Below are 144179 nucleotides of genomic sequence, written 5' to 3'. Positions count from 1 at the left end.
CTCCCTCTTCCTCCCCCACTACTCCTCCTCCTCTTCTCCCTCCTTCTCCCCTCCTCCTCCCTGTCTGCCACACATGTAACCCCTGAGGTCAGAATCTGCAAGCTTGTCTTTGCTCATCTTGACCCCAGGCTGCTGAGGCAGTGAGGTCACGTGGCCAGTTTGGGCCTTCTCTGCCACAGCTGTGCTGCTTTCCCAAGCTGGCAAATGTAGCTCGTTAGGGTTGAATGTCTGAGTTCAGGGGAACCTGCTAAGTGCGGCCCCCTGGTATGCAACAGAGCTGGTGAATGGATGGCTGTGTCTTCATCTTCCCCTCCTGCCGCCAGCAGAGGCGAGACCAGGGTGCCAGAGCACAGCTTCTCTGAGGAAGGAAAGGACCCAGTGTGAGGGAAGGAGGGAGGGAGCTCCTCGTCCTCAAATCCTACCCCCCACACGCACTCATTGTTCTAGGGTCTAGAGATGGGATGATTTCTCAGATCCAGCTCCCAGAGGAACTCCTAAATGATGAGGGTACATGCCCCTAGGGATACAGCCCCCATGGCCACATCTAGTGACAAAGGCCCTGTTTTCCAGAAAGGCTCATCAACAATCCTGGAAAAAGTTCAGATGGAGGGATGGAGGTAGATCTGCTTTCTTGGAATCTCTTGCTCATTCCCCAAGGTTTGGATTTGACTCCAGCCCAGAAGGTGATGGTGCCCCCCAGGGACTAGTGGAGCTGTCCTACCATCCTTTCCCGCTTGACTCACCGGGGTGTGAAGACATAGAGAGTCCATGCAGCCAAAGCAAAGTGGGCTCTCTGAGGTGAACCACACACACTCAAGCCCATAGCAGCACCCCTGGCACCTGCATGGAGACCTCTATCTACTTTCTTCACCCAAAGCCCCAATCCACTCCTTGGACACAGGGTTCCCTCTTTTGCCCTTTGGGACCAATAGAAAAAGTCTAATTATCACCCAGTGGGAGCCACAGGGGAGGAACAAGCATTTGCTAAGTGTTTACTATGTGCTAGGCCCTCTTCTCAGTGCAGACAGCCACTGTCTTCTTGGCAATGTTGTGGTAGTCTTTCAAACAGTTGAGGAGAAACATGTCCTTCCCAGGCCCTTCTATGGATTGCACCATGGGCCCAATCTCAAGGCCCTCCACCATCCTGGCTGCCTTCTGGCATATCAGTGTGCTTTCTAAAGTGTGATGTCCAGAAATGACCCCAGTGCTCCAGCTGGGAGAATGAGGAGGGTCTGTGTCTTCCTTTTTCCTGGAAACCATTCCCTGCCTGATGAAGGCCAAGACCTCATTGTCAGCTAGGTGGCACCATAATGGATAGAGTGCTAGGCCAGGAGTCAGGAAAACTCATCCTGAGTTCAAATCCAGCCTCAGACACTTACTACCTATGTGACCCTGAGCAAGTCCCTTAACCCTACTTGCCTCAGTTTCCTCATTTGTAAAATGAGCTGGAAAAGGAAAAGGCAAACCTCTCCAGTAGCTTTGCAAGAAACCCCCAATGGGATCATGGAGAGTCAGACACGAGTGAACAACAGTGAGCTCTCATTAGCTTTAGTGTCTCCCTCATCCCATTTTGACTCCATCCAACCTTGTGGTTCACCCCAGTTCCCTCTTGAAACACCAACTCTCTGCCCAGGGTTTCCCTACCCTCTGTGGGAGATGTTGATTTGGGGAGCCCACATATTAAGATGTTGCATCAATTTCTGTTGAATTTAATCTTAATAGATTTGGCCTGAATAGATCCTAGACTCAAGAAATTTTGGATACTAGGTCTATTATCCATCATGTTGGCTTCTCGCTGCAGCTTAGCAGCATTTGCAGATTAGGTAAGTGCGCTATCTTTGCGTGTATGAAAGTCACTGAAGAAGGCTGGACCCTTTCAGGACCAGGCAGAGATCCCTGAACCCTCCACTGGGGGAAGAGCTCCTTCCAAGATCAGATAGGACCATAAGCACCATCCATTCAATCAATTTAAAAAACTAAAGGATTTTTATTAATATCTTTTGTTTTTAAATCATCTGCATTTTCCAAAGTCCCTTTGTCCTCCTCCCAGGTATCCATCCCCTGTAACAAGGGATATAAAAGAGAAAAATGACCCCAGAGGCATTTTATGCAACATTTCGCACCCATAGATCTCCACCTCTGCAAGGAAGGAAGAGGAGCTGCCTTGTCATATGAAATCCATTAGCTGTGTCATCACTGAGTAATAGCTTGTTCTTTAACAGAAACTGATCCCTGCATTTCCACATGCTTGGTTCCTTGGCAATCCTCTCTATTTTATTTAATGCATTCAGCACTCCGATTCTGAGAAGCTTCACCAGGCTGCCTGCTCGAGGGGTCTGAGATAAACCAAAAGGTCAAGAAACCCTGTTGCCCACCAGAATAGAATTAGAGATTCTGTCAACTGCTTGACAAAATCTAAGAAAACTTTGCTATGGAAACCCCCCAATCTATTTATCTCGTAACTGTCAAAACTGAAAACGAGTCGGGGGCATCTGTACCGCCTCCTCCACCCCCAGTCCAGTTCCTGGGCTTCTTCATGTAATTAGACCTCCCCAATAGGCAGTTCTGGCTCCACCCCCACTATGGTCCCTTAAACCTCAACCTTGTTCCTTTAAATGAGATTCCCCTAGAGGCTGGCAGGGTACTCATCTCCCCAGATCCAGCCTATGCCCAGGATGCCCGATTTGCCTCCTTGCACTTGGGTCTCTAGTTTTCCTTTGCTGGTTATCATGATTTGTGTGGTTTGGTGCTCCATCTCTGGATCTCTCCTCTCTGTCTATCATTGAGTTGAGTTGCGTATGTGTTTTCTGTGCGAGCTGTGACTCATCTTCCCCTTAGACTGGCATCCAATAAGGCACCTCAGAGACCTTGCACTGGTACACCTGGAGGCTCAGAGTCTGATCCGCATCTCCTCTTGTCTCTGGACCTTTTCCTCTCTCCCCTTCCATGTTGGAGTTCTCTTTTATTTTTAGTGCACTCGTTAGGAGTGTCAGCAAACAGTGATTGATAGCTGGTGCTATGCAGGGCATCATGTCTTTGCATTCTTATTCCCAGAAGCACATTAAAATGCACTCAATGCCCAGACTGAGTCATGAACAAAGGGACAGTGCAGATGAGATGGGATAGAGGAGAGGGGAGAGGGGAGATGGGAAGATGAAGGCCCTGCTGACACACCCTCTGAACATTCTCAGGCCCTGAAGCCCATGACAGGCAGGCAGGCAGAGGGTGTGGGCTGACCACAGGTGGGTGATCCCCTGCCCTTCCCCCATTGGCCCCTTTGTACACATCTCATCTCCTCTCATTTCTGCTCCAGCCTCTTCTCCAGCCCCAGTAGCAGCAGCTACTACCAAACATGGCATTAATGGAGGCAGTGGTTTGAACCCAAACCCACTGGAAGATGCTCATTCATGAGCAGAACTAGCTGGTGCCATCTCCATGTGGAAGAAGCTAGGGAGCTTGCCTCCAGATGGCTAGGAAGCACCACATCCCTGGAGTCAGGAAAACCTAAGTTCAAATCCTGCCTCAGACACTTTCTAGCTGTATGACTTTGGTCAAGTCACTTCCTCTCTGTCTACCTCCACTTCCTCCCCTGTAAAGGGGGCTAATAACAGCACCCTGGAGTTGTGAGAGTCAAATGAGAGAACAGTTCTACAATGATTTTCAAACCTTAAAGTGCATGTTAACGCTAGTGATTGTTCCAGGAAAGTTCTAAGAAACCCTGATGATGAAATGGAAATGTGGCACCTTCTGATATGGAGCACTTGTGGTTCTGACTGGCTGATCCTACGGTGAATGGGTCCCCATCTGCATGGCTGCTGAGCAGCACCCTGTGTGACTCACGCTAACCAACCAGAGTTCAAGTAGGGAGGCGGGGAATGGCGTTATCTCCCTACTCCCGGCCCCACACCGAGCACAGGGCCCTGCTGTTTGCTGCTCCCGTCTCTACTGTGTTTACTCCTTCCCTCTTTTAGGAGAAGGAAACTGGTGAAACTCCACCTTGGAAGCTTTGGAAGGTCACAGTGGTGACCAGCCACTGCCGTATGAGTCCAGGTGAAGATTCTCTGGAGCCTGAAGGTGAGGAGCAAAGCCCCGGGTGATCTGTTTGTCCCAGCATAGACTGAAGACAGCCAGGAGACAGTTATGGTGACTCATCCACCAGCTTTAAAGAATTCAGATGAAGACTTCTTTGAAGCCCTGGGTGGGAATCCTGGAGGGGAGGGCATCAGCATCCCCTGAGGACATTGGTCAGTCACAGAAACAATTGTCAACGGCAGAAATGGTCCGAGGTCTTAAGATGCCATAAGAAAACTCTCTCTTCTTGGTACCAGCTCACTCAGTTATAAAGATCTTATTCAATTCAGCCTGATTAACTCCAACCTTGTGGTGGAAGGTTATACAGGCTGTAAAAATTAATTTTAGATGGCCACTAAAAAACATTCGAGTGAGTGTGGAAGCAGGAGCCCCCTCATTCCCAAGTGAGCAGGAAGGTGCTGGTGAATGAAATGAGCAGAACTCAAGAAGGGGTGTCCTTAACTCGAGGCTATACCTGACAGTGGACTGCTCTTCTCCCCCTCCTCCCCATTGCTTGGGAGCTTTCTGGATGGCCTGGCAAAGGGGGAAGAGGAAGAAGACTGTCCTTTGTCACTGTAGGAAAGGAAGAAGGCCACACTTCTTAGTCACTCACCGAGTACATCATCTGCCCAGCGACCTTGCCTGACTGGCCCTTTGACAAATGAGTTCATGGACACTCTCCAGCCTCTGCCTCAGGCTTTTCTCCACAGCCCCCATGCTCCAAGCACCCTATGCCCTCAGTTTATCCCTCATTCTTGTGGCCTCCAGAACCTGTAGGGTCGCTGGTCAATGAAACCTAGTGATGACACCCCCTCCCTCATCCTCTGTGACCCCCAGCTATCCTGCCTGGCATCATAGGCCTCAGGCACTGTTTTGTCCAGGTACCCTGGAGAACAGAGTTAGGATCCTGTTGGAATATATGTGAATCAGGCATCAGGGGTTCTCTGGGGAGGAAAGGAGAGGCAGGAAACCTTGATCCCTAAGAGTGTGTGTGTTGTGTGTGTTGTGTGTGTGTGTGTGTGTGTGTGTGTGTGCACGTGCTAGAGACAGGCATGCTACTCACTGGTTCCCTTTGAAGAGGCATCTGGCTCTGAATACATCTCTTCAGATGTATTCTGACCACCACCTTCCTCTGCCTGGACAATGAGCTTCTATTCACCCCTTTGGGAGGTCCAAAGCTCTCTGCCATGAGGGACTGGATCTGAGCCAGACTCGGATGTGCTGGCTATGGGTGGGAGCTGATGGTGTTGGACCACTTCACTGAAGTACTGGCTTGTCTGATACTTCTCCTCCCTTTCCAGCTCAGGGAGGAAGGCCTGTATGTGGGAGGCCAGCAGTGCACTGGGGAGATCACACCCACTCAGACTCTAGGTCAGTGTAGATTGGCTGTCCTTCAGAGCTGCCAGCCTCCAGTGGGACTTCCACTCAGAAAAATCCCGCTGCTGTGTGAATGCAGCCCTGAGGGTCAGCGTCAGGCCTGGCTGCTGTTTTCTCAATCACCTTCTGTGTCAATATGACACCTCCTACCTCCCCAAGCTAGGACCTCCTGTGAGACTGCATGCCTCTGAAGATACTGAGGGCTAAAATGGGCTTTCCAAGAAAACCAGTCCACAGCTTCTGGACTGGTCAGCATTCAGTCTCTACTTGGAGATCTCTGGAAATGGGGTTTTCACCACCTCCTGAGGCTGCCCTAATTGTTAGAGGAGTGTTCCTGACATTGAGTTCTGTCTATACCTCTCCCCTCCATCACTCCTGGCTCTGCCATCTGGGGCCAAACAGAGCAAGGGAGCTGCCTCCTCCCCATGACAAGCCTACAAATGCTTGTGGAAGGCTAACACACATCTTCCATCCCTTCACTTCACCTCTGCTCCTGCTTGGTACTAGTTGTGGGCCCAGGCTCTTCAACCTCCTGGTCACTTTCCTAGGGCTACTGTTTGGCTTAGCCAGAACTTTCTCAAACCAAGCCAACACTCCACATGGGGTCAGATTTGCCTGCATCTTTGCCTCAAGCTCTTGTCCCTGGCTCCAGGTCCTGCTTCAGCCTCCAGCAGCCCATGATGTCACCTTCCATTGCTCCCCTTTCCATATCTCCCAACAGCTAATCCTCTCCAGTTTCTCTCTGATCCTCCTTCTTGCCTTGTCTCACTGTCCCTGACCTTGTGCTTGTGTTTGCTGAGCAAGGTGCCTCTGGAGAAGGCTTCCATCATCCTGGGAGTAACCCATGCTTCCCTCTCTGTTCCCATTCCTAGCCCATGCTCTCAGTGTTCCTGTTCTCCAGACCTTCTAGCGTTAATAACAGGATGAATAATTGCTGCTTGTGCCTGCATTTACAAACAGAAAAAGGGCCATAGAAGAAAGGCTGAGGGAAGCCAGTCGTCACATGGAAGGAGCTTCAGAACAGCAGCTGGGGGAAAATTGAGCTAGAATCTATGGCCACCACACACATTCCCACCATATGGCTGCCTCTCAGGTGCTCCAGGTAGGAATGGTAATGTTGTAAACCTGCAAAGGCATGGGATCTGTGGGTATGGGAGCAGGGCGTGTCCCAAGGAGAAACCCCCTCCCCATCCCACAATGAGCTAGGAGGTGATGAGCAGGGCAGAAGTACCTGCTCTGTCTGCAGACCAGGACCTGTGGCTCTTGAGCAAGAGAAGTGTGTTTCCAAAAGGGTAGAGACACAGAAAAGGGACCTGGCAGTTGGGGTCCCACCCAGAGTAGCTTCAAAGAGAAGCCTTGAATGCAGAGCACCATGAACAAACACCCCCAAGAGAAATGAGCTGGCCAACAGTGGCAATGTGTGGAGGAGATTAAAGGAAAGCTGTGTCTCTGCAGTTGTGTAAAAGCCAAAGTGTCAGAGCACCATACTTCCCCTTGGGTTGGCTGGCTCACTTCTGATATGCTGTATTGTCACCGAAGAATTCCCGCCCCAAGCATGGGACCCACTTCTTCCTTTAGCCCAGGTATATCTGGGGGAGGCCTAGGGATATGGAGCACCCCTGGATCCAGGCGTGGAGAGAGAAAGTCAAAACTGAGGGTGAGAAATTTTCTGTTTGGCTGAAAAGGGAAGGAAATGAGAGAGAATCACTACCAAGTAAACTTGAAGGAATGTGTATTCTTAATAGAGCCACCCTTGGGACTGTCCAAACCACAGAAAGTGTATGTGGTTTTTTTAAATCCTGAATTTTACATCTTTAACTCAAGGAAAAAGCCTGCCTTTCATTGCTCTTGGGCTTACAGATGACCTGGTGTCTCCAAAATGATCAGGGGCAAATGTGTTCTGGAAATAAGACAAATTAGAGTGAGATCTTAGAAGTGTCCTTTGTCTTAAACTGGAGAAAGCACAGAGAGACAGGAAGAGTCTGTGTGGAGAGATCACTGGTCCCCAGAGGACTGTTGTATGGATGCCCCTCTAAAAGCCTCCCAAGACCCCACTGAGGGAAGGGTTCTGGCTTCCATTATTCTCATTTTGCACATGAGGAAAGTGAGACATAAAGTGACGTGTCTGTGGTCCCACAGCTAGTGTCAGAGGCAACCTGCCTGGCCCCAAGTCCAGGGTTTCTATTACTGGTGCTACTTTCCAAGGCTGGATCTGTTGCTCTGTGATGGAAGACAAAGCTGAGATGGAGACTCGTGATAGGCAGGAAGAGGGAAGGGTAAGGCAGGCTCTTTGCTATGTTGAGGTTACCAAACTTTTCTTGACCCAAGTGCCCCTGCTAGGAGCCTGGGGCATATCTTGTGCCTGTATCAGTGTCTGTGGGTCCATGTCTGTTTGTAATCACAGGCTTTTGGACTACAGTGATAGTGCTAGAAAGGTTTGAAGTTGAATCCTCCCCCTGGTTCTCAATAGCTGTATGAGTCTGGACAAGTCCCTTTCCAACTCTGAGCCAAAAAAGGAGGCTGGAGGCTGGCTTCTGTGACCTCGACAGGTCCCACCAGTAGCATGTTGTTTCAGGGCCACTGGAGCTCACTCATGCCAAGCAGTTGTGCAATTGACAGATGTGTGATGCTCATTGGTGTGCTGGCCCTCCACCCCCTGCTCTCAGCAGAGCCAAGGAGAGTAGATGCTGGTCAGCTCCTTAGGGAGAGGAGACAAAGGATGAGTTCTTGTGGCTGGTCCTTATCTCTGCTCCACATATGACCACATTGAATAGTATCTAGTGATTGTGTGGCAGGACCAAAGACTTGAAGGGTCATGCAGATGAGGACTGATTAGGATGCCCTGGGTACCTATGGGTGCTGTGGGTGGTTAGCATAAGTGTGTGGAGGGGGACTTTTGGAGTTAGATAGGTTGTTCTGAAGAGGTGCAATCTGAGCCTTCATCCTGATTTAGTGATTTAGGGTTAGAATTAGCCCCTTACAAACACACATATCAGACAGTGGTCACCTAAGAGGGGTCAGAGTTGTTTCCAGGAGTGTCTCTGAGTATCTACCCCTCTGTGTTACCTGGGAAGGAATTTTAGAATAAAGAGAAGACTGTATTCCAGGTCCTCCCTAGAGATTAATCTGGTCATTCATTACCTTAATGATCTCAGTCCCCACTGTGAGGTGTAGAGAACATTCTGAGTTATCACCTTTATAAATAATGATAAAAAATATTCCACAGTGTTTAATGAGAGCCTTTGGAGACACAATGACTAAAGCAGAGAGGCTGAGCAGTTTCCTTTGAATACTAATGATGGATGTCCTGCCTGTCCTAAGAAGACAGTGAGAGCTGCTAGCCTTTCCCAATGACTGTCCTTCCCTCTCTACCCCCACTCCCCATCCCCCCTTATGCACTGCTGGGAAGGACTCTAGGCTCCAGCTGGAGATGAATTGTCTCCATCATGGCAGGGGTCACTTGAGGCAGGAGTCATTGAAATCATGAGGAGGACAAGGCTACAGGCCTTTGGAAGGGAATTTTTCTGGCTCCTGATTCTGCTAGAGCCAGGTAAATTGGGCGAGTGCTCCAAAGCAATTACCAGTGGAAATGAGGGACCCCTTTTCTCTTTTGCACAATCAGAGAGGATAAAGCATTTGTTGAAAGAATGGAGTTGGGGACTTCTGGCAAAGTAGTGGAGGAAGAGGTCAACTGATTCCTAATCTGTGAACCCTTCCCCTCCTAAGACAAAGGGAAACACCAACCAGGTGGAAAAAAGCCAATGAAGAAGTCTCAGGCAAGAAGAAAGGCACTCTTGCCCTGGCCCTAAGATACTTAGTGTGAGAATAAAGCTGGATGGACTCCCCAGAAGGAGAAGCCCCCAGCCTGCCTCTTCAGGAACAGGATCCCTGTAATGAAAATGACACGTTCACAGGAGCCCCCAGAGTGGGTGAAGAAAGACATGAGGAGGAAAGAGAAGCTTCCAAAAGCTGATGAGAACAATGGTGGCCAGAACAGAAGAAGAAGAGCCTTAGTGGGTCATGGTCACCCTGAGGACAGAGCTTGGCTGGACAGAAATGACTCAGGCTTCTCTAGCCTGGGTCTGGGTGTTCCAAGCCCTCTCCCTCTGGGTGACTCCAGTACACCTGCCCTGGAGGCCTTCCTCAAGCATCCATGTGGTGAGTACTGATCCTCAGTTCCCCCTCACTCTGGGTTCACTGCTAAGTCAATGTGGTTTCTGGGAGTCATTTTCTCTGATAATCTTGTACTAGGGTTCCCTAATGAGACTTCAGCCAAGCTGATGGGTCTGGAGGGACAGAATAATAAAGACATTGAAATGTAAAGGAAAAGGCCTTTGGGGACAAAGAAAGCTGCACCTTAGATAGGGTTTGAGGATAGGAGAGCTCAACTGTATAGTAAGAAGTCAGTGAGACATTGAAGTGACAGACTGTGTTCATACCTTCCCAACTCATCTTTATGGGATTCACAAAGGAGTCAGATCAGTATGGCTGAAGAAGTTGAGGCAACGGACTTTGAACCAAGGATTGTCAAACAGGAAAGACAGGACCTCTCCCAGCTCCTGCTTGGAGATAACCAACTTCAGACACGAGGCACAGAGGGAATGAGAGAGCTTTCTGCCAATCTGAGGGGAAGGGTAAATATCCTAGCTGAGGAGAGCACTGCAGCACCTACGCCCAAGCCTAAACCCAAACCAGTGATGGCTATCCATTGAAGAGCAAGGCCAGGGCATCAGCCCACCCAGCAAAGAGAAAAGCCTAGTAAGTCACCAGCTGGTCCCAATCCAGCAACTGTTCACCATCTAGTCTAGTCCAGTGGCCTCCAAGACCTCACCCATTAGTAGACTGTCCCATTTAGCAGAGACTACACACAACATTCAATAAGTTCAACACAGAGATTCTGTACCCTGTAAGGAACCAGTCCCACTGAGAAACAGAGCAATTCATTCATTACTAGTTCCTTGTATTGGATTTCAAGAGGACCCTTTGCATGCCTACAAAGCTAGATTAAAAAGTAATTGGGAAAAGTTTAACAAAGTAAATAAAATACAATACAACATAAAGTTGATTTGTGGCTTCTTAATTCAATATGTAGATTACAGGGAACTGTTTCTATTTGAGTTTGGCACCATTGTGTAGAGGAAGGTCTATTGGCTGATTATTGGGAGAAAGTACACTGCTAGGGGCTCATGATCTAGTGTTAGTAGAATAGCCACCCATAGGTTATTCCTAGAACCCTGGTAATAATAGCAACTGCCCCTCTGAAAACTTACTCATAATGTGAGTTAGGGTGAATTAACACAGAGGAGATGCTTCAATATCTTTTTGGCTACTTCTTTTACATATTTGTGATAACATTCAAAAGCAGAGGAATATCTGTCATATACTTTGCCTTTGTCCTTTGGACCAGTGGTGGTACTCAAACAGAAATGGGGCCATTAATCTGTATGTAGGGATCCCTGCAGATGGCATATTGACCATCTTAAATTGTAATGTTACTTATATTTTATTATATATATATTCTGTTCAATATTTCCCAATTCCACTTTAATCTGGTTTGGGCCACACAGGAATGTTACAGCCCTATATGTCTGACACCTCCATTTTGGACACCCTCACTTTTTGTTTTTAGTCATTCAACTTGTGACTTTATTTTTAAAAGTTATTTTATTTGTTTTCAGTGTTCTACAACCACTTTCATATATCTTAGATTTTTTCCCCTCCCTCCCTATGGCATACAATCCTATATAAGTTCTATACATACATTCCTATTAAATACATTTTCACCTTAGTCATGTTGCATAGAAGAATTAAAATGAATGGGAGAAACCATAAAACAAAACAAAACATAATACAAAAGAAAATGGTCTGCTTCATTCTGCGATCCAATTCCATAGTTCTTTCTCTGTATGTGGAAGGCATTTTGCCTCGAGTCCATTGGGAATTTTTTAGGTCCTTGCATTGCTATGAAGGACTAAGTCTACCAGAAAAATTCCTCACACACTGTGGTTGTTGCTGTGTACAAAGTTCTCCTGATTCTTCTCCTTTAAGTCAACATCAGTTCATATAAGTCTTTCCAGGCCTCTCTGAAGTCCTCTTATTCATCATTTCTTATGGCACAATAGTATTCTATTACATTCATATACCACAACTTGTTCAGCCATTCCCCAATTGATGGACATCCCCTTGATTTCCAGTTTTTGGCCACCACAAAGAGAGCTGCTATAAATATTTTTGTCTTTCTCATTTTTATGATCTCTTTGGGATACAGTCTTAGAAGTGATACTGCTGGGTCAAAGAGTATGCACATTTTTGTAGCCCTTTGGGCATAGCTCCAAATTGCTCTTCAGAATAGTTGAATCAGCTCATAGCTCCATCAACAATGAATTAGTATTCCAACTCTCTCACATCTTCTCCAACATTTATCATCTTCCTGTTTCGTTATGTTAGCCAGTCTGATAGGTGTGAAGTGGTACCTCTGAGTTGTTTTGATTTGCATCTTTCTAATCAATAATGATTTAGAGCATTTTTTCATATAACTATGGATAGCTTTAATTCTTCCTCTGAAAACTCCATGTTCATATCCTTTGCCAATGGAATACCCTTACTTTTAGTCCTCAGAAATAATTCATGTTTTGAAGCCATACCACCTCACTGGAAAAATTCATTGTTAAAACAAAAAAAAAAAGATGTATTTTTGTTTCCAGGAGAAGCTTGGGATCGTTCATTAAAAGTACTATCCATTTCCAAAGGTCATCTACCATACTCAACTCCATTTCAGTTGTGGGCGCAGCTCACTATGTGTCTACAATGTATGTCCAAGATAGAAAAGATGTGTGTTGATGGACCAACTCCATGAGCTGTCCATCCAGCTACTTGTCACCATCTGGACAATAGAAATCTTCAATCCTCTTCATGCTTACTTTCTATTATGTTATTGAGTCAAACTCTTTTAGTGATTATGTGTTCTAGTGATTTTGGTACTACAAAGCTGGAGGCAATTGTCACAAGGTGGTCAACAATCAGGGACATCTGAAGAAGATATTTTCCACAGGAAAGTTCTCTTTGATTTGGGCTTTGCCCTGGACTTTCCTCTTGATAGTGACAAATTCCTTTGGAGAGTAGACATATCCCTATTTTCTGCCTTATCAGTGGGACATTGAACAAAGTTAGCTATTTTTGTATTTTCTAGTAAATTCCTTATGATTTTAATCATACATGAGATGTTTTGTTGAAGGAGATTCTTTAAGCTCCAACAAAATTTTTAGTTTCTCCCCTTTTTCATAATTGTGTAACCAAAGATAATCTACTCTGCAGTCTCATTTCTGTAAGCCTGCCTTTCTTTCTTACATTTTTCTCAGTGCAGCTTCTTGATCTGTTCAAAAATAACTTTTATAAAATGTTTCAGATCTGAGAAAATAGGCATGGGGGTCAACAATTAGTAATATTTTCTCAATTGCCATTTTCTGGTCATAGTAAATTATGTCATATTTTCCCCTAAGCACTTGGTGATTTTTCTCAAAGGAACTTTGGAAATCAATCATTCAGTGTCTTCAAAATTGTATTGCCTTTAGTTCAGACCTTCTCTGTGAATATTTAATTTGGTCTTATTCTTTTTTACACCTTTGTTTTCTTGAATGTTATTAATCCTTCCTCTTGCAATCCATTGTGGGACTGGGATGCAGAGAGTATCTATGGCAGCTTCACCATCCTTGATAGAGAGAAGAATTTAGCATAAAAATGTTGTCTGAATCTCTCCTTGTCTGTTTATTGTCCTCCTCCTACCCCACCACCCAGTATTATCCTTGAATGCTCTTGAGAGGATCTGGCTTAATTAGATCTCTTGCCACATTTCCTAAACATTGGTTTCCTCCTACCCTCTGCTACCTTGTTGCTGTTGTCATGGAATATATTGCTCACAGTCTCTTCCACCATCCTTTTCTGGAGAATTCTATGGAAGAGTGAGTACTTGTGACCAGTGTTGTCTATGGATCTCATGTCTTTCCATATGTCAAAGAGATCAAGAGTTTGCTGGTGAGGGCATGTTTCACATTATTTTGTTCTCACCAATGTGGTGATTGGTTTACATTGGTTAAACTTCCCTAGGACATATTGATGGTCTTTGTAAGTGTCTGTTTAATCCATTTTGCATTTTTCAATATTAATAGTTGATTTAGATGGGTAAGGCGGAGTTACTTTAATTGAACACCATGCCTTCTCATTCCTATTCTTTCTTCTAATATGATATTGATTTTGATCTTTGTTCTAACAAGGTGATTGTTTCTGGGTTCACATGGACAGAAAGCTGATTCCAAAATGACTCCCACATCAATAGCAGTCTGTTCCTATCTGGTTAGACACAATCAGCTTTGTTTGTTGATGTTCTCCAAGCTCATCACATCTAGACTCTCTGCTCTGTTCCCCCTCCCCATGCTGTAGTGCTTTGGGGGTTCCCTTGAGCCCTTACACCTCTGCCTTCCTCAGCTTCTTATGTCTGAGATGTATTCCTCAATATGTTGTTTTTTTACTATCCTCCCCTATGCCTTCATTTTCATGGAAGTCCCTGAGTATTAAAGAATCTCTTTAAAGAATTTAAAGATTTAAAGAATCTTAATCTGGGGGGTTAAGTTGAGTCCTTCATAGACCTACTCTACCTTTCCAGTACAGGTTGATGCATGAGCTACAATGACCTTCACAGGACTCTTTTTGGAAATTATTAGCATGAGAACTTCAATGCAGTCAGACCAAGTGTGTTTTAAAGTGATGTTTCATGTTGCCTGTGAGTGTCTTGCAAAGTCAACCCCATGGACTCCTTCATTTGTCTCCCCAAAAGGTCCCAGAGTCAGCCTTCCAAATGCCTGCACCTTTCTCTTGCTTCTGGTTTTATATATGTATATATATGGTTTTATATATGTGTGTGTATATATATATATATACACATACACACATACATACACACATGTCTATCTATCTATCTAGATATAGATAATGACCACCTGGCAACATTCAATTCCTCTGGAACCATGGACAGGATAGTCCTTGCCATCATCATCCCTCCATGTGCCTGTGCTCTTGTATTAAAAGAACATCTGCACAGATGGCATTGGATCCTTCAGGACCATGGAGAGGGGAGTCCCTGCTCTGAGAGTCAGTCACCTGAAAGTAGGTAGCTGCTGACTGGAGAAAACTCAAGACATCTGGATCAGAAAAGTGCTGAGATGCAGACTTGGGGAAGGAAAAAGAAGCTTTATGGAGTGAGAAAAGAAGCAATAGGATTTCCACCTGGGGCAGCCTGGGATAGTTCTGAGAAGAACAGATGGCGAGAAGGAAATAAGAAATGATGATCTACATGAAGCATCATTGTGATGGAGGAGAGCCCGAGGAACATCCTGAGGAACCCAGAGACTCTTCAGCGTCTTTCAGGCTCCCTCCCCCACCTCTCATCACATGGGAGATGACCTGTGTTCCCTGATGGCCTTTGAAAACCTACTGAGAGATTGTTTAATATGACAGAAATGGAAAATGATCAATGTTGGAGAGGATGTAGGAGAACTGGAACATTAACAGAGCGGGGGTGAAGTTCTTCCTACCATACCACTCTACACCAGTTTGGGCAGGTCATGCTGCAAAAGAAACATTCCAGGCAAGAACAGTGGTACTCGTAAAAGTCAAGTGTCTTCTGGAATAGAGAATCTTTGAGGAACCTCACTGTAAGAAAACCTTTTATATCCAAGCCTGGACTTTTCAGACAAAGGAGAGGGGATTATTTAAGCAAGAAGAGGAATGCTTTCCCTGCAAAAGGCTTCAAATCAAGGTCCCAAGAGTCCTTTAAACAGAACTTGATTAAAAAAAAAACAGTTTACTTAAACAGCAGCCTACAGGACTGTGGGAGCTGCCTATGATGAAGCACACCTACATCTACCATATTTCTGGACCCGGAACAGCTTCCATGGAGCTGTAACCTCCTGATACAGACAGTCTTCCTTCCTTTAGGGCAAACTGCCTTCTCTTTAAAGTATAATTTGAGTCAATACCTCAACTAAAGGTGTGTAAGTCAATCAGTTACTCCTAGGTCTTAGACTAAGTGCTAAAAGCCCTTCAAACTGGAATGGGAGGAAGTTGTCCACATTAGCATCTAGTTAGCATCAAGAGCCAAGGACTGTGAGACTCGTAGCTCTTCCAGGAGCCCAGCAAAGACACTATACCCTCTCTCAGGGGAACTACATGGGCATCCCATGAGTGGGAGAAACAGTCTCTCAGAATCCAGGAGACTGGGGCTCCCTAAGCTTCAGTTCACTCTCCCCTGGACTCTGGATGAACTCATGGGGTCTCAGATAATTTATACACCACCTAAGAAAATGCCCCTTTCTACAAGCAACTGAAGACTGGCCAATTAAATTGTTCTCTATTGGCAATCTTGGAGAGAAGTCAACCAGTGAGAGCTTAAGCCAATGGCATCAGAGAATCAGCCCTGACCCATCAGAGGTACCCCTAGAATCCCTGAGGGGAGATGTAGCCAAGCTCTAAGCATTTGAGTCATCATTGACAGTGGAATTTGGGACAAGGAGCCCCAAAGGAGCTCTGGCAGAAACTGCCAGCAACCTCTAGGTCCCACGAAGCACTGGCCACCTCTGTCTGTTTCTTGGAATGTTCTCTATGTCTCTGAGCAGCACTGGGGCTGTCCATCTGGCACCCCTATTCTTTCATGATATTTGGATATTATTTTTGGCAAATGACTTTTCAAGGAAATTTACATTTTGGGGTTTTAAAATTTAGTATTTTCTGACAGTTTCTGCAAAATAACTCAAATTAAGTTTGCTTCTTTACTATCTTCTGATTATTAGCCGAATGTATTAGAAGAGTGATACTAGACCCTTAGAAACAGAGAAAATATTCCTCATCTCCCCTGGGGTCATAAGAGACAACATGTGCATATGTGGGTACATGTGGAATGCATACAATGCGGCCACAGAGTAACCTACAAGGGAGAGCGAGGTCAGACTCAGGAAAGGTCTCAGGCTGATGGTGACTCTGGAAGAAAACAGATAGTAGGTGCAAAGGAATGGAGATGGGAGACTGGAACACCAAGAAGGCCCATCCTTTCTAGGTTGAACACCTTCTGCCAGGCCTTGGTTATTCTTCCTAAAGTCTTCCACCAGCTCTGGAATTCCCACAATGGAAAAGCCCTCCACTGCTGCAGATCTCTCCCTCAGATGGCTTCACCCAGTAGTCTCCAGGCCCGTCACTGCCATTCTTGTCCAGGCTGAACTTTTGGGTACCTTCTCCTCCCCTACTGTGAGATCTCTATTATGTGTTTTATTCCTCCCCCTCCCCTGTTACAATGTAAGTTCTTTGAGAGTAAGAAGTGTCTTTCTTTTTGCTTATATTGGTAACCCTAGTGCTTAGCACAGTGCTCAGCACATAGTGAGCATTTCATAAATGCCCATTGACTGACAATTTCACTGGCTAAAGATCACTAATTAGTGCATGGAGGGCATTAATGGGTAATAAGACTGGAAATGTGAGGAGGGCCATGGTGTGAAGAACTTTAACTGTCAGATGGGACATTGATATTTGACCCTAGAAATAAGAAGGAGCCCATGGAATGTGCTGAGGAGGGGAGTAACATGGTCAGACCAGCGCTGCAGCAGCCCTGTGGGGCATGGATGGGGAGGGGAGACCCTAGAAGCAGGAAGACCAGCCAAAGGTGAGAGGAGGTGAGATGCTGAAAGGAGACAGCCAAAATGCAGGTGGAGGACAGGGGTTGGATGTGGGGGGCAGCCAGGTGGCACCGTGGTACACAGAGCATCAGCTCTGGAGTCAGGAAGAGCTTGGTTTGAATTCGGCCTCAGACTGTGACTATGGGCAAGTCACTTAACCTCTGCCTTAGTCTTCTCATCTACCAAACTGCAATAATGATGGCACCTACTTCCCAAGGCTGTTGCAAAAATCAAATGATATATTTAAAAGCGCCCACCTCACTTCCTGGCACACAGTAAGCACTACATAAATGCTGCCATTGTTGTTTTTGTATTATTATCATTTCTGTATGAGAGAAGACATAGAGGTAAAGCCGACAAGATTTGGCAACTTATTGAATGAATGGAATGAGAGAGAGTGAGCCGGGGTGACTAGAAGGGTTGTGTTCCCTTGGATGGAAATTGAAAGGTTCAGAAGAGGAGTACATTTGGGGTGAAAGAGAATGACTTCTGGGTTTTGACAGTCAGTACAATGCCATTTATGAGCAAGGGGCTCCTGTGGATGTCACTATCTATAGAGGATCCTTTTCCATTTGGACCTTGACAAGACATCTTTTGTGAAAGTCATCCCTGAGCCCTATCTTCTCCATGCTGGCCTAGATGTCCACCTCCTCCTCACTGGAAGGTTGGCACCCTGCCTCTGCAGCTATTCTGGACATGCTTTATTATGCTTGGATCCAGGCTTCTGCTTCCTTTCCTGGCTTTCTCTAAACCCCACCACTGCCCATGGACCCCCTCCCTTTCAACCACCTTTGTCTGCTGTTCCCCCTTCCCATTAGAATTTAAACTCCTTGAGGGAAGGGACTATGTGGCTTGCTTAAATTTTGATTCCTGGTGCTTCGTACATAAAATGCTTAATAAACTCTCTCTCTCTCTCTCTCTCTCTCTCTCTCTCTCTCTCTCTCTCTCTCTCTCTCTCTCTCTCTCTCTCTCTTTCTCCCCTCCTCTGTCTTCCCCTCTCCCCCTCTCTCCCTTCCCGCCTTCCCCTCCCCTATCCCTTCCCCCTTCTCCTCTCTCTCTTTGCTCTCCTCTTTTTCTTTCTCATTCTCTCTCTCTCTTTTCCTCTTCCTTCCCCTTATCCTTTCTCACCTCTCTCCTCTATCTCTTTGTGCTCTCTCTTATCTTTGTCTCTATAACCTACTTTTTCTCTCTCCCTCCATCTCCCTCCCCCTTTCTTCCTTCCTTCCCCCTATCCTTTTTCCCTTATCCCTTTCTCTTTCTCTCTCTCTGAAAATGATGAATCCCTTTGATGAGTACACCTCTTTTTGCTTCATATCTTATCTGACTTTAATAATTGGAGATCTTCAAGTAATCTTCTAGTATCATCACATATGTTCAAGAGAGAGAATTGTTTGTGCTTCAAAAATCAGAACCTTTTAAATGAACCAATAATTGATAAAAATGTTGAGGCACTTTGTATTTTCTTCACCTTTTGGTCAACTGTGTGACTATACATAGTCTACAGAAAATTGTTGGTGAAATTCTGCCAGGTGCCTTCTTATATATTCATTAAAGGTACCCCCGGTTACATATGTAGCTCATTTTTGTCAAGATTGTGCCTAGATGAAAAGTAAACCTATGTCTCCATATGGAGGCTCTCTTTTTGATCTTTTGTTTTTTTCCAATTATATATAAGAATAATTTTTAACTTTCTTTTAAAAAAATTTTGAGTTTCAAATTCTCTCCCTCCTTCCCTCCCTTTCCTCCTGCCTAAGATGGCAAGCAATTTGATATGTTATACATGTACAGTCATGAAATACATATTTCCACATTAGTCATGTAGTGAAAGAAAACACAGACTCCCACCTCCAATAAAAACACCAAGAAAAATGAAGTTTTAAAAAAGTATGCTTTGACCTTCACTTGGATTCCATCAATTCTTTCTCTACAGATGAATACAATTTTTCATCATGAGTCCTTTGGAATTGTCTCCAATCATTGTATTGCTGAGAACAACTAAGTCGTTCACAATTCATCATCGTACTATCAATATTGTTACTGTGTACAATGTTCTCCTGATTCTGCTCCCCTTGCTTTACATTAGTTCATGTAAGTCTTTCCAGGATTTTCCGAAATCATCCCACTTTATAGCACAATAGCATTCATTACAACTAGATACCACAACTTGTTCAGCCATTCCCCAATTGATGGACATCCCCTCAATTTCCATTTTATTGCCACCAGAAAAAGAGTTTCTATAAATATAAAATATTCTATAAATATAAATATTGTATATAAAGATCTTTCTCTTTTTTTAATCTCTTTGGGATACAGACTTAGTGGTGGTATTTCTGGGTCAAAGGGTAAGCACAGTTTTATAGTACTTTGAACATAGTTCTAAATAGCTCTCTAGAATGGTTGGATCAGTTTACAACTTCACCAACAGTGAATTAGTGACCCAATCTTCCCACATCCCCTCCACCATTTGTCATTTTTTCTTTTCTGTCGTATTAGTCAGTCTGATAGGTGTGAGGTGATACTTGAGAATTGTTTTAATTTTCATTTCTTTAACCAATAGTGATTTAGAGCATTTTTTCATATGATCATAGACAGCTTTGATTTCTTTGTCTGAAAACTGGTTGTCTATATCCTTTGACCACTTATCAACTGAAGAATGACTTGTATTCTTATAAATTTGGATCAATTCTCTATATATACTCCATTTATTCCCATGCTCTCTAGTGTTTTTAATAGGAATGGGTACTACATGTTGTCAGAAAGATTTGTCTGCATCTATTGAGATAACATATTATTTTGTTAGTTTTGTTATTGATATGATCAATTATGTTGATAGTTTTCTTAATATTGAACCAGCCCTCCATTCATGGCAACAATCCTAGCTGCTCATGGTGTATAACCTTTGTGGTTTATTGTTGTAATCTAATTGCGCATTTTATTTAAAATATTTTCATTAATATTTATTAGGGAAAGTGGTCTATAGTTTTCTTTCTCTGTTTTTTACTTTTCCTGACTTAGGTATCAGCACTATATTTGTATTGTGAAAAGAATTTGGTAAAAGTCCTTTCTTGCTTATTATTTCCAAATAATTTATATGGTATTGGAATAAATTTAAATGTTTAGCAGAATTCACTTGTGAATCCATCTGGTTTGGGGGAATTTTTTTCTTAGAGAGCTCATTTATGGCTCATTCAATTTCTTTTTCTAAAATAGGCTTATTTAAATATTCTATTGGTTCTTTATATTAAATTGTATATTTGGGAACACTTACTAAAGAGATGAGAAGTTGACTGGTTAATAAGTTCCTGCTCCATTTTGGCTTTCTAAATACAAGGGCGGAGAGTTTACATCATTTAGGCTTTTACAGAAAATGGTGACAATATAAAAGAGTATTTGGCCTTTTTTCTTTCCTCCCTTTTATGTGCATCACTGGTCTGGCTTGTCTGAGTAGGTCAGACAGAAGCTATTTTAATTGTCCCAAATTCAGTTTTCTTTCCTTCAATCTTCCTACTCTGACTCATCTTTGAATCCTTGCAGCCATGCTTTGGCTGCAGCTGGGCTTTGGGGATTCCTGTTGTAGCTCCAGACATCTCTGATTTTTTTTTTAAGTCAGCACTTCCCACACCCAATGTCTTCCTTTTTGGGAGGAGGTGTTTATGCTGAGCAGGGGACGCTTTTGGATAGGCTGCAAACCTTTAGTCTCCTTCATTCTGAAAACCAGAGTGTAATTTGTCAATGTTTTTCATCTTTGCATTGATCACTTGAGTGTCAAAGTTTATAGGGACTTGGTTCCTCAGCAGAGAACTTTGCTTTATAGCCCTGTGAAGATCAGCATGGAGGGAAACACTGAGTAATGAGACCCGCACACACCCTGGTGCTGACCAAGGTGCTGGAGGTATCCCAGATAGTCCCAGTGGAAGAATCCAATCCTCCTGATGGCAGATCCTGTGGGAGCTGTTCTTTTTCTTTTTCTTCTATTTTCTTTCTTCTTTTTGAGGATTGACTACTGAGGACTGAGAGATCCTTGGCCATGCCAAAGAGATAGACCAAGTTGTCCATGTAGGACAAATCCTAGTAAGTAAGGAATGTGCATCCTTCAGATCTTGGTACATGTCTGAAGGGAGAGGCCACTGTGCCAGTCCTGCAGTTTTCATATTTAGGCTAGGTGCTCCAACTGAACAGTGGAGAGGTGGGGTCATGTGGGAAGGCAAGTGGACTGGGTTACTAATGAGAGATTTGACAAAATTCTCAGTACTCTTCAGCTTCTAATAAAAGTCCATGTGCTCAGCATTGAGATTCTCCTGGAAACATTATATGGGTATGAGTCATGAACTATGATGTCCTTCAGACTTGATGCCATGGGTGACTCTGGGGGCAATGGAGAGAGACCCTATGGATGCAGGGAGGCTATTGCAGGTTACTGAGGATGATCTAAGCCCAGGTTGTGATGGAAAAAAATGTGATGTCCAATGCCATATGTGACTAGAACCAAGGTGTCCTATTGATGGAACAAGAGTGGAAGGGGGAGCTTAAGTGTTGCCCTTGTATTTATGAAATATCAGGAGACCCCAAGGGAGAAAGTGGACCTCTGCAACATAGTGTGTTTACTATTAATGGAGGGTTTAAGAGTTTTTGGAAGGATGTGGTCAAGAATCGCACAAGATAAGGAGGTATGGATGGGTGAGATCAGGAGTAGTAAAGGAAGTGTCCATGTGGAGAAGATATGAAAGAATTAAACTCTATACATAAGCATGCACTCATGAACATGTGCAAACATATGTCCATAGATATACATGAGAATATCACAATGTTCACATGAATATCCACATAGCCATCAATGCTACAAAATCATATTATACCATCTCAAAATACTTAGAGACATACTAACAACACTCAATAAGCACCCAGAAGGTGCAGGAAGTCACAGCATAATACACACAAGCATGCACATATGCAGTGCACTCACACATACGTATGAGTAAAAATACCTATCCACAAGCACATAAACATGGAAAATCCCATATTTGAGAGCATGCAATGCATTCACACATAAATATGCATGTGTATACACACACTGATTACACAGATCCACATTCATGATCACATATGTATAGGATGCATAAGAATACTTACAGACATGCATAGGATGCATACATGTGAACACACATGCTCACAAAACACGTAAACACAAATGATCCCTACACACACAAACACATGTGCACAGATGGAAAAATAGATTTGTACACACAGCTGAGCACAGTCACATGCATACCTCACAGATACAAGCACACACCAGGCACTTATTAAGCACTGACTATGTGCCAGGCACTGTGCTAAGCCTTGAGGATATAGACACAAAGAGAGTGCCTATCCCCAAGGGGGGAAGAGAACACACAAAAGGAAGCTATTGCCATAATCTAAGTGAATGAGCTGCAACGATAGAGGAGCAAGAAGAGATGGGGGACTGTGGAGTGACAAAGAATGGGAGGCCACAGGTCATGCAGAGGTTATGATCATGGGAGAAATGGAGCACTGGGGACACTCTTGGAAGAAGAAGGAAAGTTTGGAAGATGGTGGGGAAGGGGAAAGAGAACGTGTTCAGTGTGGGACAGGTTGAGCTTAAGATGCCAGTGGGCACCAGCTTGAGATGTCCGGTAGGCAGCTGTGAGCTGAGAGGAGATGTCCACTGACTGGGCAATGGCCAAACAAACATGTGGCACATGAAGGCAATGGAATGTTCCTGACCATCGTATCGGAAGGAAGTAGAGGAATGGCTTCAGCTCAGGTCAGCTCGACTGTCCTCCCATGACCAGACACTCCAGTACTGCAGCCATGCCTGAATTATACTGATTCTCTTTGTTTAATGCTCCTCAAAAACAATCTTATTGAATGTAGAATGTGTGACTCTGCATGCAAGGTGTTTTCTGCACACTCAGCAGAATTTGCATCTCCAGAAATTATTAAAGGAACCAAATTAAATTTACTGTGGCCAGAAGTCAGAGAAACTGTAAGCACTGGAGTCCCAGCAGGCACTAAGATAATTGAAGAAATCTTGGTCCACTACTGGCCCTGTGCTGATGGGAGGTAGAGTTGTTTAGTACCAGTTGTGCTCAGAGAAACAGGAAGCTGAAAGGCAGAATAAGTTTCCTAGGCTTCTCACATATGAGCACACTGACTCTGCCTGTTTACACCAGTCACAGTCTAACTCACACCAGCTCTCACATATATAGCTCACAGCAGCCATGATCTGTTCACAAAAGCCAACTGGAGGGTTATACCTGCCATGTCCTGCTCTCATTCATCAATCAACAAATATTTATTAAGGACCTACTATGTGCCAGGCACTGTGCTAATTGCTGAGAATTTGAAAGAAGCAAAAGACATTCCCTGACCTCAAGGCGCTTATCATCTAATGATCATCAGCCATGTTCTGTTCATATTGGTTTCACTCATGTGAATAAAGTAGGGAAAATATCATTTTACAGACACCCCCCCCCCCCCCGCTTTAAAATGTTAAATGGGATACAAATCCTCCCTTCCTCTCTGACCCTTGGTGTTCAACGTCTCCTCCTCCAACCCAGCCACAGAATGCTATCCTAAAATACAGATCAGGGTTTGACATCACTCTGGTCAAAAAACTCTCTGTGCTTCCTCATTGCCTACTGAACCAAGTCCAGGGTCATGTCTTGTCAGGAGGAGGATTCGGACCCATGCCATCTTACTCTAGATGGTCCTTATTCATTCTGCCACCAATGCCTATGTACCTCTCACTACTCCCAACTGGAGCAGAGAGTGTTTAAAGGTTTTGTTCTTAGGTAGTAAATTGTTCAAGACACCTCCATCTCTAGGGCTCTTAATAAGCAATGCCGAGTTAAAGTCCCCTTCCAACACCTCCCCCACCAAAGCCTCCCTCCTATCCAACCTGGTGACCTCCTTTAGAGAACCTCAGAATCTCTGTCACGGGAACACTTGGAGGTTCTCCAGCCCAACTGAACCTGTAGAGATACCCTGCCTCAGCACACCTAGTCAGAGTTCATTTGATCTCTGCTTAAGGACCTCCTAGAAAAGGGGGTCCATGGCCTACAGAGGCATCCATTCCCTCCTTCCTGGAGTTTCTCCTGAAGCTCGAACCTTGACTGACCTTTTGACAACTCCTTCTACTTATGGTTCTTTAGTCTACCCTGGAGGTGAGGCCCCCAAAATAGAACAAAGAGATCAAAGAAAGAGGAGTAAGAGGAGGAGGAGAAGGGAGGAGGAAGATGGGGAGGGGAAGGAGGGGGAGAACTAACAGCTGGGAGAAATCAGGGAAGGCTCCATGGTGGAAGGAGAGCCCACACTGAGGCTTGAAGGAAGAGAAAGATTTTGAGAGGCTCAAGTGTCTTCCAGGTATGGGGAACAGATGACTTGCGCTCAGGAGTGGGGATGGTACTGAGTTTGGGAGAATGTAATTGGTTCAATTTCTCTAGAAAATGGAATGCCTGTGTTAGTCCTGAAACAAAGCACACTCATAAGTAAAGGAAAAGGCGACTTGACTTGAGATATCTGAGTGCAAAGATGTCTCCTAAGAGGTAAAAAGTGTGTGTGTGTGTGTGTGTGTGTGTGTGTGTGTGTGTGTGTGTGTGTGTGTGTGTGTGTGTGTGTGTGTGTGGTGGGGGTATCATATGAGATTGAATGCTGAATTGTGGGGCTCCAGCCGCCTCTGGCAATCTGAGCAAGAAAACCCACCTCATTCTGGTTGTTTTTATCTTTCGTGGTCTGCTTCACCCTAAATTTTACAGAGGAGACCAGGACACTGGAAGTCACTTTTGGTAGCTGCAGCCAGTGCCACCCCCTCCCCCACCCCCGCCAGTTCTGTTTTTGGATAAACAGAACTAAAGATCCCTGGGTGGAGTCCAGCCCAGAATAATTGAGAATAAATGCCTCAAGAGAAGGAATGAAAGGACTGAGCATATCTGGCATTACTGGGATTCATGATCAGGCAGGGAACCTTGCATTTTATATTAATGATATTAAAGCTAATTTTTCTGTTTGCAATGAGACATGAAGTTGACTGAAGCCAGGGGCTTTCACCCTTGCCTCCCTGGATATGTTCCTCAGCAGCACTGAGAAGAGGGCGCTGGCTCTGGGCTCGATTCCTCTGCTACTTACTACCTGGATGAGGTGCTCTTCTGGGAACCTCAGTGTCTTCACCTCTAGGGTGAGAGGCTCGGCTGGTTGGCCTCTCAGATCCCCCCAGCTCTAAATCTTTGATCCCACCTTGGGTTCTACTCCCAGAAACAGAGGGATACCACTTCACTGCAGCCTAGCTGCTCCAAGGGAGGTCCAGAGTCATCTGTATCCACCGGGGGCTGCTGCTCATCCTTAGCTGGACTGCCTGACCAGCACAGCCATTGACTGGCCAGGGGTGGAGTCCAACCGAAGGACTCCTTTGTCAGAGGTCAAGCAGAAACCCATGCCCAGATCATTCTCACCTGCACCCTTCACTTCTATGTGCCCACCTCCACCTTGCTGGTTCCCTCCTGCAGTATCTTCTGTTTGCTTGGAAGATAGTTTTCAATGACATCTGCAGGGGGAAATATTGGAACTGATGCTATTGGTGAATATTTTTCAAAAGTTCACAAATGCTGACCTTGGGTCAGAATTGCTTTGCATAGAAGTGAAGTCTATTAAAAGGGGTAGTCACCATTCTTCTGATCCCTCTGTTGTGTTCATTTAAGGGGTGAGGGGAATCCATAGATCTCCCCAGAACCCGAAATTGCTGGAGATAGGCAGATGTGCTTTCTGGTTGGATACTGTCCTACCACAGCCCTGCAAACCAATGGTTTTAAGATAATTTCTATCACAGAGAGAAGTTTTCAAATGCGCCCACTTGGGCGCTAAAAGTATCATAAATCAGCATCTCAAGAGACAGAGTAAATGCAGTGGGGGTGGGGCAAGGTGAGGGCCCAGCTGTGTAAGCAGAAAGGGTCCTGAGAAGGGGCAGACTGGCTTGTGACCTGTTGACTTCTGGGAGACTCCGAGAGGGAGGCGTTTGCCCTGGGTCCTGCAGAGCTTTGGGCTTCTAAAGCAAGCCTTAATTACCATGATTTCTTGCATTGAGTTCAGGAACCTAGAAAATGAGACTGCCTCTTCTTCCTCCTGCTCCTTCTCCTGCTCTTCCTCCTGCTCTTCTTCTTTCTCCTCCCTCTCCTCCTCCTCCTCCTCACCCCCAAAAGTGTTTCCCAATCTGAAGCTGTGGCCTTTGGTGAAGACTCCTTGAGGGCTGCCCTTCATGAGGATTCTGGGTCCTGTCTTCTATCTCTTCTACCCCTCTCAGTGGCTTAAAGTATGGCAGAGCTGCAAGGGATCCCTGAGACCAAAGGGACCAAACCTGCCATTTCTCAGAGGAGGCACCTGCCTGCAGATATCCAGGGAATGAGCACAAGAGTCAATTCTGTCCTAAGGCGCCTAGCAGAACAAAGCTCATTCCTCCTCCAGATAACATACTTTGGGCAAATGCATTGGTGTAACCATTCTGGGGAGAAATGCGTAATTGTATCTGGAAAGCCACTATTCTAACCCTCTGACTGAGACCTATCATCTCTAGGGATCAATAAAAACAAAGAAAGAGAGGACTCACAGAAGAAAACGTCTTCTAGCTGGACTTTTGAATGTACCAAGGAACTAGAAACAAAGGAGAACCTCTCAGCTGGGGAATAGTTGAATTCATCCTACAGATGTTACCGATTTGTAAAATGGAGATGATAATAGTGCCCAACCCCAGGGCTGTGGAGGATCCAATGAGATTATGTTTGTAAAGCATTTTGCAAACCTTACTGCTCCATCTAAATGCATGCTAGTGTTATGAGCTATTGTTATAAAGGGGCTCCTGGAATGATAGAAAGGAGCTCTGGAAAACAGCATGGAATTATACTAAATGATACTAATCACCAAACTGAATGTGCCCTTTGCCCCCCTGATACCACTGCTAGGCATATAATACCCTGAGGAAGCCAAATAGAAGAGGAAACGTTGGACACATTCTCTCTCCTGCCAGCTCTCTCCTCTCTCTTTCTCCAGACTTTCCCAGTTGTTCATACCCCTCCTCACCCATCTCTCCCTCTGTCCTCAGTACATTTGCTTTGTGCAGACCTCCATATTTACTTTTCTATGAGCAGGTCATTTCTGGTTCTTTTTCAGCTGTATCCCCAGTGCTGGGCTTGGCTGGCACATAGTAGGCTTCATAAATGCTGGTTGATTGGTTGGGTATACTTGGAAATAAGCCTGGATTTTATGTTTTCCTCTTTCCTTTTAGAATTTCTTCATAGAGTTTTCAGTTATCTTTTAAAAATTGACTTAATATCTCTCATTTTGTTAATTGGGAGTGTTTTCTATTTTTGCAGGAAATCATTCATTTCCCTTAACTCCTTGCTTTTGCCAGGATCTAATAGTGTGTGGCAGGCTCTGCTCATTCTTTTCATTTTTGCTCTGCTCATTATGAACAGACCTTGTTCATTTTTTATTGGGGTAATTTGATTTTCCTCTCTCTTGTTTTAATCAGGACAGTTCACGAGTTATTGATTTTGTTCATCTTTTCCAAGAACCGGCTTTTGGTTTGGTTTTTTCTCTATAGAGTCAACAGGCCTTTAGGGAGGGACCTGAAAGTCATGTAGTAGGAGCATCTGACTTTACACATGAAGAAAGTTAGGCTCACAGAATTTGAATGACTTGCCCAAAGTCACTCACTGATCCACCAACCAACGTTTAGTAAGTCTCTCCTATGGGCCAGGTGGATGCTAGATTTGACAAAATGAAAAAACAAGCAAAACCAAAAAATGAGTCCTGTCCTCCAGGAGATGGCATTCTAGCAAGAAAGACAACATATTCCCCTCGTAAACATTTGCTAAATAAACATAAGGTAGTTTGAGAGGAATCGGGAATGGTTTCATGTATGTAGAGAGTGGAATTTGTACTCAGCTTTGAAGAAATTTGGTCATGAAGCATGTAGAGGTGAGGAGGGAGTGTCTTCTGGGAATTGTGGGCAGAGGCATAGGAAAGACCAACTTGGCTGGACCATGGAGACTTGGGAGTCTCTGCATAGATGATATTTAACCCTCTATGGAAGCTTATGAGGCTCCCAAGAAAGGGAGGAGAGAAGAAGACCCAAGGTAGAATCTTAGTGTCTACCCCAAGTTAGAATGTGGAATATGAATGATGATTCCACAAAGGAGACCAAGGAGAACTGAGCGAGAGTAATATCACAAAAACACAGAGATGAGAAAGTACACAAGAAGAGAAGTCAATTAACAGTGTCCACTTCTGCAGAGAAGCCTGGAAGGATGAGGAATAATTAAAATAAAGGGTCATCTAATTTTGCAACTAAGCCATTAGTGGTATCTTTGGAGGAACTGATTTCTTCCTTTTTGGGTCTATTTATAATTTCTTTACACTCTAGTGTATAGTCTATTTTGGGGAAAGTAACATGTGAAGCTGAGAAATGTCTTTCCATTTGGAAGACACCATAAGCCTTTCAAATCCCAACAGTTTATTCAGTTCTATGTTTTCCATTTGTTTACCTTTCTGTTAGAGTTTACAAGTCTGAGAGAAGGACATTAAAATTTCCTGCAATTATTGTTTCTATATATGGCTTTTCCCCAATGATACTATATAACTTACTGTATCTATATTGGATAATAATTTTTTCCTTCTTTTCTAGTAAGTTGTCCAACTACTTAATACCAACATTCTACCCCTAAAAATATTTGATAGTGAGAGATGGGAGATAATAACCTCCAAATGACTCAAAATGAATATCACACAAAAGGTAATAGAGAAGTCTGGTGGGTCTGAGCATAGACCTAATGAGAAACTTAGTTCTGAGTAAAAGATATCGCCAAGGAATTTTCTGGTAGCGAGGGATGACAGGTAGAAGTCCAAAAGGTGCCAAAGGGACTTTGGCAATGGCTGAGAGCAATCTGGGAAGGTCTCCAGCCTGTTAGAGGGATGCCTCCTGCAAAAGAACAAGAGTGCTGCCGGATAGGTAGGCATGGATGGCTGTCAGTATGATTCTTGCTATCCCTAGCTTCTTCCATGTCCCAGCTAAAGTCCCCCCTTGTCCAGGAAGCCTTTTCCAGTCCTCCTTATTGTCAGCACCTTTTCCCTGTTGATTATCTCCAATTTGCCTTGTTGGGGGTTGTACTGAGTTATTGCTGAGTTATACTGAGTGTTTGTTAGTTGTCTGCCCCATCAGACCAACAGCTCCTCAAGAGCATGTACTGGCTTTTGTCTTTTTTTGTATCCCCAGTGCTCAAAACGGTGCCTAGCACATAGTAGGTGTTTAATAAGTATTTTTTATTTGACATGACCTGAGCCACTTGAGAAGCCTCCTTTTTAGTAATTAATTTAATTTTAGTTTTTAACATTCACTTCCATAAGATTTTGAGTTTTGAATTTTCTCCCCCACTTTCTCCTCCCCCCTCCTCAAAATGGCATGCAATCTGCTATAGGTTCTACTTATACATTCATATCAGACATATTTTCACATTAATCGTGATGTAAAGAAGAGTTAGCATTAATGGGAGGAACCAAGAGAAAAAAAAAACAAAACAAACCAACAAATGAAAAGGAGAGTGAATAGACTGCTTCCATCTGCAATCAAACTCCAAAGTTTGTTCTCTGGATATAGACAGCATTTTCCATCATCAGTCTTTTGGAGCTGTCTTAGATCCTTGCATTGCTGAAAACGGCTAAATCTGTCAAGGTCAGTCATTACACAATGTGACTGTTACTGTGTACAGTGTTCTCCTGGTTCTGCTCATTTCCCTCAGCATCAATTCATATAAGTCTTTTCAGGTTTTCTGAAGTCTGCCTGTTCATCATTTCTTATAGTGCAATAATATTCCATTACATTCATATATCGGAGACCTCCTAAATTAGTGAGAATAAATTTAAGTATGTTTTTTTAAAAACTAATGTGAATATTTTCTCAGTTTATCTCTCCAGATACTATGAAATTTTACTTTTACTTTGATAAGTCATCCAATCAATTAGGCTATATTAAGCACCTACTATGTGCTAAGCAGTGGGAATGGAAGGAAAGACAAAAACACAGTCCCAGTTCTCAAGAAATACATTCTAATGGAGGAGAAAGCAAGCCAACTACTAAAAAAAACACAAGACCCATACAGGGAAAAAACTGGTGTTCATCTCAGAGGGAAGGCACTAACATGTCTAGAAAAGGCTTCCTGCAGAAGGTAGGATTTTATTTTTTCTTGAGACAGTCATGGTTAAGTGACTTGCCTACGGTCACTTGGCGGGTAAGTGTCAAGTGTCTGAGGATAGATTTGAACTCAGGGTCCTCCTGTCTCCAGGGTCAGTGCTCTATTCATTGCACTATTTAATTGCCCCTAGTAGGTAGGATGTTAGCTTAGACCTGAAGGAAGCCAATGAAGCTTGGAGGAGAAGTTGGGAAGGGAGAGCTTCCTAGGCATGTGAACAGCCAGTGAAAATGTCCAGAGTTGAGAGATGGAGGGTCCTGAGTGGGATAGAATCATAGAATGTGGAGGGGAGTCAGATGTAAGAAGACTGGAAAGTTTTGAAGGGTTTAAAAAGTCAAACAGAGTAATCGGGTAATTTTTTACCCTAGATGTTATAGGGAGCCACTGGAGTTGATTGAATAAGGAGAAGGCTGATATCATCGGATCTGTGCTTTAAGATCTACTTGGCAGTTGAGTAACAGATGGACTAGAGTGGGGGGCCGCTAGGTGACACTGCAGTGGTTAGAGTTCTGGGCTGGAAGTCAGGAAGATGCAGCTTCCTGACTTCAAATCTGACCTCAGATACTTACTAGCTGTGTGACCCTGGGCAAGTTACTGTTCACCTCAATTTCTCACCTGTTAAAAAGAGAGTTTGAGAAGGAAACCCTAAATGGGGTCATGAAGGGTTGGGCATGACTGAAACAACTGGAACAGGGTGAGGACAGAATTCAGGCAGGAACACCATCCAATTGGCTATGTTAGTAGTAGTCCAGGCATGATATAATGAGAGCCTTTACCAGGGTTGTGGCAGTGTCAGAGAAGGAAAGGGAGTTCATACTTAGAATTGTCATGGAGACAGAAACGATAGGACTTGGCAAAAATGGGGAATGGGGAGTGAGAAAAAGTGAGGAGCTTAGGATGATCCTCATATTGTGGGCCCAGGAACTGGGGGAATGACTCAACAGTCACAGTAGGGAGGGGGAGGGTTTGAGGAAGGGAAGAGAGTGAGTTAAGTTTTGGGCATGTTGACTTTCAGCTGTCTACAGAACAACCAGTTCTAGATGCACAATAGGCAGCTGGAAATGTCAGACTGAGGTCAGGGCTAGAGTCACATGCATAGAGATGATCACTCAAACCACAGGCCCTGAATAGATCCCCAAGTGAAACTGTTTGGAGGGAGACCTAGTCAGTGGGTGTGAAGTGGATGAGGATCCTGCAAAGGAAACAGAGAAAGGGTGGTCAGGCACAAGGGGAACTCAGAGAAAACAGCATCCCCGAGAGCTAGACAAGAGATTGTCCAGGAGAAGATTGCTTTGGCAGTGTCCAAGACCTCAGAGAAGGAAGAGAAAGAGAAGAGGCACTTGAATCTGGCAGTTAAGAGATCCCTGGGAACTCCGAAGAGAGCAATTTCAATTGAATTATAAGGTTGGAAGCCAGACCCCATAGAATTAAGAAAATAGAAAGAAAAGGAAGTGGAAACATTGTCTGTGGGTGTCCTCCCCAAAGAGTTTAGTCAAAAAGGTGGAAAGGAAGGAAACAAGCATTTATTAAGCTCCTACTATGTGCCAGGCACTATGCTAAGCATTTTACACATTTTAGCAGAGCCATCCTGTGAGGCACATGTTACTTACTGGGATCCCCATTTTACAGTTGAGGACATTGAGGCCAAAAGAGATGACACATCTGCAAGGTGCAGAGCTGCCAGGGTCTCCAATGATGTTATTGGGTGACAGAGACCCTCTGCTGGTGTTTTTGTGCTACTTCACTTTCTAATGGATGTCGCCTCTCAGCAGCTCTCTGCTGGGTTTTGCTAGGTCTCTTCCCTGCTGCTGTTTGCTACCATCTTTTGTTCTGCTATTTCTTTGTATCCATCAATGTTCCCCCTGACTTATCACAGTACCTGGCACATTGTGTTGGCTTAGTAAATGCTTCTTGCTTTGCCTTGTTATCAGCTGCTATGTATACAACCTATCTTGCAGGGAGAAAGCTCTGCTCATTACAGTCACAAGATCTGGGGTTACTGCAACCACGTCCAGACAGACAGTCAGCAAAAGCCAACAGAAGTCTTCAAGCAGGATTAAGTCTGTCTTTTGATTTTTGTTCTTCTGCAGCCACTTAGTCTTAACTCTGATTTATAGTCTAAATTTCCTTTTAATTCATGCTGTCTCTGGGCCAGTTGCCTGGGTCCTCTTTAAATGATCAAAGGCACTCCACTTAGCAAAACCGCAAAAGATCTAAAACTGAAGTGGGGCACTCCTTCTAATCCCCCATGATGCTCCTGTATGACACGCAAATCAACTCAGGAGCTGGACTGAAAGGGACCAAGAGGAAATGGTAGAGCTGGTAACCTGTTTTCAAGTTCCCATCACCTCCTAACAATTACACTGAAATTCCTTGTGTCCCTGCCTTGAGTATCTCCCTCATCCTGTGCATTTTCATCAAATGATACCCCCGAACCATTACATCGCTCCTCTGCTGAAGAACTCTCAGTGACTCCCCACTGTTTGCAAGATAAAAATGCATCTTCTTAACCTGGCACCTAACATATAATCTAACTCCAACCAACCTCTCCGGGTTTTTTCCCATCCCCTCTTTCACAATCTCTTCACTTCTCTGGGACTGGTCTCCACACAGCCCCCACCAATGTCTTATTCACATATTTATGTATTTTTGCCATTACCATACCTGGATTCTTCCCTGGCCCCACTCCTACCCATCCTTGTGGACTATCCAGATGCTACCCATCCTTCAAGGTCCCACTATGGGAAATCTCTCCTTCTCTTGTTGGTAGGTGTTCTTCCTATCCACAGACACACATCTGGCACTAACTGTGCAGTCTTGTGTTTGTCCTTCATTTTGAAGAGGATCTATAACATGGACAAATGTCTTAATTCTTGTGTGAATTGGATTCAGTTGAGGCAGGGCTGTACAAAGTCATCAGCCTCCTTTCCCCTCCAGTCATCAGAGTCTAGTAACAGGGCAAAGTCAAGATGACTGGTGATGGCCTAGGATGCAATGGATGACCTTTGTGTCTTCAATGTCTGACCAAACCCGAAGTACTCCAAGATACCTGCTTCAGCCAACTTCATGACCGCTGGAAGAAATTGTTTTCATTGGCTCATTCTGCTGGGGAAGTCTTCAAATGCTTGGGGTAAACCTCTCTAAGCCACAGACAGGTGTGAGGCCTGTCACTTACCCTCAGCCTAATTTAGCCTCTCTGCCAAGACAGTTTTACCAGGGTGTGACCACTGCACATGTTATAGCTTCTTGGAGCCACAGGTGAGAGTTGGGAAAAGGTGGACACCAAAGATGCCCTGAAAAGGGCTTGGCAGACCCTCCCACCAGAGGGGCTCATCCTCCCTGGTATACTCCATAGAGTTAATAAAAAGAAAGACAGTGCCTACCCTGAAGAAATTTATACAAAAGAAGGCTAGAAGAGGGTGGAGACCTGAGGGTCTTGGTTTTGGTCCTGGGGCTGACATGAGGCAGAGTAGCTTCTCACTATAAAGGCAGGAGGAACTCCATTCAGAGGGGAGGGGATGAGGGACATGGTATTAGCCAAGGCTTGAGTTAGCTGCACAGTGATGAGATTAGAGGTGATGAGCTTATCCTGGAAGAGGCATCTTGCTCTGTGGAGATAGCACCTAGCAGAGCAGCAGATGCCCAGGAAGAGTGGAGTGAGGGACTCAGACTTGCCCTAAGAGGCTTTTCTAAAACTATGAAGCTTGTTGGAATCAGAGATGAGTGAGCCACAACTGAACAGCTCCAGTCAAGTCTCTGGAGAATTGGAAGGAGTCATTGGAGTGTGGGGGTGGGGGAAAAGAACCTTGGCCTTGGCTGTGTTTTCCTTCCCTTTGGACAGAAGTGAATCCTGTGAGCTTCAAGGGTTTAAGAGAAATTTGGCCTCCCCATCTTCCCTGGGACAACAATGTCTGATGGCATCGGGAATACATTACTCATCTGAGCTCATATTCAAAGCTCTGATAAGATCCCATCATATCTGAATACAGACTAAAGCATCCCTTTTATATTTTCTTTTTCTTGAGTTTTTGGGGCGTCTATGTTCTTTTTCACAACATGACTAATATGGAAATATGTTTTGCATGACTGCACATGTATAACCTGTTTCATATTGCTGGCCTTCTCAGTGAGGAGGGTGGGAAGGGAGGAAAGGAGAGAATTTGGAGCTCAAAATTTTTTTTAAAAAAGAATGTTAACATCATGGTTACATGTAATTGGGGAAAATAAAATACTAAATTTACCAAAGGAAGAGAAAAGAACCTATGAGAAAAGCTCCATAAACCCTAAGGAAGGGATGCAGCTGCATGGTGCAATGGAAGGAGTGCTGGGCATGGAGTCGATAAGTTTGTTGCTGTTGAAGTTGTTTTTCCATCCTGTCCAACTCTCAGGGACCCCATTTGGGGTTTTCTTGACAGAATGATTTTCCATTTCCTTTTCCAGCTAATTTGATAGATGAAGAAGTTGAGGCAAACAAGGTCAAGTGACTTGTCCAAGTCACACAGCTAATAAGTGTCTGAGACTGGATTTGAACTCAGGTCTTCCTGACTCCAGTGCTTTATCCACTGTGAGACCTAGCTGTCCCCAAGAAAGAGCTGGACATGACTGGAACCATCTAAAGACACATCTTGAAGACTTTAGCAAAAGGATTTCCCGGAGCTGAGTTGTTCCCTTTTCCACATAGGATCTCTAAGCTTGAATCCATCTTCCTCTAGATTCTTTATGTGCTGATGGGAGGGTGTGTCATAGACTTTTGCGTGGATATTTGGAATCAACTGTACTATACCATCTTAATAAACACTCTTTTCTAAAAGCTAATTAAGTTTGGCTGACTTACTGATATTCACTTATAAACATGAAGGAAGCACACTGATAGGGGCTCATAAGCATTAAATGATAGATAGATAGATAGATAGATAGATAGATAGATAGATAGATAGATAGATAGATAGATGGATGGATGGATGGATGGATGGATGGATGGATGGATGGATGGATGGATGGATGGATGGATGGATGGATGGATGGATAGATAGATAGATAGATAGATAGATAGATAGATAGATAGATAGATAGATAGATGGATGGATGGATGGATGGATGGATGGATGGATGGATGGATGGATGGATGGATGGATGGCAATAGAAAAGATACCCCTAGAGTTCCAAGGGGGCCCTGACTTGTCAGTGGGAGCAGGTGTTGGCTAGGAGTTTTATACACTCTTGTAAGACAGACATTCACACAGCATGTAGACAGGAATAAGAACCATCCTCATATGTGTAAGTAAGTCAACAACAAACGCTTCTAAGCACATACCTAGACTTACCCCCAGAGCTGAAGTGATCCCAGGCCATGACGGTGCCTGCTCATCCTGGACATATTGTCCATCCTTTGACAGGCAGAGTCCAGGAGCCTCTCCTTGGTGCCAGGGTGTGTGCCCAGGACTCAGGAGCTACTCACCGGAGGTTCCCATTAACAGCTTCTCTATCAGACCTTAAGCTCCTGGAGGACAGACTTTTACGACAGATGAAAACTTTGACTTTGGTCCTCCCAACACAGTCTTTTTTTCCCCTCTCTCTGTGGGAGTTGTGGGCTTCATGAAGCAATATTTATTCTTGTCAAAAGAGTGAAAACTAGAAAGAACGACCCGTACATGTTACTACAGACCTTTTATAAGGGAAACCGAATTCAGGGTAAAGGTTTAATCTACCCCTGTTCTCAGCAGAGAAGGACAACCATGATACCTACAGTCACAATAGATAGCATTTATATGGCACCTCCTATGCATCAGGCACTGAGCTAGGCATTTTACAATGATCTCATTCTGATCCCCACAACAATCCTGGGAATTAGGTACTACTATTATCCCCATTTTATAGAGGAGGAGATTTACTCAGGGTCACACAGCTAGGAAGTGTCTGAGGCTGGATTTGAATTCAGGTCTTCCTGCCTTCTGACTTTCAATGCTCTAGCCACGGCAACACTGAGATGCCTATGTCAACTGGCAGAAGACTGAGAAATCGTGCGTAGTTGCCATTCCAAGCCCTTGTGGACAGAAGGGTGAAAATCCCCTGCCTCCAGTCTTTGTGCTCAGGCACACAGAAGGAAGAAGAAAGGTTCTCCCGAGAGGAGAGCCTTATGAGATGATTGACTGAACTTGTTCCCCCTCCATCCCCTCTCCTCCAGCAGATCGCCCCCTCTGTCATCCCTACTTTAATTCATCCCTGTCTCATTGCCTACCATCTATAAACATGCTCATGTTTCTCCCATCCTAACAAACTATCCCTCACTTGATTCTTCCATCCCCTCTAGCTATTGTCCTATATCTCTTCTGCCCTTTGTGACTAAACTCTTCAAAAAAGCCTTCCGTCTCTCCTCTCACTCCCTTCTTAACCCTTAGAATTCCAACCCTGTCCTTTCTCTGAAATTTCTGATGAAAATTATTGATGACTGCCTTACTCCCCATTGCCAAATCCAAAGACTTTTCCTCCACCCTGTCTCCCTGACCTCTCTGCAGCTTGTGACACTGTGATCACCCTCTCCTTGATACCCTCTTCTCTCTGGGTTTTCAGGACACTGCTCTCTGTCTGTCTGTCTGTCTGTCTGTCTGTCTGTCTGTCTCTCTCTCTCTCTCTCTCTCTCTCTCTCTGTGTCTCTCTTTGTCTTTGTCTCTCTGTGTGTCTGTCTCTTTCTCTCTGTCTTTCTCTCTCTGTCTCTCAGTCTGTCTGTGTGTGTGTGTGTGTGTGTGTGTGTGTCTTGGTTTTCCTCCTAACTATAAGATCACACCTTCTCTGTCTCCTTTGCTGGATCCTCACCCAGATCACACCCTCTAAATATAGGTGTCCCTTGGGGTTAAGTCCTGGACTTTCTTTTCTTCCCTCTGTACTACTTCACATGGTGAGCTCATCAGCTCTCAGGAAGCTAATCTCTAAGCTGATGATTCTCACATCTACCCATCCTGCCCCCAACTCTCTGCTGACCTCCAATGGTTCATCTCCAACTTCCTCTCAGACATCTCCAGCTGGGTGTTCAGCAGACAGCTTAAATCCAACATGTCCCAAACTCTACTCATCGCTTTCCCCCTAACCTCTCCCTCTCTCTACCACTACCTTCCCTGTTACTGTAGAGGAGAAAGTCATCCACCTCTTCCCTTGGCCTCCCAACCTCGAGGAGTGGAGTCATCCTGGTTTTCTCACTCTTACCTCCCATGTCCAACCTTTCACCAATTTCACCTCTGCAATATGTCTCCAATCGGCTCCCTTCTCTCCTCTGACCCTAGCCTATCTGGTGCAGACCCTCATCACCTCATGCCTAGACTATGACAACAGCCTACAGAGGGTTCTGCCTGCTCCAGGTTTGTCCCTCTTTTATTCAACCACTAAAGTGATTTTCCTAAAGCCCAGGTCTGACCATGTCACTCCTCTACTCAGTACACTCCCTACTGCCTCCAGGAGCAAATACAAAGCGCTGCTTGTCATTCAAAGCCCTTCATCACTGCCCCCCTCCCTTTCCAGGCTTCTGACACCTGACTCTCCAACATGCCCTCTTCAGTCCCATGACCCTGGCCTCCTGACCATGCCATGAACAAGACTCTCCATCTCTCAGCTCTGGGCATTTTCTCGGGGTGCCCCCACCCCATGCCTGGAATACTCTTCCTCCTCATCTCCTACTCTTGACTTCCTTCAAGTCCCAACCCAAATCCCATCCAATCAACCCTCATAATTCCAGCCCCTTCTCTTAATGATTTCCTGTTTCTCCTTTCTATAACTTGTCTGTATGCATTTGTTTGTATGTTTTCTCCCCCATCAGACTGTAAGCTCCTAGAGGTAAGGGATTGTCTTCTGCCATCTTTGTGTCCCCAGTGCTCAGTACCTGGCACACAGTAGGTGCTTAGTAAATGTCGACAGATGGAATTCTGTGTTTCTGGGTGTGGGGATTGGGATAGTCAGTGCAGCTGGTCACAGAAAAGGACCTGCTCCTCCTCCTGTCCTTAGGGAGAAATCCAGGATGTCACCAAGAGTGTAGGGAGACACACCCCACCTTCCTGCAGGATTCCTCGGCTGTTTCAAAAGCCTTTAGGGAGGTATCCAGGCCCCAGTTTATTCAGGGAATGCTCAGCCCCTCAAGGCCTCCAGGCCCCCAGGCCCTCAGGCTTCCAGGTCCCCAGGTCCTCAACCCCCATCTTCCAGGCCCCCAGCTCCCATCCCCCAGGCCCCCAGTCCTTTAGGCCTCCAGACCCCAGGTCCCCATCCCCCCAGACCCCTGGGACTGGGAACAAAATAGAAGGGCATATGGAGAGGGCTGGAGGAAGACAGTGTGGGGAGGCTGGTGAGAAAGGCTGGATCCACCACTTGTGTACTCACAAGTGAGATAGGTGTGTTTTGTTTGGGTTGTTATTATTGTCAGGCAAGAAGCAATGAGGATGCATCTACTATGTGCTAGGCACTGTCTGGAACACAAGGAAAGCAGAACTATAGCTCTGTCCTAGAGGGGCTCATAGTCCAGGAGAGGAGACAACATAGTCTGTCCAAGGTCTTTATAGGGTGAATGGGGGTGGTCTCAGAGGGAAGGGAGGGGGAAGGGGAAAGCCTCCTGCAGAGGGTGGGCTTCTAGTTGAGTTTTGAAGGAAGCCAGGAGGTGGAGGTAAGGAGAAAACACATTCCAGGTCTAGATGGAGGACAGTGAGTCAGATATGAGAGGGGTGGTGGAGTCTGAGTGGAACTGCATTGGCATCCATCGAGGAGAGTCAGGCTTCAGGCTGGACAGAATCACTGTGAGCCCCCAGGGGCTTGGTTGTGAATTTTTCTATATCATGGTTTGTGCAGGTATGGGGAAGGGGTGCCGCTGTGGACCATAGTGTATATGTGTGTGCATGCATGTGTAGCTGGGTAGGTGGACGTATGTGTGAGTATGGGATGTATATGGAGGTGTACTGTGTGGTGTGTGCATGTGTTTGAGTATATGTGAAATAAACGTGTGTGTAGGTGTATTTGTGTGGTTTGTGTGTGAGTACATGTGGAGAAGTGTGTATGGAGATATATTGCTTGGGGGTATGTGTGGATATGTGGGGTGTGAAGGTCCATTGTGTGCTGTGTGAGTGTGTATGTATGAGAGTATGTGTATGAGTATATGTGGTTTGGGGGGTGTATTATGTGGTGCATGTATGCTTTTATATGTGGAGGAAGAGGTGTATTGTGTGGTGTGTGTATGTGTGGGAATATATGTGGGGTGTGTGGAGGTGCATTATGTCGTGTGTGTATGGTGGGAGTGTATGTGGAGGTGTATTGTGTGGTGTGTGTATGGTGAGAGTGTGTATATGGTGTGTTTATGTGGGGATGTGGAGGTGTGGAGGTGGTATGTGTGGAGGTGAATCATGTGGTATGTGTATGGTGGTTTTGTATGTAGAGTGTGTGGAGGTTCATTGTGTGGTACGTGTAGATGTGGGAGTGTGTATGTGTTATGTGTGGAAGTGCACTATATTGTGTATGTGTGGTGGGAGTGTACGTTCTATGTGTGGAGGTGCATAGTGTGGTGTGTGCATGTGGGGATGTGTGGTGTGTGTATGTGGGAGTGTGTATGTGGGCATATAGAGGTGCATTGTGTGGTGTGTGTATGTGGGGGGGTGTAGAGGTGCATAGTGTGGTGTGTGTCCAGGGCAATGTGTGAGAGCGTGATTCATGTGCCTGCGGCACTGTTCCCCGGTGTGCCTGTTGCACACTTGGGTCCCCGGTGTCCCCTGGTGTTCTGTGGCCTGTCATTTCTCTCTCTACCCCATCGAGCTCACCTGGTGTCGCCGTGTGACTGTATCGCTGGGTGTCACTGTGGTGCGACTGTTATGTCTCGGTCACTGTGTTTGTCATTGTATTGCGTGGTTGTTGTGCTAGGATGACAGTGTGTGACTGGTGTCTGTGTGCCAGTGAGGCTTCTCTGATTCAGAGGGCAGAGCTGAGCCCTGTCTCTTTCCAGGTAGAGGTCTTGGAGAGAGGGTGGCGCGCAGGGGCGCACAGGGGTGGGGGCGATGGGCCGTGGGGGGTGGGGGCCGAAGAACCTCTGCCCGACTGGTGCCTCTAGGACCCGAGCGGGCTGCTCTCTGCCGGGATGCTGGGCATGTGCAGAGGAGGAAGGGAGGTGTGGGGGAGGTGGAGGAGCAGGAGGGAGGCGGAGCTCCAGACCGAGCCAGTCTGTGCAGCCGGGCTGTGCAGGGCTGGGCTGTTCGGTGCTGTTCTGTGCAGGGTAGGGCAGGACAGACCTGGGCTGGGCTGTGGAAGGCGAGCTGAGCTGGGGCCACTAACTGACTGACGGACGGACGGACGGACGGACGGACTGGCTGGCGGATCAGCACCCACCAAAGCTGGAGTCAGATTGTGGAGGTGGAGGCGGGGAGGCTCTGGGCACCCTGGCAGCAGCCGCGGCGTAGGAGACACTGGAGTCTGCTGACCGGACTGGGGAAGGGTCTGGAGGGACGTAAAGAGAGAGAGTGGGTCAGGCAGGTGCGGCGGCAGCGGAGGCGCCACCCCCCTCTCCCCAGGATGCCCTCTGGAGCCCTGACGCAACGCGCTCCATCGTCCTGGACCGGCTGCTCCCAGACCTGCGCTCCGAGGTGAGTGGAGCGAGCGGTGAGCGAGCCCGGGCATCGCCATCGCCGCCGCCGTCGCCGCTACTGCTGCCGCCTCCCGGCCTCCTTCTGCTCTTTTGGGAAGGGGCTGGGGGAGGCTCTAGGAGCAGAGACAGCCTTCCACACATAACTTTGTATCCTCTTCCCCACCCCGGGTCCCAGCTGCGACAGCGCTCCCCACTCCGGGCAGCCCCCTGCCGCTGGTGCTCCTGCTCCCCTGCTTGGGACTGGAGGCAGATTTGGGGGCGGGGATGGGGGTTTCCTTCCTCTGGAACCAGGAAGAGAGTGAGTGCGTGTGTGTGTGTGTGTGTGTGTGTGTGTGTGTGTGTGTGTGTATGTGCTTATGTGTGTGCGCGTTTGTGTGCTTGTGTGTGTGCGTATGTGTGCGCGCAAAATTTGGGGTGAAGGAGGTATTGATGTGGCTGGAGGGCTGGCGTGCACACACACCAGCATTAACACACTCGCAGATATCCCCTCGGAGCCCTGTTCGCCTTCCTGCAGCAGTCCCCCTTTGGCGACAGGGCTGCCCATCTTCCCTCGGGCCCTGCCAGTCCTTTGCCTAGTCCCCTCTCGTCCCAGGTTCCCTATCAGCCTAGAATTTTCTCTCTTGTCTCTCTGTAAACTCCATCAAAAGGGCTGCTAAACGCAGACGTAGGTTGTTTAGAACCGCACGGAGGCAAAGCTAAGCATCTGCCCAGATGTTGGCTGGCACTGACTGAATGGGCCCCAGCGATGGCTTAGGGGGAGCTCATGGTGGGGACATTTCTGCCCTGAACTGTGGGCAGCTTGCCAACCTTCCTGAGGGTTTGGGCTCATACCCAGATAAACACCAGCTGGGACAGAGGTGTAGGGGGCCTGGCAGGGTCTCCTCTCCCTGCCCAGCTGTCACTGAAGGCAATGGGGATATCTCAGCAAGCCTCTCTAGGGAGGGTAGCAGCCCCATTGGCCCTCCTGTCCCCAGCTACATCAAACCCAACATGATTGGCAGCTTGGACTTCTCTGATACTCTCTTGCCTTCCTTTCCTCTCTGTTTCTGTCCCAGGGGGGCAACGAGAAGAAACAATGTTTTCACCCTTACCTATGAACTGTTCCCCAAATCGACCCCTTTCAAAGAAATTACCCAAACCCAGGATGCTTGGCAGATAGCCCCTCCTCTGTGGGAATGCCATAGGTGCTTGCCTGCCTGAGGCTCACTCTCCCGGGGTTAAGAATAGCCTTTTCCCCCTTCCCCCCACCTTGCCTTCTCCAAGAAATTGCTGGTGTGGTGGCCTCCCTGACTCAGACGTTCCCCAGGTTGGTGTGTGGAGCTGGAATGACCTCTTTATTGGTCACTCTCTCAGGGCTCAGAGATCAAGGGCTGAAACAGGCCAAAGACAGAAAGCCAGACTTAGGCTTATTCTCAGCATCTTTCCCAGTGTGGAGGTGGAGAGCATGACCAGGCCAGCCCTTCTCTGCACCAGAGTCTGTCTAGCCCAAGCATTGGCCCTCAGCCCTTCACATCATCAATCTGAAAGTGTCTCCACTCTGCCTGAGGACATGTGGCAGAGAGAAAGAGAAGCTTGAGTCAGTGGAGGCTGAGACGACCCCTGCCTTTCCCCATGGGGAGCTGTCCACAAAGCTGAGTGTGACTGAGGAGTTCCTCAGGTTCCCAGAGGGATCGGGGAAAGAGCCATCAGCGCCCATTGCCTCGAGACATTTCAGGAGGGTGTGGATGGCCCTGCGCGGAGCACCCTTGAACAGACCTGCTAAACCAGCTAGCATTGCATAGTTGTCTCTGAGGTAGAGCCAGCTAGCCTGAGCCAGGGCCCTCATCCACCCTGGATGGAGACCAGCCAGTTGTAGCCTCAGGGAGTCTTTCCCTCCTTTCCCAGGCATAGCCCTCTGCCCCTCTTTTGTGCTGGAGCTTTCTCTCCCCCTCCCCCGGCCTCAAAGCTGGCACTCTGTGGCCAGGGAGACTGGGATTCAACCTCACTCTCATTTTCAGGCTTTGAAAGGGAAAAGATGAAGAACAGGCTTCTTTTCTGGCCCCTTTTGTCCCCTCCCAGTCTCTTTCCCCAGAATAGACCAGATGCTCCTGCCTACAACAGTTTTGTGGGGTGGCCATTCTCCCTGTGGCCCCACACAATGAAAGTGCTGCTTAAATTGAAGGGTGAGTGAGGAGGGGTCCCTGCTTACTCTCAGGACTGGCTGGCCATTCCCAGTCTGCCCTCCCATTGGCTGATCTTGGTTCCCACTCCCCGGTTACAGTCAGGTACTCTCTGAACCCCAGGAGGACCCTGGTGAGAGATCTGCTCTCCCCACTCACCCATCTAGAATTTTCAGTTCTTTGGTACTGAAGAGACCTTGAACCCCAGGCCTAGGTCCTTGAGGAACTGGGGGATGTGTGAAAGCTTTCTGATTCCTCTCTCTCTCTCTCTCTCTCCCCTACTCTGTGTTCAATCTCAGGGGGTCCTGTCTCCCCGCTCCCCCCAACTCTCAGAAAATAAATCAACCATACAATGCTCCTGCAGGTTTAGCATGACAACTTCCCCAAAGTATCCTCAGCTCCTCTAGAAGCAAGCAGGCCCTTGGAGGAGAACCCTGCCTGATATTGCTAAGAGGGATTCTCCTCACCAAAGATTGGCCCCCTTCCCCCCAGCTGCCTGGCTGATTGGCACAGGGGACAGTGAAAGGTTCAGGCAGGTAGGGCAGCACATGCAGTGTGGACAAAGACCTGTGGGCTGGAGGTTGCAAGAGTCTGGGATTTATCTTCCAGGCTCCTACTGTTTACAGGAGGATTCCAGGTCTAGAAGGGGTCTCAGAGGCTGCCTAGTACAATTCCCCTCACATCTATGACCCACTTGGCCTCTGCTTCCAGACCTCTAGGGAGGCTAAGCCCCTACCTCCCAAGGCTTTCAATTAGACTTATGGACATTTCTGAGAGAGAGGAAGTTCCTTCTGGGCATCCAATCAATAGTCTTCTTTGCCACTCTCCCCCTCACTCTCCTGCCCCCCTTGCTTCTAGCAGCTTTGTGGGGCTTATTGCCATGTCTGAATTGGCTGGTTATGGGGGACATCTCTCTTTTCTCTCCTTGCTTCCCAGATCTGCCCTGAAGGCCATAGAAGTAAATGGGAGTGACTCATGTTGCTGTCAGTCTACAGCTCAGGTGACACTATACGTGGCGGGGACTCCTCAGTGAACTCCTGAGATCTGACTAGGTTGGGGGTCAGGGACTGTGGACAGGCCAGGTTTTCTTCCATGAGCCCCTCTCCTTGTCTCCCCTGAGCTGATCTCTCTTGTTGAATGGCCTTATTGCCAAGGAATGAACTTGATGGTCTGGCAGTGGGGGCCCCAAGGGGAGAAACGACCCAGTCTCTCTGTTCCTGCTCTTATCTTCACAAATCCTTGTCCTAGGAAGGGGTTGCCAGGGAAATATACCCTCAGAGAGAAGTTAGCCAAGCTTCCCAGGCAGGGGAATTGGAAGGGGGAGGGGTGGAAAAGCCCAGGAGCAGGCCTGAGGTCTACAGCTGGGTTTGACCAGGGCAGAGGGAAGTCTTAGCCAGGTGTGGAGAATCAGAGAAAAGGCATGGGATGGGATCCATTCCACATGGCCTCTGAGCAAACCTCTTCTTCTTTCTGGGGTTCAGTAAACTCATTTTTTAAATGGGGATACTGTTTCTTGCTTATCCATCTGCAGAGAGTTTGGGGAGGATGAGGTCATCTCTGTATAGTTAGTGATCAAGAACAGCCAAGGATAGAGAGGACCCCAATGGGAAGGGTATTTGCAGGCATCCTCTCAGGGACATTCCATCCTCCAGTGGGACAGGTTTGTAGGAAGCTAGTATTTGCAGGAATGCTGACCTGGAGCAGGTGCTCCCTGTCAGGTCCAGTACCCGATCTGGCTAGCTGATACAGGGACAGGGTTGATAATATTATCTGTCTGAATAACTTGCTCTCTTGAAGACTTTGCCATGTTCCCTTGGAACTTGCTATTGTATCTTAAGAGAGAAGGGGATCTTGGGGAGTTACAGTGTATCTGCCATCTGGGAAGAGTCTGACAGAACGCAGTCTAGTTGTCAATTTAGAGGACGCCATGTGTGATACATAAGAAAGACCAGAGAACTCTTCTCCTGAGAGACTGAGTGACTGCACTGAATGGGAGATCTCCATGACCTTCCTCTCTGAGATACATTGTGGAAATATTGAGATAAGTTTGTGTTGTTTATAGCTGGCTGGGTGGCTGTTGTCCATTATTCCTGATGAGGATCAAAATGACATCACTATGTTGGGATCAAGGTACAGGTGCAAGACTGTGCTGGATCAAACCAGACTCATTGTTTATAATAATGTTAGTGAAATGTATATTCAATTACACTGATGTTTACCAACACCTGCATGACTGGGGCACTTGAGATACACATGTATGTGTGTGTATAAATCATACACACACACGTGCATTCACACACTCACGCACGCAAGCATAAACATGTTCCAGCTCAAACAAAATGTTCTAGCTCAAATGTTTGATGAACTTTATCCCAATAATGGGAGACAGGATGGGATGTAGGGAGCTGAGCAGAAAGTAGGATCAGGTGGGGTCCTTGAGAGACCATCTGGCTCAGCCCCTTCACTTTTATAGGGAGGAATCAGGTCTAGAGGGAGTCACGTAGACAATCAGTCTGAGAGCAAATTCTCCCAAGACCTCCAATCATGAATCTTATGCCCCTTCTGCTGCTCGCAGTTCGAAAGTTCAGGGAGGACAGAGTTGGGGTCTGGCCCTGAGGAGTAGGATGACTACTTGCAGTCATTTTAATGGGATGATAGATTTAGGGCTGGCAGGGTCACTAGATGCTTTTTAGTCCTTCTCCTTCTCCAGAAGAAGAAACTCAAGTTCAGAGTGAAGTGACCTGCTTAGGGTCCCACCACTGAAATCATGGCCAAAACTGGAGTTCAGGGCTCCTGACTGTACTTGTAGCACTTCTCCATGACTCCAAGGAGGGCTACAGTGATTCAGGATTTTTTTTGAGGTTTGGCCAGCCCTGCTCTCCAACTCTTCAGATAATGAATGTCTCATGAGTGAATATCTCACAGTGTAAATTGAACTTTGAGTTGGAGATCTGGGCCCATGTCTTGGCTCTTACTCTGGCTAACTGGATGGGACCTCAGTTTTCTAATCTATAAATGAGAATGATAACACTTGTAAAAGCCTACAACAGGGAAAGCATTTCTGTGTGCCAGGCACCAGGCTGATTGCTGTTACAGATATTATCTCATTGGATCTTTAAAGCTTGTGGTAAGCATCCAGCAAGATGTAGGCTGTGAAGTACTTTGTAAAATTCAGAGAAAAGCAGGAGTTGTCATTGTCACTGTCATGGTTGTCATCATTGTCATCTTTGCCATCATCATGGTTGTATTTCTCACTGTTGTGGTCGTCATCATTGTCTTCATCGTTGCCATGGTCGTCATCATCACTGTTGTCATTGTTACTGTCATGGTTATCATCATCATTGTCATCTTTGTCATCACCGTTGTCATGGTTGTCATCATCATTACCATTATTGTCATCATTGTCATCATCACTGTTGTCATTGTTACTGTCATGGTTGTCATCATCATTGTCATCTTTGTCATCATTATTGTCATTGTTATAATTATTGTCATCATTGTCATTGTTGTCATTGTCATCTTTGTCATCACCGTTGTCATGGTTGCCATCATCATTACCATTATTGTCATCATTGCCATGGTCGTCATCATCACTGTTGTCATTGTTATTGTCATGGTTGTCATCATCATTGTCATCATCATTGTCGTGGTTGTCATCGTTATCATTATTGTCATCATTGTCATCCCATCATTGTCATAGTCGTCATTTTTGTCATCATCTTTGCTGCCATCATTGTTGGTATCATTGTCATTGTCATCATTGTTGTCACCATCATTGGTGTCATCATTATTGGTGTCACTGTCATTGCTGTTGTCTTGTTATTTTGTCACTGTTGTCTTTTTTCACCATCACTCTTGTCATCATCATTGTCGTCATTGTCATTGTTATTGCCATCATCATCGCCATTGGTGTTACTGTCATTGCTGTTGTCACTATTACTGTCATCATGGTTGTCATCATCATTGTCATTTCCTGTGTGTGACATTTATCTCCTTGGAGTTGGGAGCACCACTGGACTTGGGAGCTGTGCCTTCCTTGGCTGCATCAAGAACAGGCCAGCTTCTGCCTGGTCTCTTTTTCTGACATGGCCTCCACCCTGGCAGATCGGGGGTGGGGGCACTGCCAAAGTCAGCTGCCTAGATTTTAGCCAAGCTTCTGACAGACTCATTGATGTTGTTTGTCTAGAAACTGGATCAAATGACAGTAAGATGGGACGCCATCAGAGTGGGTGGAATGACTGCACCCAAAGAGGAGGCATCATGGTATGCAGAGATCTGTGATCAGCCTCATGCCATTAAACATGCTTCTCAGTGAATTGGATTCAGGCAACGAATACCAGAGAAAGTCTTTTTTCTAGACATGCCCCAGATAGGACATCTCATTGGCCTTCCCCACTGGCATCCTGCTGGCTTCTATGTGGCATGGTAACCCAGAGAAATGCAAGGTGATGGCAGGAGGGCATAGCCCTGGCACAGGACTATGGGTTAACCCCTTTCCTCTCTGCCAGGACAGGAATAGTTAGACATGGCCTGAAAGACAGAGTAAGATATTCCATGGTCTTCACTGATGAACTCGCTGGCCCAGTTTAGGTTCTGATCAGTTAAAGGCTCCTTCTGACCTCCTCTTCTTGCCTTTCCCTCCACCTCAATTGACTTGGAGTTGTGTGCTACTTTCCTTTGACTCCCCTGACAGAGCTGGGGACCCGAGTGGTTCCCTGCAGAGCCTTAGACACCAGACTTCCTGCCATGAGAACCCCATCTAGAATGAAGGGCTCTGAGCCCAGCCCACGAGGGCAGGGGCTCTTTCTTTCTGCCTCTGTTTGTATTCCCAGCATTTAGCACTGTGCCTGGTACATTATTGTTGTTGAATTTGGCAAAGATATTGGAGTAGTTTTCCGTTTCCTTCTTCAACATATTTTATAGATGAGGAAACTGAGGCAAACAAGATTAAGTGACTTGCCCAGAGTCACACAGCTAGTAAGTGTCTGAGGCCAGATTTGAATTCAGATTCTCCTGACTCCAGGCCTACTACTCTATCCACAGCACCATCCAGCTGGCCTAGGTCTTTATATACCTAGCCCCAATCTCTCTAAATCATCAACCACCTTTTGGACATGTCCAATGACCAACAGGCATCACCAACCTTCCAGTCACCCAGGTCCACAACCACAGTCATCCCCCTTCCAAACAGGTGCTGAATCTTACTGACTGTACCTCCATAACATTTCTTCTATCTATCCCCCCACTCTCTCTATTTCAGGCACTTGCCACCTCTAACCTGGGATATAACTGACTTCTCTTCTCCCCATCTATTGTCCAGAGAGATGCTAGATCTTGCTAAAGCACAGAGTGGACCATGTCCAACCCCTGCTTAGGAAATCCCCATGGTTCCCTGCTGCCTCTAGGACAGAACACTATCTCCTTAGCCTGGAATTTTAGACCTTCCCTTCCAGTCAGATCCCAGTCCATCTCTCTGGGCTCACTGGATGTCTGTCCCTTCACTCAGTTCACATTCCAGTCACCAGACCAACAATACTGTTCCCCAGATTGGACATTCCATCTCTTGCCTCTGCCTTTGCACATGCTGTCCCTCCTGCCTTCGCCTCCTTACAGTCCCTAGATTCTCTGCAGGTCACCTCCAAAGGCTGCCTTTCCTGATTCCTCCAACTTGAGGCTCACTTTCTTTTTTAATAACTTTGTTATCCTGTGTATAGAACGTATGTCTGAACGTTAGCTCCCTGGAGATGGAAATACTTTTTTGTTTTCTCTCAGGGCCTGGCACAAACGAGGTGCCTAAGAAACGTTGGTTGGATTGACTTCATCCAGGTGACTTGGATACCTCATCTTGGTCAAGCTGACTTGGGTAGGCAGATAAAGTTGAGAATTCAGGTAGAAAACACTCAAAAGTCTCCTCCCTTCACCTCTCCCTTTCTGCTTTCTCTCCTTGCTCATACCATGAATACAGGTCCTGGGTGCTGGGCAATCACAGACCAAGAGGCTGGCGTGCCATGCTATGCAGCCTTCAGGGTTCCTGCACAGTACACTGTATTGTATCTTCTCTTCATGACTTTCACCTCAGAGGAGAAAGGGATTTGACTGGGGAACTTATTTCTCCCGGTTCAATAGCTGATGAATGTACATTGCATTCAAGCTGGGAGATGCCTACAAAGCGCCAAAGGAAGAGGAGCTGGCATTGCGCCCAGCACTGAGATCCAACTTTTCTGGTCTTGCCATAGATACCATATGAAGGAATCAAGAATTTGGTCATAAGAAAGTCACACTCTGGGACTTTTAGAGAGCCCCTGTAGTGGAACTGCCTTTCATTTCCCCTGGGCAAGAGGAGGAGTGGAGAGGGAGGAAGGGAGAGACAGAGACAGATGGGGGTGGGGAGAGACAGAGAAAGAGAGAGAGGGAGAAGGAGAGAGACAGAGACAGAGACAGAGACAGAGAGACAGAAAGGGGGAGAGAGACAGAAAGGTGGAGAGAGACAGAGAGACAGAAAGGGGGAGAGAGAGGAGAGACAGAGAGAGATGGAGACAGAGAGAGAGACTGAAAATTAGGGTGTAAGGGACCTTTGAAGTTGAGAAGAGTAGTTCTCAAAGAAGGAAAGAGACACACAGCCTGGTGTCCCGATTCCATTCACTTGGAGCCACATAAATGAAACAAGCAATAAAGGCTTGGTTTTGCATTAGCAGATATTACCTCATGTCTGTCCTGTTCCTTATGTATTTAATTCATTCATCAACAAAGGTTGTGTGTCTGCTACTCTAGACAGATCCTGGCAAGCTCCAAGCCTCGGCTCATACAAAACCAAGTGGCATTTTGGGAGATCATTGGCCCCGGGGTAGGAGGCAGCATTTGTGTCTTGGGGAAGGACACGTGGAAGGTTTGCCTTAGGTCAGAGGTGTGGTCCCTGAGCACTTTCTGCGCTTCAGCTCTAGCTTTACAATCCAAGCCTTCAGGGTTTGCTTTGATCCAGGTTGAATCAACAAAACTTTCCTCATTTCACTGTGGCTCATGTTGGATAGGGACTGGAATGACTCCTCCTCTTTCTCCCCACTGCAGCCCCTTGCACAGGTTATGAGTTTAGATTTGGTCCAGAAAGGAAGATGATGATATCCTTTCAGCACTATGCTCTGCCAAGGCAAGATGGCCAGTCAAAGTAACTGGGTCAGGCTGTGTCAAGTTAGGGATTAACTTAGTAGCATCCTCTCTGTGGATCTGCCCAACTCACATAAAGGAAAACAGAGAAGGAATCATGGCATTGTCATTCCCAACTTGGGGTTCCTGAGCCAGCAAAGCAAAGTGTAATTTTCTAGGTGAGAGGAAAGAGAACAACACAAAATCTGAAGTTACATGTCAAAAATCTGGAATGATTTTTCAAGTCTCCTGCCTCTAGATCCAAATGGCTCATTTTACTGATGATGAAGTCAGCTGGGAGGGTCTGAGTAACTGTACAGAGTCATGCAGCTAGCAGGTGCCAGACTGAGATTCACATCCAGCCCGCCCCAAATCTAAGTAAGGACAGAATCATAACTCCCATGGTATATCTCTCCTTAAATAAATGGACAGAAAAGGACTCCCAAGCAAGATGACTGGAGGTCCCAATGAAATGTAGTCATCTACCCAATGGCCTGGGCATCACTGAGCCTTGACGGATAGGCTTTACACATGGTCTGTGTCTCAGGAACAGTATACGTTCACTCAAAAGAAATCTGAGACATGAGGCTGGCTGGTAGTGTAGCCTAGGGGACCCAGTGGACCTGTACTTTCTGTTCCTTCTACCCTTTGGAAAGGGTGATGTGCTGGTAAATGTTTAATAATTGGTGCTCCAGAAAAAAAGTCTACATGACACATTTTAAAGTTTAATTTGAAATATTAACATTTTCTTAAGTCTGGCCGATCAGTGAAACAAACAAAGCATTGGTTTGTAGTGTTGGCTAACTTCTGAGGTGCAAATGCTCAGGCTGAAAACTTGATAATCAGCCCTTCTAAGCATAAGCCAGTTTGTGCCGACTTCATCTCCTGGTTTTGCCTTTTTCAAATCAGAGGCTGGAGATTTAAGTAGACACACCTCGTTACTGCAGCTAGTTCACTTTTGATCTGGAGAAGGCTTCCTATAAGACATGGGATTATAATTGGACTTAAAAGAAACTGGGGAGGTCTGTAGGAGGAGTCGAGAAGGGAGAATATTCCAGGTATGGAGAGTGGCCAGAGAAAATTTTTGTTGTTCAGTTGTGTTTGACTCTCTATGACCCCATTTGGAGTTCTCTTGGCAAAGATACTGGAGTGGTTTGCCATTTCCTTCTCCAGCTCATTTTACAGATGAGGAAAGTGAGGCAAGCAGGGTTAAGTGACTTACCCAGGGTCACACAGCTAGTAAGTGTGTGAGATGACTCTAGGCCTAGTGCTCTATCCACTGGGCTATCTAGCTGCTGCCAGAGAAAATACTTGGAGCCAAGACTTGGAGTGTCTTGTTTATGGAATACACAGGAGGCCAGTGTTACTAGACCAAAGAGTATGTAGTGGAAAGTAAGGTGTAAGTTAAAGCCTAGAAAAGTAGGAAGGGACTAAGTTATGAGGGGTTTTGAATGCCAAACATATCATTTCGTATTTGATCCTAGAGGTGATAGGGAGATACAGGAGTTTATTGAGTAAGGGGTGATATGGTCAGACCTGGACTTTAGGAAAATCACTTTAGTGGTTGAATGGAGGATTGGCTGGATCAGGGAGAGACCTGAGGCAGACTAAGTGTGAAGTGATGGGAACTTCTACCAGTATTGGGGCAGGGTCAGAGGAGTGGAGGGGATATATTGGAGAGATGCTTCAGCAAAGATGAAATCAACAGGCCTTGGAACCATATTGGATATGGGAGGTGAGAGAGAGTGAGGAAATCAAGAGGACTCTTAGGTTGGGAGCCTGATGGTCTGGGAGGAGGATTTTGCCCTCTGCCATGATGGTACCCTCTTCCCAGTTAGGAAGGTATTGGGAGAAGGGTTTAGGAGGAAAGTTAATGAGTTCTGTTTTGGACATGCTTAGCTTAAGATGTCTATTGGACATCCAGTTTGGAGTGTCTCAAAGGCAATCAGAGATGTGAGTTTGGACGTTAGCAGAGAGATTGAGATAGGTATATCTGAGAATCATCAGTCTAGAGATGGTAATTAAATCCATGGGAGCTGATGGCATCACCAAATGAAGTAATAGAGAGAGAGAAGAGGAGAGGGCCCAGGGTCCTGAGTCCTGAGGGTCACCTACGGTTAGTGAGCATGATCTGGAGAAGGATCCAGCAAAGAAGACTTAGGAGTCACTAGGTAGAAGAACCAGGAGAAAGGGGCGTCCTGAAAACCTAGAAAGAGGAGAGTGTCCATGACTTCAGAGAGGTCAAGGAGAATGAGCATCAAGAAAAGGCCTCTGGATTTGGGCACCAAGGTCCTTGGTAACTTTGGGGAGTGAAGTTTCATTGGAATGATGAGGTCAGATGCTGGATTGGAAGGGTTAGAAAGGAGTGAGAGGAGAGAACCTTTCGAGGAGTTCAGACACAAAGAGTCGATGAGAGGACAATAATGGAATGGACAGATGAAGTAAAGGATTTTTTTTAGGTTTGAGGAGACATGGGAATATTTGTAAGCAGCAGGAAATGAGCTAGCAAAGGGAAAGATGGAAAATAAGTGATAGAGATGACTGTTTTATGGAATTTATCTTAGGAAAAAAGTTTTTAATACAATCACAATAGCTCAGGATCCCCAGTTAAGAAAATCGCTAGTGTTCTGGTAGAGGTTTAGTTCTCTATTCCAATCAAATTTAATTTTTATATCTGGTCAGCCCCTACCTTCTTTATGTTTAAGGCAAAGATCAGGTTTCAGGAAAAGACACGTTAGAGCAGTGGTACTTGTAATTGGAGGGACAAGTGGAGGGGAAGTAGGAAAAGATCAGACTTTCCTTTTGGGGGAACCTCTCCATCTTTGCAGAGAGGAGTCCAAGCAACAGCCTCAGCTTGGACCCTAAGTTGGGAGCCTTTGGCAGGCTTCTGGCCCCCCGTGACCTCCCTCTTTTCTGCCACAGCCCATTTCTCTTTCTGTTTCCTCCTTTTGGTTGTTGTCACTTTATGTTTGAAGTAAAGATCTCGAGTCTTTCTATCTTGGTTCATCCCCAGCTGCTGCTACTTCTCCTGAGCTCTTGACACCCCTGCCCCCTCCTCACATTGTCTTGTTATCCCTGTCTGTTCCTTTCTTGGGAAAAGGGGAGAAAAGGAATAAGCATTTATTAAGCACCTATTGTGGCCAAGCTTGGTCCTAAGTACTTTACAGATATCTTGTATAATCCTTGAAATAACCCTGGTAAGGACTATTATCATCATCAGGAAGGCCCCTTTTTACAATGAGGAAATGTAGGCAAGCGTTTGATTAGGGGACCTGCCCAAAGTCACACAATTAGAAAAGTCTTGGCCTGTATTTGACTCCAGCTCCAGCTCTCTTAAGAACTTCTGGGGATGACTCAAGGTTATCATTCTGCTTGAAGATCTCAATTGCCCCAAAGTGCTTTCAGGGCTGATGGTGTGTGTCCCTCCAAATGAAATCCAAGAATGCCAGTCTATTCCATCAGGGACACATACTTATATGAAGAAAACAATTAACTAGAGAGGAAGAGTGAAGTAGGGTGAATTTGGGTGAGGGCCAATGAAGGGAGAAACAGGAGTAACTTTTGTCAGCAGAGAATAATATAGATGACCTGGAGAGTGTGAAGAAATAGAGGAGACATTTGGGAATCCCATCAGCAGACTAACACAAAGGCATTAGAAGTAGTGGAGGGAGACTCCAGTTATCAGGCATCTCCTGGAAGCCTTTCTTTCTCTGCCAAAAACCTGAATACTCCTAATTCCTTGACTTGCTTCATTGATATAATTGGAATAATTATATGATTCAAAAGACAAAGCTACCAACCAGGAGAAATGCCGTTCTGGATCTGGTTCTCTCTGGGGGAGGTGGGTGAGAATTGATTGGTGAGGCTAAAAATGATGGCAACCCTTGTCCATGTGTGTGTATGTGGGTGTGTGTCTCTGTGTGTGTGTGTGCAACTCCTTCCTAAATCTGTCATGCGGGGCTCCTGATGTGCCCTGGATTTGGGAAGATCAAATTCCAAAGGGTTTTAAGGAAGAATAGATGGGATCCCATGAACTAAAAATCTATAGAAGTTACCTTGGATGGGGTGGGAAGCTCTCACAAATGAATATCTGAAGACAAGGAGGGAAATGTCTAATGTTGAGTGAAAATGGGTCTCAACAAAGAAAAGGATGAGGATGCACAGGGAACTCTAACTAATTTGTATTAAATATCCTCGCCCCACACACAAAGACAGGAACAGAAATGGAAGTAAGGTTAGGTTTAATTAATACAAAAACCATATAAAATACAAAACAAGGATTAATACAAAAGCATGACACAGAGTAGTTAACAGGAGGAATGTAATAGAAGGAGTTGCTCACCATTTACATCTATTTGCGCATGAGAGATTTGCCTCCTTTGGTAAGGACAAGGGGAAGTGAAGGAAGGCAGCCTTGAAGTAACATCCGACTTGGTCAGCAGTAACAGGAAGGTTCTTGGAGTCAAGAATCCCAACTGGACCTGGCATAAGGAGAGCCCCTCCTGCTGGCTGGGGATCTCAGGTCATTTCTCCCTCCACTGGGTCTAGGGATCAACTGGCATTCTTCTCGTTCCTTTTCCCTTTATGTAAACTCTCCTGCTGATGAAAATTTGAAATATTTTATTGATGCATCTCCTTTGGAATCACTGTCTGCTTCCCTGCCTCCCTCTCCCCTCCTCTGTGTTTCAGGCTGAAGTGGGGACGTTTCTCCTTCAGCTCAACCTTTCCCCCAAATCTCTATCTGAGCTAGCAGCATTCATCACACAAGGAGGACTGGGGACTACTAGTCAGCTTTTCTTTTATTTAAAGAGTAGCAAACCATGTAAAGACGAGAGTGAAAAAAGCAGAGGGAGGGGAGATGAGAGCCCAAATCAGGCTCTTTCCCCTGTGGGAAAGAGAGGGGTCGAGCTGGAGAAGGGCACCAGCAGCAGAGGAGGAGGATGAGGACGGAGGGTCTCCCCAGGCATTGATTAGTTCTTGGAAGTTCTTTTGGTCCCACTTCCCTCTGTCCAATACAGCAATGACTCCAGCAGCAGCCACTCCTGTCAAAGTCTCAGGAGGCTGGAGCAGATAACACATACCTGGAAACCTGGCATAATGCTCAGCTCTGACCTGTCTCATGGTGCCAAGATGGAGAAGGAATCACAAGCTATTGAATTCTCAAACCAATGCCTTTCAACTCCTATCTCCCCTAAATCCTCATAAAAGCATCCCAGAAGTCCAGCTTCAGAACATATCACTCACTGGTGGACCCTGACATCACTGTGAGGCAGCAACCCTTTAGAGAATATTGTGGTATGACTGGCAGGTTGTCCTGGGACCCATTAGCAAAATGAAGATCTTTGGGGACCGGAGCCAGGGTAGCTCTTCGTCTATAGTCCAGTGAAGGAAACAGACTTGCCAGGGAACTCTTCCATTATGAGTCCTTCTGCATGGTCCAGAAGGAGATACAATATTCAATCATCTTCCCCTGCCCTGAGCTGCCCAAATGACAGCTGTCAATTGTAGAGCCAGAAGGATATGGAAAGTCTCCTGAAGCTGTTGGATGACCCATTCCTAGAGTTGACCATTGACTCTACCTCCCTCATTTTACAGATGAGCAAACGGCCACCGAGAGACCAAGTGATCTGTCCAGAGTCACTCAGCTAGTAGGTATCTGGGGTGGGATCTGAACCCAGATCTCTCTGACCTTAAGTCCAGCTGTCTGTCCACCATTCCTCAGGTATTTCTCACTCACTCTGGAGCTTCCTCCTTACTTTAGACCATCCATTAGCCCCTGTAGCCTTCTTAATCTGGACCATACCTTCTCCATGACAGTCTCTTTTTCCCATTAGTGAACTCCAGAGGACTACATTTTGGGGAGGGACCTGGAATGCCAATGTCCACTCCCCTCCTGATTGCCCTTCTTCTGACTTTAAGGACTTGGCCACCATGGCCCCCAGGGAGGGGGTGAGGTGCCTCTCCCTCACCCACTTTCTGGTGGTATCTTTCCTATTAGATGCCTAGCACATAGCAGACACTTGATGGAAGCTGGTCGCTTGATTGCTTGTCTGGTGCTAACATCCTGTTTTGTTTGGGATGTGTCCTGTGACTTTGGGGAAGCCCTGTGGTCAGTGTCTACAGCCAGGTGACTTGCAGCAACAGGGCCCATACTATGTGAGGTGAAACTCCATAAGCCTTTGCTTTGGGCCAGACTTTGGGTTCCTGAAGGGGCCTCTGTCTGGTCTGAAAATGAACATGGGCCTTGTTGAAGACACCTGCTGCAGGCAGGCAGACAGAGCTGCCATCTCTATCTCCTTCTGAAACCTCTGCCCCAAGCTCCCTGTCCAGCCTTGGTCTAGCTGGTCCAGGGGGGCTGGGGCTCCCTTTGGTGTGGTTCTGAGGTCTCCGGAGAGGCTTGAGTGGGAGGGTGAGGGGATAGCTCTGTACCACTCTGAATGGAGGCTGTGTAGGGCAGCCTGGTTTGGTGTTCCACACAGGCTTTGAGTTCTCGTTCTGACACCTCATCATCTGACGTTTCTGGGACTCAGTTTCTTGTCCCTCTCACCCCCAGCGTTTTATTATTCCAGTACTGTGTGTGAAGTTATTTTTAACTGGTCCATCACCTAGTCTGACCTGCTTTCCCCCTTTTGGAGAGCTGAGGCCTGAGGTGTCACAGACTGACAGTCCCTGGATCAGGAACTGCTGAGGGAAGCTTTCCTTCCCCAGGGAATTCTGAAAACCACATTCATCCTCTCATCTTCCATCAGGAAGGCTAAGGTGGGCTAGTTGTAGTGGGCAGTGGTTGGGTCCTCCCAGCTAGTGGGGTTCCACAGGAGAGGACTGGAGAGCAGGAGCGCAGGGGCTTAGGAGTGTGTGTGTGTGTGTGTGTGTGTGTGTGTGTGTGTGTGTGTGTGTGTGTGTGTGTGTGTGACAGAGAGAGACAGAGACAGAGAGATAGAGACAGGGAGAGACAGAGAGAGACAGAGACAGAGAGAGATAGAAAGAGAGGAGAGAGAGTGAGATTCAGAGGAGAGAGAGAGAGAGAGAGAGAGAGAGAGAGAGGAGAGAGAAAAGAGGAAAGGAGAGAGAGACAGTGAGATTCAGAGGAGAGAGAGAGAGAGAGAAAGAGAGAGAGAGAGAGAGAAAGAGAGAGGACAGATGGAGCTCCCTGACGATGCTCTTGGCATGCTATTTCCAACGCTGATTGGAGATGACCCAGGTAGCTGTAGGCACGCTCCCCTTCCCTTCTTTCTCCCTCTCCTCGCTCCCTGACTCCCTCCCTCCCAGAACAGGATCTCTCTGCAGTTACAAGACAATTAGACCCCTCTAAGGAAGCACACGGTCACTCCAAATGTTTAACCGGAAAGTCCAGGGGAGCTGGGCAGGGGGCGGGGCGTCCCCCTCCCGCCTGCCTCTGGCTGTTCACATTTGCAGGCAGGCCAGGGGCTCCCACGTGAGGGGCACAGAGGAGCGATTGACCAGGAGGCTGGGGGCCCTCTGGCCTGGCCCCAGTTCTCATTAGTTACTGGCCGAAGGGTTAGTCACAGCTCACAGGATCTTTTCTTCCTGGGACAATCCCCCACCCTGTGCAGGGCAGCCTTCGTCACGGCTCAGCCAAGACGGAAGGCAGCTGAAGAGGCATGTGCCAGCCTTCCCAGAAGATGCCCGCCCGGGAGCGCAGCCTCTGCAGCCAGCGGGCGGCGCTCTGCCCCTCTCCCCACACATCCTCCTCATTTGAATACAGGTGCACGGCCCCTGTCCAGGCCTGGCCCCGCAGCTCCCCCGCCCCCTCCCCCACTTGCAGCCACTGAAGGAGGCGGGGACGGACCGAGCCCGTCTTGGCGGTTCGCTCCTTTCCTGCTTTGTGGCCAGTTACGTCCCAAGGGAAGCCGAGGCAAAACAGGTCCTTCGGAAGCCCCAGGCCCCCTCGAGGGGAGACTCTGCTCGACTCGCGGTGGGGCAGGGCCGCCTCCCGGGCCTTTGACTCTCTCTCTCTGCCCCTCCAGGATCTGGCTTGTGTGAGGGTCTGAGGATGGAGCCGTCCCGGAGGCTGCTCAGGAGGCGTCGGCAGCCACCAGGCTCCGGGGCTTATGGGGCCGGAGGTCTGACGGAGGCAGGCCCCCGATGATGGGATGAGCTCCAGCCCGCCGGGAATCGGAGTGCCGGCCCCCATCTCAGCGAGGGGATGGCCAAACCGTTCTTCAGCCTCCAGAAGCTTCTACGGCGCACTCAGTTCCTGCTGTTGGTGATCACGGCTGCCTATCTGATGGCTGGCAGCCTCCTGCTTCTGCAGCGGACCCGCCTGGCCATGATGCCCCAGGGGCCAAGGCCAGCCCCCAGCCCGCTACAGGCCCTGCCCGTGGCGGCCGTGGCCCTGGGGGTCGGCCTCCTGGACGGTGGCTCCAGCCCCCGAGAAGGCCACAAGCTACTCCCGGGCATGGACGTGCTTCGGCGGCCCCCCAGGGCTGAGCCGAGGCTCGGGCCCCGCTGGCTCATGGCCCGCAACTCCGAGCTCCGGCAGCTGAGGAGGCACAGATTCCATCACTTTGTGAGTGACCAGGAAGGAGCGAGGGCCCCAGGGCCCCAGGCTGGGGACCCCAAGGTCCTGAAAGAAGCCTCTGAGAGCCAAGGTAAGCCTGGTGGTTCTGCCTGGGCAGCCGCGTCTTGACACATGTTGGGGGGGGGGGAGTCCTCCCCTCTGCTCTCTGGCCACAGAGTATTATTGCCACCGGCCAGATTTGTGAGTGCTCATCCGAGGATATGGGACGGGGAGCCAGCCGGCCTCAGACACCATATGTTCACTTTGTGCTGGGCACCGAAGAGCAGGGCGCCTGGCACCGTGTTGGGGCTTGTTTCTCCAATTACAGTACAGGGCTAGGCATTTTTAGGGCTAAGCCTACTTCCTAAGCCTGAGATGGCCAGAAGGATCTTGGGCATTCTCCTCCAAACCCCTCAGACAGTTGAGGACTAGCAGGGTAGGTAGGGTCGCTGGCAGGGTGGTTCTGTTGTGCCCCATGTCAGCAACTCCCTTGGGGCCGTTGGCTTCTGTCCATCCTCGCAGCACCCTCAGCCCCAGGAGCTCCCTCAGCAGGGTCCCTGGCAGGCCCTGGAGATGGAGCAGTCCCTGTGGTCCAGTCTGAGCCTGGTTTGGGCCACAAAGAATAGAGCACTAGACTTGGAGACAGGAAGACCTGAATTCAAATCCAACCCCAAACATTTACTACTACTGTATGACCCTGGGCAAGTCACTTCACCATTTTGCCTCAATTTCCTCATCTGTAAAACTGGAGCTAATCATAGCAACTCTCTAAGAGGGTTGTCATGAAGGTCTAATGAGAGAACAATCGCACACGTTTAGCACAATGCCTGGTACACAGTAGGAGCTTACGGGTGCATGCATTCCCTCCCTTCTTGGCCAGCCTCCTTGCTGTGGCTACAGGAGATCCTGACTCTCAGATGGCTCTGTGACTGCCAAGGGCTAGTTGCCCCCTGCTCAGGACTCCTTTGTCTGAGCTTCTGGCTGTGGACCTATTACATGCAGGTGTCTGGGCCAGGTTCCAGAAAAGCCTGGGTTTTAGAGGACAGAGAACGGGGTGAATTTTCAGGGTCAGAGTGCAATGGGATGGACATTTTTATGCCGCTCAGCTCCCTCCTCTCAGGGTACCCCAACAGGTCCAGTCCCCAGAGTGAGAGTGAGGGTCTGCTCGGCCCCAAACTCACTTTGGGGCTGGGTGTAGGGGGCAGACCTCAGGATGACATGGGGATACTTGACCCAGAAGAGAAGGCAGGTGGGGGTAGACTGAGTGTGCTTCAGATCAGGCCTTGGGTCCTGTCCCTGTCCTTCCTGCCCTTTCCCCAGCAGTGCCTGGTACTTGGCTGGGCGTGATAGGGAGAGCTCCTAGGCTAAAGGGTCACCTCGTTCATGGAGCCACCGGGTACCAAGCCCAGGACTCACTGGGACCGTGCTGCTGCTCTGGGTGCCTTGTGGTCTGGCCTTGTTTACCGCTGGGTCAGTACTGTGGTCTGAATCTTCTCTTTCACTCTGACTTATGGCAAGTGATTAGGGTTAGCGGCATGGCGGGCAAGGAGGGAGGGGGTGACTGCTGCCAGGGCCTGGTATGAGGCTGGAGGGCATGAGGCAGTTCTCCCTGCTCCAGTCAGGCTGCATAGGCTTTCTGGAGCAGATGGCAGCATTCTGGAGCCCAGACCTCTGGGTGTGAGGCTGTTGTCTGGGTCCTGGCCCTTGGGGGAGGGAGCAGAGCTCACCCTGCTCTAACACACTGGTCTTGGTAGACAACTGCATTCTGAGGACTTCTGGGTATGAGGCTTATGGAGGGAGGCTGTTGTCTGGGTCCTAGTCGAGACCAGGGAACTGAGTTTGCTCAGGTGAGGCTGACAGCACTCTGGGGATCCTCTGGCTGTCTCTACCACTGCTGTCCCCACGTCATCCATTGTAGCTTTCCAGATCTTTTCTCTCTAAGGTAGGTCAGGGAGGGGCAACCTCAGCCTGGGAATGGTCTTCCTGTGCTCACTCCATGAGAGAGGCATGTCTGGAGCAGGGGCCTCTTGGGAAAGGAATTTACATCTCATTTTTCATACTTTACTTTGGAGTTAGAAAAAAAATGAAGCTGGCTGAGCCTGAGACCCTGTGCAGCCACTGAGGAGCTAGGTTTATTCCCAGGGATCTTAGGTTCAAAAGGCATCTGTCCCTGGACTGCCAGACACTGTCAGAGAGGATGAAAGGGGTCCTGGAGGTCTCTTTCAGAGGGTGTGAGCATTTTGCGGAAGGGGCCTGAGATACCTGGACCTTCCCTTGGCCTCAGCCCAGGTCTGCCAATAAGCCCTGGAGAGTGGCCAGGGTAGGGAGGGGAAGGCCTCTTCCAGCCAGGGTGAGGGTCTTTGGATCGGCTGTCTGCCCTTAGCAAGTGCCAGAGTCCTGCTCTGGGCCTTAACCTTATTCCAGTACAGTAGTTGTTGTTTAGTTGTTTTGGGCTCTCTGTGAATCCATTGGTTTTCTTGGCAAAGATATTAGAATGGTTTTCCATTTCCTTCTCCAGAATTTTTTTATAGATGAGGAAATTGAGGCAATTGACGGTGAAGTGACTTGCCCAGGGTCATGCAACTAGTAAGTGTGTGAGGCTGGATTTGAACTTAGGAAGATGAGTAAGGTTCCAAGCCCTAAATCCTCAATTTTCCAGGCCAGCCTTTACTCCTACTGAGATCCTGGCCTCCTCCTCTCCTTCTGCCTGACACCAGATCGTGGTGGACATCTGTCCCCCTCTTTTGAGCTGCCCTTGGTCTGTGTCCTGCACATGCCCCTCTCCATTCCCCCACTCCCTTCCTCATCATGGAACATGCTTTTTTTCTTTCTTCAGTCGAGTGACTGAGAGCTGCCCACCCCTGCAAGGATGACTTTTTTTCCTTAGAGAATTTTGGTCCTTGAGACCCTTCCTGTCCTAGGCTCCCCAAATCTATACCATTGGTGGTATCTGTCAGGGTTGGTCACGTCTGGTATGGGGCATGGAGCAGTTATGAAAGGAAGGGAGGAAGGAAAGAGAAGGGAGTGAGGGAGGGAAGAAGAAAGGGAGGGAGGGAAGGAGGGCAAACACATGGAAAATTCCCACAAACCTTGAAACGCCATGTAAAGATGAGCTGCTGCTGCCGCTAGAGTCCCCATCATGGCCACCACCAGTAGGGCCGCCACTAGGAGTGGGGGCTCGGGTCTGGTCCAGAGCAGCAATGCCCTGGCATCACTGAGCTCATGAATGCTCTGGCCAGGGGGATTGGGGCAGGAGCGCCCTCAGAAGGGTCCCCAACCATCCCAGAAGCACTTCCTGTGCGCTCAGGGTTAGGGATTCAGAAATGAAGCTCTCAGGGAGCGTCCAGCCCAATGGAGCAGACAACATGCAAACAACTGTGTACGTACAGATGGAGGGAAGGGAAACAAAGACACATTTATTAAATCCCTGCTGTGTTCCAGGAATTGTGTTAAGAGCTTTACAAAAATTAGCTCATTTTATAGAATAGTAACATAGAGGATGGGCAACTAGGGTGTTCCATAGTGCATGGGACACCAGGCCTAGAGTAAGGAAGACCTGAGTTCAAATCCGGCCTCAAACACTTACTAGCTATGTGACCCCTGGGCAAGTCACTTAACCCTGTTTACCTCAGTTTCCTCATCTGTAAAAATAAGCTGGAGAAGGAAATGCCAAATCGCTCCAATATCTTTGCCAAGAGAACCCCAAATGAGGTCACAGAGAATCGGATGTGACTGAAGTGACTGAACAACAACATGGAGGATAAATCAGAAATCACCTCAAAAAGAAGTCACTCACATTGAGAAAGACAGAGGAAGACTTCTTTCCGAGGTGAGAAATTCGATCTGAGACTGGGAGAGAGCCAGGAAAGCCAGGAGGTAGAGGTGAGGAGGGAAGAGCCCGGAGAGCCAGGAGACAGGGTCTGGGTGAGGGAACTTCTGGGAGGCCAGTGTTCCTGGATGGAAGAGAATATGGGGGGTGGGGAGAAAGGGCTAAAAAAACTGGAAAGGAGGGAGGAGGCAGGATATAAAGGACACTGAATGGAGGTCATAGAGAGCCATGGAGTGGGGAGGGGTTACATGGTTGGCCTTGTGTTTTAGGAAAATCCCTTTAGTGGCTGAATGGAGTGTGGATTGGAGTGGTGAGAGACTGAGGCAGATGCCGCCCCCTCCCAGCTACTGCAATGGTCTAGGTGTGAGGTGAGGAGGGTCTACATCAGGGCAGGACCAGGGTCAGAGGAGAGGACGGGGGCATATTGGAGAAATGTTGTGAAGGCAGAAGTGACAGATCTTGACAAAAGGTGGATATGGGTGGAGAGGGGACAGATAGCAAGAAGAGCTCCTGTGACATACAGGTTGACTCTACACTTTTCAGGAATGGGGAAGTTAGGAAGCAGGAAGTACAGTGAGGTTTTTGCAGTGTTGGATCTGAGATGCCCAGTAGACAGTTGGGGATGCCTTACTGGCAGTCAGGAGAGATGTCAGCGCTGGAATTATCTGCTCAGCAATGATCGAGAACCCAAGGGAACAGATGCCATCTCCAAGTGAGACCTTGTAGGAGGAGGAGAGGAGGGTCTGGACTACTCAATGTCTAAGTAGGGTCCTTTCTCCCAGAAGCTGCTCCAGATGCCCCAGGGGGATGCCCCATCCCCCTGCCCCGGCCCCAAGCTATATCCTCATGAGGACATGAGTCCCTTCCTGTTCTGGGGTTCCCTTGGGTCCTCCTGGGTAACATGATACCTCTGAGGTCCCTTCCAAGTCTGGCCATGGTCTGCCGATCTCATCCAACCAAGCTCAGACCTCTGCTGTAGGAGCTGGGGGAGGATGAAACAAGCTAGGACTTCCTCCTGGACTGGACTGGGCAGCTGAAGTATCCTCCCCTTGCCTCAGGGCATCTCTCTGACCTCCTACATGCCTGGGGACAGCAAGGGAGAGAACAGGGTCAGGCTCCGCTTCAGGACAGAGCCAGGGACTCTCTGGAGCCCTCTACAACAACCCAGGTGAGGACAGGGTGGTGGGAGAGGTACCTGGCCAATGGAAGGGCTCTCTCAACACTGGAGGGCACGAAGCCATGTTCCTAATTCAGTCCACTACAACCCAATTCCACAGACATTTAGTATCTTGTGTGTGCAAGTCCCTCCAAGCCCTCCCTTTACCTTCTGCTAGGGAATGAGTAAATACAGGAAAACTTGAGAAGAGGTTCAGGAGCTGGAGCTTATAGCAGGAAGAGAGGAGGGGGGTCGGGAAAAAAGGCCTGTGGAGATGTAAGAGGTTTGGTCTCCTTGGCCATGAAGGGGCCAGGAGGCATGAGGAGTCCGAAAAGGTCATCAAAGGCCCGGGATGCTGGGCTTCTAATGCCAGGCCAAAGCAGGAGAGAAGGAGGCTTAGCTGCCAGACTAGGACTCTATTCTGGGAGAGCTGCGGGCTCTGGGTCCCCTGCAGGCCCCGGGCTTCTAGGCTGCTCAGGATCATTAGAGAGAAGAATCCCTCAGACAAGATGATGCAGAAAGAGACAAGAGAAGGCCCAGAATCCCCTGTGAGGGGAGCTGGCCAGGGCTCTCACCCCCGGGGATGGCATGGGATGATGGCACGGGCCGGCTCCCCAAGCAGGGTCAGCGCATCTGAAGGAAGGGGTTTCCGGGGCTGTCCCTGGGACACACAGCCTGACCCCAGCACTGGCTCAGCTTGGATCTCGGGACTCGTCGGCCAAGACTTCAAGACTGCTCCGGACGAGTAGGGCGCACCAGGATTTGGAATTGAGGTTAGCGTTTCATGGCAGCTGCCCAGCATCCAGGGTTGGAAAGTGCTATACAAATAGTACCTCAGTGGATCCTCACCACAGCTCTGGGAGGGAGGTGCATTTCACAGATGAGGAAATTGAGACAGAATCCTGGGGAAGGCGCACTCCTATGCACTCTGGGAGGCCTGGGAAAGGCGTCTAGAGCAGGTGAGATTTTAGCTGAGGCTTGGAAGGAACCAGGGATGAGGTCAGCAGCCAACCTGCAGAGTAAAGAAGAAAGGGAGCCGAGCGTGTAGCCAGCCCTGAAAGGGAGGAGAAGTGTTGGATGAAGGATGGAATGGGGTGGGCGGGGCGGAGAGTGGGGGCTGTCGAATCATTCAGCCAATCAGAAGGCGCGTGTAAGCACTCGGCATATGCCAGACAAAAGAAAGGCAGAACCCTTTAAGAAGAACAGAAAGGGAGACTGAGGCTTAGTGAGAGGTGTGCAGGGGGAGAGTTGGCCTCGGTGAGGAGCAGGGCCTCCCTCTCCCTGTGATTCAGGGGAGAAGGAGGCGATGGTGTGGCATACGCGTCCAAGGGGTGGGAGAGGAGGGAGCGCTGGGGGAATCGCCTCCAGTCGGTCAGAGAAAGGAAAGCGGAGAGAATTGAGGCTAGGGGCCACGAGAGGGTTAGGGAGAGATGAATGGGTTTGAAGAAGGCGGGGCCTGAGTGGGAAGGTGTAGCCGCATTGCCAGCCATCCTGAAGACTTGAATTCTTAGCTGGCTCCAGGGTTTTCTTTGGCTTCATTCAGCAGGCAAAGCAGCAGATGGTGGGAGGGGTCCGAGGCTGGGACTCGGCAGGGATTCGAGAGAAGAAGACAGTGTAGAATGGCCCTGGTTCTCCAAGGGGTCCAGATGGAGAAGGGAGGAGATTGTACCTAGTGCCAGGGAGGACCTGGGAGGGCACCGAGAGCCGGGGAAGGGGGTGAGGTTACAAGGCAGAGGGAAAGGAGGGGTGACCCTGGGCTGGGGGCAGATCAGGGAATTTCAGAGTTCATGGAGGTGAGGGATTGGCAAGCTCAAGGGTACCTCCGTCTTTGCAGGTGGCAGGGGTGCATAGGGAAGGGGTCATGGGAAGGTAGAGTGTTTTGGGGATATCTGTATGTGTGTCGCCATCTTCTCCTGAGAGCACAGGAGTTGGGGACGGGAGCTGGACCATGAACTGGTACTGACCTCAAGGGAGAAGAAAAGGGATGTCCCAGAGATCTGAGGACAACACCTGCCAGCATGTTGTTTGGGTAATGGCTACAGAGGAAGTCACTGAATGGTGGTGCTAGAGAGAGAATCTGTAGGTGGCCTGGAAAAGGAGTATTCTGACTGCCCTCTCCCCACGACCAGCCACCAGGGAGGGGAATGAAAGGGCAGTCCATGCTGGAAAGGCAGGCCAGGGAGCCTGGGCCCTGGGAGGCTCTCTGCCCAAAGCTGCACAGCCCACATGACTCACAGTAGTGAGTGGAGACTGAGCTGAGGTTTGTGGCTCAGTCCCTCACTGCTCCTCCTCTTGTCACTCCAGGGGGCTTGGTACCATCCATCCTCCCCTCTCCCTCCTCCCATCTAGGAAGCTAGGGAGGTCTGATGCACTTGACCTTTATATGCTCTAGTCCCAGAATGCAGCTGCCCTCAGCAAACATCAGGACTCACCTTCCAGCACTCTGTGCCAACTCATACCCATCACCAGCTCCTTCCGGGAGGAGGGTACTTGCTGGGATCAGCCATTTTCCTGGCCTTCTTGGTGACCACTGCAAATCCATCCCCACCTCCTACCCATCCCCAAGTTTGTAACTTCCCTCCTTCCTACTTTCATATATATGCACACACATACAGGATACATGTGTGACCACGGAGAGTCAGTTAGCCTGAGTGCATGCTCTCAAATTGAGGACCCTTTTAACCTATATTCATAGATGTTTAGATACAAATGATACGGGGATGCTCCCAGGGGAGATCCTGGGGAAGGTCAAAACAGGCTAAAATTCTGAGATTTTCCAGGGAAACTGTAGGGAGGGACCTGAGCCATGACAAGAGGTGAGTGGTTCCTATCTGTGTGAGTCTGGAGCTCACGTGGGCTAGCAGATGAAAGCACTGGGTACCATCTGCCACCATGGAGCATCTTTGAGCTTGGAGCCCTCCCTGGACAGGACGACCAGGGCATAAGGCTACATGTGCAGGAGGCTCAAATTGGGAGCATCTTTCCAGGAGCACCCTTTCTAGATCTCTGCTCCTCCTCCCCCCTTTCCTAGCTTTTCTGTTCCTCCTCCCCACCCCACCCCTCTCTTTTTCTGACTATTGTCAGCAGAGGAAATCATGATTCCTGCCTTTGCAGACCATGAGGGCTGTTCCCCTGGTCCTAGCCCTGACCTAGCGACCTCAATCCTAGTGAATTATTTTCCTAGTAAATCAAGGTCACCAGCCAGAAGAATAGTCCTTGAGGGTCAGAGGTGAGTGGTGACCAAGGTGGGATCAGAATGGAGGCCATATGACCAGATCCAAGAGACCTGCCAGAGGTGACATTCTCTGTCAGAGGGAGAAGCTCCATCCGGGATTTCTCAATGGGTGTTACTCAGTTTTTTGTGAGTGTAGGGACTTTTTCTGCCTGGATACTGGTAACTGGATTCATCTGTGGCAGTTAATAATTACCAGCTAGCATTTATATATTTGTGTATGTGCAGGGCACTGTGCCTTTGAGTGCTTTACAATTATCATCTCATTTGATCCTTACGACGACTCTGGGAGGGGAGTGCTGTTATCCTCATTTTACAGATGAACAAACTGAGACAAACCAAGAAGTGATTTGCCCAAGATCAGCTAGTGAGCATCTGAGGTTGGATTTGAACTCAGGTCTAATGCTGTAACCACTGTGCAACCAAGGTGGTGTAGGATCCTATCCCAAGCCCCTACTGGCCATGTGGCCTCCCTCACCCTCCATTTCCTCACATGCCTAATGCGCATAATAACAGCAGATATGTCAGAGGCAGTTCTTTGGTCAAACCAAGCCAGTTTCTTCTGTGCCATCCAGCACATCATCTCAGACGCTCATACTTTGGTGGCATCCCCACACCCGCTAGTCACCTGTCCCCATGACCATAGGGAGCTGGCAAGCATGGCCCGACTCTGCTCTCAGGAAAGGTCAGCCTGCTTGGCTGACCCTGGGGTATGTGAGAAGGGGAAATGGGGGTCTTCCTCCCATGAGGCTATGGGCCTGAAGCCAGGGAGGCCATTTCTCCCAGGAGAACTTTTAGACTCCTGGCAGCTGGTGCAGTAAACCTTGAAAACCAGAGGCTTTGGTGCTGCCTGGGTCAGACCATGCCCTCACCAACTATTCCTACCATGAGACGGTCATGTCAAGGTGGGCCTAGGTCAGTAGTGTTAGGGGGACAGTCCCATTTCTGCTGGGTCACAGAGGAGACAAGGGGAGCTAGTCAGAGCAAGAGAGCTCATGATCAGATCCCTGCCTTCTGAAGGGCTCAGCCGAAGAAGGGGCCTGGAGGAGGTTTTGCTGCAGGTGGAGGCAGAAAGGTAAGGGCTGCCTACTGAGACATTCAAGGCCCATTTTCTGTTGGAAGTTTGTGGGAGTAAGCCACAGCCCGCAGGGCCTCCCAGGCAGAAAGATGCCCCGGTGAAGCAAGAAGGGGGCTAAGCAGGGGACCACAGACAAAGCTGGTGTTTCTCTGGGTCCTGGGCAGCACACCATCTTCCTGAAAGGGAAGACTCTGCCGAGGAGCAAGGCTCGAGGAGGCGTCTTCATCATGGCCGGTTTCATTATACCCTGGAAGGTGGCCAAGATGGGATCGTCAGTAAAGCAGGAACTTCCCCGTGGAGGTTTATTTTCTATTGACAGTCATTTTCAGTGACACACCAATGTTTCTGAAACTGAGTGAATGCTTTTGTCACCACGTGGCCATCCAGACGTTCCAGGAGCAGAGGCAGCGTCGCCCACGGTCATCTGTGTGGAGGGCGCATCTCCTAGTGTCCCCCGTCAGCGTCCTTCAGGTGTCCAACTCCTGTGTCTAAAGTCGTCAGGAGGTCCTTAAGCCCTTAGTAATCGCCTGACTGGGGGCCGCCCCTACCTCATTAGCAGACGTTACATCTCCTGGTGAAAATGGGCCAAGATCCGCCAGAGCTCGCCCCATTCGGAAGGAATTTCAAGGTGAGGACTTCAGCATGCCAGAGCCAGACTGTGCCTCCGAGGCCCCCAAGTTCAAGTGATGGTCGGTGACCAAGAAGCCCAACTGTGAGCACACAGTGGAGTTATTAAAAGGCGGCTCCTGAGGGCATCTGCCAAGATCGGGCTCTCGCGTGGCTGAGTCCTCTGACATCACCTGCCCCTCCCCCTCTGCTCCTGGCCCACTTGCCGGGTCTGGCTGCCCTCACACGACCACAGGACTGAGGATCGGACTCTCTGCTGTTTTCATCCTGAGGATCTCCACCAACCAAAATTCCAGTCTCCCGATTCTGCCCCTTATGGCTTATCAGAACTAGTCACATCTCGGCTCCAAGTGACAGCCCTTCAGCTATTGGCCTCAGGGCTCCTTCTTCCCATTCATCCCCGCCCCCAACCTCTGCATGTCTTCTGATGGTCCCTACTGGGCACAAACCAGAGGCTCGTCACCGGCCTGTCTGCCCTACTCAGGACTTGACTGAGCTTATCTTTCGTTGTCTCTCCAGACACGGCGCTCCCCGGATGTGACCTAGTTCTACAGGCATAAACGAACCTTACTCCTAGACTATAGGATTCTCTTTATGTAGCCTCAGCTTGCACCCATTTTCCTGGCTGTTGTGCCGACAATGACACACCTAGACCGCTTTTAAGATCAACCGATCAGCATTTCTTAAGCACCTGCGTGCCAGGCACTGTGCTAAGTCCTGAGGAGGCCACCCTGCCCTCGAGGAGCTCCTAGTCTAAAGGGGGAGACGCTGAACAAACAGGACCTGCTGTGTCCCCCGTCTTGTGTTTGGTGAAGTCCGTCCTGGAAGCTATCGAAGGCTTTCCCTTTCTTCCAGTAACACTGGGGTCTGACTCGATTCCAGCTCTGGGAGGGATCTCTTTGCCGCCGTATTCTTCCCCAGATCTTAGTCACCCACACAGTTCACACGCGTGCGATTTTTGCTGGTGGTTGTCGGGGGGCACTCGGTGGTGAGACAGCGAAGATCTAGCGGCTCCCTCGGCCCCCTGCTCCCTCTAACCCTAAATGCGCCTTTGTTAGCCTAAGGTTGGTTTGTGTGGATTATTCCATCGGATTCTGTGTCTACTCCTCATGTTCTTAGGAAAACTCCCTTTGTCTTGTTCTCCACTGCGTTTCCTGATGGCTCCCGAGGAGAGTCGGAAGAAATGTTTAATTAAAGCAATAAGAACATCCCAACGTGCAAGGATCAGTGCGGGGCAGCGCTGAGTCTCATTCATCCCTTCTGACCAACCCAAAGTTTAAGCTTCCCAAGCCCCTCAGAGTGGACAAGAGGAAAGAAGGTTGCCACAGCTCGCCCTGTCCCTGCTGAACACTCGACTTCTGTCCAGTCTGGGTGTCCCAAGACCTCAGTTCCTCCGAGGTCCGCCGATCTGCTCCCACTATCACCCACTAAAACTCATGGGCCTTCCAGATGCTTCCATAAACATCTCTCCAACAATGCAAATGCTCCCTCCAGCCAATCTATCTTATCTATGTGGGACCCTCTCAACAGGCAAAATGTTTGCTTCCTAAAGGAACCATTTATTTTAGAAGCAAACGTTTCCAGCATTTGCAGCTCACTGGATTTCCTTTTTGTGCTGTTAAGACAGCTAAATGTTTGCAAATATTTCCTGCCTTTCCTTTCCATGAACAGAAGTCATCCTGTTGGAAATATTTGCATTGGCCAAGCTTCCCAGTAGATACATGGCTGCAGTTTCAGGGACAGAAATATGCATTAATGGAATCCAAAAGATGTGAACAGTGATGCAGTGAGCAATTTTCGGCTTTATTTCCAAACTCCTCTAACTCTAAACAATAAGAAATGGGTCATAGATATCAAAATTAGCATTTCATCTAGAAGACAAAAAACAATTTCTCATCAAGGTCATCTATTCCATTGTCCTTTCCCCTAAAGGACTTAAAAATTCAGAGGAGCATTTTGAGTAAATTGGGGCATGATGCCCCACACAACCCCTGGGGCTCCCCGGGTGCTTTCCAGGAGTGCTCCCTCCTTCAGTGACACAATATCAGCTTCAGGACAAAAGATGCCAACCTCCTGGGCACTGCCTGCTCTCACATTCCAGTGGAAATCATTCGAATGACTTCAGAAACATCCACCATTGGGGTGAATCCTCTGCAGAAGGTGCCTCAGATCTCCTTGGCATCCTGAAAGGGGGCCACACATGTTCTCTGGGTTCTGTAATCACATGTTTGCAAATCACCAGGGACAATTCCTGCAAACCTCTGAGATGTTGGTGACATTTAAGGTCTGACTGAGGGATGCAGTCCTATGCTGGGGTAGGCAAAGCCTGAGCCCAGCCTGATTAGAAGCTAAGGATTCTGGGGACAGGTGCCTGGCTAGTCACTGACTTGGCTGGAGGACAAAGTATGTGCTGACGTCAGGGGCCCAAGGTGAAGGCTCTCCCACACAATGGGCTCCCTACCTCTCAAGCCTAGAAAAATGCAGAGAGGGCCAGCCCTTCACTTCACTCAAAGCCAGACAGACACCTGAGTGGGGCTATGAGAAGGGGGGGTAAGGAGGCAATCATCCAGAGAAAACCATCAACACCAGGAGACACCTCTCCTGCCATCCCATTCCCCTCCCCATGGTCTCTCCTGCTTTCCCCCATGCCTACTGGGAGCAGAGCAGACTCTCCCCAGGTAAGGCCCCCCACCCCCTCCAAGGGGCCTCTCCCTCATCTCTCTTCCATCCTCACAGGCTCCTACATGGGCTGCTTCATTGACAGTGTCCAGGACAGGACTCTGAAGGGAGCTGTGTTTTATGATCTGAGGAAGATGACAGTGGCGCACTGCCAGGAAGCCTGTGCTGAGCGGTGAGCATCATGGGGGTAGGGAGTATAGGAGGGGAGGGGGAAGAAGGTGGGGGTTCCCAGAGAGAGGTGCAGGAAGCAGGAGGCACCCATCTCCACTTTGGCTCCTCCCTCCCCTGCCCACCTCTCCTAGGGTCACCAGGCTGGAAAAGGGCCCCATGGGGATGGCCTGGAGGAAGGGGGATGGTCATCATGGAGAAGAGAAGGCTCTGGGGGAGCAGAGAACAAGGGATCAGCAGAGTGAGCCAGGTGCCAAAGTATAAGGGAGTGGGGCAAGTGTGGAGAGAGAGCAGGAGCTAAGGGCCCTTGCCCCTATCCTTGGGGCTCATCCTTTAAAGACTGGCTGACTGCTTCCCAAGTGGGATCCCAAGGCCCCAAAGGTCCTGGGTAGCTCTGAGAGACCCCTGTAGGGTGAGAAAGCATCACTCAGAGAAACTGGAGCCCATGTTTGTGACAAATTTAGCTCATCAAGATGGTGCAATCTATTCTTCTGGGGCCACAGAGATTCAAAGTTGGACACTGGACACTTCTGCTAAGCCCCACTCATGCAATGAGTCAACCATGCCTCCATCCACCTTTACCTGCGGCCTGACAGAGAGGGGAATCTCACCCAATCTTGGATTGCTCTGGGGTCTGAAGGTCTTAGTGACCCACAAGCTCACTGAGAGTCATGTCCATAGTATGGTATGTTAGTCAAAGGCATCAGGGCTGCATTGAGCCAGAGAATGTTCAGGACTGGGAGGTGGAAGCAGCCTTCTGCACGCTGCCCTCCAGGTCACAGCTGGAATAGGGCATTCTGGGCCCCTCATTTTAGGGAGGACACAGAGAAACTGGGCAGCATCCAGAAGGGGCGACCAGGATGATGCTGGAGGAGAACTAGCTTGTGACAGAGGGGAGGGACAAAAACCAAGGGTGGGCACCCCCAGGAAATGGCCAGCCAGCCCTCATCAGGCCTCTCTTGTTTATATTCAAGCCTCACATGAGTTAGACTCTTCTATGAGGCTTGGGGGACATGCCTGCCCAGGGCCTTCCTCTGCAGGGTCTTTGCAGTCTCCTGGAAATGACCCAGGGCTCTCCTTCTGATTCCTGGGTTACTTCCAGGCTGTTTCATCTACCAAGCTCCAGACTGGACTCTCATCCTTAGAATGCAGTGGCCTGGGGAGGTGCATGGGGGTATGGGAAGGAGATTCTGGAGATCTATCCTAGGGTCCCCCACTCCTTGTCAGGTTCAGAACTTCCTGGACATGAGAACCTGAGGCCCCAACCCTGCCCATGCAAGGCTCCATCCCCATATAAGAGGGCATTATGCAACTTCTGCTGGGAGAACTCCAGTAAGCCCCCCACCTGAGGTTGCCATCCTACTCTGGGACAGATCTTCCTTCTCTCCAGACTAAGTCTTCCCCCCACCCCACCTCTGCACTGCACCTGGCAGCCCTGAACTTCCTCAACCCAATCCCAGAACCTTCCCAGGAAGTCCCCCTGTGAGCATCTGAGCAAGAACACTTTTCCTGGCATGAACTGGTCTGAGCTCTGGGCAGCCCTGCCCCTGCCAGCTTCTTGGTGGATCAATCTGCCCAGTGAGGGACAATTGGGCCCAGGTCCCGCCATGCTAGGCCAGTCCGGTTGCCCTTCTCTGTGTGGGCCTGAGCCCCACCTGACCTGGGCCTGTCTGTTCCCCAGGTCCTACATCTATGCTGGCCTCCAGTATGGTGCAGAGTGCTACTGCGGGAACAGGTTGCCCAAGAAGAGCTCCAAGGAAGAGGAATGCAATCGCGAATGTCGAGGGAAGAAGGGCTCTATCTGTGGGGGGCTCAACCGGCTCTCTGTCTACCATGTTGGGGGGCTCTCACTCAGTTCCACCAAACGTAAGTGCTGCTGGTGGCCCAGGATGCCCATGTGAGGCTGGAGACCCCAGGGGGAGAGGGAGCTGAGGGGGCACCAGGTCCTGCCTCTGGTGTGCCTAGCCCCAGGCTGGCTACTGCTGCTGTGGAGAAGGAGGAAGAGAGGGAGAGAGGAGGAGGCGGGGAAGGAGGAGGAGACCTGCCTCCTGTCTGTTCTCAGGGAGCTCCCAGTCTTAGCTGGCATGATCCAACCCTGGTCCACAAGGCCCATCTGAGGACCAGAGGAGATGCCATGTCTGATATGGCCAGAGAGGTTTCATGCAGGGCCTGGGATCCAAGCTGGGCTCTGGATGTGGGGGAGGACCAGAGCCTCCCACAGGACAATGGGAGCTGGGGCCCTCAGAGTGAGGGAAGCAGGCTGCAGAGGCCCATACCTCCCTGGCTCCCATCCTTTCCCTAGCCTTGGTAATGGGACAGTTAAGGGGTGGAGGAATATGGGAGGAGCTCCTGGGCCTTGCAGACAGGGACACCAACTTCGGCCCCCATCTTGTGGGGCTTTGACGTGGAACCTCAGACTGAGCATGGGCCAGTGCTTGGCTCCTATTGATCTGTGGGGCTTGTGAGGGCTGGGTACAGCCAGGGGGATGTCCTGGGCTCCCCTGGAGAAAGGGCTGCTGTTGCCTGGAGCACCCGTGATGGAGATCACACAGGGCTCTTGTGTTCTGAACATGGGCAGGGCAGGGCCGCAGGCTCAGGGTGAGGAGGCACTGAGGGTCTCTTTCCTACCATTGGGCAGCAGATTCCTTTACTGCCCTCCCCTACGGGGGCCCTACCTGGGTCCTTCTGGGATGGCCCAGAGATCTCCCCCAAAGGGAGTAGTCAGATGGGCCTAGGAGAGCCAACCCAGCACAGAGTCATGTCATGAGGTGCCAACATGGTTCAGGTACCAACAGCCCTCTCCTCACCCTCAGGCCCCAGGACTGATGGGCATCATGCCCAGGACATTAATTCATTGTTCTCCGGGGTTCACCCCCTGCTCTGGTGTCTGAGTGTGGGCCCATGAGAGCATGCTGGTGTGTTCATGCGCACACGCACAAGCACACAGATTGTATATGTGATGTTGTACATGGACATGTATGTACATGCATATGGACAGTTTCCCCCAATGCCCAGGCGCTAGCCTGTGGGGAGGAGAGGAGGGAAGGGACTCAGCAAGGGAAGATCTGGCTGTCCCCCCAGATCCTCCAGGCTGAATGGTGGCACCCCAGGTCCCACTGAGATTCCCCTGGGGCCTCGGCTGGCCCAAGGATGGCAGTGCTCACCAATTGGCTGGGGTCATTCACCAACTCATGAACTGATTCATTAACAACATGTAAATGGAGAGCCAGTCTGAGCCAGGGGGCAAATAAGCAGAGGGTGGGGAGGGGGCATGCCCAAAGCGCTGTGCAGTCAGGGATGTCCAGAGGCTCAGAGACCAGAGAGAATGTGCAGTGACCCATGGGGAGGGGGCACTCCAGCTAGGCATTGAAAGAAGGGCAGAGATATGACAGGCAGAGGTGGGGAAGGACCCTACAGGGCTAGGACAAGGGTCTGGAGGCAGGAAATCATGTTGCATGTGGGAAGCTCATGGAGGAAGGCTTGGGTCTCCTCTCCTTGCCTGCATCCTCCAAACTGCCTCAAGAGGCCCCCCAGCCCAAGCAGACACTTCTACTGCCCCCAGAGCTGTCCTCCACCTGCTCCCTCCAGACTGATAAGGCTTTTCTCTTCAGAATGCTGCATTATTCTATCCATTCTCCTTGGCCACAGGCCCCATGCAGCCCCCCTTCCTCCTCAGCTTCTTTTATCCCTCTCTTGGAGGCTCCTTTTGGGCAAGGGGTGATTGCCTAGCTGCCTGGCCTGGAGGCTCCATTCCTGCCGCCCCCTCCTGGGCTTCTTTTGACAGTGAGAAAGGGTTTGTTGTTGCCATAGCAACCTGTGGGCCCTGATTCTCCATCCACCCCAGGCCTTCGATGAGGCCAGAGCAAGTCTGTCCAACACTGCCATTTGAAAGGCTGACTTTGGTCCTCTATGAACCAGAACCCAAACACATTGTGTGCTCTGAGGCAGGAAGGGCCAGGACAGGCCTGAGCTCTTTGTTTATGGCTGCCTGCCAGCCCCTCCTGAATTTCAGAAGTTTGGGGTCTGCATGTGGATTTGTGGGCTTCCTCACTGAGGATGCAAATGGGGGAGGGGGAGATGCCAACCTCTAGAGCCTTTATGCTGCCCAGGGTAAGGGTAGTCTTAGGAAGAGACCCCCTGGGATCTGTTCTCTGCCCAGGTTAAGGACAGTGTTGGGGAGGGAACTCTCTGGGCCCTGCTCAGGACCATGTGTCCAAGAGCCCCAAGAACAGCTGAGGTCCCTGGAGCACCAGGCCTGCATCCAGCCTGGCCCCCACAGCTGCCAGTGAGGGAGCAGGTCTTGTGGAGAAGGGCATGGCTGCCTCCACCACTAACCCCGAGAAGCTGCAGCCTCTGCCTCCTCAGCAACCACAGCTGTGCAGACTCAGAAGAGACACTGTCTGTCACACGGCTCATGCCAGGCCTAGAGGCCTGAGGGCTACCCGAGTCTTACCTTACCTATCACAGGTCTTCGGCTGGCCAAACCAGATAAACATATGAGAGAAGAGACTTTCCAGAGTCAAACAAGGGTTAGGCTTTATTCAGGGTCTCGGTTACATGTGCAGGGGGAATTCTTCCTTAGGAGAGAGAGAGAAATCTCCCAAGGAGGCAAAGATCTTACAGTGAGGGAATGAAAGCAGAAGTGGAAGTGGGGAGAGAGGGGGAAGGGAGAGCGAAGAGAGGAAAAGGGAAGAAGCGCCTTCTGTCCTGTAAGGGCCCCTCTCGAGCTAAGAGCCTTTCAGGCTTTCCTGACCCTAATTAAGCTCTCCGGCCGAGTAGTTTGCACCTGAATACCGTGCCTGTTAGATGACAATAGGTGTGCCCAGATCCTGGCCAGTCTCGAGGGCGGGGATGCTCCTCCCATCACGTTTCTCACGGGAAGAGGCGGAAATACACGAGATAGCTCGGTCTCACTCCTCGATTCCCTGCTGTTTTCTGGGGGGCCTCATGAGAACTCTAAGATTTAGAAGTTCCCACCTTTACCCGCCCGAGACTGTCCACATGGAATTGAGCTTCCACCCCCAACAGGCTCAGTCTCAGTGATGGACACAATCTTATCCACAGACTTTGCTCTTTCCATCTGCCCCACGGCGGAACCTCCTAGATTCTGTTAGTTAGCAAGCATGTAGTAAGGGTATGCTAGGCATCGAGGCTCTGGATTAAATGCCGGGGAGGCAATGGCAGCCCCTCCCTCAAGGGCAGTCTAACAGGGAGACAATATGCAAAGGATCCTACACAACCAAGCTATGGACAGGGTAAAATGGGGAGAATTAGCAGATGGCAGACATCAGCATGGAAGGGAACAGAGTTCCTTGAGAAAAAGGACTGTCTTTCTTTCCTGTTTGTGTCCCCAGTTTTCACAGAGTAAGCATAATACTCATTAATAAATACTCATTCATTCACTCGTTCATTCATTCACCCACTCATTCATGCACTCACTCATTCATTCATTCCTTCACTCCTTCATTCATTTCATACATTCACCCATTCATTCTTTAACTCATTCCTTCATCCACTTATTCATTCATTCACTAGCTCATTCATTTATTCCATACACTCGTCCATTCATTTATTTACCCACCCACTCATTCATTCATTCACTGACTTATTCCTTCATTCACTCATTCATTCGGTCCAGGGGCAGCTAGGTGGTGCAGTGGATAGAGCACCAGTTCAGGAGTCAGGAGGACCTGAGTTCAAATCTCACCTCAGACACTTGACATTCACTAGCTGTGTGACCTTGGGCAAGTCACTTAACCCCAATTGCCTCATCCTGGGTCATCTCCAGTCATCCTGAGGAATATCTGGTCACTGGATTCAGATGGCTCTGGAGGAGAAGTGAGGCTGGTGACCTGCACAGCCCTCCCTCACTCAAAAAACAAAGTCAAGTGCAAGTTATGTCACCATTTCTCTGATGGCATGGTCTTCTTCGGCAACAAAGGACGAACACACACATTCATTCCAGGATTTTCTCTGCTCAGCTCCAGAGGAGCAGGTCCAGGAGCTGAGAACAGAACTTTCTGTATTTGGAGTCAGAGGAGGTGGGTTCAGATCCTAGATCTGCCTCTCATTAGCTGTATGACTTTGGACCTAGAACACATTATTCCCCTCTTTGGCTCAGTTTTCTCATCTGTACAAATGAGGGGCTTGGACCTGATAGTTCCTAAGGTCCCTTCTGACTAGAATAGAACCCTTGATAATGTGGTCCTTTGTTGCATGGACAGCAGCTGCCTCTGAGCCAGAGTCTGGAGCCCCGCTTTACCTGGGCCCTTTTCTCAGGCTATCAGGGGTGTGGGAGCTGTCCAGCTCCTCCTACCACCATTGGCTTCCTCCGAACTTTGATGGTATTCAGTTTTGACGGACATGATCTTAAGGCATCACCAGGACCCCGCTTTGCTCTTCCACACCCACAAGAAGGAAGGCCTGGTTAGAGGAGAGCTTCTGAGGTGTGGCATAGAGACATGAGGGGTTCTGATCTGAAGGGAAGAGATTATTCTAGAGATTGACTGGAGCCTGAGTATGAGCAGGCAGGAGGTGCCTGGGACCGAAGCACAAAGAATGGACTGGGTCTGAGCAGTCAAAGAGCCTCAAGAAGTCTTTCTGATGCAGTGTGGCAAAGCCCACCCCCTGAAAGCTGGGGGCTCGGTTGGAAGGCACCACCATCCTGGGAGGGAGCTGGAGGAAAGACCAGTTCATGAGCTCAGGCAGAACTGAGCAGTTCGTAGGAGGCAGCCTGGGGTGGAGTCTGGGATTTGTGCCTCAGTGGCCCCTTCGCCCACAGGAAGCCTTTTGCTGGAGAGCTCACCTGGGCAGTGAGAGGAGGAGGGAAGAGCTCTCAACCAATCATCAAGTATTCATGCGGTATCTGCTCGCTAGGTCCTGGGCCAACCAGGACAGAGAATTATCCCTGCTAGAACCTTTGAAGCAAGTGCCTGCAAAAACAATGACAGCATCTATATAGAGCAATGTCAATACACATACGGTCATTAAATCCAAGGGAAATTGGGAGGGAAGGCTCTGGTAGGTGTGGAGATCAGGAAAAACACCAGGAGGAAGAGTATGGCACCTGAACTGTGAGGGGGGGGGGGGACAGAGAGAAAGAAGAAGGAGGGGGGGGGAGGGAAGGAGAGAGGACAGAGAGAAAAGAAACAGAGAGAAAGGAGAGGGGGAGAGAGAAGAGACAGAAAGGAGAGGGAGAAAGAGGGAGGGAGGGAGAGAGAGAGAGAGGGAGGGAGGGAGGGAGAGAGAGGGAAAGAGAAAGGAGAGAGGGGGGAGAGAGAGGAACAGAGAGACAGACAGAGACAGAGAGACAGAAACAAAGGCATACAGAAGGATAAAGGGAAAAAGAAAGAGGAAGGAAGAAAAAGGTGGAGAGGGAGAAAGAGAAGGATAGAGGGAGAGAGAAAAAGAGAGATGGAAAGGAGGAAAGAGAGAAAAAGGGGGAAAGGGGAGAGAGGAAAGGAGAGAAGGGGAGAGAAAGGAAGGGAAAGAGAGAGGAGAGCCAGAGAGTAGAGAGAGAAGAAAGGAGGGAGGGGGAGAGGAAGAAAGAGAATGAAAATGGGAAAAGAGAAGGACCCCTTGGTGTCCACATCTTCTGGTCCAGCACCCAACCTGAGATTCTGGCCAGATGTTCCCATTCAGGCATCCTTCAATGGGTCTGTAACTAGGATGGGGCAGCCATGCCTGTCCCAGGACTGAACAATTTAACTCAAGGGTGCAGCATATAAAGGACTAGGTCCTGTTGCGAAGACACCACAAATGAAGCCAATTTGGGCACCGTGGTGCACACACCTGGAGCAGGGGAGAGATGGTACCAGGACAGTGGGAGCAGTTTCCCTGCTCTTCCCCACCCTTGGATTCTCTCTCCTTCCTCAGTTTTCTTGACTTTATTCTCTTCTGGTTCCACCTCCTGCTGGACCATCAGCCATGGTCTTGTATCCCATCCCTGAGGTGTCCCCCAAGGTTCTATCTTGGACCTGGTTCTCTCCTTTGTCACTTGGTGACTCCATCGGCTGTCTTGGATTCAACAATCATCCCCTCACCCTCCCTCAGCCCCCTCCTGGTAGTCCAGAGCATTTCCTTTGAGTGGAGAATGAGCTGAGCTGGGGATCTTCTCTGGGGTCTCCTCCCTGCCTCCACTTTCCCCGACCCCTCACCCTGACCCCAGCACTGCTCTTGCTGCTCCTAAGGAAGACCTTGTTGCTATCTCTGCAGGAAGGACTGTCACCTACCGGGGATGTTTCCGAGTGCCCAGGAACCTCACTGACACGCTGGCCAACTCCCTAACCCAGCCTAATCTGACTGTGGAGATGTGCTCACAGCTCTGCTCCAGTAAAGTAAGAGCATTTGTTCTTCAGTCCTCCTCCTCCTGCTGCTGATGCTTCTGGGTCCATTTTGAGAGGCATGGAGGAGGGTGGCCAAACCCCCAACCCATAGAGTCACTCACATTAAGGGGTTTAAGGAAAAGTGAGGGCTGTGTAGACAAGCCAGAGCACCACCAGTCACAGACAGGCCTGTGGGCGCTGTGGTTTCCAAGACAGAACTAGGTCCTCCAGGCTGACTAGCCATGTCTCAGCAGCTTTGATAAAGCTGAGGTCTGGGCCCTCCATAAATGGGGGCTCTGGGCACAGCTGTTGGCCTAATGGGGAAGCAGATGGCCAAGGCTGTTGGAGCTGACCCTGTAATTAACCTGAATCTGCTTCTGCGGATAGTCTTTGACAAATCCTCCCAGCAATCTCCATGAGCTCAGAGATGGTCTCCCCCGCTGCCCCCACCCCTGCTTAGTCCTCACAGTCCTATGACCCTGCAGTAGGGGGTTTCTATCCCATAGATGTCCAAAGTCTGGGATAAAAGCCCATGGCTGGTTGAGCCTGTCAGAGAAGTGGTCTTAGGGGTTACTGGCCCATCCCCTAGTCTTTGGGTCAGGGAAATCTCTTTGTCTGTGTTTGGAGGGCATTCTGGGCAGGGTTAAAGGTTAAGCTGTGACTGGTTGACAGCAAGCTGTGCATGGCTAGTATTAGAAGTGAAACTGTGTCCAGCTAAGGGTTAGTCCACGTAGCTGGAGGTGAGGGGTGGGAATCATTCTGTGACTAGCCTTGATGTCACCCTCCAAGTGGTCTCAGCCCAGGGGCACAGGTCTGTTTTGATGTGGGCTGGGCCTCCATTTACCATTTCCAAGGGTACCTGGCTATGCCTCCACGTGATCACTAACAGTCATTTCTGCGGATCTGGCCCAATCGCCAGCAAGCTCCTACCCAGTACGTTCCTGGGGTTGAATCCCATGGGTGTGAGTTCCTGGAGAGCTGGTTTGTAATCTGCCCCAGGGCTTAGTCCAGTGCCTGGCCCACTGTAGGGGGCTAGTCCACACTAGGTGACAGACTCACTCCAGGTTTCCCAGACTTAGGGCCTCGGAGGGAGTTGGGCTCACAGGGATGGCTCATTCCTGGGGCCAGGCTGTGGAAGACAGCTCCCTGACCACCTAGGCCAGAATAAAGTCTGCAGAGGAAATGGGTCAGTAAATGTAGGTTAAACACCTACCACGTGCCAGGTACCATGCTTCTCCCTGGAGATACAAAGAAAGGCAAATCTGTGCTCCCATGAGGCTCAGGGTCTGTGGGGAGACACATGCAGATGGCCAGGTACAAACAAGCTCTGTGCAGCATCAGTCAGAGCTAAACAGCAGAAGGGGCCGAGAAAGGCTTCCTACAGAGTACGGTGAGCTTCTAGCTGGGAGGTGAAGGAAACCAGGGGGCCAGGAGGTGGAGGTGGAGATGGAGGGGAAGGGCATTCCAGGGCTGGGGGATGGATGGCCAGAGAGAATGCCAAGAGTCAGGAAATGCCATGTCTTGTTCATGGAGATGAGAACCCAGACAAGGTTCAGATGGGAATGTGTACAAGCCCCATCCATGGGGAAGCACAGGGTGTTGTAAGATCTCAGAAGTCCTTGATAACAATTGTACACTGTGATGCTAGGATTTTGAATGCTAGTCACATCCCTCCTTCCTCCCTCAGGATGCTAAACAAGAGCTATGCCAAGGTGTTAGAGTTGGGAGTGGCCAGTGCTGTTTACCTGGACACTTCCAGGACCAAATTGTCCCCTCCCATGTTTGAGAGATCCCTGACTCTGGGTGCCCATCCCTCCCATTCCCTAGCCCCTCTTAGAAATTCCAGGTGAAATCCCAGATCCAGACTGAAGGGCTATGAATTCTTTACTTGTTGGAAAGCTTTGCTCTGATAAATCTACCAGGGATTGGTTGGTTAATCTCAAGGTTAATCTCAATAATCCAGGAATGGATAATTCTTTTCTCTAGAAATTCATTTGTGACTTCTTGGTTTGTGTTTCTAATTTTGGTTTGTTTGAAATTGTGGTTTCTTTTTTTTTAATGTTATTCTTCAGATATTTTATTTGTTTAAATCAACCAAGCCTGCCTTCTCCACTCCCCTTCCTCATCCACTGAGAACTCTAGAAGAGTAAAGACCCATCACCCCACACATAGAGTCAAGTAAAACATCTTTCTGTATTAGTTCTGTCCTAAAAAACAAACAAACAGTAACCCAAAAAAGCCAAACAAACAAATAAACAAAGAAACCAACACATTTATCTTATTCTGCACCCTGAGTTCTTACCTCTATCAGGAGGTGGGCACCATATTTCATTATTAGTCCTCCAGAATCCTGGTTGGTCATTACACTGATAAGAGATCAGCACAGTAGTATTTCATGACATTTATAAGCCCTAACTTATTAATTTATTCTCCAATTTAGGGGCTTGTCCTCAGATTCACATTCATTTCTACCTCAAAAAAGAACTATAAATATTTTTTAACATCCTTAGAATTTGTTTTGTTAAGGACTAATTCCTCCCTTAATCTTCTCTCCCTTTAATTCACCATCCCCCTTTTCCCTTCCATTGAGTGAAACGTATATCTGTACCGAGGTGTCTGTCTGTCTGTCTGTCTCTGTTTCTCTCTCCCTGTCTCTCCCTCTCTGTCTCTCTCTTCTTCCTTTCTTCCTTCTTTCTTTTGACCAGTTCAGATGAGAGTCAGGCTTAAGTGTTATCTGTTCCTTCCACCCTTCCTCCTTGTTTGTACCCTGTCATCTGCCCCAGGGAAGATTTACTTATGTACCCTGATTATGTGAGACAATTGTCCCCTAACCTTCCTTTCCCCTTCCCTGCCTCAACCCCCAGTGTATTCCTCTCCCCTTCTTTTTCCATTCTTTTCTTAAGATCACCAGGATGTAATGGAAACACTCTTGGGTCTTGTCCAATTGGACTCCCTCTATTATTCTAGATAATGTTAAGAATATTAAGGGGCACACGTATCATCTCCCTGGATTTTAATGGAAGCAGTTTTTCCTTGTTTAATCCTTTCCCATTGTTCATTCAGGCTGTGTGGTTCTTTTATCTGCTTCTTGTGCTTGTACTCCAGATTTTCTCTATAATGTGCATTTAGGGTTAGGGTTAGCTTGAAAATCCTTGAAAAAAACAGTCTATTTTCCCCCCCATAGAACTATACTCAGTTTTGTTGGGTGGGTTATTCTGGGCTGTAAGTTCATATCCTTTACTTTCTGGAAAAATCATATTCCAAGCTCTCCATCACTTCATTGTGGTGTCTGTTAAATCATGTGTGATCCTGATGGTGGCTACTCAGTACGTGAATTCTTTCTTTCTGGCTATTTGCAACATTTTTAATTTGTCCTGGAATCTCTGCACTTTCGTTGTGATGTTCCTGGGAGTTTTCAATTTGGAGTTTCCTTTGGGAGATGACAGATGAATCCTTTCAATTTCTACTTCACCTTTTGGTTCTAAAAGATCCGGGCAATTTTCTGTGAAGATTTCTAGAATCTATGCTCTTTTTATGGTAACAGCATTCAGATAGTGTGAGGAGTCTTAATTTTTTTCTCTGATCTATTTTCCAGGTCAATTATTTTCACTGTGATTCCTGCTTTTTTCTATTTTTTTAGTCTTTTCATTTTGTTTTTTAATATTTCTTACTGTCCTGAGGCTTCTCTTTGGTCTATTCAGATTTTACTTGGGCAAAGTTTTATACCTTTTGTGAAAAACTTTGTTCCTTTTCCATTTCTTTCTTCCACAGATCTAATGTTTTTGTTTTTCATTTTTTCCCTTAGGGATCTCATTCCACTCACAACAAAAACAAAACAAAACAAAATATTTTAAGTCTTTAAAAAAGAAATTCTTGCTTTATTTTTTCCAGGGGTTCTAGTTGAATTTGTGCTCAAGCTGGTTTTTTTCTTACACTTTTCTCATAGAGGCTTTAAAGACATTTTCTTCTCCTGTGTTTATATCTTGGGTATTTCTGTTACAATAATAACTCATTGTGGTAGGAGTCTTTTTTTCTTGCCTCATTCTTCCAGCCTGACTCCTGACTTAGGACTTTATGTTAGGGCTGGATTTCTAGAGGGAAGGTTTGGGCTGGTTCTTGGGGTATTGAGTGGAGGATTATTCCAAAATCTCAAGGAGAGCCCAGACCTGTAAGGTCTCATTGCCTCCAGAGTGGCCCAATTCAGGGAAATGGGCAATTGCCCTCTGATCTGAACTCTGCAAGTTCTTGACTTGAATTTGGATCTGTGCAAGAGTAGACCACTGCTGAATGCAGCCCCTATCAGCCAAGTGGGAAACTCTGTTCATTCAGAACAGCACAATTTTAGATTCCTCTTTGGTCTGGGATCCCTGCCTTGGTTATTCCTCTACAGGTTGGGTTGGATGCTGGCAATGAGACCATGCTCTGTGTCAGAGGTCTGAGCCACAATTCTGCTGCTGGCTTCCTCCTTTCTCCATACACTGACCCAGGTCTCCCAACCAGGGGTATCTCTAGAAGGTCAGGAAACCAACGCTACCTAATGCAGTCATCTTAGCCTCTGCCTGTATCAAAAGGAATAAGTTCCTCACCCCTAGCCTCCCCCCATTTCTTGGATTCCTTTCTACCACCTACTCAAGAGACAATAATCAAATCAATTGCTGCTGGAATTAAGGTTTATTAGTTGACCCTCCAAAGACTCCACTAAAAATCCCTGTGACTCCTTTGATCCAAACTCACTTCATTGGTCCCCACTTTCTTTTTTTTTAGACTTATCCAGAACTTAAAATAATTTTTGCACTTAATAGTATTTTATTTTTCCCAGTTACATGTAAAGATAGTTTTCAACATTCATTTTTGTAAGATTTTGAGTTCTAAGTTTTTCTCCCTCCCTCTCTTCCTTCCCCCTTCACCAAGATAGCAAGCAATCTTATTTGGGTTATACATGTGCAGTCATGACAAACATATTTCCACATTAGCCATGTTGTGAAAGAAGAATCAGAGCAAAAGGGAAAATCCACGAGAAAGAAAAAACAAAGAACCAAACAAACAAACAAAAAAGAGAAAATACTGTGCTTCCATCTGCATTCAGACTCCACAGTTTTTTCTCTGGGTGTGGATAGCATTTTCCATTCCAAGTCTTTTGGTTGTCTTGGATCATTGTATTTCTGAGAAGTGCTAATTCTCTCATACTTGATTATCGCACAAAAAATATTGTTACTGTGTGCAGTGTTCTCCTGATTCTGTTCACTTCACTCATCATCAGTTCATATAGGTCTTTCCAGATTTTTCTGAAATGTACTTGCTCCTCATTTCTTGTAGAATAATAGTATTCCATTACAGTCACATGCCACAGCTTGTTCAGCCATTCCCAATGGATGAGCATCCCCTCCATTTCCAATTATTTGCAACCACAAAAAGAGCTGCTATAAATATTTTTGTATATGTGGGTCCTTTTTCTTTTTTATGATCTCTTTGGGTTACAGACTTGGTTCACTTTCTTATGAATGTTAGGTGAGCTTTGAGCACAGGGACTTTGTCTCTTTTCAATTTTTCTTTCTTTTTTTCTTAATTCTAATTTATTTATTTTTAGTTTTCAACATTTATTTCCACAAGATTTTGAGTTCCAAATTTTCTCCCCATCCCTCCCCTCCACCTGCCCCAAGACAGTGTGCATTCTGATTACCCCTTCCTCCAACCTGCCCTCCCTTCTCTCACACCCCTCCCTTCTCTTATCCCCATCCCCTCTATTTTCTGGGAGGACAAGACAGATTTCTATATCCCATTGCCTGTATAGCTTATTTCCCAGTTGCATGTAAAAACAATTTTTAACATTCTTTTTTAAAACTTTGAGTTCCAAATTCTCTCCCTTCCTCCCTCCCCACCCATCTCCACTGAGAAGGCAAGCAATTTGATATGTTATACTTATGTAATTATGCAAAAGACTTCCATAAAAGTCATATTGTGAAAGACTATATTTCCTTCTCTCCTATCCTACCTCCCATTTATTCTATTCTCTCTCGACCCTATCCCTCCTCAAAAGTATTTACTTCTAATTGCCCCCTCCTCCCATTTGCCCACCCTTCTATTCATTCACCCACTCCCCACTTATTTCTTTCTTCCCCACTTTCCTGTAGTGTAAGATAGAGTTTTATAGCAAATTGAGTATGAATGTTATTCCCTCCTTAAGCAAAATGTGATGAGAGTAAGGTTCACTTTTTACCTCTCACCTGCCCTCTCTTCCCTTCCATTGAGAAAGCTTTCCCTTGCCTCTTTTATGTGAGAGATAATTTGCCTCATTCTATTTTTCCCTTTCTCCTCCCAAAATATTTCTCTCTCACCCCTTAATTTTATTTTCTTAGATATCATCCCTTCTTATTCAACTTACCCTGTGCCTTCTGTCTATACATATGTAATCCTTCCAATTACCCAAATACTGAGGTAAGTCTCGAGAGTTACAAATATTATCATTCCATGTAGGAATGTAAACAGTTCAACTTTAGTAAGTCCCTTATGACTTCTCTTTGCTATTTACCTTTTCATGCTTCTCTTGATTCTTGTGTTTGAAAATCAGATTTCCTATTCAGCTCTGGTCTTTTCATCAAGAATGCTTGAAAATCCTCTATTTCATTGAATGACCATTTTCCCCTGAGGTGTCATACTCAGTTTTGCTGGATAGGTGATTCTTGGTTTTAATCCCAGTTCCTTTGACTTCTGGAATATCATATTCCAAGCCCTTCGTTCCCTTAATGTAGAAGCTGCTAGATCTTGTGTTATCCTGATTGTATTTCCACAATACTTGAATTGTTTCTTTCTGGCTGCTTGCAATATTTTCTTCTTGACTTGAGAGTTCTGGAATTTGACTACAATATTCCTAGGAGTTTTCCTTTTGGAATTCCTTTCAGGAGGTGATAGGTGGATTCTTTCAATGTTTATTTTACCCTCTGGTTCTAAAATATCAGGACAAGTTTTCTTTATAATTCCTTGAAAGTTAATGTCTAGGATTTTTTTTTTGATCATGGCTTTCAGGTAGTTCCATAATTTTTAAATTGTCTCTCCTGGATCTATTTTCCAAGTCAGTTGTTTTTCCAATGAGATATTTCACATTGTCTGCTATTTTTCCATTCCTTTGCTTTTGTTTTATAATTTCTTGATTTTTCATAAAGTCATTGGCTTCCATCTGCTCCATTCTAATCTTTAAGGAATTATTTTCTTCAGTGAGATTTTGGATCTCCTTTTCCATCTGGCCAGTTTTTCTTTTTGGGCTATTTTTTTCTTCATAGACTTTTTGGATCTCTTTTGCCGTGTGGGTTAGTCTGTTTTTTACAGTGTTATTTTCTGCAGCATTTTTGGGGGTCTTCTTTAGCAAGCAGTTCACTCGTTTTTCATAATTTTCTTGCTTCACTCTCATTTCTCTTCTCAATTTTTGCTCTACTTTTCTTTCTTGATTTTCAGAATCCTATTTGAGCCTGAGACCAATTCATATTTTTCTTGGAGACTTTGTTGTCTTCTGTTTGTGTGTTTTTGTCTTCCCAGTCACCAAAGTAAGATTCTATAGTCTGATTCTTTTTTTGTTTTTTGCTCTTTTCCCCAGCCATTTAATTGACTTTTGAGCCCTTTGTCAAGTGGATCTGTGCTTCCAATAGGGGTGGAGTGTGTGCTGTCAGCCACTCGATTCCCCCACAATCTGTGGGCCTACAGCTCCAGAAACAGTCACTGTCTCTGCCCCTGATGCTGCTGTGGCTGCTGCAGGTTCCTCCACCACCTTCCCCCTCTGCTGTCCTAGGGCTGGGGCCAGACCCCTCCCTCTCCCACACTGGTCCCATAGGCTTTTTCCACTCACCTTCCAATTTGTCCTCGGTGTTTTGAGGTCCTGAAGTCTAGAAAATGCCACAGGTGCGAGAGACTCAGTCTCCCCCAATGCCGACTCAGATCCTGTCTGTGCCAGTGTGCCCCATGCTGGACTGTGCCCTGCCCCCAGAGTGGTACGATAGACATTTCCAGGCGACCTTCCAGGTTGCCTTGGGCTAGAGCTTTGCTTCACTCGGTCATTCCGTGGGTTCTGCAGCTCCAGAATTTGTTTAGAGCTATTTTTACAGGTATTTGAGTGGGCTTGGGGACAGCGCTCTAGAATGTGCATGCTGTTACTCCACCATCTTGGCTCTATTCTCCCCCCTTTTCCATTTTTCAGCTGAGTTAGGCACCCCAAAAATGCTCATTCCCTTCCTTTCCTGTATGTCCCAAATGCATAGTAGGGCACCCAGCACAGAGGAACTAAAGAAAGGCTTTCTTCATTCGTTGATGGTTTGTGCGCTTTACACTTACACGTCTTCGTTTTGCCAACATATAATTGGGTTGCACTTTCTGATCATTCTTTTTATATGCTTGACTTTTTTTGGTAAATTCTCTTGTTCATTTTTGGGGGATAATTTTATTTTCCTCCTTACTTGACTAGGTTGGCTAATGTTTTATTGATTTTGTTAATATTTTTAAAAATAACCAGCTTAGTTTTGTCAATACTAGAGATTTTCTGTTTTCCAGTTTTCTCTGATTTCTTTGTTTCTCTTCTAATTTTCCGGATTTCTTCTTCTGTGCTTGTTTTAGGGCTGCCAACTTGTTGATTCCTAGTCATTTGAATGACATGCTTAGTCAGCTGATCTTCTCTGTTTCTATTTTGTTAACAAATTTTCAGATACAAACATTTTTCTTTGAAAACTGTTATAGTTGCATCTTAAAGTTTTAGAAAATTTAAATTATTACTATTTTAACAATTATTTTTGTTTCTGTGATTTTTACTAAATCCTTATTCATGATGTTGTTCCATAATCTTTATTTTGGTCTGTATTATTTTGCTTACATTTCTTCTATTAATTACTAATTTCATTGAAGTATGGTTTGTAGTAGTTGTTGTCTGACCCTTTGTGACCCTATTTGGGGTTCTCTTGGCAATGATCCTGGAGTGGTTTGTCATTTCCTTTTCAGGTTTATTTTACAGATGAGGAAACAGAAGCAAACAGGGTGAAGTGACTTGTCCATGGTTACATAGTTAGTGTTGGAGGGCAGATTTGAACTCAGGAAGATGAGTCTTCCTGGCTCGAGGCCCAAGATAGCCCCCTAGCTATCCCATCTATAACTTAGAGAGGACTATTAAAGAGCCTGCTACTATTGTGTTCCTGCCAATGTCTTCTTGCAGGTCGCCTAGTTTTCTTTTTTTTTAAGAACTTAGCCACCATACCATTGAGTGCCTATGCATTCAATATTTCTTTATTCACTGTTTGTGATGCTATTGACCAATACAGTTTCCTTGTCTCTTTTGACTATTAATTTTTATTGTTGCCTCATATGAGATTCCCATCACATCACCTACTTTGTTAGAGGAGTGGGAAGTGTAGCAGCTTCTGCTCCTTTCCCTTATTTTCACTCTGTATGTGTCTTTGTTTGGTTTTGTCTTCTTATTTATTCCTTGATTCTTTTTCTTGTTATTGGAGAAATTAGTTCTTTCACTTTTAGGGTGAGAATGATCTCTTTTTTGTTTGTTTTCTTCCACTTACTACTTACATGTTTGTTTATTTGTGAAGGTTCAAGTGTGGGGAGGGAAAGGAATAATGGCAGACAGGGGATGATAGAACAGGGGGGGATGGATGGACCTGCAGTCATGGTGAAGAGCAAGTGTAGGAGTGATGCACAGAAGGTCAGAGGGAGGAAGGTCACAGTTCTGGCTCATTGAAGTAGAAGAGTTGTGGGTAATGGTTAGATGGAGGATATGACCATCCCCATGGATGACTGAGGGAGAGTGAAGATAAACCTGTCCATCTCCCAGTTATTTTTCCTAGAGTGTGCCTGGGTTTACAAAGCACTTGCCACACACCAATTGTTTGTCAAAGTGATATTAACTCCATTTTACAAATGAAAAAACTGCAACTCAGAGAGTCTAGGTCTTGTATGGTGGGTATCTATGGTTAGATTTGAACTTGTCCCTTGACTGCAAGTCAAGGCATCTAGGTAGCACAGGGGATAGAGCCTAGACACTGAGTCATGAAAACCTGAGTTGAAATCCTGCATACTCTCCCTTGGAGAAATCCTGGGCAAGTCAATTCACCTCTCAGTACCTCCATTTCCTCATCTGTGAAACAGGGATAATAATAGCACCCACCTCTCAGGGTGGCTGTGAGGATCAAGTGAGAGAACATATGAGAAGGGCTTTGTAAACCTTAGAGTGCTCTATAAATGGCTATTGTTATCATAGAATTAATTACAGCAATTCCAGTAGTGACACCAATATTGGGGAGTTGAGCACTGGTTCTTCTGAACCATTCTTCCTCCCAAAAGCTGATTAATTTTGGTCATTGAGTCTTCATTTTGGCCACAGACTGAGTCCTGGGCCAGGCCACTGAGTGCCACTCCCCCTCCTGCCACTGGCCTTTGACAGAGTTGGCTAGAAAACAGATGGTTAGAAGGACTTGTCTGAATTCGTGAAAGGGAAGGTGGACAAGGTCCAGCGAGCTCCCCTTTCAATGGCCTTAGATCACCAGAAGAATTTGTATCTGAAAAGGCAGCCTGTTGATCTAAGTCTTCTGATTGAAGGCCTGGTCACGTAGCTCCTGCCTGCCTGAGAAACGACCGGCGAGTCTTTGGGGATGGAATCAAATCGAAGCAATCTCTCGTATTTATAAACCTTTCATTCTTCCATTTACAAACCTGGTCTTGTCCCTCCTGGAGCCGGGCAGAGCATCCTTCTGACAGGAGGACCTCTGGGGACATGGGGGCTTCCAGAGACATCTGATGCCACCAGGATTACTGGAGCACTGATGGAGGGGAAGTTCCCTCCCCCACCTCCTACTTGGCCAAAGCTGCAGGGGACCCTGGTGCAAGTCAGAGAGGCTTTTATAGGCTTGCTGTACCCAGCATCCAACATGAAGCAAGAGCTTAATACTACTTGTTGCTTGGGCCCAGTTTCCTGAATGCTGTGTTCTTCGAGGTTCCTGGATGAAAAGATGCCATAAGTTCCTGAGGTTTAAGAAGGCCTGAGCAGAGCTGAGGATGCCTGGGTTGGCTGTGGTGAAGCTGGCCTTCCTGCCATGTGTATAGCCACCACAATGTCACTCTGCAGATACTTTCTGAGCACCCTAAGGATGTGGAGCTTGGGGTCCATAACAGCAGGGAGCCTTTTTCCACCCTTAGAACTGGCCATGTCTAATGGAAGGTCCCTAATGCAAAAGGGAGGGGGATGCAGTTGGAATCATGATTCTCCTGCTGCCCAGACCAACCTCCCCTGTTGATTCATGTGTATAGCTAGCGGTCTTCCAAGGTCTTGGGATTTTTCCCCAATGCATTGATCTGTACAGTGCAACTCATTCAACTCTGAGAACATAGCTCCTTAGGGTTCCCATGGTTCCTTCTCAGCCCTCAGGGCATCTCAGCCCATTGGATCCCAACTCTGATTTGTTCTTTCCCTTCTGAGGAGCAGATGCAGGAGCCTTCACAGTTACATGTGTGTGCACATGTGTACATAAATACAGACACGTGTACACTTCCGTAGTGCCATGTATGGGGAGAGAACAGAGAGGAGTCAGGGAGCGTGGGCTCCAACTCTGGCTGTACTCAGTCACTTTCACTCTGTGAGACTCAGTTTATTCATATGTAAAGTGGGAGCAGGATTAGATAGTCTTTCAATCTCCATCCAGGCCCTTTTAGTGTACTCACATAGATCCCAGGCACACACACACACACACACACATTCACACACACATGCATACACATGTAAATGTACATTGTATGCACATGCACACTGGTGAGGCTGCCTTGGCCTGGTAATGGCAAATGTCCCACTTGGGAATATACTCACACAGACATACATGTATATGCACAAACATGTACACTTGTACATATGTGTACCTTGGTGAAACTGTCTTTGCTTTCAACAAACATTCCACTCAGACACATTTTAAGTTGGTTTGTCTTTCTCTCAGCCCACTTTGGAGGAGATGCTTCCATGGTCAATGGGCAAGGTCTCCATGTCTCACTGTCATCGATACTGCTTTCATATCTATGAGCTTATGATTAGCCCTCACTATAGTCCTGTACACACACTTGGCCCTTGGATGGGTGGGCTGCTCAGATCTCTCTCCTCTCAATAGATGCACCATGTGTCATGGGGAGCCACACTCCTGCACTGACACCAGGAATGGTATTGGACCAGAGGTCCATCGTTCCTGGTTAATCTGGTTGTGTCTTCACATTCTGCGAGGTCATCCAGCTCACCCCTGCAGTGGCTCATCAAAGAGCGTCTGTATCTGCCTGAGAGCACGTGGTCTCACAAGAATCATGGTCAAGGCTTGGATTCATCACAAGACATTGTCTGGGCAGCAGGAGTTGGTGAGGGAGACCATGAGTTCTTTGTTTGGTATCGTTGGAATGGAGAAGAAGAGAAGAAGCATTTTTATTAAGCATACACTGTGTGCAGGCACTGTGCTAAATACTTTCACAAACACGATCTCATTTCATCCTAAGAGCAACCCTGGGTGGGGGGAGGTGCTTTTATTATCCCCATTTTACAGAAGAGAAAACTAAGAAATAGAAGGTGAATGACTTACCCAAGGACACACAGCTAGTAATTGCCTGAGATGGGACTGGAGCTGAAGTCTTCGTAACTCCAGGTCCAGTGATCCCTACTACTCTCAGAGAAGGAGGGACACGAACTTCCAATGACTGGTGACTTGGGTGCAGGAAATAAAGAACATCACAATCAGGCTTTCCTGGAAACTCAGAGCTGGGCAGGAGCTCAGAGACCTCTAGACCAGCCCCCATCCATTTCCACAAGGAGTCACTCCACCACCTCTCGATGGCATATAGCACCTGTTGGACTGGGAGTGACTTAGAGGTGGGTGGTACGAGTTATTAGACCCAATTTAGAGATGAGGAAACTGAGGGTCTGAGAAGTGCTGTGGACTGCCCAGGAATACTCAGTTATTAAAGGGCTGCAGTTTCATGTTTGGTGTTCCTCCTCCAGCTTCTGCAGAAAGCTCCTCCTAATACCACAGCGTGATGCCATCTTTGCATTTGTCCCCAAGCCTTCTCTTTTTCTCTGTTTGCTCGGACAGGAGTTCCCATTGGCAGTCATCAGAGGCCCTGAGTGCTTTTGTGGCTATCCCACCCCGAAGTTCAGCCTGCATGATGCAGTGAACAGCTCCCTGTGTGCCTGGGGCCCTGAGACCCCAGGCTGGGGGGATTACTGTGTGGTCTACCAGACTCCCATCCAAGGTGAGGTTTGTGCCCAAGGTGAGGCCAGAGAGACTGCCTCAGTGCCCATAGCAGACCGACCGAGCATTGGCAGGGGCTTCTCTGTAAGCAGACAATGCAGTTTGGCACTGGGGGAGAGGGAGGGCTGGGCAGGGAGAGAGCCAAGGCTGGGAGTTTGACATATGGGGAGAGTGATGGGGGAAGTATATTGGTGCACAGCAGGCAGCTCAGAGATGATTCAAAGCTTGGGATGGCCATGGCTTCCAGATCTGACTCTGGAAGATAGGTGGAGAATGAGTTGGAGGGACCAGCAGTGGGCATGGCCAGCACAAGCCCAAGATAGCTCTTGCTGCCTCTGCTCTCACAGGGAGGATGTGGAAGTGGGGAAGGCTCAGGTCTCCATGCTGATGTTCTCATGAATGTGGCCTCTCCATGGTAGCTGGCAGAGAAGGTGGCTTGGGTGGTGATCAGATCCTCATAGGGGCTGGCTACTTCTGTGCCCATACCCTGGGAGGGGCAGTCAGGAGCACAAGTGTGGTTCTCACTACCTCTGTGTGCCATGATCTGTGACTTCAGGGCCTGGATGAATGCCATCCCCAAAGGGGATCCATCAAGGCAGGTGGGGAACTCAATAATCTGAAAGAGGTGCCTGGGATTCCTGAGGGTCTGAGTGACTTGTCCAGAGTTACATAGCCAATTTGTGTCAGAAATGACTAGAACCCGAGGCTTCCTGGCTGCAAGTCTGGCCTTCTCCACTCTGCTTCTCAGGGGAAAATGTAGGTTTTGAAGATGGTCAGGGCTTATCTTGAAACCTTTCAGTGTATCACACAATTCCCCAAATGGCATCCAGTCTACTTTCTTCCTCCCATTGTGTTCTGGGCCCATCAGAAACTTCTTTCAACATCCCAATGGATAGCATGAAGAAGTTGCCAATCCTATTGCTCCTAGGACCCTCAGCCACTGGCTTCTTCATCCATCTTGTGTTTCCAGTGTGGATGGCTAAGCTGATCTCTTTTGAATGACCTGAGTCTATCTGAAGCATCCATGAAGCATTCTAGTTCTCTGCACCACTAGTTCAAGGCCATCCACATCTGGAAGACTCCTCAGTTCATTCAGATTCTGCCCTGCACAGTCTCCACAACACTCCCTAAACCTTTAGGTGAATGTGCGGTGATGGTTACAATGATATATGTATGGACTTTAGGGTGCTTCCCCAAGGAGGAGTAACCCAGGTAGGGTCTGGAAACCTGAAGGGAGCCCCAGGGAGCCAAGGCTTCAGTGTCCTCGTGGGCATGTGTCTAATACTTGGAGGCCAAGATTGGCCCCACAGGCTCTGAGTACAGGCTATGCTCCAGTTCACAGCTATTCCCTGGCACAACCCCCTAGTCTCCCAGAGAAGAAAGTAGACCCTCAAAGAATTAGGGCTACTTCTCAGTGGTAGAGTCAAGACCCATGCCTTCTTTTCTACATGACAGTTCCTCTCATAATTGAATGCACAAAATGCATTTATTAAGCACTGTCTGAATGCGGGGGATACAGAGGGCAAAGCCAAGACATCCTCAGCTGACTACAAGTTCACATTCCAATGGGAAAGACAACACATGGAATGTCTCAGCTGAGAGTCAAATAGAAAAATCTCATGGTCCTTAAGGTGGAGTAAAGCTGATGGCCTTGCCTCTTCTGTAAAGTCATTTCCACTGATAAAATCCTATCAGTGCCTGATGTTGAGGCATTGGATAGGGCCAAGGATTTCGGGAGGCAGACTTATCCTTTCTGGATCTTTGATAGATGTGGCTGGAGAATCTGCAGGCGCTGTCCTGGGTGGCATCTCCACAGGGTCTTCTTCCCAAGAAGCAGCCTCTAGGAAGTCATTCCCAGGGCTTTTGAGATGCATGGTGCTGGTTGCTCAGCATGTGAGGCTCGGGTGGGTGGAGGTGAGGAAGCAGTCATACCTCTCAGTGATAGCTGTGGGGGCTGAGATGGAAGCAAGGCTGATGGTCTGAAGAACACTCCTGGTCCAGAGCTCATGGAGTCAGGGCCGTGGGCTGTCTCCTGTCAGGGTCTTAGGAGAGATGGTGGTGGTAGTTTCACTTACCTCCCTTTCCCTTCACTGCTGACAGTTGGTGAGGATGGTATAATGAAAGTGATGACATGCATGACAGTATGGACATCCTGCCTGTCAGCCTCATGTGGCTCTTGGGAAATCCCCTCCCAGGGCTCTGTAGTTCACCCAATGACTGCACTAGCAGAGATCAGCCCCCTTCATTCTGGAGTGCAATAACTGTGGAGGACAGGTCAGTAGAGACAAGACACCAGGGTGCCCTAGGCTGATGATTTCCTTTTACAGTCAAGTTGCTGAATGCCCTCAGTGGAGGGAGGTTCCATGCCAGGAGTCACCTGCACTAAGGCACTTGTATGTTAGATCTAGAAAAAAAATGTGTCTAGGAGGTGAACATCAAGAGGCCAGTGGTCTGTGATGAGCCTTGTGAGCCCCACCTCTCATCTCTCCCAACTCTTACCTGCTGCCGAAAGTTCTGAGAAGTCTGGGACTATGGGCCATTAGTGTTCAGGACCTTGGAGGCAATGTTTTGGGATCCCAAGACTGGGGTTCAATGATGAGTCCTACTCTGGGCAGGACCAGCTGGGAGGGGTCCCAGGCTCTGGCCAAGGGACAATCAAGTCTAGAAAGGGGAGTGAGGACCTGGAGGTTGGCAGGGCGTGCTCCCTAGGGTGCTGGGGCATAGAGAGGCCTGGGCTGGAGAGAGATCTTTGCTTGGATTTTGGGATCGTCTTATCCCCCCAGCCACTGCTTTGAGTGATGTCCTCTCTCCTTGTCCTCGGTCTTGCAGACACGCGATGCACTGACAGACGTTTCTTGCCCACCAAAGCTAAGGTCTTTGTGGCACTGTCCAGCTTCCCAGGTGCTGGCAACACGTGGGCCCGCCACCTTATTGAGCATGCCACTGGCTTCTACACAGGCAGCTATTACTTTGACGGTGCTCTCTACAATAAAGGTGGGTCCAAGCAACTTTGGGAGGGAGGAGGGCAAGAGGTGCAGAAGGGAAGAGAGCAGGAGGTGTCTGGCTCCTCATTCCTCTGGGGTTTGGCAGATTTACCCAGCGATGTCCGGTCCCTGCCCCAGGCCTAAACAATAGTAGTCTCACTCCTTAGGGTTTACTGGTCACGAGGCTCCAGAGAAGGCTTCTGGGCTGTGGTCCATAACATCATTCCCTCTAAACATCTGCATCACCACATTTCCATAGAATCTATTTCCTGGACAAAGCTGGCTGTTTTATTTTATCTATTTATGAACAGGATACTGAGAAGGTGTTCTGGCATTCCCAGTTAGCCCGTGGTCCAGGACTCATGGAAGGTGCAGAGCCCCAAGACTGCCAGACAGAAATCCAGAAATCTGGGAAAGTTCCATGTTAGAGATTTTTCCTTCTGAACAATTGGGAGGTCTCATGATGAGGAGATGAACGTAAAGGATAAAATTTGGGTTTTTTAACTATGTCAGGGATGGAGGGTCAGGCCTGAGACTTGTCAAAGTGATTCCCATCATCCCATTTCTGTGTGTATGTGTGTGTGTGTGTGTGTGTGTGTGTGTGTGTGTGTGTGTGTGGTGAGCACTTTGATCCAAGTCACTGTCCTGTTAGACCTGGAGGGAACCTTTCACATCATCTGAGCCTTGTCTTCCCCATCATAGCTGAGGAAACTGAGGCCCAGGGTGTGTGATTTCTGGAAGGTCACACAGCAGGTCACACATATGGTTAGTCAGTCAGCAAGTAGCCACACAGCCATTCCTCATTCTTGGTGCTGGGAGAAGGCAAGCCAAGGGATAATGTTTTCTGCCTCGCTGCCAGATTTGGACCTTGAACCTTCTCAAGAAGTCTTTGGTGGCAGCAGACCTAGGAGGCCTTGCTCCTGCTCCCCTGACCCAGAAGTTTACTTCTGGAGATCAGCTTGACCGAAAATAGTCTGAAGAAGGGAGCTGAAGGGCAGACCTGGCTGAAGGGGCCTGCTCACACAGTCCTGGTCTGGCCACCAACTAGAAGTGTTCGGCCCACAGCTCTATGCAAATGTCCCCCTCACTTAGAAGATTTGGAAGCTGGCCAAGAAAGTGCTTGTGTTTTTTCAGAGTGGATAGAGAAGTCATTGGAAAACAGCTGTTATTTTAAGGTTGGGGGATGTAATGTGTTAAATAGTTCAGCTCCTTCATTTTACAAATGCAGAAACTGAGGTCTCCAGAGAGGAAGTAGCACTGCCTCCATGAGATTGAACATGGGCCTCTTGGCATGACTACCAAGCTTAATATGGCTCTGTTAGGTATTGCCTCATCCCACCAGGCTTACAATCTACAGAAGCAGTCATAGACACTCTCGCAGCCAAGAAAATATGGAGCTCAGACAACCAGGCTTACAACCTCAAGTCAGATCCTTCATGCTCACTCACCCCACATAGTTAGCCTGTTTGTCGGTTTTCTTTCTCACCTCTATGGCTTCTCTCCAACGTGCCTCTTCTCCATGGTTTGGCTCTGGGCATTCTCTCTCTGGTTATCCACATGCCTGGAATGCTCTCCCTCCACTCCAACTGCTGTCCTCCCTCATTTGACTAAGATCCCAGCCTGTAGTAGCCTTCCCTAGCCCCTCTTAATTCTAGGGCCTTCCCTCTGTTGATGATTTCTGACTTGTTTGTCCATGACCACCTGCTTGTTTTCATTCCCCTCCCCTCACATTAGACTGTTATTCCTATCACTTGTAATTTGTATCCAATCAGTTGATCAGTATTGAAATTGTAAGCTCCTTGAGGTCAGGGGCTTTCTTTTGCCTCTTTTTTATCCCTAATATTTAGCCCAGCACCCACCACATAGTAGGGGCTTAATCAATGTTTGTTGACTTATTGACTGATTATTTTACTTCTGACTTTCCATCCCCAGCACTTAGCACAGTGAGGCACAGAGTAGGCACTTAATTGCCTGTCCCTGTGAATGAATATTGCTTGGTTTTAACTTCAAATGGAAATCATTGACTGACCCCAAATATGGTCCAGAGTCCATGTGTACACCTTCTCTGAATTGCTAAGCCCGTCAGCTACTAGGCAACCTGGTGCGAGTTTCAGAGTTGACCACTATAATCTGTGGTCTCTGGTGTTGTGAAGAAACAGTCAAGTCTGGAACCATCTGATGGCAGGAGAGATTTCCTGCCTTTCTGAAATGAAGACAGCTCCATACAGAAGAGCCCAGAGAGTTAGAGACCAAGTGACAAGGGCCCTGTGGAGTCATGGAATCTTGCCCTCTTCTGCAAATGGAGAAACAAGGGTCTAGAGAGGGGAAGGGACTTTTTCAAGGTCTCACAGTGAGACCAAAACCATGGCAAAGCCAGACTCAAAGCCAGTCCCATGGTCTTCCACCCCACCATGCTTGATCTTCCAGAGTATTTGCTGAACACTTTTCATGTGCGCAGAATGGAGGTAAAATGTTCCCAGTGATCTAAGTCTAGTTGTATGTGGGTCAAGGAAGGACCACAGATTTAGAACTCATAATAGTAGCACTGACCTTATATATCCACCCCTCCTTCCCATGGGAAAAAGGAGCATCCCTGCATGTGTGAGCCTGATTTCCTTTTTTTGTTTAAGGTTTTAAAGGGGAGAAAGACCACTGGAGAAGTAGAAGGACCATTTGTGTGAAAACCCATGAAAGTGGAAAGAGAGAGATCGAGATGTTTGATGCTGCCATCCTGCTCATACGGAACCCGTACAGGTCACTCATGGCAGAGTTCAACCGGAAGTGTGCTGGGCACTTGGGATATGCCACAGACAGGAACTGGAACAGTCAAGGTAATTCAAGGGACCCAGAGCACCAGGACAGCAGGAGGCGGGTGGACATCAGCCTCCAAAGGGAGAGTTGGACCAGATGGTCTCCAGGGCTTCTTCCAGGTGTGACATTCTACGTCTCTGTGTCACTTGGCTCCAAACTTGTCTTTGCTCAGTGGGACGGGCTGACAGGGAGCAGAGAGACCCAAAGTCACCCTTCCTTTCTTTTAAAAATGGTATTGACACATTTTGTCTGTACCTTCAATTTTGAATCAGTCCCTTCAGCCTCCCCTATGCAGAGCCAGCCCTTGGAAAAAAGAATGAAACTAAGAAAGAAAGCCCAGCAGGTGTGAAACACTGACCAGTGCATGAGCCAAGCCTGCCAGCCTTGTAGGCAGTGCTATGCACCCATAGGCCCCCCTCTGCCTCAGAGGGAAGGAGGGGCCCCGGTACTGGGGCCCCGCTTGGGCAGTGTACTGCCATAGTCCTCAGTTTCTGCTGGTGGTGTTATTTACTGCACAGCCACTTGGCTTTGCATCAGATCAGACTGCTCTCTGCTCATCAAAGCCATTGTTTCTGAGGGTATAGTAGTAATTTCCTAAGATACCTGTGCACCTTGCTGGTGTGACCCTCCCTCAGTGGGCTGGCATCTTTCTCATTTCCCTGCTAATCGACTCCCATGAGTGCCCCTATCCTAAGAATGCTCAGCTCTGGATGATCCAAAAGGGCCTGTCTTGGGGTCCAGACCCTCACCCCTTCAGAGGCCTTTTATGGTTGGCATCAGTGCTGAGGGGGCAGGTTTCAGCTGAGGCTCCATTGGTCTACCAGACTCTTCCAATTGACTGGCATCTTATACAAATCTTGCTTAAAGATCCCCATAGTGCTACTTCACAGGGCCTCCTCTGACCCCAGGGCTGTGTGACCAGGCAGTGTTGCACTGGGGCTCTGCCTGTGCTCCCTCTCTCTTCCCTGAAACAACAACAATAGTAGTAAATGATATTTAGAAGGTGCTCGTTATGTGCCAAGCACTGTGCTAAGTGCCTAACAATTACATTTGATCTTCACAACAACCCTGAGAAGTAGGTGCTATGATTATCCCCATTGTACAGATGAGGAATCTGAGACAGACAAGTGAAGTGACTTGCTCAGGATTACACAGCTAGGAGCTGTATGAGTTGGATTTGAACTCATATCTTCTTGGCCTGTCGCTCTATCTACCCTACTACCTAGCTACTCCCATTGCATGAGACCTGGTTATGGGTCTTACTCCACTTGTGCCAACTTCTGCCTTCCCATCCCAAGGAAGCCCTCTGCCTATGGTCAGTTTGGTCTCCTTTCCTATAGCCTTCTGAGGCAGTCCCTAGAGTTGGGCTTTTAGACAGAGCATTAAATAGATTATTTCCTAAGCCTGAGGAAAATGTGAGCTGGAAACAGCCAGCTCCAAAGGATGCTTCTACACACTCAAGAGCCTTGCTTAAGTGGTGCTCTGTATCAGTCCGAATGTCCAGGGCAAGGGGTCAGGAGGCATGAGGCACCTGAAGCTGGGGCAATGGGAGGGGCAGGGGGTGTAGTGAGAGCAGAACCCCAGTCTGGATTAGTCCATGACTAATACTCGTGGCTAAATATTCACATTCATCAGAAACACCGCCCCCAAGGCAAAATGACTACCAGAAGAATTAATGTCAACAAATTAGAGCTCTTCTCTGAGTGTGAACAGTTTGCTTCTGACTTGGAGGGAATGTTGAGCCAACACGTAGTTGGAAACAGTGGAACAGAAAAGGAGTGGGCAGCTTTCAGAGATTCGGTGTGCAGCACTGCATTTGCTCATCTGGGTCAGAACACTCACAAACAAAACTCGCAAAGACTTGTTTGATGAAAATGATGGAGAAATTCAGAAGCTATTAAATGAAAAATGAGAACTCCACAGGATATACAAGCAGGATAGTTCATCCACCTCTAAGAGGGCAGCATTTAATTCCATCAAAAGAAAAGTACAAGCAAAGCTTAGAGAGATGCAGGATTCCTGACTCAGTAAGAATGCAGATGAAATTCAGTTTTATGCTGATAGTAACAATCCAAAGCATTTTTATGATTCCCTGAAAGCTATTTATGGACCAAAAACCTATGGTGCTTCACAACTATTCAGTGCTGATGGAGCCACATTGATTAGTGATAAGGACATGACCCTAGAAAGATGGACTGAACACTTCCATAGTGTTCTCAACAGACCAACATCAATCAATGCTGAGGCTATTGACCATTTATCTCAGGTTGAAGTCAATCCCTCCTTAGCTGAAATTGCAACTGAAGAAGAGGTTTTGAGGGTCATTAGGCTCCTTTCCTGTGGCAAAGCACCTGGTGCTGATTCTATTCCAGCTGAGATTTACAAGGTAGGGGGACCATTGCTCATACAAAAACTGACTGAAATGGCAAGAGGAAGTTCTCCCCCAGGAGTTCAAGGATACCTCCATTGTCCATCTCTATAAAGGTAAAGGGAATAGATTGTCCTGCAACAATCACAGCGGGATTTCTCTCTTAGTCATTGCTGGCAAAATTCTTGCTAGAGTACTCCTTGATAGGCTGATCCTTCTCTTGGAAGATGGTCATATACCTGAGAGTCAGTGTGGCTTCAGGAAGGGCTGAGGAACAGTCAACATGGTGTTTGCTGCCTGACAACTCCAGAAGAAATGCCAGGAACAGACCAGAGGTCTGTATACAATGTTTGTGGATCTGACCAAGGCCTTTGACACTGTTAGTTGTGAGGGCTTATGGAAAATTATACCAAAATTTGTTTGCCCAGAGAAGTTCATCAGGATTGTACATCAATTTCACGATGGCACGTTTGCCCGGGTTCTGGATAGTGGACAAAGCTCTCACACCTTCTCAGTCACCAACGGAGTGAAACAGGGCTGTGTGCTTGCTCCCATGCTTTTTAGCATGATGTTTTCAGTCATGTTGTCAAATGCTTTCGATAAGGATGTGTTGGGGTTGGAAGCTCAATTCCGTGTGGACAGTCTCGGGCGGGTAAAGGTGGGAACTTCTAAATCTTAGAGCTCTCACGAGACCCCCCCCAGGAAACGGCTGGGAATCGAGGTGAACCGAGCTATCTCGTGTATTTCCGCCTCTTCCCGTGAGAAACGTGATGGGAGAGAGATCTCCCCGCCCTCGAGACTGTCCCGGATCTGGGCACACTATTGTTATCTAACAGCACGGTATTCAGATGCAAACTATGCGACTGGAGAGTTAAGTAGGATCAGGGAAGCCTGAAAGCTCTCTTGGGCAGAGGGGCGTGGAGTGGACAGGACAACAAGGCTCCGCTTTTCCTCTTTCTTCTCTCCCCTCCCCTTCTCTCCCCACTTATACTTCTACTTCCAATCTCTTATTGTAAGATCTTTGCCTCCTTGGGAGATTCTTCGTTCCCTCCTAAGGAAGAATTTCCCTGCACTTGTAACTAGACCCTGAAATAAAGCTCAACCCTTGTTCGACTCTGGAACGTCCTTTCTCTCATACAAGCATCCGGTTTGGCCAACCGAAGACCTCGGGAGGTGAGGTAAGAAGACTCGGGTAGCCCTCAGGCCTCTAGGCCTGGCAAGGATGAACACAGCATCAAGATCAACTGCCGTACTGATGGTAAAGTCTTCAATTTGAAAAGGCTACAAGCCAAGACCAAAGTAGAGGGAGTGTTGGTGCATGATTTTCTGTTTGCAGATGATTGTGCCCTCAATGCAGCCTCTGAAGCTGAGATGCAACAAAGTACGGAGCAATTCTCTGCTGCCTGTGCTCATTTTGGCCTAATAATTAATACCAAGAAAGCACAGGTGCTCCATCAGCCACCAGCACACCATCCATACATGGAACCATAGGTTACAACAGAGAAGTTTTGAATGCTGTGGATAAGTCCCATTACCTTGGTAGTGTACTTTCCATGGATGTACACGATGACAATGAGGTTGATGCATGCATTGCCAGAGCTACCTCAGTGTTTGGGAGGCTCTGAAGAGAGGTTTGGGAGAGAAGAAGTATTAGACTGACTACCAAACTGAAGGTCTACAGAGCTGTTGTGTTGACCTCATTGTTGTATACTTGTGAAACATGGACAATCTACCAGTGCCATGCCAGGAAACTGAATCACTGCCATCTGAACTGTCTTAGAAAGATTCTGAGGATCACCTGGCAGGATAAGGTACCAGACACTGAAGTCCTTGCTTGAACTGAACTTCCAAACATTCAAACTATGCTTCAGAAAGCACATCTTTGATGGGCTGGCCACGTTGTTGGAATGTAAAATGTGTGCTTGCCAAAAAAGACTGTTTTATGGAGAATGCTCATGGGGCAGGCGATCATATGGTGGTCAGAAGAAGTGATACAAGGACACTGTCAAGGTGTCTCTCAGGAACTTTGGATTTGACTGTGCAACATGGGAGACACTGGCACAGGACCACTCAACATGGCATGCCCACATCAGAAAAGGTGCTGTGCTCTATGAGCAAAATTGAGACAGCATAAAGTAAATGTAGGATGAGCAGATTTGGAGTACCCACCCCAAAAATTCATACAGACTATCTGTGCCCAACCTGTGCTAGAGCATTCCGAGGTCATATTGGTCTGATCAGCCATAGTTGGATACACTGAAATTCACTTTATCAAGGTGATATCATTTTGATCCTCTCCAAAAGTGAAGGACAACAACTAACCAACCAGCTCTCGACCAGCAGGGCCAGTGAGAGAGTCAAGGAGATATATGTCCCTGCCTGGACCCATTCCAGAGCTGGGTAGGACAAGGCCTACCAGGAAGGGATGGGTGGATGGAAAGGCCATACTCTCCTCCCCAGCAAGTCTCTGAGTTTAGTGCATGGGACACCCTCTCACTGATTATCATGTCCCACTCAGTCCCAGTCCCCCAACCCCCCAGTTCTCTATTAACTTAGTAACCTCCTTTGACTTCAATCTTGCCCAGACCCAATCAGAAAGGTGGTTCTGTGTGTGTGTGTGTGTGTGTGTGTGTGTGTGTGTGTGTGTAAAAGCACATGGAGGTCTCACCTCCCTGCCCCCCCATCTGTGTTCCATAGAACACAGTCTCCTCTGAAGCCTGATCCTAGTAGGTACTTAATAAAGGCTTGTTGATTGGTTACCTGAAAGCCCCACAGAGAGTCCATAGGGAGTCACTGAAGGCTATTGAGTAGAGAGTGACATGACCAGATCTGAGCTTTAGGAAAAACGCTTTGATGACTTCATGGAGGCTGAACTGGAATGGGGAGAAACTGAGGCAGGCTCACCTCCAGCCGCTTCTGCAGTGGTCCAGATGTGAGGCAACGAGCAACTCACAACTGTGAGTCAGGAAAATGGGGGTGAGAGGATGTATGAAAGTTATTGTGACAGTAAAGACAACAGGTTTTTAGCAACAGATTGGATAAGGGGGAGAGAACTGTGTGACATCCAGTTGTGACTGGTGGGGAGCTGGGAGGGAGGCAGTGCCCTCCACAGCAATAGGGAAGTCTGGAAGAGGGGAATGTTTGGGGGAAGGAGGGAGTTCAGTTTTGGATGTGTTAACTTTCAAATGTCTACAGGACATTCAGTTCAATATGTTCAGGAGACTGATGTTAGGAGAGAGATTCAATATGTATAGAGAGACCTGGGAATCGTCTATGCAGAGATGCTTATTGATCTCTTAGGAGCTCACTAAGTGCAATAGCATAGAAGGAGAAGAGAAGAGGTCCAATGGTGTATCCTTTGGAAACACCCAAAGTTAGTGGGAACGACATGGGTAGGTCCCACAAAGGAGACTGTGAAGGGCTAGTCAGTTGGTAGAAACATCAGGGTCATGGAAACCCAGAAAAGGGAGAAAGCATCCAGGAACACAGAGTGATTGACCATGTCAAAGATCAGAAGGAAGTGGTTTGAGAAAAGGTCTTTGGGCTTCACAGTTGGATAACTGGTGACTTTGAAGAGAAGCTGATGAGGCTGAAAGCCAGACTTCAGGGAGTTTAGAAGAGAGGAAATGGAGGCATGGACTGCAGATGACTCTCTCAAGGAGTTTTCATGGAAGAGAACTAGTTACTAACATGAGAAACCCTGGAAGATTCTCTGAAAGAGGCAAGTGACTGCCTTCTTTATTAGTCTAAAAATAACCATGGGCCAATCATTAATTTGGCGCTATTTTGGTGTGTGTGTGTGTGTGTGTGTGTGTGTGTGTGTGTGTGTGTGTGTGTGTGTGTGTATTCATTAGGGAAATTGATGCATAATTTTCTTTTTTTCATGCTATTTTAACCTGACTTTCAAATTAAGACTATTTGTCTGATCAGAGGCATTGGGTAATGTCCTATCATTCTCTACATGTGAACCTTCTATATAACACATGGGTTACTTGTTCCTAGAAAAATAGAAAGAATTCCCCTGAGAATTCACATTAAGGAAGTTATCCATCATGACCAGGCAGGGTTTATATCAGGTCATGCAAGGCTGGTTCAATATCAGAAAACACTGGAGCAAAACCTCTCACTAGAGACCCCATCTGGTATCTGAGACTGTGTGACCAGAGCACAGGCAAAATAACCAGGGACCACTGATACTGGAACTGGTTTTGAAAAATGTTTGCACCAATTATCATTAGGGGAAATTGGGTAAAACCAAGGAACTGAGAAGGCAAATATGCCCAGAGGCAAGATGGAAGATGAAACAGACCAGGACATGCTCTTGAGGACCCACCTACATGGATGCAAGGAATGGGAAGGTGGCAGTTTCTCGCATCCCTTCTGGATTTGCTTTTAATCAAGTTGGGCACGAACGCATGCTGTGAACAAACCCAAGATAATAATGATGGGAAAGTCCTAGTTAAAAATACAAAGGAATTTACAACCAAAACTGGATTTAAGCTCTGAAAATTGTTAATCAAAAGCGTGCACTGAAAGAATTCCCCAAATATTGTCTTATTAAGCAAAGGAGAAAATACCAACCTTGTGAATACATGGCCAAGTGAGTCCTCACAGCCAAGGCTGCTCCTGTGAGCAGCAGGAGGAAGGGAGATGTTTGTGATGCTCTGAGTAAAGCCAACCTGTAAAGAGGAGCTTTCTGGTGTGTTTACTGTTGCTCTGAAGGCAGCTTCGAGTTACATGGGACTGCTGAATGAGTGAATAAGTCATTTATAAGCATTAATGTGGAAAATATTGCTAAGTACTAGGGACACAGAGAGAAAAGTCAGGCAGTCACTGCCCCCAGGGAGCTCCTATTGTCATGGGAGAGACAAGACAGGAGGGTCTCAACTTCAAGTCAGAGGGAGAAGTCCTCTGGTCCTTAGCAGGCAGCAGGAAAGCCTATAGTCAGACTTTGGCTTTAATGCCTGATTAAAGCACTAAAATCCTATCAGTTTCTGATGGTGAGCCATTGGCCAGACCAAGAACTTGGGTGCTAGGAACTTTCTCTTCTGGGTCCTCTGCACAAGCAGGCAGTTCCCAGGTCCTGGGCTAGAAGTCTGGCTCTTCCTAAGGCTCTTGGGCTCTAGGTCCTGGGCTGTCTTTATCAAGGTCTGGAGGAGAGGTGATGGTCAAGTTGGTGGTGCTGGTGCTGGTGGTGGCTCAGCTTGTCTGAATACTCTGCCTCCCCTGCTTTGGCTGGGCTGGTTGCCAGCTCTGTCAGTGGTAGTTGGTGGGGATGGCTGGCCCTTCTACCTCTGGCTACATGATCCTATAATCCTCAGTCACTTTCCTGGGCCTCAGTTTTCTCATCAGTGAATCAAGCCTTTAAGAGTCCTTCAAGCTCTAGAGCTCTGATCGATGTTTATAGATGGTCTCTTGATGGAACTTACCAGGACTTGCTTACTGGCACAAACAGGAGAGAAGAGATTAGTCAAAAAGAACCATATTAGAATGCTAGAATATAAACTCTGAGAGACCAGGGTCTCTGGCATTTATCACCACACATGGGACAGAGTAAGCACTTACTAAATGCTGCTTCATCTATCCATCCACCCACCCACCCACTCACCCATCCATCCATCCATCCATCCACACATCCATCCATCCATCCTTCCATCCATCTATCCACCCATTCATCGATCCAACCACCCATCCATCCACCCACCCACCCACTCACCCATCCATCCATCCATCCACACATCCATCTATCCATCCATCCACCTATCTATCCGTCCTTCCATCCATCCATCCATCCACCCACCCATCCATCCATCCACCCAACCATCCACACATCCATCTATCCATCCATACACCTATCGATCCATCTATCTGTCTCTCCATCCATCTACCCAACCACCCATCCATCCATCCACCCAACCATCCACATATCCATCCATCCATCCACCTATCTATCCGTCCTTCCATCCATCCATCCATCCACCCATCCATCCATCCATCCACCCATCCATCCACACATTCATCCATGCATCCACCCATCCATCTATTCAACCACCCATCCATCCACACATTCATCCATCCATCCACCCATCCATCTATTCAACCACCCATCCATCCACCCAACCATCCACATATCCATCCATCCATCCATCCATCCATCCATCTATCTGTCCTTCCATCCATCCACCCACCCGCCCACCCATCCATTATTCATTCATGATACAGCAATATCTTCCTTTTAACCTTTTTAAACACTTCCCTTCCAACAACCCTGAAAAGGACATAAGTAACATTGTTGCTGTTTGTTGCTGTTCGTCCATCATTCTCAAAGAGGGCCAATGACATCAGGAGGGTGATGTCTGGACCTGCAGGTGAATTTGATCAAAGTGAGTCAGAGCTCTGCAGGGTCATCAGCTGCACTCTCTCCTCCAGAGTCAGTGGAGTCCAGTGCCAAGACAGAGGTCAAGATGACTGGTCATGGCCCCATAAGTAACATTTTGCTCATTTTTCAGATGAGGACAATGAAACCTGAAGAAGTCAGGTGATTTGTTGAGCATTTCACAGGTATTTATTTGGTAGTAGAACCAGAAGGGAAACCCAAGTGTCCTGGCTCCTGACACAAAAGCCTAATTCCACTTCACTGGACTACAGAGTGACACATGAGCTGATGCAGAGTGAAGTAAATAGATCCAGGAAAATGGAAATAGCCCCCAAAGAAGCCAGAAGCTGTAAAATGATAATGAATAAATCCTGGCTCCTGAGGAGAGATGGGAACCTATGTATCCCTCCCTTCTTGGCAGAGATACATGGGGAATCCTCCATCATTAGGAGGCAGGAAAATCTTTTCAGCAAGGTTGACTGCAGAGGTCCATGGATGCTGGGCTTCCAGTGAAGGCTTTATCCCAGCCCAGAAGCCCAGACCAGAGCTGGAGGAGATCCCAGAGGCATCTTACTGCCTTTCTCCTTGGCAAGCATCAAGCTTAGCTTGATGACCTTCAGAGAGGGAGAGCCCACTGCCTTGTGAGGCTGCTCTTACCTCTGTGAGATGGCTCTGTGCAACAGGGAATCCTTGACATTCAATTCTAAGGACTGGAGCCTGACAGAATGAGCAATAGCTCTCATCTCCTCCCAAGCCTTCTCTTCAGTCAGTCTTCACATGGCTTCTCACTCTCCTTTTGTTTGGATGATGACCAGCCCATTGAGCTGCTTCACTGGTACCTAGACCTTGGGCAGACATGGAATGTGAACAAGGAACAAGGCCCAGAACTCAGCAGCAGGAGGAAGGTTGGAGGCTGAATGGCCTCTGGGAAATAACAGTGTTCTCTGAGAGACCCCAGACTTCTCTGTGAAATGAAGGCTCTCCCTCTTTTTAAAGAAACCACAGGCTTCTGGACACACTGCATGGCTGCTGCCCATTGAACATCCCTGTCCCCATCCAGGACCCTCAGGGAGGTGTAGGAGGGCTATAAAGCAGGCAGTCATGGGGCTCATCATCTCCAGAGGGGCCAGTCTGGGCCTCTTGGCCATTCTGGACTGCCAGCATCCTCCAAGGCCTTTCACAATGGCAGGAACACCACAGGCAGCTGGGCTTGACACCACCAAACCGTAGAACAGTGGTCTGCCTGAGTCATGATCTGGCTAGGAGCAAGAACAGACTTGTTCATTCTCTCCCTTTGCAAAGACCCCAAAACTCAGAGGCCCTGAGCTGCTGAGGTCATACATGACCACACACTCACACCCACATTACATGTGGGTGGGAACTAAGTCCTCTGGAGGGCTCTAGCCAAGGGCAAAGGAGCACCAAAGTTGTCCACAAGACTCCCCCTAGGGCCATGCCTGCTGAGCCATGGACATCCCCAAAGAAGGACTACAGGGCCTCTCATGGGTGTGTGTGGGGGGTGGGCGGGGTGTCTTTGACTGGCTGGGAGGGACTGGGAGGGGGAGCAAGGGGACCTTGACCTTTCCCTGACTGTACTGTTCTCCTCCCTCCTGCTCCAGAATGGCCTGACTTTGTCAACAGCTACGCCTCCTGGTGGTCATCCCATGTTCTGGACTGGCTCAAGTATGGCAAACGGCTCTTGGTCGTCCACTACGAGGACCTGCGCCGGAGCCTCCTCCCCAAGCTGAGGGAGATGGTAGCCTTCCTGAATGTGTCGGTAACAGAGGAGAGACTTCTGTGTGTTGAGGGCAACAGGGAAGGGAGCTTCCGGAGGCTCGGCAGGCAGCCGCGAGAGCCCGAGCAAGCCTTCACGGCGGAGATGAAGGCGCTCATAGACGGTTACATCAGGACTGTGGACCAGGCCCTGAGGGAGAGGAACTGGACTGGCCTGCCCAGCGAGTACGTACCCAGATGATGGGGTCCTGGCATGCAGCCCTGGCACCGTCCTGCTCCCATTAGTCTGATACTCATGTGCAGAAACACACATGACCACACACACTCACATCTACATTCACAAACGTGCTCACACTCACACATACTCATTGTCACATATACACACACTCACTCACACATTCGCTCACACACATACACACATTCTCCCTCATACATGCTCACTCACACACACACATAATCACCAACACACCCTTACCCTCCTGCACATTCACACTCACACATGCACTCATTTACTCACACACACACATTCTCTCTCTCTCTCTCTCTCTTTCTCTCTCTCTCTCTCTCTCTCTCTCTCTCTCTCTCTCTCTCTCTCTCTCTTTCTCCCTCTCAGCACACACACATACACTTCCTCTCAGCACACACACATACAGCACACTCACATACTCTTCCTCACACATGCACACTCACACATAAACACATACACATGCACTCACATTCATACACACACACACATACACACACACACATACCACATTCACACACACAATGGCTCTCAGAAGCCCATGGGTTTACAACTCCAGTGCCTTGCTGGGGTCGGGCCGAGGAATGCAGTTTTCCCAGATGCTAGGAGGCCCCCAGGATACTCCCTCAATGTGTGAGTGCCAAAAACTGGAATATGAACATGACGGCACAAACTGTAAGCCCAGTCTGTTTTTGGGGGGTGTCCTAAGGAAAGGCTAGGGCCCCTGAGCAGTTGCAATGATCTGCATGGGCTACTAAGTCCAGAGAGAGTTGCCCCCCTTACAGGTGCTCAGATCTGCAAAATGGTATTGTCATACTCCACAAGTCACCCTTGTATGGACAAACACACCGGCCATGTCTCGGACAGACCCCTCTTCCAGGTTGGCTTCAGTTTTCCAGCTCAGGATCTCCAAAAGCTATGCTGAAGGGGCCTCCCTCTGAGCCTGGAGGGATGAGCAGAGGGGGAAGGAGGCAGTGTCCAGCAGCTGGACTCAGCAGCTCTCACTCCAGTGACCGTGAAGGAGCCCTGCTGGAGGGCCCTGAGATGTTGTTGGGCTTCAGGTGGGAGACACTCCAGTGAGAGGCTCATGATTTCCCTGGGGAAGGTTGGATATGGGAATGAGGAGAAGGCTAGTCAGGCCACCATTCCTAGGCTCCTCAGGGAGCACAGAGAGGGGTCATCAGTGCCTGCACCTGGCTTGTAGATGCTGCCAGCTGCTGAAAGAGGGCCCTAGTTCAGTTCCTCGGGAAAATTTGGTGGATGAATCTATTCTGTTGTCTCTGTGTAATAACTTGGTCTTTCTGCATCTGCCTACATTCTCAGTGTATATCTGTCTCTCTGCCTGACACTCCTCCATCCTCGCTGCCAGCTCTTTTTTGGTTCTCTGCGCACCAGAGACCCTGAGGATATAGCCTATATATGGCTTCTGTCTGTGAAGGATGTTGGGTCGAGAGAATTGACCTGAGCCAATCTACAGGCACTAAGCATGTATTTGCACCTGGAATACAAAGAAAGGCAAAAGAGAGTCCCTACCTCCAAGGTGTTCATGGCAGGGGCCAGAGGGAACGTTCCATTCTTTGTCTGGAGCAAATTCTGAAGAATAAGGGCAGCCCCAAAATGGACTGGGCAGCTGAGGGGACAGGGAGGGCCTCCCTAGGGCTGGATGTCTGCTTGTTTGGGAGGGTGCAAAAAAGATTGGGGAGGTGTCAGAGGACTCTCCGAGCTTGGAGATTTTGACCATTTCCATAAGGCTCTGAGTCTTTGCTCATACTCAGGACTCAGTGAGGTGTCCAGAGAAAGTCCCACATGTGCTTGGACACAGACGGTGATAAGTATTTATGGGCAACCGGGAGGTGCAGGGAAGGGGAAGAGAGTGGAAGCATCTTCATGCCTCAGTGAGCTCATCCTGAAGGGAGGCTAGTGTGAGCTCCGGGGATGTGGAGGACACCTCCCAGTGGCCTGGTATTTGTCTCATCTGAGCCATTCTGCTGAATCCCTGCAGAGTCGTGGAAAGTTGCTCACCATCACGATCATTTACCTTCCTGTTGTGGTTTGCAGCTTCTAAAACTCTTTCTTCCCAGTAATTCTGATAGGTTATGTAGATACCCTCTCCCCCATTTCACGGATGAGGAAACTGAGGATTAAGGAGTGGTTAAATCCATGGCCACGTGGCTGAGCTTTGACCTCAGGCCCTGTGATCTTAAGTTTAGAGGTGTTGTTTGCTGAAAGTTGGCTCACTGTCCAAGTGAAGTTCTGAAAGAAGACCCAGCTCTGGGAGACTTAACTTTGATGCTGTCTATGAATGCCCCTTTGAGGCGTGTGGCGACTCAGCTGCTTGCAGTGGCTGTTTCTGGAGCCAGTGGGAATCCTTTTCTTGTAATTCTTACTCCTTTTCTGACAAGTCCCGTCTGCCTCTGCTCTTCTCATCAGACTTGACTGTAAATGGCTTTAAACAGAGACCTGGACAGTGTCCTCCCTGAGGTGGCCCTTAGTGGCCCTGTCCCTCCACTTGTCGGAGAGATCCAAGATTTATTGCTAAGGGAACTTCGGGCTCTTAGACTTATCTGGGAATTGATGAGAGTCTTTGGCTCCACTTTTCTGTTGCCCACCTTTTTTGGGGGGAATGAAAAGCTTCTTAGAGCAGGCTGAGTCAGAGCTGTATTGTGTCAAACACAAGGTCTTCCTGTCCTATTTCTGTTTTCTCATTCAGAATCTGTTTTCAATTTTTCTCCAGGTTTGTTTTTAGCCTCTGTGACCTATGTAATGGACAAAAGTGCAAGATAACCCTGTGCTGGGTCACCCTTTCCATGTTTGCACTGATGAGGGTTGGGGGAAGGGCCTTGCTAGAAATCAGAGTCCTTCAACTATATGCAAATAGTATGTAGCTTCTGAGGTCCTCCAAAAGAAGCTTCTGGTCAGAGACCAATGAGATACTAGTAGCAGTAGCCTGCCTGTGCAGTAGCTAAGTGGGAGAAAGCTGATCTTCCTTAGAGTGGCCAGTGATGGATCTGGTAGAGCTGGAGGTGTTCCAAGGCTCCAGAACTGTGCTCTTACAGAGAACATGGTTGCCTTGACTTGAAGTGCTCATGATTAAGGTTAACATGGGCAACCATGAAGCTAGTTTTAGATTTTGTGCTGATGTATGGTTCACAGCAAAGATTCTGCAAAGATTTCTCAAAGATCCTATAGACAAAAACAGCCTAGTTTGATCATTATGTCTTCTCTGTAAACATGGGCCCAGGAGAAGGATTAGTTCAAGACCAAGTGATGAAAGCAGACAAAGACTTTTTTTATGACTGATTCCAAAATGTCTTACTTGCATATCATGTCTACTTTCACAGTTGGACTTGGTAAGCATGAAATGACTTCATACAAGTGGAATTGACTTTGTTTTCATAGATAAGAAGTCAGCAGTGATAGATGTAGCAACCATTTTGGAATTCACTGTCTTCATTCAGCCTGGTTAAAGCTAAGGTTTTTGTTCACTAGTCACTACCATTAATGACATCTCTAACCTATTGGCTTTGAAAAGTGAAATTAGGGTTAGAATCAGCATGGCCTCAGCATTGTGAGGGAGGTTGGCTCCCTTGGGCAAGTCAAATAGGAATGTAGGGCAACCTGGGCAATGGTGCTACATATGCAGGCAGCATGTTCTGGTCACAGGATCACAGGATTTAGAGTTGGGAGACACCTCAGGAGCTTCCAGTCTAGACCATCCCCAAAAGAAATCCCCAATGTGGCAGATCCAACAAGGAGGAGGGATGTATCACTCACTGCCCAAGGCAGCCACTCCCCCTTGGAACAGTTCAAATTGTAAAGGTTTTTTCCTGGCTTTGAGACGAACTAAGTCTCTTTGAACTGTCCAGCTCCAGCTCCTGGATCTGCCCTGTGAGGTCAAACAGAGCAACATAAATCCCCTTCCATGTGATAGTCCTTCAGATCTTTAAAACAGATCTTAAAGAAATAGTTATTACAATTGTTAATAGAAGTGTAAAAAATAGACTAATGAATGAATCACAGGCTCCTAGACCAGAAGACTCGGTTACAGGTATGGATTGGACCTGGTGGCCTGCAAAGTCCCTCCCAGCTCCAAAATTCAGGGATTCTGGGATCTTCCAGATATAAAGAACCTCAGTGACCATCTAGTCTGATCTATCATACTCCAAGTCAAAATCTCCTCCACAATCTGCCTAGCAAGTGTCCATCCAGATTCTCAGCCTGCCTCCCTCCTCGACCCTTTGAATAGACTGAATAAAAGATATTTCTATAGATCAAGCCTAAATTGGCACCTTTTCAACTTGTCCCCATGTTGTGTGCTTTCTGAGACCAAACTGTACAAATGTAAACTCTTTTAAACATGGTGGCCCTTCAAGTACTTGAAAACAGCTATTGTGCTCCCCCAGGCCTTGTCTACTTCAGGCACCGCATACCCAGTCCATTCACCCAACCACTGAGTGGCCTGATCTAGAGGCTCTTCTCTCTCCTGGTTACCCTTCTCTGAATGAACTTCAGTTTATCAATGTCTTTCCTAAAATTCATCAGTCTCAATGAAATCCAAATGTGTCCTCCTCAGGACTGGGTACCCTGGGACTGTCTTCTCATTGAGGGTCAGTGTGTCCTTAATGTAGCCTAGACTGCTTTATTTTCTCCTTATTTCCATATAGTATCATTGATTGAAGTTGAGCATTAGTGTCTCGTTCAGAAGAGGCACAGAATGGCTGTTGAATTGGCTAAATCCCTAGGTTGTTTTCAGATGAGCTTTTGCTCAGCAACACCTCACTGATCTCCTTTTGAGGTGGATTTTGAAATTCCAATTTAGGACTTTCCATTAAATTTCATCCTATTAAATTCAGCCCACATTCTAGCTGCCACAATCCTGACTCTGCCATTTGAGGTGTCAGCTATCTCTCTCAGCAAATTAAATCAATACCATCTGTGCCTTCATACTAGTCATTGATTAACATTTTTAATAGCTCAGGACCAAGGACAGCTCCCTGGGGGCATTTTACAGCTTCATCCTTCTAGGTTGATGTCAGGTCATTACTAACATTACTCTTTGGGCCTGGAGAAAATTAGGGTTCATTTCAATTCTTCTGAATTCACCTAACTGCACTATGGTTTAGCTCCCAACTTTCTGTGTGGACCACAGGGAGAAGATAAGAGCTTTTATCGCATACTTAGTGGATGGCTAGGTAGATAATATCTGCAGTATTTCCTCAGCCAACCAGTCTAGTTATTCTGGGGTGGGGGGAGAAGGTCTGGTCTAACCTTTTCTTAGTGATCCCAGACTAGCTCTTGTGGATCATTGCTTCCTTTTTTAGACAGATTTACTGACCATCCCTCTCATGATGCATTCAAGAATTTTGCCCAGAATTGAAGACAGACTCCTTGGCCTATAGTATGCAGACTCTTTTCTTTTTTTGAGAACCAGGACATTTGTCCTCCACTCTGTGGCACCTCATCCACCCTTGGGATCTTTTGAATATCGCACAAATTTTTAATATATCTGTGATTCACAAGTTACATCTGCCAATTCTTTCAGCACTAAGGGATACAGTTCTTCTGGAACAGGTGGCTTGACCTCAATCAGGGCAGCCATTTCTCCTGTCAGCTATTGTGATAATAACAACTACAGTGGGGTCATCTTTATACAAAGCTTCACTGTTTTCCAAATACTCTATATACACTCTTATTAGATCCTCACAATCACTTGGGGACAGGGCTATTTTTAATATCCCCATTTTACAGATGAGGAAGTGGAGACACAGAAGTTAAGTGACTTGCCCAAGCTTACAGAAATAGAAAGAGCCAGAGGTGAGATCTGACTCCAGATCTTCCTCACTTCAAGTACAGATCATTATACCGTCGCACTGCCTCTTTATTTCTTACATGAAGCTCATTGCCAGCCTTCGAATACTACATAAATGTCAGCTAATTCAGCTGTCATCGTCCATGGCAGAGAGGACAGAAGCAAGAGGATATGAATCATTCCACTTTCCATTTTCACTTATTGTCATCCCATCGACCCCACGCTGGCATCTTGTCTCTTTTACGATGCTTTCCGCCCAAGATAGCTTTAAAACACACAACAAAACAGTACCATCAGCCTCAACTCCTCTGGCCTTTAGCATCTAGGACTGTTCTTATCAGACCATGCTGATTTGGGTATTCATCCTTTGCTACTCGTCCTTGCCACTGTGCAAGCTTTTTCCAAATCCACCCAGATGATGAGTTCCCTGAGCATTCCCACTGGTCTCTTCCAGGGACCATGCTCTCCCCTACTCACTGGAAGGGTTTTTCTTGAGGCCTTCAGAATTTCATTCTCAAGAGTTTGCCATCTATCCTGTGCTTATTTCTTCCATAAAATTGTGATTCTTCAGATCTTTCCCTGCATCTTGTGGAAAAGATACTCTAAATGTCTTCCCCTATTTATGAACATGAGTTCTGGGTCAGTATTTAGTCTCGTGACTTTTGGTGGTGGTTGATGGCGACAATCTGGATCTGTAATTGAATTAGTGCAGGAAAGGCCTGGAGATTAAATCTCTGGCACTCTTACAGGCTGGGAAAGTAAGAGGGTAAATGACAGAATTACATGACCAAGATGTGTCAGAGATAGGATTTGAACCCGGGTCTTCCCACCATTGAGGACTATTCTCTAGCCACTTCACCAGGGTTGCCTCGGCCAGTACCTGCCTATGATTAAGTATTGACCACAAAGCTGATGCAGGCAGAGGAATGGGAAGGAAGAGTGATGGTGGAACTTAACCCAGCCAATATTTCATCTGAGTGGCCTCTTCTGGCAGTGATGGAAGCTTCCCAAGTATGGGATTCAATTCATTTTGAGGATGCATCATAAGTTTTATTTGTATTTGCTGCCAAAATGTCTTTTGCTGCTTCTGTGTTAATTACTCAAGACCATTTACAATTGACCGATGAGACCCATTGGATTAACCTAGTCCTCTTCTATACAGGCGCCTTGCTTACTGTGCCTGGCCTCCTTTCAGATGCCCACCTGGCATGTTTGGGAACATCTTTTCTCTGCATCATCAGAAGAAGGGAATATGGAAAGTGGAGTCCAACTGGTAGAGGGGAGAGGCATAGGGTTCCAGTACTGACCCAAAGCAATAGTAGGAAATTCACAGTCTTTGGTTCTCCCAGATCTGCCCTCTTCCATAAGCAGGGCAATTCTGTATATGTGTTGGCTGTGTGTGTGTGTGTGTGTGTGTGTGTGTGTGTGTGTTCCTGTGAATGCACCTCTGAGTGCACCTGTGTATGTGCTCTCCACCTGGCATCATCGAAATTCAGGGTATTTTGATCCCAGAGTCATTGGAGCCTATAGTCCCTGCAAATCATATTGAACAAATGTGTCTCCACTTCACTCAGCTGTTTGCTGCTGCCTCATGCACAGGCAGGCCCCCAACCCAGATACAGGACAACTGTCCTTTGCCACTATCCAAGAAGGCTAGTCAAGAATGCAGTGTGTCCACCATATCCCTAGTCCTAGTCTATTTTCCAGAAGAAGAGGGGCTTGGGGCCATCCATATGGACTATTCATTCAGGTGGCTATCTATGCTGGACTCTGTGATAGCAAATTAACATGAACAATTCTTTGCTTTTGCAGATGTGTGTGTGTGTGTGTGTGTGTGTGTGTGTGGTGTGGAGAGAGAGAAAGAAACAGAGACAGGAAGACAGAAAGATAAACAGACATAGAAAATATCCTGGGAAAAGAATGAGGTTGTCCTACCCTTATGAACATTCATTCTGGATCAGTCTTTGGTCATGATATTTTGGGTATTAGGTACAATACCAATAGTCTAGAGAACAAGTGGAAGGGAAGGTCTTTGACTTTGTGTAACCAAGTCTATTATGACATCTCTAACTAACCCCAGACTCTCAAGTTATTCGGTGGCTTATCCATCATTTTGTCACAACGAGCAGCCTGGGACCACATTACTAAATCAGTGAGGTCAGAGCTAAGGCCAAAGAGGTGGGGACCCAGGTTACCATTTCCTCCAGTCAGAAGCTCTCTGGATGTCCCCACTTTCAATCTCAATTTCCTTCTTTGTATCTTTTGTATCATTTACAGCTTGCTTATTCTAGATTTCTGTGTCCTCCTCTCTATTTTCTCCCTCTCCTGCTGACATTAATAAAGCAACATAGGCCTATGGGACTCCCTATAGTGACTGGGCTCAGGCCTCTCTCTCAGTAGTAGTACCAGGAAGCATAGGTGCCATGTCTGGGCCCTTTTCTTCAGAGCCTATAGGCAAAGAGGGCATGGTGGGATTTGGACTGGACCCACCCATGATGCCATGCCCTTAAGCCATGCCTGGATCCCTATACTGTAGCTTAAATGGACTTCTTCTGGTCCATTGAACCAGGCCATGAGGAAAGCTGTCTCTCCCCCCCAAACTTTCTCCACTGTGATTAGAATGAAACCTCCACAAAACAGTCCTTCTCTTGATAAAATGTTGACTGGTGTGACCAGTGAGGTGCATTCATGTAGAATTCATAACATATTTTTCTTTCCCAAAGCCACCCTCTTTACTCCTTTTAGGGCTCAGAGTCTCAGGTTTTGACAATCCCAGAAAACAAGGACATATATATTTACAGGAAATAGCACCAAGCCTAGAATCTTAAGCAAACGAGACACTCAACAAATGTTTTATGAATGAGTGAATGAGTGTCAGGTGGGGGCACATGAATGAAAAACCTTGTTCATTCACATTTGGTTTTTAAAGGACTAGGAAGTATGAGTCCCAAACCTTCCACCTTCCCTATGGATCATGTCAACACAGAATCTGATAGGAAAATAACTGATTGAATTCCCTCTTGCATATTTTTAGAGGGCAGATCTGGGGACTAAATATGACTATGGTTCTGCCATCTCCCAAGCCAGATAGAGGGCATTAATCTGCCCTGGGCCAGGGTCACACTAACTAAGGCTCTATCTAGGTCACTAGAGGCATCTGGCGCGTAATAACCAAGACAACTCGAGACATCCACTTGTTCCTTTCTCCTGCCTTAGCCGCTATGTTGTCTGGTTTTGATAGTGGATGTGCTCAGCCCTTCACATCCTCACCCATGTCCAACTGAATCTGTGTGTGGCACCACCACTGCTGAAGGAAAGAAGGGAAATTGGGATTTTCCTAGAAATTTAGGATAAATGAGAGAGAGAGAGAGAGAGAGAGAGAGAGAGAGAGAGAGAGAGAGAGAGAGAGAGATCACTTTTGTTCCCTCTTCAGATGAAAGGCAGCTGCCACTCTTGTCCTCCTGGGCTCCTTCCCATTCCCTGCTCAGTCCTGATGACCTAATCCAGGCTGGAGAGATGCTACCCCATCAACTCTCAGCTATCACTTTTGCCAGAGCACCTCCTGTTTTTCACTGGTGTCTTCCCTGATAGTTCACACTGTGTTCAGTTCAATTTTGCCAAAATTGAGAAAAGGGAGACAAGAAGGGGACTATCTCCGGGGAAGGACAGGGAGGAGGGGGCTTCCTGTTTCCACATCCCTTCACAGATGCAGGACAATCCACTGGGATGCTTCTCTTGTCCTGGGGGCAGGCTGACACAGTCAATATATTTAAAACTTTGCAGGCAATGATTTCACATTACATTGACCTTGGAAATCAAACCTTGAGATTCCTTCATTCCCATTGGCTCCTCCAGCCACCTTCCATGATAATGCTTTTCCCTCCTAAGTGCTTGATTCAGTTGCTAGTACCCAATGAGATTCACTGTCTCCATTAATGTCCACTCTCTTCTCCTCTAAGCCACTTTACCCTTCGGGGCTGGCTTTCCTGGGGAAGGCTGATTTTTGATTCTCCTCTCTGGAATTGTCTATGTCTTTCAGAGGAATGGGATGGACAGGATGAGATGTTCAGGCACAATGCTTGGAGTCAGTATGATTTCTTTACTTATCATTTGACCTTGAGATCATGAAGTCTCCTATAAGAAATTCCCTGGTTAGCTTCACTTCTTTTATTAGCATTTAATTTAGGTAAATGAAGGTGTTGTCAGATGCACAAATTCTATCAAGCAAGTGATTCCATTTCTCCTTGGACCCCAGTATCCCTCATATTCCCAGTCCATGAAACTTTAGATCCCCAAACTGGCTTCTCTCTCATGAAAGGCTTCCAGGTGTGGGGAGGGTTGGGGAGGCATTATGTGGGGTTGAGTGGGCAAGGTGAAGTGAAAAGAGCCACTTCCTCAGAGAGGATGACTTCTCACTGACTAGCTGGGTGACCTTGGGGAAATCACTTCACTTTTAAAGCTTAGTTTATCTGGATTTATAATGGAATTAAGAGTGCCCACCTCACAGGCATGTGGTGAGGATCAGCTGAGACTGTATGTCAGATCTTTGGCATGGCTCAAAGGTGGGAGGAAGTTCACAAGGTTTCAGCCAGACTGACCAGAACAACTCAAAACTAGCTCTTGTATTTCAGTGACTGACTGTCCCTAGCCATAGGAAGCAGGCTGTGGCTTCCTGACATGGCTGTGCTGTGTGTGGCAGCTCTGAAAAGAATGGGAGGGGTGTTTGGGTGTACCTGTGCATGTGAGGAATTAGGGAGAGGAAGAGAACATGGGACCAGAGAGTGTACATTGATGCTGGGACTGGGGAAGCTTAGACACGGATCCCCAGACAGCATCCAAGCCCTGGACTGCAGGTCACTGAGAAGCCTGAGGACTGGAGGAGACCACACTCCCCACTGAGACCTCTTGGACACACTAAATGCCAGTGCTGTCAGAGGACACTTAGTATTTCCCTAAGCAGGACATCTGTGATAACAGTCCATGAGCCCCTCATCTTTGATCTCTACCCAGAAGGGAGCCATCAGAGCCAGGTTTGGGGCATGCTTGAGATGTCTACGTTGGTCATGTGGGAGGTTCTGGGTCTGGACCTGCAGGGCCATTCCTATTGGCTGCCAGCTTGGGCCACATCATCCTCCCCCTGCAGAAGTGGCCAGGCCTGGCGTGATGGTATTTTGCTCCTGATGAGGCCAGGAAGGCCTCTGATGATGAAGAGCCACACCAGAAAGTGTGTTCTCTTCAGGAGCTATTAGCATTCCAGCTCCAGGAGCAGTGACCCCTGACTCTGACTGGAGCTGTTAGAGCCGTCCTCTCTCTCCCAGCATTTCTTTCTTCTTCAGTCACGTTGTCCTGTTTCTTTACTAATTTGACACATTCTCTGGGTGCCTCACTTTGCACTTGCACCCTTTGTTCAGGCTCCTTCCTGCCAAGTGCCCAGCCTGGTAGAGCCAGCAGGGTAGGGCTGGGAGGATGTCCACAGGTGCCCTTTGTGGCAGCCTCTCCCGACCTACAGCTATTTGGAGGATGGCAAGGACACCGCCACTCCTGCAATGGCCAGACTGTGCAGCCAGCAAAGAAGACTGGGCCCAGCCCAGGGACTTTGCTCAGGGGGCTGACCAGGGCCAACGTCCATGTTTTGGGAGCAATGGCATTTCCCATGGAGCCTTCCTTTTTGAACAGCTTTGTATCAAAAGTGCTATTTTAATAAATATTCCTGGTTTGATATGTTTCCCCATTTATTGTTAACATTTCAAAGGGTCCTATTTTTAAAGAGACATAGTTATTAGAAAAAATTAAGAAGTGGTAAAGACCTACACCATTTTTTTCTGACTACAGTCCCTCTAGGGCAGGGGTAGGGGTTGGTGCTGCTGGTGGTGGGGAGGGCAGTTATTGAAAGTCTGTGTTCATCTTGGTATCCTTTGGTAGAAGAATGGAGTTTTCCCACTGGAAGTTCCTAACCCCAGTGACATCTTTGGTCCTAACAATCAAAAAATCACATCAACCTCTTCCCTGGCCGCATGTGCTGCCTCTCCCCATTCTCAAAAATGGGGATTGGAAAAAGACCTATCTGTGTCATCTCTCCACCAAGACTCAGCAAGAAACCAATGTGAGGAGAAGCTGAGGATGGAAGTGGGAGGATGGGCTGGAGATCAGAGGCTGAACATTTGGATGCCCAGATCCCTGTGGTGTTCACATTAACTGTCTCTCTCCTTGGATGCCTTGGTCTAGGAGTGGATAGACTCTGGATGTCTTTCTTGTCCTCAGCCTTGCCTAGGGGCTTCCCTTCATTCTGAAGGCCAAGGAGCAGGACCCAATGAGAGTGGCCCTGACTCCATCAGAGGTTCTTGTGGGGTTTATGAAGACCTTGCTGGGCCACTTTCTGCAGGGATGAGATTCTAATTCCACACCTCTAAGGAGGCCAAGAGCAGAAGGGGAAGGAGAATCCAGAGCATGAGATATGGGAAGTTCAAGAAAGAGATGTAAATGGAGTGGGCATCATGGGTACCAATGTTAAGGTGATGGCAGCCTATCGATATCGTTGAACACAAGCCTCAGGGTGCCACCTGATGCCATCTTCTGTTCTCTTACCTGTACAGAATCCAGGATTCAGTCCTTGGGCCCTTGCGCTTTTCTAGTCTTCTTTGTTACTGGTTTCTAGGAGGGACTGGATGGTCAGTCCAGCATTAGGATATCCTGTGGAAGCTCAGTAAGTGATACCTGGAGTCTGATGTCTCCACCCATGAGTACATCAGAGGTGCAGAGTCATGAGTTGGATGGCCCTGGACAGCCTGGCTCTTTCCAGATGCAGACTGGTGGGATCCCCCACCCACAGGGTCCAACTTCATCCCTGTGGGTAACAACATGCTTTCTCCTTAATTCCTGCCTATACAGTAAGCGTGGGTGAACGAGACAGATTTTAATAGTAATTCATCTCTGTGTGGGCTCTCCAACCTTAATTTATCTTTGTTGCTGCCAATGTTTGGATTAATCTGTGGTTCTGTGTCTCTCTCACTGCTGTGAGGCCCAGAAGGATCAGAGGGAATTGATATACACAAGGAACTGAATTTCAATTAACATGAGCTTGTTGCTAATTTTCTAACACATAACCAAGAAACATTCTAATTCATTACTGTTTTGTCATCGCTGTCCTCCAGAGGAAACTCTTCTGCACATTCATTTTTCTTGAAACCTTATTCATCAAGCTGGGGACTGGATCCCCCTTCCTCCACCACAGCAGGAAACGAGCTCCTGCTCTATTGTCCACCCCAGGTCTCCTAAGGTCTTTCAGGATGCTAGTTTCTGAGGTTGGCTGCCTACTTGGACACCATCTGGGTCTCCACTGCAGCATCTGTGGGCTGCTGATGATTCACCTAACCCTGAAGGAAGGAAGGGATGGAGTGGAGGGAGGGAGAAGCAAGAGAGAAAGGAAGGGAGGAAGGGAAGGAAGGAGGGGGGATGGGGAGGGAAGGAAGAAGAGAAAGGGGGATAGGGAGGGAAGAAGGAAGGGAGGAAGGAAGGAAGGAAGGAAAGAAGGAAAGAAGGGGAAGGTAAGGGGCGGGAGATAGAGAGGGAAGAAGGAAGGAAGGAAGGAAAGAAAGAAGAGTGACAGGAGAAAGGGCTACCTTTGGCTGGATCAGCTCTCCCTATCCTTGTGTGTTTTTATGAATGCATTTAGTGGTCAAACTCTGGTTTTATATATTAATGCTGTTCTTTCCTTCAGAGACACAGTGTCCCACATCTGTCAAATGGAGATGATGTATTTGTCCTTGTACCTAAATAACATGAAAAGCTTAATGCATCCTATTCATTGTAGCCAGTCTCTTTAGCAACTCAAGGGCCAAGGCACCTGGGAGTCCTTGTTTCTGCTGTCTGTGAGGTTATCTTTGGGAGCCACAGGAAATTATCTTTTCTAATATTCCTGATGTTCTGGATTTTCTGTACCATGTATGCCCTAGAAACCTCTTCCCGCTTGAAATTCACTCTTCTCTCAGACTTCTCACACTTGGAAGTACCCTCTGCCCCATGGCCTTCTTGGACTAGCTGGTTCCTCCCAGAACCTCCATTGGAAGGAGGATGCCCAGTCCAACCATGTCTTTATTCCTCTCCAGGCTACACTTCTTACTCACTCGACTTTCTCTACCATGACCCATGTAAGGTCCTCGCATCCCTCTCTCCACACCCCTACATTTTATATATTGCATTTCCCTATTGAAATATAAACTACTTGAAGGGAGGGGCTAACTTTTTTCTGCTTGTATTTGTATTCTTAGAGCTTAGCCCATTGTTGTTGTTCAGTCATTCAGTAATGTCTGACCCTTCATGACTCCATGGACTAATGCTGTTCATGGGGTTTTCTTGGCACAAATATTGGAGTGGTTTGTCATTTCCATTTCCAGCAGATTCATGCAAACAGAGGTTAAGTGATTTGCCCAGGGTCACACAGCTGGTAATTGTCTGAGGCCAGATTTGAACTCATGTCTTCTTGATTCCATTCTATCCACTGAGCCAGTTTAGCTGCCTCTAATGCATATAGTAAGTACTTAATAAAACCTTGTTGACTTCTGAAACACTGGGTTTTGCTACAAGCACACACACACACACACATACACAGAGCTGGTTATGCCCTTTCCTCTATCCTAGAAACGTAAAAGAGAATGAAGAGATAATAAATAAAAAGCACTCAATTCATCAGTCAATGAGTAATAATTAAGCACCTACTATATGGCCAGTATTGGGATAGGACTCCAGGGATGCAAAGAATGAAGCAATCCCTATTCACAAGGAGCTGCAATTCTAACAGAGGAGACAATAAGGAAATGTGTATACAGAATAAACAAGGGGAGAATAAATGCCCAAAGTGATCAAACACAGGGGAGTGAGGGAGGGCATGTGGATCTGGGGGGATCAGGGAAGGCTTAAGTGTTGGAGGAAGAGAAGGATTGATGGGGCAGATGTGAGGAGGAAATACATTCCAAAGCTCCCAGAGAGATGGGACAGCTCGGGCAAAAGCAGGGTGGAGGGAAATGGAATAAAAGGGAGGCCAATTTGGTCAGATTCTAGAGTGCAGGAAGACTAGTAATATTTGATGGAAACTGGAAATATAAGTTATGGTCAAGTTTGAAGAACTTTAACAGCTGAACAAGGGTTTGTACTTCATTGGAAAGGTTAAAGGGAACCATGGGAGCTGGTTGTGTGGGGGAGGCACAGGATCAAATATTGGTTTAAGGAGAAATCATTTCAGTAGCTATGAGTTCAATGGATTGGAAAGGGGAGAAATGAGTCAGGGAGAACCATGAGGAGGTTCTTGCAGTGATCTAGGCAAAGACAGATGAAGGTGTGAGTTAACGTGGAGTCTATGTAGGAGGGGAGGAAGGTCTGGATTCAAGAGATGATATGGAGGTAAAAATGACAAAGTTGATCAAGTGACTGGATCTGTGAAGAAAGAGAGAGAGAGGGAGAGACAGAGAAGGGAAGATGGGGAAGGAGAGAAGAAAAGAAGAGAGAGAGAAAGAGGCAGAGAGAAAGACAGAGAGGCATACAAAGAGACAGAGACAGAGAGACAGTGAGAGAGCCCTTGGTTGTCTTCAACCTCACACTCTCAAGCCTGATGCTGTCTATGGTCCTGAAAGCACCACGGCGAGCCTCATTGTACTGCTCAGAGCCCATTTGGGAAAAGCTCGGCTTATGTTCAGACCAATCCAGTAACAGAAGTATGCATGGGGACCATTAGAATCACACAGAACTAACTCCTCTCCACAACACAGTTTTTTGCCAGAGTTCAAAGGTCAGTTTCCATAACCAATCAAAAGTATCCGAACTTGGAAGTTTCTTAGTGTTGCCTTGGGCAGCAAAGGGGAGTTCTCTCTTAGTGGGGCCCACTCTGATGTACCACATCTTCAAAGGCATCATTGAAAGGATGCTTCCGAACACCAAGAAAGGGAAATATTGATCACAGAGGGTCATCATGGCTTCAGCAAGAAGAGCTATGCCAGGCTAACTTCATCTCTTTTTCTAGCCATTACTTGACAAGCATCAAAGAATTACAGAACCTCTGATCTAGAAGGGACTTTGCTGCTGTTCAGTCAATTTCAGTTGTATCTTACTCTTTGTGGCCCCATTTGGGGTTTCCTTGGCAGAGATACTGGAATGGTTGGCCATTTCCTTCTCCAGCTCATCTTACAGATGAGGAAACTGAGGCAAACAGGGTCAAGTGCCTTGCCCAGTGTCACACAGCTAGTAAGTGTCTGAGACCAGATTTGAAGTCATGAAATGAGTCTTCCTGACTCCAGGCCCTGTGCTCTATCCATTTCACCACCCAGCTTACCAGGAGGCACTTGACAGGCCTAAAATCTAATCCCTACCTGACCAAGCATCTTCTTTACATTGCACTTGACAAGTGATCACCCAGTTCCTACTTGAAAACCTCTGAGAATGGGGCACTTCCCCCCTCCCAAGGTAGCCTGTTCCCCTTTGGAGTAGGTTCCTTGGTAGGAGGTTTTCCTGACATATCTCCTAAATTTGACGCTATTTTCCTTTATTTCTCCTCTGGGGCCAAGGAGAACAAGGGTCATCCTTCTTCCACATAACAGTTCTTCTGGCATTCAAAGGCCACTGTTGTGTCCCCCAGAGTTTTCTGCTCCCCAAGCTAAACACTCCCTCTTTTACCCCCATTTATTTTTACATGGACTCCTGGATGCTTTTCTCTGCATGCTTCCTAGTTTCTCTATGTCCTTTCTAAAACTCTCCAATGTAGTTTGACCAGGGTCGAGGTAATCAGTGCTGCAGAGGTCATGATCAGGATGGTCAAGGATGGCTTGAGGTGAATGGGAGGGTCCAGCTGCCTCTCCTGGAACCTAAAGGCTTGTCATGCTTTCGTTCTCAGGGCAGAGCAGGGGAGTGTCACTAGCTCTTTTCTACACACTCTGCCTTCTGTTCTGCCTCTGGAGTTGATGTACTCATCCTCAAAGCTCCCTCTGCCTATGTCTCCCTAAGTATGTCGTTAGCCTCTTTTGAGGATTGGACCTCTCCCATTCACTCTGCTCTGCCCTCCCAAAGAGGCCCAGAAGTTCAATACATATGGTGGGCTGAACTTTAGGGAGAAAATGTTCCCAACTTTTCTCCTGAGCTAAAGAAGCCCACCACCCAGAAGAGGAAACCTGCTTGCAACTGCAGCTCTGAGCCAATGTCGTTCAGCCAGCACTAACTCTGTTTGGCTTAAATATTTCATGACTTAATGGCCATGTATGCCACAGAGCTGCATTGTCTCCTATTGTAAGCTGCAAGCTGAGTTTGGTATTTTGCTTTGCTTCTCGCTGTAGAGATGAGGTAATTAGTGTAATTATTAGGGGTTTAATGAAGCTGGGAACAGTGTCTCCAAGCAGACTGGGATGGAGGCCGGGAAAGTGGGTGACTGTGCTTGCTTACTCAGGTTCTTCCTCCTTCAGGACTAGGATTTCAGGGAATTATAAAAACACTCCAGATTGGCCTTGTTCTCTCTGATCAGTCAGTTGAACTTTCCAGGAGGTCAGCTAGTTCCAGACTTGGCCTCCCCTACAGGTGAGTGTACCCCTTGGCACCCAATGAGGGATGGCTTTCACTGTTGGGGGTTACCCTTAAGATGGTTGTCACCACCAAGGGAGAGAGGCAAAGATCTTCCTCTTTCTTGTCCCAGCCTGCCAGGGACCTATAGACCTGCAGGAGCAAGACTTGGGGACCTGCCCCAAACTCCACAGCCCAGTTGGCATCTCTGCTTGAGATAATCCGGAGTTCTAGTCCACTTATACCATGTATCCATTGGCCTTTTCCCAGTAGCCATTGTCCATGGACCATCTGCCTTGTCATTGATCTCCAAGGACACTGGGACCTCACTATCTGCCTTGTTGCTTTGCATACTACACCCTATGGATCACAAAGTCTTACCATCATCACCATTTCATTGCTTGGTGAGTTCTATAGGTCATAACGTCTTTCCATCTGCCCAGAAGCTGAACCCTCCTGAATACAGTGTTGCCCTTCTTAGAATAATGTAAGGTCTCTCTGCAAGAACACTGGCTTTGTGACCTTTTGTAGTGCTTGACAGAGTAAGTAACTAAGAAATGATCTTCCATTCTGCTTTGTCTAACTGCTGGAAGCAGAGGAAGTTACAGAAGAATTGATTGTCATATCCTGGAACCCTAGTCTGTCCTGTCTGTATAACTCCTGTGCAGCCATTGCCTTTGACCCTTTGAAAAGTCACCCTAGCAGCCAGATCTCATACACTTGTGGACAGGCATACACAAAAGTCCCTGCTCTGCACCTAGCTACCTGACTGACCATGGGCAAGTCACCTCATTTCTATGAGCTCCATATTTCTCCTCTGTTAAATTAGGGGGTTAGATTTAATGGCCTCCATGTCCTTTTAGCTCTGAATGGAGGGTCCTTTGAGAAGAGATGTTTATTAGGGCAGAAACTAGAGTGTGACTTTGTTTAAAAGTGGCACAGGTCTGTGAGGGAGATATAAAGGAAGCTCAGTTATTTTGGGACATTGTGGGGAGAGGCAAATGCAAGATCAAGGAAAGGAGAGAGCCCTTGCTGGGGAGGGGAGCAACAGAAAGAGGGTTATTATAGGATATACAGCTGGAAGACTTCAGATGGGCTCCAATCTTTGACTCCTGTTATACAGAGGAGGAGAGGGTCTGGTCAAGATCAAAGAACTGGGAAAGCTCTTCTCTTTCCTTCAGTTTCTATGTAGAGCCTGGGAACGAGAGGTTGGGAGTCATCTCCCACTCCTCTGTTCTAGATCACCCTTTCATCTGGGCCACTGGAGATAGCCAGCCAACTATCTAGCCTTAGTAATTGATCTTTTAATCAGTTCAGCTACCAATAAGTCCTTCATAAGTACACACCAGATGCCAGGCACTCTGCTAGGTAATGGAGATACAGAGAACAAAGTTAAACTTTCAAGGGTCTAACTTGCCTAGTGTCAGGGTGGATACTTAGTACTTCCTTCCCCCAGGATCAAAGGTAAATTTACAGTGTAATTTGTGGGAGGCAATTGAGTTGGAGATGTTGACCTAACCCATTCAGATGGACCCTGGTTTAGAGATGGGGAAGCCCATCCTCAGTGCAGTCCAAAGTCTGGACTCTTGGTTCTCACACTCCTGAGCTCTCCCTCTCCCTTTCTTGGAGACCTAAGAGAAGCAAACTTTTTCTTGTTCCCTAGGTGAACCTAGGGTTGGTGATAGCGTCAAAGTTGGAGGTTATATAAAACCTACTTATATTGGCATATGGTGGGAAGCCAGGAGAATTTATGCTTTGGACAGATGTAGTCCATGTCTCCTCCAAGTCATCCTAATCTCAGCTCCCACTTTCATGAATGTTGGGTACAATGGCTACACCTCCTCATGCTTCTAGGGGCACCTCAATAGGGTGGCTTTCTCTAATTTCATTGCCTTGAGCCCCCCACTGGTACACTGCTGCTTCCAAACTATCAGTTTAGAAAACAGTGTTTGCTAAGCTGGGAGCAAAGATGTCTCCAAAATGATCTGTGACATTCTCTCACCAGTACATAGTGTCCTTGGAAATGTGGACCTAAGCTTAGCGAGCACATGTGGCTAAGGTGGTTCTCACAGTTCTTGGCTGCTAGAAGATCTTTTCTCCTTTTCATGGGTTGCTCAAGAGTTGTCCATTTAGATGCAAGAGGTTGGATTTGCTTGGCCCCTTGTAAAGCTATGAGCCCAGTCTGTCCTTGGCTCCTGATGATGCTGACCATACCACCAAATGATGCCAAGCGATACCATTTAAAACACATTGGAAGATGTAAAGTCCAACATCCTCTGGACCTTTCAAAACTGAAAATTCTCCTCTGGCTGAAGATGAAGGAGGAGGAATCAGGGACCTCTCTTTTCCCTCCAGAGTGTTCCTTTGTGGGGGGGGGGGGCATTTCAGTTAGAACTCCACACTCCCTCTGATTTCTGGAATTTACTCACTTCTCAATTTAATTGGTAATTTTATAAACCATTGCCAGGGTGTAAGCAAGTTTTTGAACTTAGTCTAAGACCCTTTAATTGATTGATATGTGTTTTCCTCTATTAAGGTCTCAGAGATAAAATGGAGGTGGAGTGGCTTCTACCCTGTTGTTACACGGGCAAAACTTCCAAATAATGACCTGGACCAGTCCTTGAAGTTGATTGAGCAGACTGGGTGTGTTGGGATCCTTTTAATGGAGTTGCAGAGATATTTCTGATGTCCGCTCAACCTGTGAGCCCCTTCTCCTGACATTAAGACCCAGAACATGCCCCCAGAGACGTGAGACCATGGTGAAAGCTGAGTCTTTTCCAGAACTCTGAGAACAGGAAGCACAGGAATGGCAAAGTAGCGAAGCCATAAGGATAGGAAATGAGGTGGGGGTGGGGAGGAACAAGAGGGAAGAGGAGGGAGCTACTTATCCCGGAAACTCACCTTGCTGATGACACCTGGTCAGAGGTTCTTCACTTGCTGGGCCATCCCAGAGGGGCCGTAAGTCTCTCCAGATAAGTGGGACTAGGTTTCACGGAGCCTGGGCAGGAGGCAGCTTCCTATCCCTTGAGACCACCCAGGGAATCATGCTGACTCTGAATGGAATAGCACATAAACCCTGAAAGGAGACAATTCTGTCCTCCTTCCTGAGTTTGTTACCCTCCTTTTGTTTCCTGGCCAAGCCCAGCTCATTTGATTCCATTCAATAAGCATTTATTAAGTGCCTACTACATGCCAGAAACTGTGCTAAATGCTGGGAATCCAAATAAAGAAAAGAGACAGTCCCTGCCCTCAAGGACCTTACAATCTAATAAGGAAAGATAACAGACAAAATAGGCTTTAAAAATGAGTAGAGTACAAGGGGTACTCAGTGGAGTGGAAGCCAAGAGGAGTAGCTGATGGAAAATGGAGTTTCCAGGAAGGCTGTGAGCCCTCTACAGAGGAAGGCTTTGGGAGGGAGGAGTAAAAGCTGAGAGGCAGCCGAGTATGAGCTAGAAAATGTAGAGATCTCAGTCATTCTTGGGCAGGGGGAGGGAGGAGAAGGTGGTGGCATGTGGTTCCATGGAGTCCATCCAGAGCTTTAGTATGCCTGGCACTCTCTGTCCTTCTCCTCTGTCACCATTGCTTCCTGCCTTCTTTCTTTTTTCTCTTACCTCATCAATACTTCATCAGCTCTTTAAAACATTGAGCACCTTCTTGTCCTTTGTCTTGCTGACTTGTCTTATTTGCCCATCTCACTTACTTTTCTTTCCTTTCTGCAGTCACTTTTCTCTTTCCTTCTTGACTCCTCTTACCCTTAATACTCCTCCTTCTATCGCTTTCTTTTTGGGTCATCTTGCTTTAGTCTTCCTCCTGCTTGTCCTTTCTTCCTTCCTTCAACATCTCAAGTCCTCCCAACTTTTGCCTCCCAAAATTCAATCTCTGGTGCATCTCCCAATCACTTTTCCTAAGTAAAGGGGGAAATGGGATAAAATAGAAAGTATTAGAAGTCAAGAAACATCTTTTGACTGGTGATAGGTAAAGAAGTTAATTAAGTCAGACCAAAAAATATTATAACAAGGTCTTGTAGATAGAGCTGGAAGGAGTCAACTCTCATTGACTGACAGATACAGATAATCATAGGATACCAAATAGTGAGGAGGAAGACAGGCAATTGGGTCCTAAGAAACTGGTACCCAAGGAAACCTGGTGGGGGAGAAATTGGGGGAATGAAAGAACTCCTATGTGGGACCTAAGAAGAGACTTAGAAAAGGATCGTGAATATTGTCTTGACATCTTCAGCTTTGGCTTATAGCCTGGGTAAGTAAGCCTATTTGTTAATTGTGGTTGCTGGAATAGTTTTTTTCTGTTTGACACTTGGTTTTATTTTAAAACTATACCCACATTGTCTGATTGGCAGTGAGAACACAAAGACAGTATCTGTGTGATGAATAATATAAACAATAAAAGATAAAATGGGAAAAGAAAAAAGAGAGGAGTCAGTGTGCAAGAGGTGAATGGAGAACATTTACATGGACAGATGCAAAGTAAAATAAGCAGAACCAAGAGAACAAGTTGATCACTGATGGTGACCATGTACATAAGGAGTTTCCAAAAGGAAACAGACTCAGAAATTCTAATTCCAATGATGTGTTTGGTCATGAGTCCTGGAAGAGTGATGGGGAACTAAGAGGAGAAAATACGGCAGACACCACCAAATGTGGCCCTTCTGCTGGATATTCTTGCTTAATTTAGCTGCTTGGTCACAAAGAAATGTTTGATCTGGAGGAGGGGGTTGAAAGGCCTGTGTTGTGGTGACAGAAGGCATCAGTTAGGTGTATTTTTCCAAACCAAAGGTAAAGCACACTACCAGGAGGGAAGTCTATTATTGCAAGCATTGTTGCTTCATCCATCAGAGGGAAGAGGTGGAAAGCAGGTGAGGTAAGTCTCCTAAGAGCATTTATCTCTAGATGGAGCCTAGGAAGAAACTGTCATCCCAAGATATAATAGAAATGCCTTCTATGGGTGAGATCCATAACAATTCAACTGACATGTCAACCATGTGAGACTAAACGAATCATTGAGTCATGTAGATTTGTTTGCAGAAATAGAGGAACTTAGGAGAGCAGTACAAGACCACGTCACTGTCCCTAGAAATTACAGAAGGGTTCTCCCAAAGGAACCCAGACTCACTGTTCAGTGCAGATTGTGCAAGGGAATGATAATAACTATACAAAATTTTTTGTCACAAGTGACAAAAAACTTCCTAAGGACCAAGAAAGTCATAATTGTATGGGCAGAATTACACACTGGGAACTCGTGATCATAAACTAAAGAACAAGAAGTCCCCCTGCTGTAATAACAGGTCCCCAAATATCCTTGAGAATTCAGTAAATAACTGCCCTGGATCCAGAGAGCGATCTCAGATGGACTTGTCTACAATCACTCAGATGTAATGGGTATCCATGAAGATTTAAGGTCAGTATTTTTCACACAGAATGTTTATAATATTCCAGATAAGTGGAATGAAAAACTTTCAAAATACAGACACTTAGAAGAAATAAAAATAGTCTGGAATGAGGGTCCCATCATCCTTTCTGCTCCAGATGTTTTCAGTGACTCTACAGCAGGTAAGCTTAAATCTCAATACTTTGTTGGATCCAAAGATCAGTCACTTCCCCACCATCAGTGTAATTCAGCAAATATTGACCTTAAAGGAACAAGGGTAGGAGTATTTTCATCTGATTGCCATTAGATATAGGACGAGAAGAATGAAGATGATGGTGATGATAATGATTATGACAGCTACTGTTTATGTAGCATTTAAGATTTACGAAGAGTCTATGAGACCAAAGAAAAGTCATTCACCTTCTCCAGGACTCAGACTCCTGATGTGTAAATGCAGATGACAGCACTTACTTTGGGAACCACATAGAATCCGCATGGGACTGAGGTCTGAAAATGGCATACTGCAGAGTCCTCTGGAGATGGGAGCTAATGTTATTCTCTTCCAAGGTGAATTCACAATTTGACAGTCATCCCTTGGGAAAAGTCCCCCTGGTACAGAGGACTTCAAAAGGTAGAGGGAGGAAGAATAGTCCTGAAAGGAGAAGTGAGCAGACCAACCCCACGCCAAGTCCTCCTGGGATGACTCTGCATGCTTGTAGGGATAGACATTCTTTCCTCCTTTGCCTTCCTGTGCAGTTTCTTTCCAAAGGGAGAGTATGCAGTTCACGCATTAAGCCCGCGTCAGAAGCAAGGCTGCTGTGATACTTTAAATGACTCTTAACAATAAGATTCCCACATCCTAATAGCATTACCACACCCTAGGGGGTGCTTCTGGCCCATTATACATCATGCCTGGCTGGGTCTCCATTTGTCACTGAGTACCAGGCATGTGGTAATAGTCCTGTAAAACATGCCCTGTTGGGTCTTAATGCTTATTTAATGACACCTGCTACTTCGGTGCCCATAAAGGAAAGCATAATGGGGGGAAGAGCATCTTAGGACTGGAAAAAGAAAAGTTCTCTGAGTGACAGGTCATTTCCAGACACATTTTAGTCACTGACTGTGTACTTCAGATGATCACAGAGCAAGAAGGCACCACATGCCTGGTGTTTCAGAACTAATTTCATCTTGGATCTTCCTGTAGCTATAGTTCCACTCAAGGCAAGACACTTAGCTTCATAGAATCTCGGCATGGGCAGGGACCTCAGACATCTATTTCAGTTAGTACCTGAACCAGAAAACTAGCAAAGGATGATCCAGCTCCTTCCTGAAGACCTCAAGTGAGCAGGGATTCAGGTGAAGCACTTCCTCATCCAGCTCATTACCATTTTGGGAAAAATGATAAAGTTTCATGTTAAAAATGAAAATCTTAGAGACAAAAGTAGCGTTTTACTGAACAATGGATTCCTAAAAGGAAAGGGTAGACTTGGGAAGTGAACAGGGGTTAACAAGATGCTGTTTGAGAATAGAATCTGGATTTCTGGGACTACAGCCTAAAATGCAGAAAAAACAATCTCTAACTAGGGACAGAGGACAATGATCAAAGGCTGAATACTAAATGTGGACTTGCTTAGTGTTTTATTAACCTAATTCAAGGGGCTCTCAACTGAAAGGAAGAGAAGGGAGAAAAATTCTATCACTATTCACTCAGTGTGACAATTATAGAGAATAACTATAATGTAGTAGTAGTAGTAGTAGTAGTAGTAGTAGTAGTAGTAGTAGTAGTAGTAGTAGTAGTAGTAGAAGAGCAGGAGGACAAGGAGGAGGAGGAGAATGGGGAGGAGGAAGAGAGCAAGAACAAGGAGACAATGATAACAATGCCTAGTGGCTGAGATGCCCAGAGGTTTGCAGGAGAAAAAACCCAGGACAGGAAACAGGAGCTGTGCACACAGTCTCTGACGTCTACACACAAATACAGAAAGTATGGTGGACAAACATGATGAGCTCGGATCCCAGTGCAATAAGGCAGATGAACTAGACAGTTCTCACATGACTGGAAAGAATACGATCCAGAGTTCTGAAAGCTCTGAATATTCAATTTTTTCTTACAAACTTGCCTAGTTACACCTCCCTACTCACTACTCATAGCTGTTTCTGTTGGAGCTAAGTGGAACAAGTATCATCTTCCTTGACGACAGATCAGATCAGAATACAATGCTCCAAATGTGGTCCGACAAAAACAGAGGACAAGGGGACCAATATCTTCCTTGCTTTGGATCCTGTTTCCAAGAGAAGGCTACATGACATTTGGGAATTGTAATATCACATTATTGACTTATTTCAAGTTTGTGGTCCACTGTATTAGCAAGCACCCTAGCACACCCAGGATGGTCAGGTAGCACAGGTTCTTTAATCTACTTTATAAAGGAAAGACAGCCTTCAAAGACAACCTTAATTATATATATATATATATACACACACATATATATATACACACACATATATATATATATACACACATATATATGTATATATGTCATTTACTAGTTCAATGAAAAGGTTTACACCCTGAACATGGAGAAAATACAAAGAGAGAAAATAGAAGCAGAGAAATTAGCACAAAGATTCAACAAACAGGACTCCAACTGTCTGAACAAAGTAATACAACCACCTACATACACCACTGGATAGGAGAGCACAAATCTCTGAGTAGTCAGGAGGCTGTTAACAAACAAAGCCTCATCCAGGTAATCAAAGGTCCTTATCATGAGTGAAACTCCCAAAGCAAATATCTCTCAGTATATTTAACAAAGACTTGGCTCCTGATTGGTTCAGAGCCAGAAGGTATGAAACCTATGTGCCTTAGCATAGCTGTGAATCATCAGGATTCCAAGGAGATCAGTTCCTCAGATGCTCACAATTTATCTTGAGCCTGGGAAAGTGAACTCCAAAAAAGAAAACAACAAAAAAATCTCACTTTGCCTGGGCTTATATGAGATCTTTTTCAGATAAACTGCTGCCTAGCCATATGTCCTCCATTTTGTACTTTTACCATTGCTTCCACCCCACCACCCAATCCAACTGTGGGATTTCTGCTCTTGGAGCTCAGAACCACAGACTGATGCAGGAGAAGGGGACTCCAGAAGCCACTCAGCACAATGCCCTTGTTTCTTGTACTCATATAAATTTCAAGTGAGTTTCTTGTCCATTTCCTTATCTGAGAAAAGATGGGCTATGAGCTGGACAGAAATAGTACAGGAAGGCAACACTGTGTTGTGAGCAGGAGAGCAGGGTCCTGTCTCTGCTGGAGCTGCAGGGAATTTTATCAAACTATTTCATGACTATGCGTTTCAGTTTCTAGATTGGTAACAAAAACAGAGTAGACTGCTAGGTCTAGCTGCTTTGATCTGATATTCTCTGTGAGATGTCCCAGTGGGTGGACCCCATTCATCCAATATGCCACCCTCACCACATTTCCTTCTTCCTTTCTCATTTCTTCTCTATCTTGAATCCCCTTCTTGGGCAGGAGAGCAGAAGCTGACTCATCTTAGTGAGTTAGTGGGTAGCTAAGTGGTGCAGTGTATAGAGTGTCAGGTCTAGAATAAGGAAGACAAGTTACTGAGTTCAAATCTGACCTCAGACACATACTAGCTATGAGACTCTGGGCAAGTTACTTAACCTTATTTGCCTCAGTTTCCTCATATGTAAAATGAGGATCTTGGAAAAGGAAATGTCAAAACACTCCACTATCTCTGCCCAGAAGACCCCAAAGGGGATCATGAAGAGTTGGGCATGACTAAAATGGCTGAACAACCAAGGAAGTGAGAAGGAAGGAGATAAGGTACCTAGGACCTGGTATTTAAGGACCTGCTACTATGATCTCTGGCAAATTACTGAGCCCCTCTGCGCATCACATGACTCTTGCTCCCAATTCTACTCCTGACTCTTCAGACTTTTACACCTAGCTCCCAGTAGCCTTCACACACCAGACAGGTCCCTGACCCTTGAGCCCCCTCCTCCAAATGGTAAAGTTCCTGGCCAAAGGCTCCATTTGAAGAGCTGCCCAGGGAAGCTAGACTTGCTGCCCTTCTGGCCCCACTCATGGCTCTCTAGGCTAGCCCCTCGCCCCTCGCTTTGCAGCTCCTTTTTATGTTTTCTTGCCTTGTTAGAATGTAAGTTTCATGAAGACAGGGATTACCTTTCTTTCTGCTGGCATGTGTATTCATAGTGCTTACCCACAGCATCTGTCACATGATCAGTGCTTAATAAATGTTCTCTCTCTCTTCTCTCTCCATCTTCCCTGTCCTATCATCTACTTCCGTCTATGTATCTATTAATGTATACATCTATCATTGACGACATTGGTGATCACAACCTGTAACGATCCTTCCCTACTCAGACTGCACACAGTGCTTGGTTTTCACTCCTCAAGTCAACAGGTCAATAAGCATTATTAAGCACCTACATTCTAGACATTATACTAAGTTCTGTTGATGCAAACAAAGGCAAATTCTCTTCCTTCAAGGAACTCACAATCTAATATTTTCTTATTTTGCATCTCTGTGTATTTGGCTCCAACCCAGTCAAGCCAGGGTTGGATCAGATTGCCTTCAAAGTCATTTGAGTTTCTGAGCTTTGGTCCCAGCTATAAATGGCCTTTGGATGGGAAGACTGAGTCTTCCTGTGCCCTTTCTCCCCACTAAATGACGATGATGATGATTGATAGTGAGGATGATAGCTAGAGTTTAGATAGTGCTTTAAGGCTTGCAAATTGCCTTAAATACGGGATTTCCTTTGATGTTATGAGGTGTGAAATAGATGATGAGGAAACTGAGGCAAACAGAGGTAAAAATGATATGTCCTGAGTCAACAGCTAGTGAGTAAGTATCTGAGGCTGAATTTAAACTAAGGTCTCCTGATTCCAGGTACATGTACTCTATTCACTGCACCACCTAGCTGAGAAAGATGATAGTTCCCTAGGGCTGGTTAGAACCATCTTGACAAAATGAAGAATCATGGGGTCCCCACCAGTGCAACCCTGTTCAGCCTCTATCACCTAAAAACCTTTGAACCAGGTATTCTATCTCCCCCTGGCCCTGCAAACTGCATTCCCATCCCCAAACTCAACTTGCCACATACTGGTGGGTTTGCTTAAGATTGTCCTCATTGGAAGGAATGTCTCTAGCAAGTTGTGAACATTTTCCTATCCTCAATTCTGCACACAGAGGCGGCTGCCAATGAAAAGCTTCAGCTTCCCATGAATGGTTCCCTGTGCAGTCTTGCCCAGCCTCCAGAAGTTGCGTAAGGCTCCCCACAAAGGAAAATGGGCTCAATAGTAATATAGGATAAAGGTCTACAGTATGGCTTTTCCTCTCAGACTCCTAGGCTATGTGTGAAACTCAGAATTACTCTTGATTTTATTATTTTATACCTCCCAGATTATGGCTTTCTAAGCCCAAACTAGAGCCTCTCTGTCTCTCTCTGTCTCTGTCTCTCTTCTCTCTCTCTGTCTCTCTCTGTCTCTGTCTCTCTCTTCTCTCTTCTCTGTCTCTCTGTCTCTGTCTCTCTGTATCTCTCTGTCTCCGTCTCTCTGTCTCTGTCTCTCTGTCTCTGTCTCTCTCTCTGTCTCTCTGTCTCTCTCTGTCTCTCTGTCTCTGTCTCTCTCTGTGTGTCTCGCTGTGTCTGTCTCTGTGTCTGTCTCTGTGTCTGTGTCTGTCTCTCTCTCTCTGTCTCTCTGTCTCTCTCTCTCTCTCTCTCTCTCTGTATCTCTCTCTCTCTCTCTCTCTCTCTCTCTCTCTCTCTCTCTCTCTCTCTCTCTCTCTCTCTCTCTCTCTCTCTCTCTTTCTCCTTTAGGGAGAGCCCTATGGCAGGGACTTGAAAGTCATGGTTTTGATCTTCTGCTCCCCAGAGAAAAGGGTTAAGAATTTTCATTGGTAGAGAATTCTCAGCATATGAAGGGCTTTACCTACATCACATCACTTCAGGGGGTAACAAAGTGTAGTGCAGTGGGCAGATAGTTGAATTTGGAGGCAAAGGACCTAGATTTAAATCCTGGGGCCACCCATGATTCCCTGTGTGAATCCCCACCTTGAGTCTCAGTTCCCTCAATGGTAAAATGAGGAGGTTCATCTAGATGGACTCCAAGATCCCTAAAACAGTCCCTGCCCCTAAGGAACCTACAATCTAATTGGGGAGACAACATGCAAGCAAATATATACAAAACAATATATGGGATAGATACGAAATAATTAACAGAGGAGCTGGAATTCAGAGGCTTTAGAGAAGGCTTCCTGTAGAAGATGAAATTTTAGTTTAGGCTTCAAAGAAGCCAGGGAGGCCAGTAATTGGAGCGCAAGAAGGAGAGCATTCCAGGCATGGAGGATAGCCAGAGAGAGCCAACAGATGGAATGTCTTGTTCATGAAATAGCCAGCAGACCAATGTTCCTGGATCAGGGTGTAAGGTGTAAGCAGACTCAAAGAATAATAGGGGCTAGCTTATGAAATATTAAGTGCATCCATTCATCTAACCTAGCTTTCTACAACATGATCTCCAGATCTTCCCCTGTTCTGACTGTGAACACTTCCTTTCATTAGCTTCTTTCCTATGCTCACCCCTAACTAAGCACGAGACTTCAGCTGCAATGTGAGCCAGGCAAGAATGGGATCTATCCCAGGATCTAGGTCATTGATAGAAGTAGCACATGGTCAAGCACAGCCCTTTGTGTCACCTTCCGTGAGATCTCTGTCCAAGGTGGCATTAGTAACAAGTCCTTGAGGCTGCTCCTCTCAACAGTTGAGTTGCCTATGTATGCCCTCCTGTCTGGCTTGTGTTGCTCCATCTTATCCATAAGAAGGATGTAGCAGACTCTGTTAGAAACCTTCCTAAATACTCTATTGGCACATTTCCTTCACCTTCTAGTCAAGTATCCTGTCAAAAAAAAGGAAATGAGATGGATTTCATGTGACCTAATCTTGATGAAATTATGAAGACTTTTACTGGTCACTACTTCCATTTCTAAATGCCTACACAGCATCCCTTTAATGATACTTCCTAGTCCTTTCAACATTCCAAGCCTCATTTTACTTATCTGTTAAATGGGGGTAACAACACTTGTGTCATAGGGATCACAGAGAACATAGTTTCCAGTCTTGTATCTCCCATTTATTGGCACATTGGTTAGGTGATTGAATCTTCATGAGTCTTATTTCCCTCATCTGTCAAGTGGAGTTCATAATATTCATATCATCTGCTTCTCTGAGATCTTGGCTAATTGAGCATAATAACACACATGAGGAAGTGCTAACCAGGGAAGAGTCTGGTTTTGGACAGGGAAGTCACAGAGATGAGGAGTAGGGCTATAGGGTGATTGATGGACATGTCCTCTATAGCAGTGGCTGTGGAAGGTGAGAGGACGGAACCACAGGAAGGATGCATAGACAGCAGCTTGGCATAAAGTGGCTGAAAGTGAGTCTGGGTCTGGTTAAGTATGGGGGATTCTCACTAGTCAGAAGTCAGGGTTTGGTCAGTGCATTTGGGTGGCTTGAGCTTCAGCAGGAGAGAACAGACATGAAGGCTCCTGGGGTCAAGTGGGGATCTCCAGAAGATCTGTAAATGTCTCTCCCCCAGTTTTTAAGGAGAAATGACTGTGCATGGTTTTGATTCACTATAAATGACACAACATCTTGTCTTTTCCTCTACGTCCTCTTCTCTTTCAAACTTCCTCCACTATCTCAGTTGCATGCCTCAGGCATTGTTCTAGATCTTTTCTCACCTCAAACCTCAGCTCTCCAGTCCTTCCTACAGAGCATGGACAACTTAATTTCCCATTAGCTCAGATCTGCTTATGTGGTTCTCCTCCCCAGCCAACTCCAAGGCTCCCCATTACTTTTAGAACACACTTTTAAAGCCCTATGTAGTCTGACCCCAACCTATATTTCCAGCTTCATTGGACATTAACCCCTATCCCCTTTTAGTGACATATCAGAAATCTTGGCATGTTGTTTCATAACCATCATTTTTTTTCACTTTATTATTTGTTTCTATTACTTTTTCCTTTAATTCACTCATTATTTAGGATTTTATTGTTAAATCTCCATTGGGTCTATGTTGTTTGCTTGATCTGCTTACTATTGTGTCGTGGTCTGTAGAACAAACATTACTATTCCTACTTTTTTTTAGCATTTGTTTGCAATATCTTTGTGCCCTGACACATGGTCAGTTTTTGTGAAAGTTTCATGTGGTACTAAGAAATACATATATTCTTCAGCAGTTCTGTCTAGAAGACACTGTTAAGTCTTTTTGCTCTGGTTCCTCCAGAAATTTGTTCAGTCCTATATTTCTCATTTTCGTTCGTCTCCTATTAATGTTTTACTCTCTGTATCTTCTTGTAGTGCTTAGTTTTTCCCTTGTGAATTTAAGTGGTGAGGTATTGAGAGCATATAGGTTTAATACTAATCCTGGCTTGTTGTTTATGGTTTCCTTCAGCATATAGCTTGGTCCCAATTAGTGTGAATAATGAATCCCTTGAATTGTTCATATTATTCAAATTTTCAATATTTGAAATTATAATCATATGTAAAATATATTGATTAGTTCCAGCTCAATGAAAATAAGCAATGAAAACATTTTTAAATAAGTTTTTCTGTTTATTAACATAATAGGATAGGAAAAATGTATTTCCAGTTGAAGTTATTACAAAATAGTAGAGTAGTTGTAGATAGCAAAATTTAAAAATACCTGAATATCATATCTAAATGTAAGTCTACACATATAATGAAAATATCATTATTGTTCTTTGAAATATTTTAGTAGCAAAGATTAAACTGTCTTCTCTTTCTTTAAATCTCCACACATACACTGGTAGATGCAGGGAACTTTATCTACATTTCTACAAATTTGCATGCTTACAATTTCACACAATGAATCAAGTGTAGATGAATGACCTTGAGTGGTATCTAAAATCAGTACACTCTAACTGTGATATTGCTGGCCTTGTAATATTTTTCCAACAGTTGAACTAAAATAACTTGAAACCCATTTTTTTCTTTTTAATAGTATTTTTCCCAATTACATGTAAAACAATTTTAAACATTTTTTTGAGTTCCAAATTCTCTCCTCCTTCTCCCCCTTCCCCTACCTCTCCTTGAGATGGTAGGCAATCTGATATAGGTTACACATGTACAATCATGTAAAACATTTCCGTATTAGTCATTTTTGTGGGAGAAAACTCAAACAAAAAAATAAGGAAAAAAGTGAAAAATAGCATGCTTTGGTCTGCATTCAGACTCCACCAGTTCTTTCTCTGGAGACAGAGATCATTTTCCATCATGAATCTTTTGGAATTGTTTTGGATCATTGCATTGCTGAGAGCTGTTAAGTTATTTACAATTCGTTATGCGATATTGCTGTTACTGTGTACAATGTTCTCCTAACTCTGCTCAATTTTCTCTGCATCAGTTCATGCAAGTCTTTCTAGGTTTTTCTGAAATCATTCTGCTTGTCATTTCTTATAACACAACAATATTGTTCAGCCATTCCTTATTTGATAGGCATCCCCTCAATTTCCAGTTCTTCGCCACCACAAAAATACTATAAATATTTTTGTACAAATAGGTCCCCCTCCCTTTTTATCTCTTGGGTATATAGACCTACTGGTGGTATTGCTGGGTCAAAAGAATGAAGTTAGTTCACAACTCCACTAACAGCACACTGGTGTCCCCATTTTCCCACATCCCCTCCAATATTCATCATTTTCCTTTTCCTATCAGCCAATCTGCTAAGTATGAGGTGGTAGGATCTGTGAGTTGTTTTAATTTGCATTTTTCTAATCAATAGTGATTTAGAACATTTTTCATATGACTATAGATGGCTTTGATTTCTTCATTTGAAATATGCCTCTTAATATCCTTTGACCATTTATCAATTGGGAAATGACTTGTAGCTGTATAAATTTGACTCCATTTTCTATCTATTTGAGAAATGAGACCTTTATCAAAGATGTTTGCTGTAAAAATTTATCCTAGCTTTCTTCTTTCTTCTAATTTTGGTTACATATGGGTTTTGTTTGTACAAACCCTTTTTGATTTATTATAATCAAAATGATTCATCTCACATTTGGTGATGCTCTTTATTTCTTGTTTGATCCTAAATGTTCCCTTCTCCATGTATATGACAGGCAAACTACTCCATGCTCCCCTTAATTTGCTCATGGCATTGCCCTCTATATCTAAATCATATGCCCATTCTCACCTTATCTTGGTGGATGATGTGAGGTGCTGGTGTATGCCTAGTTTCTGTCATAGTGCAGTGCAGTTTTGAAAACAGTTTTCATCCCCTAGAGGCAGCTAGGGATCACCATAGTGTACAGAGTGCTGGGTCTGGAGTCAGGAAGTCTCATCTTCCTGAGTATAAATCTGGCCGCAGGCACTTACTAAATGTGTGACCCTGGGCAAGTAACAATCCTGTTTGCCTCAGCTTCCTCCTCTGGAGAAGGAAATGGCAAATCATTCCAGTATTTTTGCCAAGAAAACCCCAAATGGAGTCACCGATACTTAGATAAGATTAAAATGACTGAACAAAGAGCAGTCATGCAGGATTTCTGATTCGGCCGCCAGAACTGGGAGGGGCCAATGGCTGCAGCCTCTCAGAGTGTGAGAATTCTGAGATTGAAAAGAAACACTGGTTTTAATATAAAATCTCCTTCTGTATTATCTCAATAAAAAACATTAATTGATCCTTAGACACTTTAAATCTATGGAAAGTGTTTTTTTCTTTCTTTCTTAGAAATGTACCTTATGGAAGGCATGCTCCAGAATAAGCCTTTTCCATTCACATCCAATGGGTCAGTGGATATATTGATGTCCTTAATGATTTGCTTCAAAACACCAGGATATTCTATTACCTTTGTCCTCATTATGGGTTGGAGTAGAGTCAGATTTATCTTCAGCTTCTCTGGTCATTTTAGCATTATGTATCCAACCACCATCAAACCAACCAACACTTATAGTGAGTGTGAGTTGTCACTCTCTCCTTCATTTCCTTTTTCTTTCCTTGGCTTAAATCAACTTGAAGTTTTTGTCTGAATGACTGCTCAGTAAGGGTAATGCATTTTTTTATGGCAACTTGAATCTATGCGGAGAAAAGATGTTCCATTTCTATCATAGTACCACTTCTATCCCTTGTGGTTGCTTGCACACTACAAAAAGACTGAGGGGACTTTGCCTTTTTCTTTTATTTTTATATTGTTTCTAACATTCTGCATTGGAGATTCAGGCATTTCAACATCTCATCCTATTTTAGAGTCTCTAGAATCAAATTCACATGTTTCAGTCATGTCAAATGTTGGCTTAACAACAAAAAAGTCTTCTTTTCGTGATGCTTCTATCTGAAGCATTCTTTCTTTGCCTTAAAAAAAAACTGGGTTTTTTTTAAGGGTTTTTTAAAGGCAATCTTTTGGGGATATGATTGGGAGCAAGGCATCACATCCATACACAGTGATAGGCAAATGCAGGCAGAGGATGTAAAGACATGATAACACTCTCAACTGACTCCATGCACCCCATTAATTATATTTTGCTTCTATTAAATGTAACTGCATACCATTTTATTATTCACACTAAATCAAACTGTGTGTAACCTTGTCCCTCTCTTTTTATATTTTAGGTGCTTGCTTTTGCTTTGTCTGATAGGATGATTGTAATTGCTCCTTTTGTTTTGATTCAGAAGACTGGAAAGGTAGGAGAAGTTGGG

General features: G+C 46.9%; 1 protein-coding gene across 2 annotated transcripts; it reads left to right on the top strand.

The window, feature by feature from the left end:
* The first annotated feature begins 57446 nt into the window (after window positions 1–57446).
* On the top strand, window positions 57447–121229 carry WSCD1 (WSC domain containing 1). Of its 2 annotated transcripts, XM_072619057.1 has the most exons (8): window positions 57453–58929; window positions 71497–71611; window positions 73289–73473; window positions 79822–79943; window positions 93026–93185; window positions 96014–96178; window positions 98799–98999; window positions 109343–121229. In XM_072619057.1, the coding sequence occupies exons 1-8, from the start codon at window positions 58485–58487 to the stop codon at window positions 109696–109698; spliced, it is 1749 nt and encodes a 582-aa protein (XP_072475158.1). In that variant the 5' UTR covers window positions 57453–58484; the 3' UTR covers window positions 109699–121229. The 2 variants fall into 2 exon arrangements, with proteins under 2 accessions (XP_072475159.1, XP_072475158.1); XM_072619058.1 differs by lacking the exons at window positions 71497–71611; window positions 73289–73473 and having other exon boundaries at window positions 57447–58929.
* Window positions 121230–144179: the final 22950 nt, after the last annotated feature.

This window comes from Notamacropus eugenii, chromosome 6 (assembly GCF_028372415.1).
Source record: "Notamacropus eugenii isolate mMacEug1 chromosome 6, mMacEug1.pri_v2, whole genome shotgun sequence".
Taxonomy (NCBI): domain Eukaryota; kingdom Metazoa; phylum Chordata; class Mammalia; order Diprotodontia; family Macropodidae; genus Notamacropus; species Notamacropus eugenii.
Note: the sequence above shows the minus strand (reverse complement) of the source record. Positions and strands in the feature narration are given on the sequence as shown.

Bases quoted from the DNA above. Each gene is read 5' to 3' on its own strand.
- WSCD1 (XM_072619057.1), top strand. From the start codon at position 58,485: ATGGCCAAACCGTTCTTCAGCCTCCAGAAGCTTCTACGGCGCACTCAG. The intron at 58,930-71,496 runs GTAAGCCTGGTG...CCATCCTCACAG, and splicing joins AGAAGCCTCTGAGAGCCAAG to GCTCCTACATGGGCTGCTTC. The intron at 73,474-79,821 runs GTAAGTGCTGCT...CTATCTCTGCAG, and splicing joins CTCACTCAGTTCCACCAAAC to GAAGGACTGTCACCTACCGG.